The following is a 141505-nucleotide window of genomic DNA, read 5'->3' on the forward strand; positions in this document are numbered from 1 at the left end:
CACAACCTCAGAAATGGAAATATTAGTTTATAGTTACAAATTCTTACTTCAATTTATGACTACCTGATATATCCGATGACTGCAGGGTGGGGTCTGTCTGAACAGGTACAACCTGTCTTGATTGTTGAGGAAGAGGTTGGACATCAGGTGGTAGGTTCAGAAACTGCCGTGGTATATGCTGCCTGTTACAAAGTAAAACGTGTTGGTTGTTTAAACTACATATTTCAGTACATTGTGCTATTGGTCTAGATTGCCTGTCATTGTTTTGCTGGCGGTTACTTGAGATATTAAATCCACGATTCTGATTCGAGTGAGATGACGGTGCATGGTCTGTCTGGTTTTCACCATGAACGGGATATACCTGAATGTAAGAGAAATAAGTACTGTCACTGGTTAAGCTACCGTCGTATGGTTTCCTTAATATCCCGTCAAGTCCAAAAAATTTCGATCTGAGCTTCTCATAATAGAAATAATGGGTTGAAAGTACGTAAACAAGCCATAAAACTGACACACAAATACTGAATCCCCCAGCCATCAACCCACAATTACATTTTGATCAGTTCATCATATCTGAATAACACATCAAGAATATGTAGTCCATTTGATCAGTAAATTTGAATTGACAGGCAATAATGTATCACAACCTTCACATGAAATCTAGGATTTTGAATTCACGTTTAAAACATTACTACTTTCGGTTTCGGTAAATATTTAAAAGTTCTAAAAATGGACATGAGACTTTTTATCGCTAAAAATAAATTAAAGCTATATATGGCGTATCTGAGCTAAAAATAAAAATAACAAGAGGCCCGTGGGCCACATCGCTCACCTGAGCACACTGGCTAGGCAAAAGCACAAATCAGTAAATCAGTTCAGTATTGAAAAGATTACTACCGGGGGGGGGGGGGGGTGTTGAATTTTAAACTACTTGATGATATTTCCATGTCAATATAACAAATGGATTTGTTGAACTTGTGAAGATTTAAAAAAATATTTCCTATATATTCCTTTGTAAAAATTCGATCCCCCACTGTGGCTCCTCCCTATCCCAGGCGTCCACAGGCGCTTGACGTTTTTAACCTTTCTTTCCATAAATAAGAAATCCCCCATGCTATAATAATAACAAGGTTCGTCACGGTCGCCATCTTGAATTTTTCAGTTCAGCTACTTCGCCTCGATTTTTAGTCTACAATGTGTTTAAAATTAACGGATACAACCGTTTCCCTCAAGTACTTACTTTAACTATGCCTCCACTTTTGGGCAATTCAGCTCAAATCACATTAAATCCTCTCTAATTCTTAAAATGTCGCTTCATACTCAGTCTACTGCTACCGATTCCGTAAAACTTAGAAAAGAGAGGCCGGAAGTTGACTTTCCCCTATTGTGCCCCCCCCCCGGGTTCATCATTTTAACAAAATTAAACCTATACTACCTGAGGATGCTTCTATATCAAAATGACTAAACATGATTTTCTGTTCTTGAGAAGAAGATATGATATTTTCCTATTTGTTTCTATATAAAATTTTTGATCCCCCATTGTGGCCCCACCAGATCCCCAGAGGTCATCATTTTAACAAACTTCAATTTACACTACCTGAGGATGCTTCCATATTAATATGACTCATCATGGCTTTACTGTTCTTTAGAAGAAGATTTTTAAAGATTTTACCTATATATTTCTATGTAAAACTTTGATCCTCCCCCAGGGGGTCATGATTTGAACAAACTTGAATCCACACTACCTGAGGATGCTTCCATATAAATAAGACTCATCATAGCTTTGCTGTTCTTTAGAAGAAGATTTTTAAAGATTTTTCCTATATATTTCTATGTAAAACTCCATTGTGGCCCAACTCTACCCCAGGGGATCATGATTTGAACAAACTTGAATCTACACTACCTGAGGATGCTTCCATATAAATATGACCAATCACGGCTTTGCTGTTCTTGAGAAGAAGATTTTTAAAGATTTTTCCTATATATTTCTATGTAAAATTTTGATTGTCCATTGTGGCCCCGCCCTACCCCTCTGGGTCATGATTTGAACAAACTTGAATCTACACTACCTGAGGATGATTCCATATTAATATGACCAATCAGGGCTTTGCTGTTCTTAAGAAGAAGATTTTTAAAGATTTTTCCTATTTATTTCTACGTAAAACTTTGATCCTCCATTGTGGCTTCGCCCTACCCCTGGGGGTCATGATTTGAACAACTTGAATCTACACTACCTGAGGATGCTTCCATATTAATATGACCAATCAGGGCTTTGCTGTTCTTTAGAAGAAGATTTTTAAAGATTTTTCCTATATATTTCTACGTAAAACTTCGATTGTCCATTGTGGCCCCGCCCTACCCCTGGGGGCCATGATTTGAACAAATTTGAATCTACACTACCTGAGGATGCCTCCACATGAGTTTCATCTTTCCCGGCCCTGTGGTTCTTGAGAAGAAGATTTTTAAAAGATGCTATTAATTTTTCACTTATTCTTAATTATTTCCCCTTGGAAGAGGGCATGGCCCTTCATTTGAACAAACTTGAACCCCCTTCACCCAAGGATGCTTTATGGCAAGTTTGGTTGAAATTGGCCGAGTGGTTCTGGAGAAGAAGTCGAAAATGTGAAAAGTTTAATGACAGACGGACAGACAGACAGACAGACGGACTACAGACAAAATGTGATCAGAAAAGCTCACTTGAGCTTTCAGCTCAGGTGAGCTAAAAATACGAGATTGAGTGTAGATAAACATGACATATGTTATTTACGTTGAAATTAAAATTTTCACCGATTTTAAACTTGAATAACATCATGTTTCCATAGTTAAATTGACTTTAAACTAGGTCTGTGATTTAAAATGCGGAGTCGGTAAATATATTGGTTATTGTTTTAAATTTCTAATATCTTTGAAACGAGGTTGATTTAAATTGTGTAATTTACAGGAAAGTCCTATCTTTATATAAAGAAATAAATAAATAGAAAGATCTTTTTAATTTTAGTTAGTCTGAACTTGGAAAAAATACGCCATTTATGACTTTAATGTATCAATTGAACTGAAATGGCAAAACACAACTTCTCAGAACATTTTCCACTTCTTCTCTAATGAAGCAATTTTAATTAATTTTAGCAATGTAGCATTAATGAGTGAAAGGGAACAAAATTTGTGAATTTCAGGATCTCTTATTCCTAGGGCCTGAGGGGTGGGGCTATAACCATCAAAATTAATGCAATCTTTAAAAACCTTCTTTACTCCTGGACAGTAAGCAGTTGAACTGTTGGCATGATTCTAATAAACATGTATTAAACATTGACCCCTCTACCAAAATTGTGATACTCATGGCCCCAAGGTCAGGGGTTTAAGGCGGGGCTCTAATGATCATAAATTGAAAATGCATGAATTCTTAAAGTCCTTTTCTCTACCCCTAAAACGGTCAGTAGGCTTTTGTGCGTTAGCTTTGTGATCGGTAGGCCCGGGTTCGATTCTCGTTTGCCGTTCCGCGTCAAACCTAAGACGTAAACCTAGGTATTGACTGTTCCTTTGCCAAGTGCCCGCACTAGAAGTGAAAGTCACGGGTTTTTTGGATGAGACCTTAAAAAACGAGGTCCCGTTTCACGGTAAGCGTTGGCACGATGAAGAACTCTCGCTGCTTAATGGCCCTGAGTGTCGAGTATAGGTATAAACTTTGAACCCTTCACCGGTATATGGTGACGTCTCTATATGTGTGAAAAATTTTCGAATGGGATGTAAAACAACATATAATGTATCAGTCAATCTCTATCCCTGTATATTCAGCAGATAAACTAAGTGCATGACCATGGTTATGATAAGAAAGGTTGCCTCTTCCAAAATTGTAAAATTTCTGGCCCCAGGGTCTGGGTTCGGGGGAGGGGCTCTGTTGATTATGTAGTAAAAGTGAATTAATTCTTTCTTTCAAAAAACTTTTTCTCTGCTCTCATGTATTAATAAGATCTTTAGTAGAAGTTTTTTTTTTTTGAAGATGATTCCTACACTGAAAATCTAAGTTAGTCACTAGGACCTAAAAAATAATCAGTTTGATTGTCCTACAGACGAGGGTGCAGTTAGTCATTTGATAATATATTGAACTCATTTTGACGACAGGAGAAAAATCACACTGACTAATGCCTACAAAAAATTATCTCTTTTGAAAAAATTAAAATTTAAAGTAAATCGAAAAACTCTCTCACTCATGTATACGTCATTTATAAGACCGCAACTTGAATACGCTTCAGTGGTATGGGGATGCTGTCAACATAGTGATAACGATAAGTTAGAAAAATTGCAACGTTATGCTGCTAGAATACGTTCTATTTCCACTATGGAAGAGTTATACTTCTTAGTGCGCTCTTTTGTGAAAAAGTCGGAAAATGTACAAATCTCGCGGGATTTCTGGGACAAACGTAACATAAACATGTAAACAATATGTTGTATGTCGATGAACAAATCCTAAGAAAATGCAAATGAAATATTTTATTGTTGTGATTTTTATCTACATCAAGAGTAGGAATGACAACGATATCAATTTATATCTATTGTTGATCGTATATATCTATTTATCGTATGGTACCTCTAAATATAATACACATGCCTCGGAAATATCATACTTTTTATTAATGGATGACAAATTAAGGGTTCTCGCTCTCTTACATATGTCTTTTAGTTCTTCTATTCTTTAATTGGAATGACAAATACATTTAACATTTGAAATTGGAGTGAGATTGGAATGGTTTGTATTATCCCCATCGCCATGCTGTCCCAGTCAGACGACCAAACGCGCCTCTAATTTTGAAGAGTTCACTAATGGAAATGGAACGTAATATATGTAACAGGGTTAAGAACTATAGCTTCTAAAGATTCAATATACTTTGAAACGGGATGGGAGCCTCTTAGTTGTAGAAGACAAGAAGCTAGAATAAAAACTATGTTCAAGCTTCATAATAATTTAGTGCCTGAATACTTAATGGACATACTTCCAGATATGCGCTGTAACACATCTATCTACTCTACAAGAAATTCTCAAAATTATGATATTCCAAAATGTCGATTACAAACTTATAAGTCTACATTTATTCCGACAGTAGTTAATGAATGGAACTAAATTCCACTCGAAATTCGAAATTTACAGTCAATATCAAAATTCAAATCTAAAATTAGTACTAAAAAATCTGCTCCACCATCATACTTTGATTATGGTAACAGACGACTAAATGTTCTTCAAACCAGACTACGGCATAATTGCGTATTGAATAGCGACCTTTATAGATGCAATTTAATATCAAGTCCTTTATGCTCGTGTAGTAAAGTTGAGGATACATATCATTATTTTTTTTGTATGTCCAAAGTATGAGAAAGCCAGAAAAGAATTTTTAAATAAATATTTCCAAATTGACAAGATTCACATGTCTTATTATGGGGGTAGATTCATTGAATGCTGCAGAAAATGAACGTCTCTTTTCTTTTGTTCCAACTTTTATTAAACATTCTGGTAGATTTCCTTGTTAGCATTAATTAATGTATCAGTATATGCATTTGTACAAAATTAAGTGTATCTATATATCAGCAAAATGCATTGATTTGTAAACTTTTGCAAATATTGTATACTTTAAAACTTCATGTTTAACTGTGTCGATTTAAATGTGTAATTTGCATGTAGGGAGAGGGCGTAATAAGTTTTCAGAACTTGTGCCCAATCCCATTGTATTTATAAACTACAATAAAATATGTTCAAAACACACTGACAAGTTAAATAGTCTATTAATAGTGATTGATTAATAGTCACCATGAGTAGACTAGCAAGTTAATCCTGACTGTTATTATTGTCATTACGATATATTCTGATAGTCAAAGTGACCTTCATTTCATATCAGAATGACTTTCCTTTAGTTATATTGCTAGGCATTTTGACTTTATTGAAAATTGTGTCAACTATGCGAATCAAATCATTTTGATTATTACGCATCAATGCCCTACAGCTACAAGAAATAACAATTATACAACAAATATTGGAATACAATGTAATTTATTATAACATTTCTGTTTTTTGAGCATATTATATACTGTACAAATTAAACTACAAATTAAAAAGAGATAATATACACATACTTTTATATATTTCCAAACAAATTAATTTTACTGTTTGACTGTTTGTGAATAATTCCTTACCAATCAAAGAAATAGCTTCAGGTAACCGTCTCTCGCTGTACTTTCCAGTGGTTTTCCAATCCCAGACGTAGAACTGATTGTTTTCTTCTCTAACCATTCCATACTCTGTTTTACAGGTCCTGGAATGAATAAAAATCTTTATAGTTACAAAAAAATGCTACTATACTACATGCAAATGAAACAAAAATTACATCATTTGAATATGAATGTTCAACGAAAACAAAATTATCAATCTTAAAGCTAATCAAGATATATATATATATATATATATATATATATATATATATATATATATATATATATATATATATATATATATATATATATATATATATATGTATATATATATATTCAGAGGAAAATAATGGGTATATCATAATACTAGTAGATTCATACATTATATACAAATACAATTAAAATCAAGAAAAAAGTTAAATATACCTTGATAAACATGGGAATACAATCATCATCAGTTTTATCCTGTTGGATTTCCTTGTCAGCAATGGCTTATAATTAACTACAAAACATTGATTTGTAATTTTATATTAAATGCCTTAATCTCGTAAAGTGTAAGGCAATGAATAATTCTGAAAAAATAGAACACTTTACAAGACCTCTGGTCCATGGAGAGTTAGTATAAACATCAGAGATTCGGTGTTATCTTATCATCTTTTATAAAAATGATGTTGAAAATTTTGAAACCTATGTAAGCCACATTATAATTAAAATACACGCTATCGGTATGCGAAATCCTACCTTATTTTTTCTATTCATAGTACATCCTTGTAGTTTTCCCCTTCACAGTACCTGTCAGTTGTATACAGGGTATATTCTTGAGAATGTGTCGACTGCTTTGTTTGTCCATTGGAAGTTGATAGTCCGTGCTATACTGTGAGTAACAGAAAAATATGCATGCTATGTTAACTAGGGATTAAGGGGAGGGGGGGGGGGTTAAGTCCCATTTGAACTGTTTGCATTGACTGAATCTGCAAACATCTTTATAAACACAATCCACACCTCCCCCAAAATCATAACAATGTAAAATACTAATTAAAGAAAAAATACTAATGGCGTTGTCAACACCATTTCTCATTAGAACATTTTTTGAATAACTTTCTTTTAAAATCATTTGTCAAAAACAAGGAAACAACAAAACATTACCTAAACATCTCTTCGTGTTTCCTTGGGAGGAAAATGGCGACTGACGGTATTGTTTCTTCCCACCAAACAATTGAAACAAAATGACCACGCATACAGTCAAATTTAACTAAAGCTTGGTAGTGTTGAGTACACAGACAGTCAAAATGTGTTTTGACTACCTGAACGAAAGAAAATAACTTCAAATTTGGTCAGAGTGACTAATTTATGTTTTCAGTGTATATATTCTTATGCAAAATATTGACCCTCTGTTGTGCCCCCAAACCCTGGGGTAATGATTTGAACAAACTTGATTCTACAATACCTAAGGTTGTCCTATATAAATATGACTAATAATGACTTAGTTGGTGCCGTATATAATTTACATTATGACCCCTGGCTGGAGGCCTCTGCTGGTGGACTGTTAGTCCCCGAAGGTCTCTACAGCCCAGAAAATAAGTACTTCGGTACTAGCTTGAAAATACGGATATATTTAATTGCTGTGGTAAAAATTCAGAAATTTATTTCAAAATTAAGGTTTATCTCCCTCATGCATAGCTTTGTTCCTTTGATGTATTTGGCTCCAGTCTTTGGTACCCCCTTCTTCAGCTCTTCAAAGTTTTTTTCTTTATTAATAATTTTTCGGATTTCAAAAGTTTCGGCATGAGCATCACTGAAGAGACATAATTTGTCGAAATGAGCATCTGGTGCATCAAAATTGGTACCGTATATAATTAACATTGTTCTTGTCAATGAGAAGAATATTTTAAAGATATTTCCTATGTAACGTGTATGATGAGGTTCTTACAAAGGATATATAGGTTTTCCTTTTGCTCTGTCTGAGTTAATGATTGGAATGGCTATTAAGATAGTTCTATGAAGAACCCGATATCGTAGACCGGTTCACAATCATAGCTAAAGCTATTGAAAGATTACAGAAAGGGCAGAATTCTTTACAGTCAATGATAAAAAGCAAGTTAGACAAGTTTCGAAATGATTTGATGAGTAGTATAGATGAAAAATTCAAGGCAATGAAGACCGATATTGACCTTGAACTTGCTGTTCATAAAAATGAGATCGATAGTTTGTCACGGAGCATTGATTCTATTGTTTACCGGTTAGAAAATGTCGAACAATCAGCTTGGCCTTCACCTGAAAATGTAAACATTGCAAAAGGTCCTACAAACCCACTAGATGATCCCAGTGTAACAAATGCGATAGAGAGGAGGATATTCTTGATGTTGCTCGAGAAATTATAGGTCATCTTGACGAGAACGTAAACGTCGTGGCCGCATGTCGCTTGAAAAGCAGAGGCAACAGACCAGGCCTTGTAAAGATTTCAGTATCCTCTCTTACTGAAAAAAGGCAGTGTTACGGGAAAAGCGTAAACTCCGAGAAATAGAAAAGTTCAAAACCGTCTTTCTCAGATCGAGTAAAACCCATACTGAAAGACATCGAACTTAATGCACGCACGATCTTAAACGAAATGCCACATGGCAAGCAATTTCGAATTACAGCAAATGGCAGAATTGTTAAAAAGCAACCGCAAGTTGAACAGACCAGTGAGTAGGACAGAACCCGACCCACTGGTAGCCTAAGTATAGGACATTTGAATGTTTGTGGATGGACTAGATCAAATGAACAATTAAGAACTGAAATAATAAATAACATTAATTGTGATATTGTTGGGTTGAATGAAACACATTTAGTTAATGCAGATGTTATAGACTTAACAGAGCATGGGTTTAAATGGATTGGGTTTAACCGCACTCACACTCATATTAAAGCACCGAAAGGCTCAGGGGGCGTGGGAGTTTTAGTGAAAGACAGGCTGTTTAACTCTTATTGTATTGACATTGTAGACAAATCTTACGAAGGAATCTTAGGAGTTCGCTTTGTAAATAAACACAATGATTTTACACTTGTTCTCTTTACTGTGTACCTTCCTCCAGAAAATTCCCCGTGGGGACGTGATGCTTCCTCATTCTACTCACATTTATTATCACAAATCTATTTACATTATGAATCCGATGCCATTGTTGTATGTGGTGACCTGAATGCGAGAATCGGAAATATCCAAGACTGTAACGATTTCGTCGATAATATACCGCAACGTAACTCTGTAGACACTACCCATAACCAACACGGAAGTTCATTTTTAGAATTTCTAAATGACAGTCGATTTTGTACCTTAAATGGACGTTTCGGAGAACAGTCAAATCAGTATACTTACCATTCTACACGTGGACAATCGGTAGTTGACTATATCTGTGTTCCTCACGATGTTTTTACTCAGTGTAAAGAGTTTCGTATTGTGAATTGTAATAGTGTAATTGAAGAACTCAACGCGATGAACCTTCTAGGAGAAAAATGCAAGGTGCCCGATCACAGTATACTTAAGTTTGAACTAGTCTTTGGATACACCGTACATGCAGATGTTGATGTAAATAAAAGCAACCCGAAAAAGCGATATAACCTCAGACGAATCCCAAGCGATTTCATGAATTCTAATTCAGCCATATACGCAATAAATTCGCTTATTAGAAAAATAGAGTTGTGTCGTGAAACTCAAAGAGAAATAAACGATATCTATGAAAATTTCTGTGATATAGTGATTAGTGAAATGATTGAATTAATACCTAACTATGATTGGTCAAGAAAATCCAAGAAAAAGTTGCGTATTCATAAGCCATACTGGAACGACGAGCTAACAGAACTGTGGAAAACGATGAGAAATCATGAAAAACAGTTTTTGAAATGCAATGTAAAAGATTGTCGTAAAAAGCGTGAATTACGGGAAAAATATAAATATGCTCAAAACGTCTTAGACAAACGTATTCGTTACTATGAAAGAAAACATAACAGAACCTTAGCTCTAAATATTGAGTCTGTGTGCTCAGATGATCCTCGGAAATTCTGGGAACATATTAAACGGCTGGGTCCTAATCGGAAAAAACATTACCCAACAGAATGTTATGACGAACAAGGAGAAATAAATTCAGATAAAAAATTACTGAAACAAACATGGTATAAAGAATTTAAAAAATTATATAATCCTGACTCCGATCCAGATTTTGACGCCGCATTTAAAAACGAAGCTATCAACCAAAAATTACACTTGGAACGTATGATGCTTGATCCTTTGTATGTGCCAAATACTTCTTTGAATACTCAAATAAACGAAGAGGAAATTCGAAAAGTCGTCTACAAAGCAAAAAACGGCAAGTCAGTCGGAGTAGATGAACTGCCATACGAAGTTCTAAAAAATGAAAACGTTGTCAAAACATTGCATAAAATGTTTCAGTTATGCTTTGATACTGGAATTGTACCACATACTTGGCGTAAAGCAATAATATGCCCAATTATTAAAGATAACAAGTCGGATCCTAGAATTCCCTTGAATTATCGTGGAATCAGTCTCTTATCTGTAGTAGCCAAAATATTCAGTTCCGTACTTAACAACAGGTTCCTAGTTTATTTGGAGGAAAATGATATCTTGGTGGATGAACAAAATGGGTTTCGAAAAGATAGATCCTGTATTGACCATATATTTACTCTAAACAGTGTAATTGAAAATAATGAATCAACATTTGTTACGTTCATAGACTTGCAAAAAGCGTTTGATACGGTCGACAGAGAATTACTACAATTTAGTCTGCTGAAGCATGGTATCGATGGAAACTTCTATCATGCAATAAAATCTCTCTATCTTAACACTGAATCTTGTATCCGGATAGGAGACCGCTACACAGGGTGGTTCGAGTGTTCTTCAGGAGTTCGACAGGGAGATAATTTGTCGCCCACGTTATTTGCGCTTTTCATCAATGATCTCGCTACGGCCATCAAAGCATTAAATAAAGGAGTGCAGATTGAAGAAAATTTTAATTTAAGCATTCTATTGTATGCGGACGATATCGCAATCATTTCTCCGAATGAAAAGAATATGCAGGACATGCTCAATGTTGTGGACTCGTGGTGTAAAAAATGGCGTCTTCGAATCAATCCAAATAAATCCAAAATAGTTCATTTTCGGAAAAAACGCAAAAAAAGAAGTACTCATACATTTTATCTAGGAGGAGAAAATTTAGCTTATGAACATTTCTACAAATATTTAGGTGTAATCTTTGATGAGAATATTGATTTTAGAAGAAATGCGGAAAATTTAGGAAAATCTGGAGGACGAGCTCTTGGATCTATGATATCTAAAATTCACTCCCTTAAAATGGTCGGATTTGAAACATTTGAAAAGCTGTATCTCAACTGTGTTGCTCCTATTCTAGATTACTGCAGTGGAGTTTGGGGAACCACAAATTATTATTGTGCAGAGATAGTGCAGTCCCGCGCCTTGCGGTATTTTTTAGGAGTACACCGATTCACCCCATTGATTGCAATCCAAGGAGAATGTGGTTGGATGCCATGCTACTATCGACATCAGATTAACGTCTTGCGATTCTGGAATCGTCTGGTGACACTAGAAAACGACCGTCTGACGAAGAAGATTTTCCTTTGGGATCGGAATCAAAATAACAGAACAAATTGGGCCTAAAAAACTAAACTATTATTTGATTCTCTGAATATGCCGTATACGTACACAAACTTATCAACATGCAGCATAGAACTTGCCGAAAGACTCCTCTGTCAGAAAATTAAAAGACAATGGATTGAAGATTTACAAAAAATTCCCAAACTAAGAACTTATCGTCTTTTTAAAAATCAATATGAACTGGAGCAGTACGTCAGTATGGATTTACCGAAACCTGTCCGATCAGTTATGGCAATGTTTCGTTACGGTGTATTACCACTTCGAATTGAAAATGGACGTTATAAATCTGAGCCACCCCAAGACAGAATTTGCCAGTTTTGCGAAAATAACGAAATTGAAAATGAAAAACATTTTTTACTACACTGTAAATTATATGAAATTAAAAGGATAGACTTCTTTCGTAAAATAGGTTTTAAAAATTTGTCAAATTTGTCTTTAGACGATACATTCTTTTCAGATATTTTATGTAAATTTCCCAGACATTCTGCAAACTTTATATTCGATGCTTTTAAAACTCGTCAGAATTTCACAAAAAGAACATTCTAATATAATTTATCTTCATTTATGTGCCTGTATATATGTATATTGTTAACATATAAACAGTGACATATAGGTCCTTTGGGCCGAGTGTAAAAAACTAAGTATATTGTTGTAAAATACACTGTATTACTGTATAATACACATGTCACTATAATAAATAATTTACTTACTCTATCTGAGGGTATATCACAAACAAGTATTAGCTTCCTAAAAAGCTTGTCTGACTTGAGCAAATTTATTTTTACATGAAGAATCAAGAAAAGTTAAATCCAGTGTAATCAACATGACTCTGAGTCATGAAATCAATTCTTTTGCTAAGAAACAAGAAACGTTCAATTCAGTGGCATCGACATGAAACAAAGCTTGAATTTATTCTATATACACTATATTGCTCGTAATTTCTTTTTTTCATGGACGTAGGAACCGGGAAGGGGGGGGGGGGGGCGTGCCCCAAATAATTTTGCCGATTTAGACATACCTAAACTTCTTGGAGATCAATCTAACAAACTGTAGGGTTGCAGCAGAAAAACTTAACTTGCTTGCCAAAAGTTATTCCTTTTTTGATGCGGATTTATGATATCTATAGCCAAAATAAAATTTTTGATTTTTATGCACTGTACATTTATATCCCATTTGGGATATTATAACATAGACGGGTTATAATATCCCATTTCAGAAATTGGTCCCAACCTGTTAAATAGAATTTGAGATTCTTAAATTATATACTAAGTTTCGAATTTATTAGATGAAATGCTAATATCATAGCCCCATGGACGACATGCTAACCTGAGCATTTTATGCCCAATTTGATACGTGTATATTTTATGTAAATTATAAAATGAATATATAAATGAATTATAAAATTAACATTTTGGATTCTTCCCGAGTTACCCTTGTTACGAAGAAAGTGCATGTTAAGGCCAACACGAAATTCACAGTTTTTGTTTCTCTTTATTCATAGATGTTGTCCAAAAGGGGACACAGTCTACAAAGTGCTCCAGTGATCAAAGGTTGCCATAATGATTTCTTGTTTGCTCTTTAGCAGATGTATTAGAACTTGTACTAGTTGTTGTTCGCTTTTTCTTGTTTAAAATATTTTATAAGAGATGTTTTACAGTTTTAAAAGTTCATGAATATAGTTCTTGATAATTTTTGCATATGCAAGGACGAAAAGTCATATCCTCAAGAATTTTAAAAACTTAAATCACACCAATTATCTTCATTTATTTACATTCCAACAATTTATGTACATGTATTTCTGCGCTACGTCCATATTTAAAAATTAAGACATCTCTCTCTCTCTCTCTCTCTCTAATTTTTGATTTCAGACAAATGATAAAATTTAATGCCTATCAGAAGTCATGCAAAATTTGATATTTTTTTTCTTGTTGAATGCATGTATTTCCTTTCAAGTACACATCCCAATATTATAACTGTACACCGTATATTTCCCCCAACAATTGAGACAAACTACCAGTATGTAATACACATTCTTCAAAATCTAATATATGTCTTCTAGAGAAAGAAAATAAATGAGCATTTTTTGGTTCCTTTACGATATACCTTTGTCGCCAGCCATAGGTTTTTGTGTACCTGGTTTGTGGAAATAGAATGGACAAAAAAATCTGTGTCTTGTGATGATAAGAATATAACTATAATATTGTGTTTTGCAGACAAGAAGCAAAATTGTAAACATTATTATGTTTATACATCATTTTTGACAGTAGGTCAATAATAAACGTATATGTGACCTGAGGTAGCTTGAATATTAATTCAGTAACTAATATGTTATAGTCAAGAATCTTGACAGGATAAACAACAATTCCTGCGAAAGTTAGTAAATTTACAAAATTTCATTATCTTCACAACACTGCAATATTCTGACTTGTCTGCACATCCTGAAAATAAAACAAAGATATTACATCAAATTATCGTATATGAACATTTGACTTGAAATTTACATAATTAATACATTTCATCGTCAGAAAATTGCATGTATGCGTTTACCTGTACCTGTTGTGATCAATTTTCCTTCCATGACAAGTAATACTATTCACTTTCATACATCTTTTATTGAAACAGATATTTTTTCGTTTTAAAGAGATAACATTGCAGTGATAGATAAATCTATCGACACACACACACACACACCCACACCCTCACACACATATATATCAGACAGTAATTATTTTCTAAAGTGTAAAGATAATTCAAATAGACAGAGATGGTTTTTCTTCCCTCCATATGAGATATCTTTTTAAAAAAAAATTACCACAGACATTTTGATATTTATTTTTCTAAAAATTGAGAAACACCAGGAAAAAGAAATATCTTATTCTCAGAATAAAAAGTAAAACGGCAAATTGTTGAAACCTTACTAGATGTTAAAGTAAGTTATAGAATATAAATTTGTAAGCATAATCAGCCGAAAAAGACAGATCGAAAATAAACCCCTGATAACTTAAGACTTAAAAAGAAATATTAGCAAAAGAACTCACTATCAAGACAGCTACCCATTTTGCACATTTTTATCGTCTTTGGTCTCTTCACAGAGGCACAGTGGCGTCCAGCATGAAGCTTGGTTTTAGACCAGACACAGTTCAGTGTTCTTGTTTTAAAACCGTTAGTTCCACATTCACCAAGACACTGTATATACCAAAAATTGATATGCTGATTTCATTTTCAGTATTGCAATTATGTTCTTGTTTTAAAACCGTTAGTTCCACATTCACCAAGACACTGTATATACCAAAAATTGATGTGCTGATTTAATTTTCAGTATTGCAATTATGATCTTAAAAGAATTTTAAAAAAATAACTGTTTGAATTAAAAAAAAATAATTAAAAAACATATTCTTAATAGAACTTTGCTTCACTCCGAAATGACCCCATTAATACAATATTCGAAAAGTAGAGTAAGCAACTAAGCAAATCCCCCCTTATGTTTTCACGGTAATATGAAAAACTTTGTCCAAGCAATTGCATTTTTCGTAGAAACGATTTTGACACAATGTAAAGAACTCCGCCGAAATATGGCTGAAATATTGCCGACTCGGCGTTAGACAATAATCAACAATCAATCAATGTAAAGAACAGACGTTTAAAGTTTATAAAAGATTGGCTGATCAGTCACTGAGAAAAAATTAATTGAAAATTTTGAAGAATACACTAGACTTGGTCATTATCGTTTGTGTGAATTTTCATTAAGAGTGACCCAGCCAACTGCAAAAACACCTGCTGAAAAAAATCCCAACAAGATGATTTTTAAATATGCCCGTTCAGAAGAAGACTTTTAAAATAACCCTTGCCCTATTTTTGGCCTTTTCTTTTTTGTCTCCTTTTGAAAAAGCGCATAACCCGTCATTTGAATAACTTTAAATTCCCTCTGTGCTTCGATGCTCTTTGTCAAGTTTGGTCTAAATTGGCCTCGAGGTTTTAGAGAAATTAAATTGTGCAAAAATTACAAATGAAAGAGAGAGACAGATGGACAGACAGACTTCAGAAAAGCTTCTTGGGCTTACAGCTCAGGTAAGATAAAACAACAATCCAAAGACACAGATGTGGAAATTAAATACTCCCTGAACAAATAATATTTAAAGTTTACGAATAAATAAAATTATCATGAGTTCGATAATCTCCAAGACAATTATCATGAAGTTTTAATTTATAACCATTTCAAAATATAACCATTACATTGGTGTTCAAGGACCACATCTTATTACAGGAATAACAAGAGATGTTTCTTTTAAACATCTTCTCTGAGGTACAAATAGACAGAAAACCATTGAATTCTCGATTATGTACTAATCAGGGTCTATACACTTGCTATTTCGATATTAATAATCTTTTTCCACATATGGAAATTGTAAAACATCATAGACAGATTAAGCTTACAGTGTAAATACATGTACCATGTAATTGCTAATTTTATGTATTTGTAAAGTTACCTTACCCGAGTCCATTTCGATGCAGTCCAGACAGCTTTGCAGTCACTATTGGAACACTCCTTTTCTGAAGGAGGAACCGTTCCCAGTCTGTCACAATGATCAGTATCATTCATGATTTGACCGTTTGATATACAACTCACTTCTCGTCTTTGCAAAGCAACTTTGTCCCTCACACATTCCTTTGAAGAACACTACAAAAGAAATATGTATTGTTGAATGAATGAATAAAAAAAGAACATTGGGCCATCATTAAAAATATCTTTGTTTCCCCTAACCCGACCCTAAAATCTCAAGATGGGTAGGTAGGTAGGCAAATATTTTTTTTTTTGACAGCAGCTTTGAAAATACCTTCTTAAAATTTAATGGAATGATATCTTTATAAATAAGTTAAGTACAAAAGAAAGTGATTTGTAAACAGATAGAATACCATACAAATGCAGATTAAACTCAACATTTAAGGTAAATTAATTCACAACTATTATTCAATCGAACCATCTCATACAAGAGTAAATTTGTTAAAAATCGAATACATCTGTTTAAAAGATTCTCTGGTACGCAAAGACTGGACACCAGAGTATTTTTTTTATACCTACTATCAGCTTCCATTGCTTTGTACTTTTTCAAAGGCTTCGAATTGTGCAGTGCTGCTAGAGCATTTCATTTTAGAGTCTCGATGTAAGGAGCTATTTCTAAGTTGCAGGTTCAAATCCTAATGCGGGACGTTGAGAACAGTTCTTCGAATGGCACAGTAAAAACTTAGGTCCAGTTACGCATTAGATACTGGCACGGGAAAAACAATCCTCATTGCTCATGGCCTTAGGTGCCACGTACACGTCTAAATTTGGAGTCCTTCACCAGACAAATGTTTAAATAAATGTTGTTGTCCCAACAATTATCAAATAGATTCAAATCAAAGAAACAACCAATCTTCCAGGGCCTTATTAAAGAAAAATACACGGACGTCTCAGGAAGCTTGTAACATAATTTCAAATCTATTTGGAAAAAGCATGTTAACAATATTTAATTGAGGCAAACAATATCTAAAAATGATAACATGTCTTACACAATGTCAAAGTTACGAAGTTTAACCCATGATTAAAAGGCGGGAATAAAGGACATTTGAATTCTATTCATTAGGATGAAATATGCATTTACAACTCCTATGGCCCCATATAGTAAACATTGGAATATAGATGAACTGTGTATAAGATCAAAACTCAAATCAAATAAATCGCAATGAAACTGATTGGTGTTTTCACAAGGTGGGCCCATTGTCTGCTCATGAGGGGTATCACGAGGAGGGCCTATGGGCCTAAGCATGCTCTCTACGTACCTTAATTTTAAGACAGGCTAGTAAATACAACCCAAACACTTTCAATTAATCATTGGATATTATATTTTATAAACAAAGTGTTTCAAGAGTGCAGGATTCTAATATGCTAAAGGCATAAGGTTGATGCGTTGCCTTTCTTTTAAAACACGAACTAACCCTCCGTGACCATATGTTGTAGGCGCTATTTTGTTTCCAATAAACGCTTGAAAATCACAGAACAAAATCATCCGATCTGATTAAAAAGAGATTTGATGGAATTTTATTTTATAGAAGTTGATAAACTTAAAAAAAGTATTTGAATAATCTTAGGAAAAAAAACTTTCCAGTCGGCGCGTTTTAATTGGGTCGGTCGCGTTAGGGGAAACAAAGGTAATTTTTATTTTGGCCTTGAAACGTTTTCATAATTGATTTTACATGTGTATGTGTATATAAAATTTTAATATACCTCTGACCAGTTCCCTCGCTGCCATTCAACACAAGGAAATGTATTACAGCTTTGAATCAACATTGGTGCACTGTGTCCAGCTCTAGTACAATATCTCACCGGAAACACTTCATAATAATCACGCGTAATGATCTCACAACTGACATTTCGTGACTGTAACCCGCCACCACACGAAGCAGAGCACGAACGCCATTCCGACTGAACAAGGTACAGGGGCCTGTACCGCCTCGACACTGGGTCAATCTGTTTTGTGGGCACACTACGTGCAACTAAATTTAATGGCTGAAGTCCAGAGAGGTATTTCTCCCTTCGCATTGTAGCTTTAATTATGTCGTACACACTGCTAAAGGTGACACTAGAAGTCGATTGCAGGGACCCTGCCTTACAGGAGTACGTCCCAGAATCAAACTCTGGAATCGCGTTTTTGATTTTCAAGAATCTCTTTCGAGTTAATTTGATTCTTCCAGAATATGTAATAAAGGTTCCATTTTTAAGCCACTTGATATCTTGTATTTGTATCCCCCGTGTTGGACACTTAATTAGTATTGTTGTTCCTGGTAATATGACCGCTGACATTCCAATAGTAAGTTTCACTCGTTTTAGTTTGTCTAGTTGAAAGAACTGCACATCAAGGGACCTTAACTTTGGTTTTGGACACACAGTTTGATTACAGTTTTGAACATCTATTGGCTGCTTGTTCGAATCACATAAATCCGATGTTATATTGATATAATGACCTTTAGCATTCTTTTTGATACAGTACACATCACGTGACTGATATCCAGAACCACATGTTACCGAACACTAAAAAAATTCATAAAATTCTTAAGAGAAACATTAATCCAAAGAAGCAAAACAGAATATGCGTGCAATTGAATATGTCACATACATTGTATGTATGGCAAAAGAAGTTGAACAAACTACAAAGGAGATGGGTGAACAAGGCGTGCAGAATGCCTATATCTTCAGATATGTAAAAAATTTAATTCAGTTTATGAAATTAGTATTTAGAGTAAAGTTTTCTATATTGAAATTCATGAAATTATGATAAACAAAACTTTTCTGAGGAAAAATTTCCCGGCAAAATTTATTCTGTTATTAAAAATAATTGTGGTATTCGTTGGGATCGAACCCCCTAGCAATAAAAATCCTGAGTATCCTAAGACCAACCACTACGCTACACAACTCCTGATGAATAGTGGCATTTAAATTATGTTTGCGATATGACCCTTGACTAAATGGACCAAGTATTTCTCAGAAGATGCGAATGTTATGTCATAAAAGTGTATTTTTAAGGTAGAGTGGGTCTTTGCTCCATGTTTTTGTTTACCAAAAAATGTATAGTTTTAAGCAAACTTTGATGATAACCTTTCAAAAAAAATGGAGCGAAGACCCACTCATATCAAAACATTTTGTTAAAGTGTGAGAAAATGATCCTTTTTGTCATCTTTAGTGTGTGAATGCTATTTCATAGGCAAATAATTTCAAACTTCGTGGGATTTTTGCAAATTGTGGAAATTTTACATAAAGTGTACTTTAATGTTAGATGAAATCTCAAAGAAAAAATTGTTATTGTTGAGATTTAATTTTTCACCTTCATGTTTGTTGCACTATAGGCACTTCGCTCGCCTTGTTCGCCCATCTTCTTTAAACAAATGGAAAATTCACAATAAAATGATTATAATTAATACGAAAAACTTTGAAACACGGGGCGAAAATAACCCTACAGTATCTCGTACGTACAACATAGCAAAAATATTTTCAAGTAACAGCAATACGCTTCCGTTGATTGATAACCATACAAAAAAAAGATGCTTGCAAAAGACTACACATCTTTCCCAGGTTTCCCTATATCTGAATACAAATATGTTTTACCTGTGACCAAGCACCTGTCATCCACTCAGAGTGACAGTCTATTTTATTGCACTTTCTATTACGTGTTGGGATGGGCTGCTCACACATGTTGTCTGGTAGGTGGATCACGTGTCTGTATCTAGCTGCAAATTCTTGGATGCACTCTACGTCACGGTGCATTATTCCACCGCCACAGCTCACTGAGCACATCCCAAAATCACCAATTTTCCATCTAAATATGACGTGCAATTTTTAAATTATCTTTACAATTCACGATATCTGGTTGCATTTTATTAAAAAAAATATCAAAATTGAAAAGTGTAATATTTGGGTAAACAACGAAAAGGGTAAAGAGGTTTTCAGTCAAAATACTACACAAAGTAAAAAAAAAAATAGCATTACCTCTGTGGACAATTGATATCATTGCACACTCTCCTTTCAATGGGAACAAGTTTTGCATTACTGCAATATTTATCGTCCACAGTGGAACCGTTATATACATTCACACATCTGATTATTGTTTGTTGTACACCTGGAACATCAAGATTAGTGAAAATAATCCTAAAATATAGGGAAAAAAACTGATCTTGTCACTTAAAATATGTTTATTTCAACTATCAACATCCGGTAAGTTGAGTTTCTTTACAAAACGTCACATAATATTCATAAAGTTTAATATTAGGTAAAACATCTTACAGCAGCAGCTTCCTAAGACTTCAATACCTGAACGTAAGTGTTTGCCTCTAAATGTACTCTTATAGTTCTCTACTTTGTATCTAACTAGCGAAGAAGTCATAACAATTGTTATATCTTACATATAAATGTATAAATTGAGCATAAAATGTTGAGGTAAGCATGTGGCCCATTGTAATAAATTCTGTTAAAAAGGAGTTTGTCATATTTTCGGTCCTTAAATTGCCCCCATTGCAGGAAAAATTAAATTCCGAAACTTATTGCACATTTGCAAGAAACCACCAATCATAACTCAGAACAAGAATTTAATTAATGTGTGAAATGAACGAAGAGTTTTGGAAACATTTTTTAGAAGACGTCGTTTTTCGGTTTCAAGGTGGTTTTCTTGGTACAAGTTTTTTTTCGGCCCAAAATTTGCCCTCCTCCCCCTTACCAGGATGAACAAGGAAATTCTGAAAACTTAGAGGAAATGGAGGATGAAGATAATGTGACGGACGGACCGGGAAAACAACTATTTTATCAGATTTCAGAGGATTGAAGAAAGCTTTTGGGTGGGGTTCAGGAATGACATTTTCATCCTAAGGGCCAATTGAGTCGAAAAAAGAATATTTCCTTATAAAATCGGATCCCAGAATTCATCTTAAATTGTTTGCAGTAGCCATTTCATCTTTTGAATATAATTGGTGATGTCCTTTATTGGCAATACGGTTTCGGAATTTTTGGTTTCATAGGGAAGGCTTAAATCGGGGGCCAAAATTACATTTTTTCTACATAAAACGATATTCCGAAAACTCCTTAAACATTTAATGCTACAGCCAAATCAATTTCGAGAATATAATTGGTGTGTTTTGTAGATTTGCAATAAGGTTTCGGAATTTTTTTCAAGGAAGTTTATTGGTGGTCGAAAAAAATATCAAAAAAAACTGATTTTCAAAAATCCTTTTTAAACATGTACGGAATCCATGCTTAATAAAATTCTTTTATTTCAGACTAGTAATTAATTTATTGTATGAAATAGTATAGTACGTACTAACATAAAAGACCTGTGGAGCATTTTATAATCAGTTTGATATCTGTATATATTTATGTTAACTATGGACTAACTATTATAATTGCTTTTTCACTAGTTATCTAGGTATAAAAGAGAGTATATTTTGAGTTAAACCCCTACATGTTACTGTCATCTGACATCATCAAGTTGCTTTTCATTTGTATCCAGTGCCTTGAGGAGAACACTTACCACCAAGGCAACTGCGACTACATGACGTCATGCCAACGCTGCGGTACTCAAACTGCTCTACACAATCCTTTATTACACAAGGAGAAGATGTCAAAGGCTTTAATCCTTTAAAAGCAAATTCTTGGTTTACATAATATGTACGAAAGAAAATGAGAAAATTTTAAAGGTTGCAACAGCTGTTGATATTCTTTATTTCTATCGAACACTGAAAAAAGAATTTAAGTTGCTGAATTTATTGAAGTTCTGAACAAAACAACAAATGAATTATTCACCAGGGCATTCCTCGTCCGGAAGTTCTGACATTTTACCAGTGTTTGGGACATAAACTTGACATTTTACGTAACGCCACTTCCGGCCTCTTCCGCACGTGACGCTGCAGGACTGCCATTCTCTCGCCATATATCTAACGGGATTTAAAATTATATAATTTACCTTCCAATGCCCCAGAACAAACACTATTGCTTTTTTCAGTCTATAAATATGTTTTCAATAGATCAACCTGCCTTCAGTACTGTTTATAGGTTCATTGCCATAAAATATATTCACATTAATTAGTTTATGTTAAAAATAGGTAATTCAACTCATATGGAATGTTATCTAAAATCTTAATAGAGTTATTACAACACGAACTTAAAATCTGGACCACGATCTCTATTTCATTTCTTTTATAAAATCTGTGCTGTGCTCCATACAACTTTAGAAATTTATTCCCCATCATTTGTAATTGAATACATGTGACCTTGTACATTTACTAAGCCCACCCCAAATGATTTAAAATTGTATTAGGAATTATTAGCAGCGTAATATTACAGCACTATTGTGCTTTAAAAACAAATTTTATTTGCCTGTAGTATTCTGTTTCACGTAGTAGTTCCGCCTATATTTACATTATGATCGTATTTTCTTTACTCGGCGAGGTACATTTATTCTCTCACACACAAACCTTGGGCGTGGTTCCTTGTCTGTGATGTTCTGGGGTGGTATTCGTTTTATCGACTCACTGTCCGACTCCCCAATCACTACCTCTTGTAAATCTAGATATTATACAAAATTTATTATAAATTAATTTCATTTAGAGAACGCCAAACGCAGTGGAATTTTTTATCAACAATTTTCTATTTCTCATGACAATTAAGCTTTCCATTTTCTTTTCTATCTTCAAATACATCAAGTTATTAATTGTCTGATTGTAAAATCTTTAAATATTGTAAAAGAGTTGATTTAATCCTCATACTTTACAAATGAAGATGCTGAGCGCAGTTTGAAATGTATATATCTGGCATTTGAATACTTGATATGTTAGATGTATGCAAAAATGCACTATCATGCTGCTTCATCTTAACACCATACCTTTAAGCATGTAATCTGCATAGCTGGAATCTTTAAAAGAACAAGCAATAAAAACTAATGTCAAGCAAGCCATGTATAAAGTAAAGGCAACCAAGTACCAATGATGTATCACATAACACATACTAGTAAATATAATTAAAAGCACTTTGCCCGACAGAAACTTTATAAAGTTCTGATTTTGTTAAAAAAAATTCTTGTAGAATGATTTTAAGCTCTAAGACAGACATCCTATATTCTAGCAATATTTAGACACCTTTACCCAATGACATAATTTAATAATAACCATACCTCCAAAGCAAGTCAGGCAAATTTTAATTTTGTTTTAAAATGTGATACATACCTCTTTGAACTAGACACGGAGTAGTATTACAAGATTGAACTGTTATGGGTTTAGTTTTTAGATCACAAAATTCTCTTCCAAAGTGTTGGCAGACGACACCTCTACGTTGAACACCGTCACCACATGATACAGAACACTGTAATTCATAATCAATAAATGTATACTAATCAAAACTTCTAACCCGCCAATCTTATGAACATGTACATGTACCAGAGCATTTTTTATTTGTGATATTAATTATAGGGGTCACATCTTAAAATTGTTTAAATACAATTTTTTTCTTAAATTATTCATTCCATTTATTTAGTAATTGATACTGGTTAAGTTACTGATAAAATTAATGGATAACTGCTCGACACATAAATCCAGATTTTTGAAAAATGCGAAATCACCAAGTAACGATATCGACGAGCAGTAGTTACCCGAAATCTTGACTGTCGACAAAGATCAGCAATACTTCTGGTCACTTGAAACTTCCGGTTCAATGCATTGCCACTTTAATGGAGACGATGCAACTGCCTAGAAACCTTGGTTTCTTTCTTTATGTGTGATTTATGCACTTACTTCGAATCATACTTAAAACTTTTGAAATTAATGAAAATTGCGATATATTGCAGAAATTGACCTCATTTTATGCTGCAAACAAGTCGTGTCGTACCAATGTCTTTCCCAAGCTCAAAACGTTACATTTTATTCCAAATGTAATGGTTTTTCTTTTCTTTCTTTTTTTTTTTAAGAAAAGAAACCAACAACAAAAATCAAAGAAAGCAAATATAGTAGTTGCATATAGTACACGAACACGATTTATCCTTTCATGATAACATTGTCAAGGTTAAATAAATCTTTCAACTTTTTAAATATTTTTGGTGTTAAATCACAGAGTACATGTATCACTAACAGGAGATTCATGTAAATTATAGTATCGCGTTGCCGTTTAGTGCTTAGGCTACTATAAAAAGAAAAATAGAGTGGCGGTTACTTTTTGCTGTGCAAGGAAAGAATAAAATCACTTTTGAGACTAAAATCCTGATGGGAACTATTTAATATAATATATGGTAAAAAACTGAGATAAAGCATCTTACAAAAGCAAATGTTCTTGTCACTATAATATAATAAATATTATGGCTAATTTTGAAGTAGTATGTTAAATAAAAGCAAAAGAAAAGAAAAAAACAAAACAAAACACGAGAACAATATATTACCAGTTTTGGAATTTCAGGTCCAAATGTTGAGATCTCTCGAGATTTTCGCGTTATATCTTTTGTATCCAAATTTCGTATGTGAATTTGAATTATTTTTTTTTTAATTATGACGTCATAATATATACCCTTTTTTATCCTAATGGCAGACTTAGATTGAATAACATGGTTTATGTTCTATTCTTCCAGAATACTTTATTCATACATTTCTGTTTTTTTTCTTTATACACTTTTAATATTACATGTTCAAACATTCACAAAAATGCAGTTCCCGTTATCATAGTATGCTTTATATATTATAGTACCCGATGGCACCGTTCACGTTGCCAGCTTTTATTTGATCTGGCTCAAAAATAAACAATACCTGTAAACTATTACATTATTGAAATACTTCCATTTTATAAGGCTTAATTTTCAATCTATAAAATATTGCTTACTGGTGACCAATGGCCAACATGCCAAACAGGACAGAACTTCCTGTCACACAATCTTCTGGCCTCTGGTGTCAGAGTGTTACAGAATGTTTCATTCACATAGGTTTGGGAAGAATTCGTATAAAACTTAACGCATCGTCTGGCTCTCCGTGTGAATTTTACAGAGCACGAACATTTACTCCAGCGTCCATACACCCAGTCGTACCTAAAACTAATAAGAATTTATTAAATATAAGAACATTTTTGTATAGTAAGCTAAACGATATAGAAAAATTTTATTGCCCACAAATTGAACCCCAAAACTGTGACCAAAATGCTTTCAACAATCATGATCGGAGAATATAAGTTAATGCTTTCCGATATTAAGATATTTCCGATATTACTACGTAATTGTTGTTATTTATTTATTTTTTAATGTGAATTCTTCATCACAACTGTTACAAATAATTTCTACATGAAGGTATAAGTTGACAGGTCTGAGTGTACGTTTGTGGTCCTGTTACCTCTCTCCACATTCCCGTACTTGACAGGTCCGAGTGTATGTTTGTGGTTTTGTGGTGCTCTTACCTCTCTCCACATTCCTGTACTTGACAGGTCTGAGTATATGTTTGAAATCCTCTTACCTCTTTCACATTTCTGTACTTGACAGGTCTGAGGGTACATTGTAGTCCTCTTACCTCTTTCACATTTCTGTACTTGACAGGTCTGACTGTATGTTTGTGGTCCTCTTACCTCTCTCCACATTCCTGTACTTGACAGGTCTGAGTGTACGTTTGTGGTCCTCTTACCTCATTCACATTCCTGTTCTTGACAGGTCTGAGTGTACGTTTGTGGTCCTCTTACCCCTCTCCACATTCCTGTACTTGACAGGTCTGAGTGTACGTTTGTGGTCCTCTTACCTCTCTCCACATTCCTGTACTTGACAGGTCTGAGTGTACGTTTGTGGTCTTCATATCTCTCTCCACATTCCTGTACTTGACAGGTCAGAGTGTACGTTTGTGGTCCTCTTACCTCTTTCACATTTCTGTACTTGAGAGGTCTGAGTGTAAATTTGTGGTCCTCTTACCTCTCTCCACATTACTGTACTTAACAGGTCTGTGTGTACATTTTTTGGGCCTCTTACCTCTCTCCACATTCCTGTACTTGACAGGTCTGTGTGTACGTTTGTGGTCCTCTTACCTCTCTCCACATTCCTGTATTTGACAGGTCTGTGTGTACGTTTGTGGTCCTCTTACCTCTCTCCACATTCCTGTACTTGACAGGTCTGTGTGTACGTTTGTGGTCCTCTTACCTCTCTCCACATTCCTGTATTTGACAGGTCTGTGTGTACGTTTGTGGTCCTCTTACCTCTCTCCACATTCCTGTATTTGACAGGTCTGTGTGTACGTTTGTGGTCTTCTCTCTCGCATACATCTTTTATTGCTGACTTGTTTCCCTGTTACTCGATTATTACAAACCACTCTTGTTCTTCTATATCCTTGATGAAAAAAAAAACTTATGGAAGATTAAATTCTGCTACGGAGTTAATTACTTACAGATTGGGTAAGAAATCACACTAATCTATTTTTACTTTAAAATACTAGCAACTTTTCTGAGAAAAAAATTTCAAGAATTTTACAGATTTAAACAATTCTTATAAAAGTTTATTTGTCTGATTAGATATGAGTTCCTAAAAGAACAAAAAGTGACGTTCAATTGCACGAGAAAATGAAAAAATCGTGTTACCTACACCACAAGTCGATGAACATTCACCAAATCCTGATTGTTTCCACTGAAATTTGGCAAAAGTCGGGGAAATACACGAATTGTTTCCCCCACAAACACCACAATTATCCATCTCTATTTTTGATCCAAGTACATTATCACATCCTACGTGCTACAAAATGTCATATTATCTGTTAGATCAACGTTAAATATCCCAAGACATTATAAAATATAATTATGTCACGCAACCCCAACCATTAGCTTTCCGAAAACTTCATTCTTATCTCTGGTCATAGATGCAACCAAGACGAAACAGCGAATTTTCTTCAAGTGTGACTTTATGAATTAGTTAAAAGTTGTAGGGGTGTTATAATCATAAATAGAACCTTAATTGTGGTGAATTGAAAACTATAACAAAGTGCATGTTTATCTACTTACCCAGCACTTGCCATCAATGCACATATCTTTGGAACCATTACGGCATCTCGTCCCATCAAGTACTTTGTCCGCGAACCTGTGGATTATATTAGACCCCACTGCCTGGCAGTATAGGGCACAGGGACTGGTGGAGTCATGGTAGGGGATCCATTTCAGAAACCTCCCTGAATATGGCTGGTTATTGAAGGACGAACACTGAACAGCCCGGAAATCAGGGTCATCCAAAATACATTCCTGATTAATAAAGATCAAGTTATTCTTTGCCAAAATAAATATTTTGTTGCATTATCTTTGAAACAAGAGACACATGGCCATGGGCCACAATGCACAACCGAGTCACTTTGACCCTGCTGTTCTTCATCAGCTGATTTTTTTTAATGAAAATTTCATCATAATCGGTGACCATGCGTGCCAAAAAAGCACGCACGGTCACCGATTATGATGAAACTTGGTTCATTATTATAGTTGAGAAACATAAGGCAATCAAAATTTGGTTGTTACATGTATGCAGAAATTTTAAAAAAAAAATGAGGTTTTCATATACTTTGAATTTTTACTTAGCCTTATGGACAGATGATACAAACAAACTTTTATCAAAAATTTTGAAAATAACAACTTGAGTCATGTTTATATAAGTAAAATGAATAAGTTTTACCGAATAGATTTTGATTTTTCATTCACATCTTAACAATAATGGGATTTAAAGTGATAAAAACTTGTATAGAATAATAAGGATGGTTGCAGAAAGGTAGAATTTTAAACACCGTAGAAAGTTTACAATTTCTTAATAATTTAGAAATTAATTATTTGCATCATTTACAACCAAAATAGGACCCAAAATATATACCAATCCAGGTATCCATTTTTTTGTTTGTATCATTTGTCCTTAAGAAGGACTTAGAAAACCAAATTGACCACTCACACAAAAACAATGTACCTAAGTACCACTTATGACGTAAAGAAATGTTTGGAATACATTCTTATAAATGTGGAAACTTGTAATCATGGCTACATTTGGCATACATTTTATATTATTAAAAACACTCATTTGACAACATTTACTAATTACAGGAGCTACATGACCAAACTCGATAACCGATGTAAAGAAACAATAAAAACAGTTGACCTTATATGACTAATCATGACTTATAGCAATATTATTCTAAAAATAAATATCATGATAACACAGCATTGCGACACACAAATTGTGGACTAGATTTGAAAAATAATGTCATCTTATGGAGAAAAAAAAAACATGGAGAATAGAAATTTCAAAATATATATCTTTAAGACCTTGTAACTCAGAGAGCAGTATAAAAATATAGGAAGTTCTTATTATAATTATGGTAACCATGGAAACAACATCGTATTGGTTTAAAGTATACATGTACATTAGGAAACAAGTTTAGAACTTTTGAAAAGTGGAAATTTATACCACACTATTGCCTATATAAATTGCTTTCCAGTTATACAGAAAAGATAGAAACCAATGAAAACATAGAGAGTTAATTAGAAATAACTTTTCGGTATTACTGACATAGCATCTACTAGTATTGCCAACCAACATAAAAATATCACATTAAGATATGTTACAAGGATCTTTCCCTATTATTTGGTTATATGAGAACTTTTGATTGCTTTTAAATTTTGAATGTATGATTAATAAAAATGAGTGAGAAAAAATGTTTTTCAATACTTTGTTTCCATAGTAACATATGTAATGGTTATTTTCCAAAATATCTTCGACTTTTGGAAACAGTCACTGTCACTTTTCTTCTTTAAATGATTAGACTCTAAACATGTTGCCATTGGTATCCCTGACACGTATCAACCAATATTAACCTGATATGAGTTAAAAGTATCGCATACTTTTATCATAGGAAATTTCAGGAAATTCTCTGACTATGCGTATGACCCATATAAGAGATAAAATACTCGCAAAGAATGTCTCTTAATAAGGAGATAAGGGGAAAAAATTGTAAATGTACCAGGTATACATTTCCTTAATAGGTTCATTCGCAGATCTACAGCCAGGCACCATCAGGGTGGCTATGTACAATACCAGACTAAAGATCTTAATTTCTCGTAATGTCAATTTTTCTTCCTCTTTTCCTCATGGGTGTGAGAAAGATTTAACAAAAAAATATCATGTAACAAATGATAGAATGGCTCCCTCAGTATGTGGCTAATTGAAACCTGACGCGCCAGACCTCAGCGTAGTGGTCATTTATAGGGATAAATCGCTCTTTAGTGCGCACCCTGTTTGTCCAGCCTCTGTTATTAAACAGATATTAATGAAGATGGGCGGATATGTATGAAACATAAATAACAATCCAATTCTTAACGATGAGGGATACATTACAACCTATTTTTCTTCCCTGGCAGATATTGTACACTATGATAACAGTAAACAAACTTTTCTTCACTATCTAAACAGACATTTTTATGTATATGCCTCGTGTAAGTTATCTTTTATCCTTATTTCTCTCTCAAAAAAAAAAAAAAATACAAGACATGCTCAGATTTATTTCTGATGGTCTCTAGATTCATGAAATTCTACAGAAACGTATTGCGGAAAAGTTTAAGAAGTTTTTAACCAAAGAAAGCTGATATAAAAATTAACGCCCAATTAATAGCGAAGACTTGTACAATTGGAAAAGGTTTTAAAATATACTGTTTGTTTAAACTCCCAAACCCACGCCAACAATGGCATCTAAAGTCGAAATACAATATCACTTAACAAGAATCGAATGAACAAGTTCTTTACACTAAAGTTCTCTTTCTAAAAAAATCAAATGCTGTGGGAGTCCTTACTTCTACAGAAAACATTCAGTTAACAATACTCCAATCAAAGAGGTTCTCTATCCTCTATCTCTTCCAACAAACCACTCGAATTTTGCCTTTTGAATAAGATCTTTGTCGCTGTGGCTGTACACTAGGATTGCAATGCAATTATTCAAGGAGCATATTAATTGACTTTTTAGAGGAATCTAATGCTGTATGTTTCCTGCAATATACTTCCAATACAGAGAGTACAGATACAATGGTTTACACTTGTTCTCTCTTTATAGTGTGTGGATATTGACGTCACTAAGGCTCTTTGTAGTCCTACCTCATTGTTACAGATCTACAATGTAAGCTTTATAATACTTACATCTTTCTTCGAATATTTTTACGTCAAAAAATATTTTTCATTTCTATAATAAAAGAGTTCCACATTACATGCATTAAGTTTACTATATACATGTATATGACCCGCATACACCCCTTATGACGTATACAATAGAAATTCGGTCATAATCTATATGATAAATGATTTCAGATGCATGACATTGCATGAACATGTCCCTTAATGATATTACCTGAGCATTACATAATTTATACTGAACATCTTCTGCACGGCAGCCATATACTATATGCTGGTTTTTGATACATCGTCTGGTCCGATAGGAGGCGCCACCATTACACGTGCGGGAACAAGTGCTCCATGGTGACCAAGGACTCCACAAGTCACTTGTGACCTTCAGGAAAGGAACAGAAAACGTCACATTCAACGGTGTATAGCCAGATAATTTGACGATTAGTTAGAAAGATTTATTGGATGTTAAAAACAAGAATGATGGTATTCGATAACATCAATGTTAATTATAATTTTAATTTTTTCAATATTTTGTAAAAATGATTAAGGTACATCATTTAGATCGCAAACAATCCTAAACTTAAGATTCTATGGTTAACAACATTGGAGATAGCACATAGTCATAAAAATTGATCTAATCATTGAAATATGGGGATTTTTTTTTATTTCTATCTCAGAAATGTAAACTTCTACACTGCTAAGTTTAGCATGTTTGCTTATCGTGTTTGATTGTTGAAATCTCGTAATGTATACATCTGTGAAATCATTAACGAAAACTCGGTTCATGTGCAGACAACACGAATATAATTCGTAGTTAACTTTATTTTTGTACATTGATAATTGAAAAATGATAGGAAAAGAGAGAATAGCAAGGTTAATTGAATCTGATAGACTCCTAATGGGGGGTATTGGCCTTTTAATTCCCTTCCAGTTATTAGGCGGTATCTGGGACTGTTCATAAGAACCATTTGTTTAAATGTTATCTCTTGTTTAGAGAAATACATGGCTTTCCTTGTGTAAACTTTCACGTCTAAAAAGAAAAAAAATACCATCGTCTCGACGTCCATTGTCAAGCAAAGAGCGAGAAATTACAGAATTATATACATATAAAGAAAGTGACATGCCCCAGTTGTTGTATATATAAAATAATTTAAAACACCAAAAAACATAAATTTATATACATGAAGCGAACTTAGGATGTGCAGAATATAAGCGAGTCCGACCCTGATGTTACGTATACATAACAACTTTTCACCCTCACATTCTGACATTAGCCACTAGTCCTTCTATATGTGCAATTCAAGACTAAAATTTTACAAGCCATGCAATCCGAAGGTCAAGATAAGAAGAAAAATACGATTGAAAGGACCTTGAAATTTTTACGCTGAATTTCATGTTCAAAAATAAAATAAAATTTTATTAAATTCCAATCTGATTAAAATCAGACCTTTGTTACGCTCCGAAATTCTGAAAGTCGCTGTACTAATTTACATTGTAACTTTATACCCAATTAAATTGAACATTTCCCATAAGCTCAAGGATAAAAAAAAAAACAGGAGAACAAACGTAAGATCTCAGATTTAAAACACACAAAATAAGTAAAGTCAATATAACAGTAAACACCTATCACAATATTGATAAACACTGTTCCTTACATCACGTAACAACTGAAAATTCGCATGATACTTCAACATGGGAAGGTTATTAGAATTTGATTCTATTAAAAAATAATTTCCAAAGTGAACAAATTTATGAAATTTGCACTTACTGTACTCAGGAAAAACAAGATGCCCAGATAAACTGACAGAACCTTCATTCTGACCAAGTATCCATCATTTTTAGAAACAAGAGTCCTGCTTTTCCCCTCGTCACATCTCGATTTGACAATTCAGTGCAGTCACCGTTGCGGAACCAGTCTTTACTTATTAGTCGGATTCTCCTCCGGGAATTGGGGCCCTTTAAATTGAAAGATACGATAAACCCAGGTCTCACAAAATAGGAGATTTGCAAATGAAATGATAGTAAAAACTTGATCCACGTTAATAAACAAACCGACGTGGAATGTACTCCAACTTAAGAAGAAAAATGTATCTCCTCAAATCTTTCGGAGTCACCAGGTGAGGAAGAAATTCGATACAACCACGAAAGGTGTTCAACTGACCAGGAGTTTTCACACAAATCTTACATTCCCGAGTTACAGTTTTAATAAATCAAATCCAGGAAAGAAAAAAAAAACGTGTGTGTGTTCTTATGCAATGCACTTATTTCAAAACATTTATAGTGCTCTAAACAAAGAGAAGCGGGACGCGATAAACAAACTGAAGTGCTGAAAACTCCGTGAGAGTATGGCTGTTTTCTTTATCTTGTTAAGTTGAAGTTAGCCAAACATATGACTCTTAATTAAAGCCCAAGATGATAAAACATTTAACACAAGGCAACCAAGAGAGAACGATGTTGTATATGCATAAATGCTAATGAACTACATTTAAAAAAGACTTTGCTAAATAAAATTGAAAATATGTTGTATTTTTGCTTTGTATGTTTTCCATAAATGGGTTATTTGAAAAAAAAATTTAAATTGATCTCATTTTTTTTTATGTCCTCCTTGAAAAAACATTGCGTTGCACCAGTCGGTCGGTCGGTAGACCAAATATTATTTGCTCAATATATTAAGAACCCTTTGCTTGGCTGACATCAACCTTGGTACATTGGAATCCTCTGAACCCTATTGATTTTGTTGTCACAAGAACAAAGGATAAGGGTCAAACTGGAAAGAGGATACTGACCGCTCAGTATCCCGAGAACCTTTTTTTTGACAGACATCAAACTTAGTACACTGGTATCCACTGCAGAGTAGATGACCACTCTAGATTTTGAGGTCACAAGGTCAAATATTAAGGGTCAAAGTACTTTAATAGAGTCAAAGGTCAAATTGGACTAGGAAGGTATTGACCACTCAATATCTTGAAAAGCCTTTGCTTGACAGCTATCAAACGTGGTACACAGGTTTCCCCTAGGAATTAGAAGGCACCTGTTGATTCTGTGGTCACAAGGCCAGAGGGCATGCATCAAACATATTAGACATTAGACATAGGAGGAAATTGTCAGCTCAGTATCTTGAAAAACATTTATTTTACAGAAATCAAATTTGTTTCACGGATACATGTACCCTCTAAGAAGTACAAGTAAATTACCCCAATGATATTGAGGTGTGATTGAAACTAAGGAAATATGGAGATAACGAATAATATTCAAACTCAAGGTCCTTTTAGACAATACAAATCGGGAGCTGAGCAAACACGGGGCTCCAAAAACATCAGAGGTGGGATCAGGTGCCATGGAGGGGTGAACATCCTTTGCCGACCGGTCACAACCGCCTTGTACTCCTTGTCATGATCGAGAGAAACGGAAATATACGTAGACAATTCAGTGTGTAAATAATGACCTAACAATTAGCACGAAAAACGTCAGTCAGCATTTTGACTTAATGATAGGTTGTATTTGCTGACAAGGTCATTGTATCGACCATAAAACTTGTGAAATGATGACTTCAAACGAAACTGTGATATCCTTGTTTCATCAACTTGTTTGTCAATAGTTTGTCTTGATTTAGAAATTGTTCATACGTAGAGCATGCTCGAGCGTATCGAATCAAATTGGAGACAAAAACCCCATATGCAGGTGATAAGGGTATACTGCTACATAAGTAAGGGAAATTGACGATTGAAAAATTGAAAATTATCATAAAGCTTTGTTGTTAGATTGTTATGTTACCATGAAAGTCTTTTTCTAGTAAAATATCCAAATATTAAACAGATGTTTCAGAATCTATGGCATCTTTTATTTCAAGCTCACTGGGATATATAGAGTCGACATATAAATGGAGGTTACTATTGTTGATTGATAATTCGTCGTCGATGTATCTAAATGTCGAGTTGATGGCCACAGCAGTGTTTTCTTCTTCTCATGTAGACGTTTTTGAATAAGTTCTACTTCATATGAATACAAAAATAGGTCTGCTAACAAGGGGGCGCAATCGGAACCCAGGGAATTCCAGCAGATTGTTGAAAGCCTGATCTCCAAAAACTACATAGATATTGTCAATCAGAAACTCAAGCATCTTTCTAATATCAACTTGTATCGGAGTACTTGTGTATACAATCAGAATGCTTTTTAACAAAATAATTAAGCAGATGACCAATTACAAGGATAGTATATATATTTACGAGAGTTCCATTTTTATTGAAAAAACAGCGGTCTATAATGTCAAAAAGCCTGCACTTTATCGTGAGGAATGGTTGTATTAAGTGTTGAAAAAGTCGTACGTTTTGATAATGTTTAATAAGTATAATGTTTGCCCCTGACTAGTGGATTCACTAACAATACAGACATTCTTTTAAAGTTGTTCCCTTTTTAATATCGCCACACGGGAGGGGGGGGGGGCATATAATATATGTTTCTCAAACATTTCTTGTTTTTGACAGAATCATGTTTAAGCAAAGCTTTAACAGACTCATCGGAGCAGTTGTTGTGCTGGTGCGATCGCACTCCTTTAAAAAAACTCGAAAATATCATTTTTGAAACAACATATATTCATTATACACATGTTTAATTATAATAAGTGAAAAATGACTTCAAGAATGCACAGACTAGTACCCAACCAAATAGTACTCGTATAAAAAAAACTCTGGCTCAAAACAGGGGCTATACCCCTTCCGGACCCCCTTTTCAGAGCCTGACAGCGACAGACAGATTTCAGATGAAGCTGCGCTCTAAAATAAAATTAGAAAGTTTCTATCCACTCCTCCCTTTAAAAAATGTTTTTAAAAAGTGGATGAAATCAAAAATTGGTGACAAACACATCTTTCAGAAATGCATTCTAATTATTAAAGGGCATAGTTCACATTCATACAGAATTAACACGTGGTATATGCCATGTGCAACATGATTCCACAATTATGAAATTTCTTTAACTAGTTAGTGTGGCAACATGGCCGAAGCAATTTAAATGTTGCAGCCATGTACATGTATTAACAAACAATTAATAAGACAATGACAGGTACATGTAATGGCTACAGTAGAGATTCTGGGTTAGAATCATAAATTAATTTAAAAAAATTACAACATTAATAATTTTAATTAATTATCATGATTGGCAATAAACTGTTGCAGCGTAATATTTTCCTTATCTGTGTTCTGCTGTACTTATAGATAACATTCCGACCTGTTTTCTGTCCATATTAAGTTCAACAGCTGCCCTCTCTCATTACACAAGTTTAATAGGTTTTTCTACTGTTTTCCGAAATGAAAATATTTCTTCTCTTAGTCGTAATTGCTTACTCACAGGTAAGTCAGCTGATTTTTTCCTCTTTTTTTATATGCGTTGGATCTAAAATTATTTTATTTTGGTCAAAGATTATATCAACAAGAATATCCGAGCTACAACGATGACATATTACGCTATTACATTTCGTGTTGTTCTCAACAATCTGCGTCTTTGTCACACAAAGGTGTACCGAAATACACACATTTTACAACTAACTAGTAAAAAAGCTTAAATCGTTGCAGTATCCCGAATAGAAAAGTGCAAAATTTTCCATAAGTGTTTCTTTTACTCATTCCAAAGTTGTTTTTGCAGGCTTTTCTCTTTGACGACCTGTTCGGGTCTCAATGCAAGACAGACGCGGACTGCCGTTCTGGGTGCTGTGTGACAGACGTGTTCGGTGATAATACTTGCGTAGACAAGTATCTCCATTATTTACAGGAATGTCGTCTGGATGGAAACGAGCGCCACAGCTGTGGATGTGGAAACGGTAGTCAAACTTCATAATAAGACAGCTAAAATTTTTCAGACATGCATTTCTTCTGAGGTAATACTGGAAGCACAAGTATTTGCCAAGAAATTGTATATGAAATTGAAAACGTTCATCATTCAGAATTTGCAAAAAAGATTCAAAATGCTTACACAAAGGCGAGTGTAACAGAACATCTTTTCTTTGGCAGGTCTTTATTGTGAAACGTACGCAAACATTCACGGCGCGGCCGTAGAAACGCAACACCTTGGCGTCTCTGGCTATGGTTTGTGTGAGCACAAGACAACTATGACTACTACAGCATGATCGACGTGTAAATAAAACATCTGCAATAAGTCATATAGGGTTTCGTTTCTTTCAGATCTCAAAATGCTGAACATTAATATGGAACATCAAATTCTAATGCAAAGAAATATCTTTTAAGAGGCCCATAGGTTTCAATGCTCACTTTGAATCACACTAGCCCAGCTTTTCTTGAAAAGCTTCTTAAAAGTTTTTCCCTCTAAATTCCTTACATTGTTTGCAAATTCATGTGAATAATCATGTTCTCAAGAAAAAAAAATAAACAATGAAAACTTTAATCTCCTACTGTTGCCCACCCCATCCCTCAAGCCATCATTTGAACGAATTTGACTCTGCATTGAAATGAATCTGTACCAAAGCATGCTTGCATATCAAAATGATTATCATGACTCTGCTTCTTGAGATGTTCCCATGAGAAAAACAAAACAAAACAAAACAAAATCCATTATTGGAGTCTCATCCACGTATGGGGTAATCATGACTCTGCTATTCTTCATCAGATTTTAAAATTTACATATTTTCCTAGATAAAACTTTGATCCCTTATTGTGGTTCCACCCTACCCCTAGGATCCATGATTAGAACGAACTTGATTAAGCACTGCCTGGCAATGGTTGCATTAATACATGTATCACTAAACACTGCCCTTCTGTATAATTATGTACTTAATAGGGTGTTAAATACTTTTTAGTCCCCTACCGGTGAAACCGGAGGGGACTATAGGTTTCCTCTGAGTCTGTCCGTCCGTCTGTCTGTCAGTCTGTCCCACTTGGTTTTCCGCACTTTTTCCCTAAACGCTTGCAGATATTGAGCTGATTTTTGGTATGTGAGTGTATCTTGATGAGTTACAGATCAAGTTTGCATTTCGTTCCGCTTCATTGATTTTTGACGGAATTACGGCCTTTTCAATTTTTACGGGTTTTCCGCAATTTTCTTCTAAACGCTTGTAGATATTGAGCTGATTTTTGGTATGTGGCTTTACCTTGATTAGTTATAGATCAAGTTTGCATTTCGTCCCGCTTCATTAATTTTTGACGGAATTATGACATTTTCAATTCTTAACGGGATCCAGATTACACTTGCCGGTAGGGGACTAGTATTGCTAATGCAATACTCTCAGAATGCTTGTTAACTTTGCATGTCTTTTATTTGAACTTTGATTCCCTTAAGCTTATTGTGGCCCCATCTTATCCAAAGGGGCCAAGATTTGAACAAAGTTTTAACTGCATATTCTTGCATATTAATATCACTAATCAAGGCCCTGTTGTTCTTCAAATGATTTCTTGCTATATATTCCTAAGAAGAAATTTGATGCACTGTTGTGACCTCACCCTACCCCTGAGGGCAATGATTTAAACAATTCAAATATCACCACCTGAGAATGCTTGCTTATTAAGATCACTAATCATTACCCTGCTGTTCTTGAGAAGAATTTTAAACATTTTCCCTACACATTTCTATGTAAACCTTTGATCCCCAATTGTGGTCCCACCCTACCCCCAGGGACCACGAATTCAAATTTTTTTTACTCTGCTCTACCTGAGGATGCTTGCACATTAATATCACTATTCATGATCCTGTTGTTCTTGAGAATAAGAATTTTAAACATTTTTCTTTTATAAATATATCCATATGTAAAACTTTGATCCGTTTTGTTGAATCCACACTTTTTCAAAGTTATGTCCCTTGACCGCCATCTCTGGAGGAAAACCTTCAGAATCCTCACACTTTGTATTTTTCTGATTTGTAACTTTGTCATTTGACTGGAAAAAAATCTGTGCATGTTGTATATTGATTGCCAGGCCATGACGGGGCTACCCATACATTTAGTCCGAAATGTCTGACATTTTCCAGGCTTTTTTCACGATTTTGATATTTTACGTGCCAGGAAAACGTCAGAGCCGGCGCCGTTACGAAAAACTGGAAATTCGCCGCCTCCAACCACAGAGGCGGCATTCTCAGGTTGATTTTCGATACTTGCAAAGCGAATGAAAAGTCAAACTCACAATTTATCATTAGTACAATGTTTTTAGTACTCACCAACATCGTTTTTATGATTTGTTTATAAAATATAGAATCCGATGAAAACATTTTATCTGACTGTCGAGATTTGTTTTTATTTCGTGCATTTTAAAATCGTTCGAGTCAAGTCCTGCAATGATTAGTGGTGCTTTCTTTTCATCGATATTGGTGAGTACTAGAAGCATTGTGCTGTTGATAAATTGTGAAAATGGCATTTAATTCGGTTCCCAGGTATCGAAAATCAACTCCGATTGGAGAGACAAAATTTCCAGTTTTTGTAATGGCGCCGGTTCTGACGTTTTCCTGGCACGTAAAATATAAAAATAGTAAAAAAGCCAGGAAAACGTCAGATATTTCGGACTACCATACATTGAAAGAAAAAAAATTAACACAATGGATTGGATTTATCTGAGCATGCCAAAATGTTTAGTAGCATATAGAGAAATGTTTTTTTTTTCATTTTGACCTATTGGTTGCCACACAACTTTTGCAAAGTGTGGATTGTGGCCCCATCCTTTCCCCAAGGGCTACGAATTGAACAAACTTGAATCTGCTCTACCTGAAGATACATACATATTTTAATATCACTTACATGGCAGTGCTGTTCTTGAGAAGATTTTTAAATATTTTTCCTATATATTCCTGTTTAAAATTTTGATTCCCTATCGTGGCTCCACCATACCCCCAGGGGCCATGATAACACTGTGTCAGGATGCTTTTACATGGGTTTTATCTCTTTTGGCCAAGTGGTTCTCGAGGAAATTTTAAAATTATTCCACCTTATTTTCACTTTTTTAAAATTATCTCTCCTTTAAAGAGGGTGTAGTCCTTCATTTGAACACACTTGAATCTCTTAACCCACGGATAATTTGAGCCATGTTCGGCTGAAAATGGTCCCAGTATTCCACCGGAGATCAACATGTGAAAAGTTTATGAAGACAGGCAACAGACATTTTTTTTCACAGAAATTCAGTTCAGATGAGCAAAAATTATTCATTCAAAAACTTACAGGAAAATCCCTCCATCATTAATACCAAAATTGATCAAAAACTGTAGAAACTGCAATTTGAATTTCATTATTCACTGCTGGCAAGAAAAAAGGAGAGAAAAGCTGAGCAAAGGTTCCTTTGTTTAGATCAATAGAGATAAAAAAAAAGTTATATAATGATTTGTTTTCCCAAAATATACTTCAATAAAAATCCTTAAATGTATTCTTCACACATCATATTTCACTTGATTCAATTATTTGGTTTACTTGCATGATGTATAATCAGAAGACAGATACATCAAAGTACAACTTTATTTTCAATTCTGCATTATTTGACCTACTATGAATGATCAATTCACTTCAAAGAAATTCCATATACCAGGTATAAATTTTTATTTACTAGGATATGAACAAGAAAAATAATTGTAAAAGTCATTGCACATTAGATAGGATTTGAAGGAATAAATATGCATTAAAAATTACAATCAAATAACAATTTCATCACTTGTCCAGAAGTGATTAGATGAATTCTAACTAAATTAATTACATATATCACAGGTATGTAAATATACAAGAAATCACTGAGAAAAATACATAGTGAAAGGCCAGCCTTTCAGGACGGAATGTGTTAAACTTGTCTATAATAAATGTACATGTATTAAAAAGTATATTAGTAAAACAGAACAGCAAAATAGAAACATTCTACATTAAACAGATATACTAAAACTTGGAAATATAAAATTGTGGGAAATCACAAATAGCGGGCGAGTAAAATTTTGCAATCCTACCCCCCCCCCCCTCCAAAAAAAAAAAAAAAATCAGATATCACAGTTTAAATACATGTACTTGCATCTCTCAATGGATAAGGGACGGGATCAATTAAAAATAATATACAAAAACCTTTGATTTCCTTTATGTTTGCAACTATCATTAAATTGACTAACTGGAACAGATGTCAATCATTAAAACACTAAATAGTAAATGAAATATTTCAAATATCTCCCAGAATTTCCTCTTTCTTTACTCATCTTCTTCATTGACAGTTTCTCCTTTCTTTAACTTGGCAATTATCTGCAAATTACAAAATTATATAGGAATGATGAAACTTAATTCACTAAAAATAAATAAATAAAAAAAGATGTTCATAAGTTTTTCAGAAATATAAATTAATATATTTATGTAATACTAACATTTTTGAGCCTGTTGATTTCTTTGTTTTCTGCATTTTTGGAGGCATCATTGGTAATTAACTTCACTCTCGATGCATACCTGTAACAATTAAAAATCTATAAATAGACAAACAGTCAGGTAGCAAAATAACATTTGTACTAGTGACAAGAAAAATTCATGGACTGTTTAAGGTTAATTCCAATATATCTCTTTATTTTTTAAATGAGTATTTAAATACATGTATGAAGAAATGCAGTTTTCAGTTTATATAAAAATAGACTATACATGTACTCTAACATAAAATACATGTAGGTATTTTTGACTTCTCAAACAGTGCATAGCAATGGATCATGAAATACTATGTAATGTGTAAACATGTAAGTGAATGCAATACTTTACAATTGGTAGCCATTTTTAGAGAAAAATGTTACTTAGAAAGACAATCACCTATTATGGTAAGTCAAATTGCAAAAATTCACAAAGGTTATGTCATAATGAAAATTTGTCCAATAACCATTATCTTTACCATGTTGCAAATGCTATCCAGTTAAAAATAAACAGGTACATACATCAAAGTGTATGTACCTAACCATTCATGAGCAAGCTATAAGGAGAGAAGAAACAATTCAGAAAATTTACAATTGTACTGATGCTTCATACACCAGTATTTTAATGATTTACATGAGTGAGATGATGGTTTCGTCTTGGTTGTAGTCAGCGGGAGAGATATTAACAAACATAAGAGTTTTGGCGTTTCCTCCAAGTGAGTCCTGCATCAGCATGGTAAGTTTGTGATTACGGTATGGGATAAACTGCTGGTCACTGCTCAAAGCTGAAATCACATCACCCAGGGCAGACAGTGACTTGTTGATGGACATAGCTTCCTGTTGGTATTAAAAATCACTAGACATTGAATCTTCATCAAATATAGTATAACTTTTACAGAATATGATTTATAAGCTTCTGATTTATAGAAAGAGAAATGTGAGATGGCTAGAGTACAAATCAAAAATAAGACTGCATTTAATTAATAATTTGTAGATATTGAAGTGTATGAAGATTAATTAAAATGATTAGTGACTGTATAATCAGTTCACCTTTAATTGTTCTGCTGTAGCTCCTGTCTTGGCCACTCTCTCACTCCCAGCCAAATCTACCAAACTCAGCTGATAATGATAAAAAAAGACACGTATGATATCAACAAACTCAGCTGATAATGATAAAAAAAGAAGACACATATGATATCACCAAACTCAGCTGATAATGATAAAAAAAGAAGACACATATGATATCAACAAACTCAGCTGATAATGATTAAAAAAGACGTGTGATATCACCAAACTCAGCTGATAATGATAAAAAAAGAAGACACATGTGATATCAACAAACTCAGCTGATAATGATTAAAAAAGAAGACACGTGTGATATCAACAATCTCAGCTGATAATGATAAAATAAAAGACACATGTGATATCACCAAAGTCAGCTGATAATGACTATAAAAAAGACATGCATGATATCAGCAAAACAAACACTGAATTTGTATGTCACAGCGGAAAATTCGATATCTTAAGCTTACAATTATTGGTCAGAATTAAAATACATACAATACCCTTGAATTCAGAGTGAATGACTTCTAAGTTCTTTTTTAAATCGATATGAAAATGATTTCTTATCAATAATAAAAAGATTTAACTTTAATAACTTCAAATGATACTTATGAGGAAAACAAAAAAAATCTTAAAATACATGTACATGTCAATGTCATGCTGCTGTCTTGCAAAAATAGTCCAATAAATATGAGATTTTAAGTCACAAATAACTCACTTTTCCTGTTAGGACTTGTCCAGTTGTTCTGTTTGTTGTTTCTATGGTGATACCAATGATGAGATGGGAACGGGAACTCTCTGCATTCATTTCTATTTTACACAAAGAAAAACAGTTCTAATACATAAACCTGCTACTCCAATGCATATTGTGTGATCATTTAATTAAGTACATGCAGGGAAAATTCCCACGAAATAAAATGATTTTAATGTGCAGATTTTGTAGATAATTTTACCTGTGTTATTCACAACTTACTAGTGGAGGCTACATGTCTGTTCTTGCTTCCCTCCTCAAATAATCCAAAAAGCTCCTTGGCATTTGTAGCATCCTTAATGACTGCCCCCTGTACGTACACCAGGCCCTTCTTATCCTTCTTAATATCCATCCTATCCTGAAAACCAACAGGAAATTGATATCAACTTTCAACAATGAAAGAGCATTGGTCTGAATTTAATGATCTTTGACAAAAGTGTATAATTGCTTAGATTTGAAAAGTATACTTACATCATCAGATGTTCCTGGCTTAGCATACAAGTCAATCAGTTTGTCATTGTACAACTCCAACATATAGGAAGAAACCTTCACATGGAATTTGTTTCTGAAAAAAATTAAATACTGGTGTTCTAAGCAGCTGTACAATACTTTATAATAATATTTTTTTGGAGGAAAAGGCATAAACAATCCTTGCAACTATATTTCACAAGAGTAAACATGGAAATTTTCCAAGGGAAGTAATTTACTCAATCTTCCACAAGAATGCATCTCCCATGATTTTTTTTTTTAAATTCATGTTGGCACCATGGAAAAAATGCCCATATACGAGGGTTGTCCATAAAGTTTGTTGACAATGACATTTTTATGACAAAATGATTGGCCCTAGATATTCTCATTGTCTACCAAAATATATGGTATAAAAATCCAAATTAGAATAGATTGTTTGAACTTAATTTTTTTGCAAAAATCACAATCTATAAAGGTCGCATAGTGCACAAGGCCTAGGGTTAAAATGACATACACTCTGAAAAAGTTTTTGGATTAAAATGATTATGTTGTATTTTCTTCATAAAATAAGTCAAAGCTTGATGAAAATTAAAGGTGTCGCAAATAAAGCAGAATCATCATTTTCCGATACCTTAAGTATGGCTTACTAAACATACTGTGAAAATATTAGGAAAACCCCCCAAAAAAATTTACATAAAAAGCAACATCAGGCTCCTGAATGGAACAGTGTCCAATCATAAAGTTATTCTTTAATATGAATGAAACAACGTCAGAGTCAAAACAGTCAACATAATTGAGCAAACAACTTGAAATCATTGGAATATGTTTAGTACATTGATTTAAAACTGGTGTACATGTATATGATTTTTTAATGGTGTGTATGTGTACAATTTGGGAGACACCACAATCAGTGGAAAACCATTGTTATTTAATGAATACATGATATTCCTATTCATGACATTAAAATCTAGCACAACTTCAGACTGGGCTGTGCAGCCTGTGTATACCAAGTGTTTACACCGATGATGCTGGTATTTATTGTGTATGTTTTGAATTTAAAAAAATTACTTAATCATGCTCTGTAATAAATATTAATGCACACACTTGGCAGTGTGGCATAATGAAGAAAAAATAGAATGTGTCAACGAACATGATAAAAATTAAAAATCCATATTTTTGATGTTATCATGAAACTAGCTTTATATATATACACATATAACATTTGTAAAATAGCTGTGTTTCTTGTTTTGATTTTTATATATTTACTAAATCATGGCCAATATTAAAATATTACCATACAAGTTTGGCAGTGTGGTCATTTACATTACTACAAAAATTATAGCATTTGTATACAAACTTTATGTACAACCCTCATACATTAATAATATATTCTATGAATATTTGTTTTGATGACAAGCATAAAAACTACCACAATTTACCAAGGAGTTTAACCCATTTTCTCAGATTTTTACCTCACTTCATGAGCTAAAGAAAATATTCTTTCAAAAGCTCTGGGAGCTATTCCTGGGAATCTTTGTTCTTTGTCTCCGATCATCGTGAAAGTTTTCCCACTTCCTGTCTGACCATAGGCAAAGATGCACACATTGTAACCATCCATGGCAGACTGAATCAGGTTCTGTGGAAATGGAGCAAAAAATAAATTTAAACATCTGATTAAAACTTTTAAATAAATATGAATCATAATTTAGATTAATAAAACTTTTTTTTCTTTTGATATTTTAAACATTTACATTTGTGTCATCAAAAATCTTTTCCTGAGTTGAATCTTCCATAAAAACCGAATCAAACTGGAACTCTTTTGTGCCTCGGCTGGACTCTACATTAATGGTATATTCATCAGGGGACTTAACTACAGAAAAGTTACCCTGTGAGAGAGAAAGAACATCATTAGGATGTACTGGAAAAAGAAAACAAATTCATATAAAAGAATGATTTTTTTCTTTAGTAACCTGAAATGGTAATTTTTTTTAAAAAAGATTTTGTATACCCTCTCAGTCTCTCCTGAGCTCAATGGACGGGCTCTACAGTACACTCTGATCTTTCCTTTCATGTCCTCTACCATGTTGTAATATTTCTTTCTCAAAACCTTTAATAAAACATTCACATAATATTTAAGTCAAGTATTATGCAATATCTCTTAATTACAAATCAAGACAAAATAAGACTAACATTAATCTGATATGCTGCAATAATCAGTGCTAAATTGGAATCAATAATTTACCCTCTCTGAGTTATAGTTCTCTGTCAGGACTTTATTTTCCTCTGTTAACTTCTTGTTATCAGTCTCTAGTGTTTTGACTTTAGTGGCTGCCTCCATTCCCTGCTTTGCAGCCACACCAAGAGCAGACAACTCTGCTGTAACCTTCTTCAACTCGTTTTCTTTTTCATCTCTTTCCTGTTTCAAAAGGAATAATTTTTTTTTTATAGGCAGAAATTACACAGATATAAAGATATTCATACTAACATATTACAATGTATATACGTGTATGTACCTTTTTAAACAGAAACCTTAAAGCCTGCTTTTCATGTTTGACAAATTTGAAATAGACATCAGAAATGCAGCAACAAGAAGTGACAATTACATGTATACATATACCTTTTTTGTGACTTTGAGCTCCTCCTCTGTGGTCTTAAGATTCTCTCCAAGCTTGGAAGTTTTATTTTTCTCAATTTCGTATTTTTTCTCAAGTTCTTTCAGAATCTTCTCTTTCCTCTTCAAATCATTTTTCTACAAAATTTTATTTTTTTTCTATAACATGCACATTGCTACTTGTTTTGTTTTTATTTTCATTATATGAGGCTGACAAACATACATATAAGTAATGAAATTGGATTGAATCATTTTAAATTTATGTTTATTTCAATCTATAAACTCTGTTTTTTGAATTTCCTGAAAGGACCTACATCCTCATTGCCCAGTGTTGTGGCCTGTCTGGCCCCCCTCTTGATTTCAGCATCCAGTTGTTTAATTTTGGTGTTTAGTTCATTGTTCTCCCTCTTAAGGTTGGCCAGCTGCTCCTTCAGGACTTTGTCTCCAGCATCTGATCCAGCCTTACTCTGATCATTAAAGCAAACAACATATTAATGTCATTTTGACTCAAGAGAATACTGTACAGCAGGAAGTTAACTCGCGGAGTAAATATTCGCTATATTCTTGGAAATAAAAATTCTGCGAAATCAACATACAGTGAATAATTCTTCAAAAATTGATAAGGATAAATTAAAATATTATCGGTATCTGTGATTAGATTCGTTAACTTTATCTGTGTTTCCTTGCAAACATAAAAGTAGTTCCACGTGATAAGATTGTCTTCCTAATTATGTGGGAGTATGGATCAATCACTAATACGTAGTTGTTGGTGTTTTAAAAGCTTAATTGATAAACAAACGGCTATAATTAACATTTAATTCTGCCACCCAGTAGAGGTGCGATGTAATAACCTATAAAACTTGAAAGATTTCACCCGTGTGTATCACTCAGTCATGATCTTCAAGCCACTTTCGTATTAAAAAGAACACTATTAATTCAATTTTATTAAGAGTTCAACATTTTGACTATCGGTAGTGACAACTGATTTAGATTCAGAGGTTTTAAATACACTGCAGTAAATAATACCCTATACTCAAAACATACCTATGAACAAACACCCTATCAAAGGGATTTTTTTTACATGAATGTTAATGGGTTTGGATACTTGAAATTGTTTGAATAAACCACTTGAGTATAGACTCATATGTACGTATTTCATAAATATCTAATAAAAAAAAGGAAAAACAAAAGAAAGAAGAAAATTTATCTGAATGCGTAACATTGTAAATCATACATTTTGTCCTTTAATCGGGATTAGTATGGTGTTTCGTTATATTTAATCTGGTTCAGAATCGACATAATACGCAAGGAAAATACTTGCAGTGCTGAAAAAAGTTTTTTCCCCCAGCAAATTCAAATGACCATGATTTGCTGCAAAAAGGACAAATCGTGATCTTTTCCGACCGCGATTTTAACCTGCTGTACAGTAGTGTCTCCTAACCAAGGAAGGCATTCAAAATTTTAGGTTTTTTTTTATAATTCTAAAATAATTCTTTATTTCTAGTAAATTTACACACTAAAACAAAGTTGAATACATTATTTTATGAAAAAAGATTTAGTTGTAAAATACATCAACAATCTGAGCAAATTAATTGTCATGTTACCCCAGCCACAGCAGCAGCTACAGGCTTAACTCCCCCTGCCTCTAGGTCCCGAATCTTTTTCTCTAGCGCAGCTATTCTCTTTTTGTCCTCATTAGCTCTCTGTTGTTCTCTCTTCTCTATCTGCAGGGTTACCTCCTTAATGGCTTTGTCCTTGTCTGCTTTAGCTGTCTTGTTTTTAGTCTAAGTTACAGAAGATATCATGGACATTATTAGATGCTGTACAACAAAATTCTGATACCCCCCACTCCTCAACACAAAATAGATATCATTTTAAATTTATGTAATTTTTTTTTTTCAAAGTGGAGGGAGGCATATACATGTACACTGTACTGGTTAACATTTTCTAAGAGACGAACACGTGGTTTAAACACAATAAACCTACTTCCAGCTCTCTGTTAGCAGCTCTCTGTGCCTCAGTGTTCTTCTGAGCTCCCTCTAGCTTGGTCTTCAGCTCAGCTATCTGAGCTTGCAATGTGGCATTTGCTGTTCCAGCTCCAGATTTCTCCTTTTCCAATGCAGCCTAAAAATTTAAAAAAAAGTGGTATTGTTGAATGGTGTAAAAATTGTTATCAGAAATACTACACTATGTTGTCCAGAACTAAGAAAATATAGCTTCATTGCTTACAATTTTGGCTTGCAGTTCTTTGATTTCTTTAGCTGTGTCCACAGGAACATTGGCTAGCCTCTCCATCTCCAGCTGTTCATTTCTTGACTTCAAAGCATTGATCTCCTATCAACACAGAATCAAAGAATTGGTAAAAATCTACACATATCCATTTATCTAAAGGTAGAGCACATATTCATTTTTGTAAAGGGAATTCTAACCAAGAAAATCTTCAAAATTTATTTACCAAAACGTCATTGAAACATTTATTTCACTGGTATTCAGTGCAAGTTTAATGATTGCAATGGTAATGATGGAAATATTCTTTATGACTTTATCTCAATACTACCTCTAGTTGTGCTTTATTCTCTGCATCCTTGGTCTTCTTATCACTCTCCCTCTGGGCCCTGAGGTCCGCTTTCTCTGTGTCTACCTCCTCCTTTAGGACCTCCATCTGTTTCCTGAGGTTGTCTAGTTCCTCTCGTGTACTGTTGTGAGCAGTCTTCTCCTGAAGTAAGGCAGATTCTGAGGCATTCAACTGCTTCTGGAGGTCTGTTATCTGCTCTGACAATTCCTAAACAGAAGACATTTATCAGAAATTGAGCTTACACAATGTAATTGATGATTTCATATTACATTTACTGTATTTCAGAAGTAAGCTATATAAAAAGCCAGACAAATTATTGTACCTGGGAATCTTGAAGACCAGAGGCCAAAGTAGTCTGAAGCTGTAGGTCATTCTTAGCCTGTTCCAACTGTAGCTCTAATTCCTGTGAACAAAGGCATTTATTAATTTCTATGATGTCATCTAATATGACTACATGAAGTGGTGGTCAAAAAGCAATCATCAGTTGCCATACACATGTACATGTATAAAAGTTGCTGTTTGAATTTATTCAAAAGGAAAAGAAAAGCAGCTTAACACAAGAGTACATTTCTTTTTAAAATGCACAGAAATTTTACCTTAAGTTTAGCAACAGCATCATTTCTCTCCTTTCTGAGGTTGTCATTGTCAGTCTCTAGATCTGTCAGTTTGTCATCCATAGCTGTCATCTGTTGCTCCATCTTCTCCACAGGTGACTCTTCTTCAAATTAAAAATTAGTATATAGGCTTATACTTCTCTTTTTATTCAGACCACTAAATATTAACCATATTGCCTCTATTTCTCTTTTTATACAGACCACTCTACATTTTATGTTTAGACAGCAAACTCTACCTGACACAGCTTCAATGCTGACCCTGGACTCAGGAGCCTTGTAATCTCCAGTCTTCATGATCTGTAGGGCCTCCATCATTATCTTCTTATCCTCTAAAAGTTTGCCATTTTCCTCCAACACTTTGTATGCCCTTTCTCCATCAGAATCTCTAAAATCATACAGGTTCATTCTTTTTGTTGTAAGGTATACAAATTGCATTGATATTACACCCAGTAAAACGGTTTACCGTAAAAAGAGTAGGATGCACGTGCAATCTCTGTTCCACCTAAATTTTTTACATACTTTGGATGGCATTTAGTGAGATGCACAAAACTGAGATTGATTTTTGATTTACCAGATGTACGAAAATACATGGAATGTGCTAAAACATTTTCAGCCAATTGTATTGATTGTATTATGTTCAATGACAAATCTAATTGCCTGATACTGTAAACCAACTATTATTCGCGACATCTTTTATTCGTGATTCTTCAGTTTGGAATCTATCCATGACTACTAATTTTCGTGATCAAGGCAATACTGTACAAAATACATAGGTGGATAATTGATTCATGACGAGAAATATTCACGATTAAAAGAAGGGCACGAAACTCGAGGATATTTCTTGCTCACGAATAAAAGTTGGTTTACAGTATTTGAAAACTATTTCAAAAAAAGCTTCAAAAGAATCAAGGGTTTTGAAAAGAAAAGACTAAGATCCTCTTCAACATAATACCTACCTGATAAGTACAAAAATAATGTGTTAATTATAAATTTGTCTGTTTTATTTCCTACATGTATTTGACACCTGGTTCTCTACCTGTCTTTGACACCTGGTTCCCTGCCATTTTTCTTGGTAAACTTGGCCACCCAGGCCTCCACAGCCTTGACACTCTTTTCCTGACTCTCCTTAAATTTAAGAGCCTCAGTGGAAACAACTTCCAAGCGATTAGTCACACCCTCAGCTGCTGCTGGCACTTCTCCATGAATCTCATGTACCTAGCGGAAAGGAAATACGGAAATTTTATGATTCAAGAAAGAGTTAAGGAAAAGACCCTCTCTCATAATAGTTTTGCCTTTCTATTATCCAGTGGTACTACATGTTTATATTGAAGTCTGCACTGCACCTGCAAATATATGTATATAAATGTACACTTACATAGAAAGCCATTGCTTCAAGTAGCTTCTTAGTTTTCTCAAAATCCACCAGATCTTTCAGTTTATGTTGGAGCTTTGTATGCTGTTTTGCCATCTTCAACATATCTGTTCTCATTTCTTTATTATCCAATCTAAGTTTGTCCAATTCCTAAAAAACCAAATTCATTTTACAGATGTCAAAAAATTTAATAAACATTGTCTACCATATTCCTTTTAATTCAATGTACCTGTTAATATTTCTTAATAAAAAATTAAATTTCAACACATTCCTAAAAACTCTTTGAAGTAAATGTTACTGGACAGCTTATGTCAACAAAACGAAGGATGCTACACATAATTTTTTTTCATTTACAGTATTGCCTCTAACCTTCTCCAGATCCTGAATGGTCAGGATCTTCTCCTGAATCTGTGTCTCCTTCTCCTGTAGCTGTCGTTCTAACTCCTTAATTTCTGTTTTCTTGTCCTCCAACTGTTGAATTAAGTCTGCATGTGCAGGAACATTGCATCCCTAATAAAATAAAACAAAAACTATGAAGTAGAAAACTGACCAGTCAACAAAGGTCTAACTGGGGAATATATATATATATCTTTTTAATTTTAGTTATAGTCTGAACTTATAAAAAATACGCCATATATATGACTTTAAAATGGACTTAGCTATAGATATAATGAATTTATGGATATAGCAAACTCATTTTGTGTCCCTTAGAAGTTAAAAATGAGAAAATATACATCCTTTTAAAGAAATTTTTATGATCACAAAATTATGAAAATTTGAATTTTTCATAAGTATCTACATTTGAAATTTAATTCATCAGAAAACTTTAGTTCTCAAAGATACCTTTTTAATACTTCTTTGAAAATATTTGGAAGTCATACCTTAAGGAAAACATGTGTAAATTGTGAATTTGGGGGGCCAAAATCATTTTTTATTTGCTTCAGTATATAATTTAATAACTCTGCAAATTCCAGGGGGGTCAGGACCCTCCCCCCCCCTTTCTTGATCCATGCATGTACAGATATAAAAATTATGGAAATAGCGTAGTAAATTAACGACTCTGCAGGTTTTTGCTTTAACCAATTTTTAATGTATATCTCTTGTTGCTTATTCATTCATCTCCACCCCCACCCACACACACACACTATTGCACAGAAAAATTGTGGGAGGGCAGATAGAGTGATTTCTCTAGGTCACCTGCGAATTCTTGCTGAGCCTAAAGTTTGTTTTCCTTTTCATACAAGTTAATAATGTAGTACCGATTATTAAAAGTTTACTGAATATTTAGTTGAGATTTATCATAAGTCTCTGGATATGGATAAAAAACTGAATGAACATAATAACTCACATCAACAGGTTCTGATTTTACAGGCGTGGAAGCAGTAACAGCCACTGCTGCTGTAACTCCTGGTGTTACAACTTGCTGTTGCAATACCTGAAAATAAAAACATGATTTACAATGAAGACAATATCAAAATATCATAAAGAGGTGTCACAATGCATTTTCAGGTAATTCCATGTGCTTTATGTGTAGTTTTCCCAAATTTGAACATTTTGTTTTCGCAATGTGCACCTAGTACCAAAAGGCTAGTTATATGCATATACATGTAATTACAGTTAACAATAAAGTAATAGTTTCAAGGTACCATTTTACTTTAAACATGGTGAGGCATGTCTAATTTACATTTAGACCACAATACAGCTTCTTGAAATACCGAATCATAATTCATTGAATTAGGTAAAATGAAAAGTGTCCCAAAAAGTCTGGGTACCTGAATCTGCTGTAGAAGAGCCTCTTTTTCAGTCTCTGTTCTCAATTTCTGCTCCTTCAGTGTCTCATTTTCACTTTCTACATCAGTTATCTTCTCATCAAGGGAGTTAACTTTCTCTTCCAAAGTTTGCACACGGGTATCAGGATCTGAGGGGAAAAAAAACATTAATTCATAAATTTTTTTAATAAACTATTCTTGAAAACTTCTAATCTGTCCCCTGTACAATCCGTTTCACTGTGAATTCCAACCTTTATTTTCATTTCCATTTTACTATATTCCATGTTCTTAACACTGTATAATGCAACACTGTTTATTCCTTAATTAACAAAAGTTGTCTCCCAGTACATGTCAAATAAGACAGGTTTCACTGTATTTTAAAATTACAAAAATATACATTATTTTCACTGACCAACATTAATTGCTTTAGCTTTTTCTTCTTCTTTCTCTAATCTTTTAAGTAGCTTTTTCATGTCTTTTTTCATATCCTTGTTTTCTTTCTTCAAGGCATCAACCTCCTAAAACATCACAAGTAAATGTGTCTCATTGAATAATTTCAGTTAAGTATAAGATGCAGTAAAGATGATATTTGATAATGCCATATTCCATTATGTGCTCAGAAATAAATAATTCTGACTAAGAGCTAACCTCTGAGTTGGTGGATGTGGCTGCCACAGCAACAGTTCCAGCTTTAAGCGCAGCCTCAAGTTGACTGATTTTATCTCTAAGCCTGGAGAGTTCCTCATTCTGTTGACTTATATGACTGTTTTTTTCTGTGTTCTCTTTCTGGAGTTCAGCAATCTTGGCACGAAGATTTTCCACTTCTGCCTGTTCCTTTTCTAACTGAGCCATCACCATTGGGTCAGGGACTTTGACCTACATCAGTGTTTTTTCATATAGTACACATGCATATGTGCATTTACATTTGTGTCTCACACACTGTATTCATGGAAAATTTTGCTTAATAAGTTTTCTATCTGCCCTTGTCATGAATTTGTAGATGAATTTAAAAATAGGCAAATTTAAAGAAGACAGAGCTATTTCTGTATTACAACTGTGTCTAGCCAAATTTAAAACAGAGCAAAATTCTTGATAAAGGGAATATAACACTGAACAAAATAACCCTGTTTACAGTATTGCTTAAATCATATATATAAAAAAATTTTTCCCTATGATTTGATTGAAAAATGTATAATAATGTATCTCATTACATAATTTGCATGCATAACTTATAACATGTCCAAGCATGTTTTGACTGTAAACTTTACATGTAAAATTTTACTTTCAAATTTAAAAATCTATACTGAGAATCTTCATTGCACCATCTGCTATAAAAGTTTATATCAGACTAGCAGGAAATTTTAGGATTTATAAGTTTTCTTCATTGTACCTCTATTGTTTGGACCTCTGGCTCTTTAATGGGGGATGGGATGACTTCAGGAGGGTCCAGAACAGCTCCACTTTCCAGTTTTTGATAAGTCTCCAATTTTTTGTCCAGAGAGTTCACCATTGTATCGAGTTCCTCTTGTTGTACATACATCTCCTTTATAGAGTCAGTCCTATTCAGTTAGAAATTATTATTTAGATATTCTGAAGGTATTGAAACCATGGCATGAATACTTTATCTACTTTTTATCATTTTAACTGTGTATGTGATCAGGTATACACATACTTGTCCTCCTCCGTTGGTTGTCTGCCATTTTTCTTTTTGAACTGAGCCTCCCACTGTTTGATCTCTTTGTCCAGCCCTGACTTCTCCTGGGTCATCATTGCACGGTCTTCTTCTACCTTCTTCTTGTTCTCCTGAATGGGGAGTAAAAAAAATCAATTCACAACAGCACAAAGAAAACAAACTTGCAGGGATATGTTTTGAAAGTACTAGTAATATCAATGAAAGTAAATCAGAAGATTTAAATTGAACTGTGTAAAATAAGGACTGAAGGACGTAAAAAGTGACATGATAACTGATCTTTTTAAATTTAAGCAGAATGATTCTCACCTTGGCAATTGCCTCTGTGCCTTCTGAGGCAGTAACAATGGCCGCCAGGGCTTGGTATTGGGCTTCTAAAGCTGCATATTTCTCCTGAACCGTAGCTGATTTCTCTGCTTGCTGCTTTATCACTTCATATTTAATTTTCCACTCAGAGCTTTCCTGGAGTTTTTAACAAAATCTTAATCATCTTCACCATTACTTATACAATGCCTATATATATTTGCTAAAGTGATAAATAGGTTTCAGTATCCCTAACCAAAAGTAAATTTAAAAGCACTCACCACCTGCTGAAAGTTATGAAGTTTTAATGTCCAATCATTTATTATACATGTATAAAATTTAAATCTAATAACTAACCTTTGTAAGTAGTGCTATTTCTTGCTGTAGTTTATTGATTTGATCCATCCATTCCTTCTTTTCTCCTCCATAGTTCCTCCTTTCCTCCTCCATTTGGTTTCTTTCCTCATTAATCCTCTGTCTTTCTTCCTCCAGTTCATTCCTCTCTGTGGACATTTTCTCCTTCTCCTCAGAGGATACTGGGACTGCCATTGTCACTGGTGTTTCTTTCTTCAATTCCACTCCCTAATTTTAAGATAAGAAGACATGCTCTCATTTACATGACAAGCAAAATTGTTCTTATGCAGGGCTAGTTCAAATTGACTCATATTCTCTCCCAACCAGTAATCAGTTAATATACATGTATATTAATGATATACGGATTGTTTTTCTTCCTGTGGAGTCTTACCCTGGTTTCTGACTTTTGGTCTGCAGTCACTGATGATGCCACCACAGCTACCCCAGCAGCCGCACGGAGTTTCCTCTCCTCTGCCAGTTCCTTTTCCAGTTGTACAACTGCTGATTTCTCCTTCTCCAGATCTCCCTTAAGTTTCTGTTGGAAAAAAATTAAAATGCTGAAGGACTGTAGAGATCATCTAAGTCACCCAGTGCAAACGTAATAATGAGTCTCCTAAACTTTGGAAACTTGTTCTTGCTTTATCTTAATTGGTTTATAAGTTATATGAATGCAAGCTATCAAATACTTATATATTTAAAAAAAAAACAACTGTAGTCTTGTTTTAATTAGAATCCAGTATTTCTTTTTTTACGAGAAATTTTAAACCTACAGCCTTCAGTTGTGACCAAATCTGATACTTATCTCCATCACAATAATTAATTATCTTCCATGTGAGGGAAAGTAGCCCTTTACCTTGTTTTCATTCTCTAAATCTGTCTCTTTGTTCTTTTCTTCAGTTTTTTCTTTCTCAACTAAACAAGACAGGTAGTTTTTACTTAAATTAATTACATGTATATTTTTTACATTTAAATGAAAATGTCTTTGCGTATTAATAGAATTAAGCTCAAACTGAGACATATATAGCTAGCTTTATACCTGCTGCTAAGGCAACAGTTGCTTTATCTAACTTCTGGGACAGTTCTGTTTGAATCTCAACCTGGTAACACAAATATAAAGTTAAACAAGAGGCCCAAGGTCCTTAACGGTCACCTGAGTATAATACAACAATTTAGAAGTTAAATACACTGATAGATGAAGCTTTGTTGCCCTAAAGCAAGAGAAGTAGGAAGATCAGGATCAACAAAATAATTAGTCTAGTATTCAGTATCAACTCATAACTTAAGTTCTAATCTGTCCCCCACTTAACATTACCACCATGCAGACTATTAACAAACTATTAGTGCTTCTGTACTATTTTTAAACCCATATTAAGACCTCTAGGATTGACCTCTCTTATGGTCTTTGAAGAACTTTTAATAAGATAAGTTATTTTTGTCTCATTTTTATTTATCTATTACTTACAGGTCTGCCTGATTATTAAAACTAAGAAAGTACTTTTTGAATTATACGATAAACATTCTTGCATAATTATCTTATTCTATTAATCTTTCAAATACATTATTTACAGTGATTAATTATCAAAGGTGAATGGAAAAGGGGAATAACTTCTCTCAGTAGAATACAAATTCATAGAGCCCTGTCCAGGACCAGAATGCTTAGACAAATTGTCCAGATGTTCAAAAATCTGGTAGAAATATGCTTACTTATATCATTTAAACTTTTACTCAGTTTGCTTCCAATATGCCCAGAAGCAGAGAAGAATTTCACAGGTACAATGCATTTTCACTACAGATTCAACAAAGCCTTACCCTAACACCAGAATCCAAGACCAAAGGTCAAGAAATTTACAAATTTGGAAGAGTTACCCTCATCATCATAACTATGGACTTCAAAGAATTAACACTTTTCCACTATATTATCAAATAGGAGTGAAACGGTTCACCGCGGTATCGATGCACCGCGGTATTTTTTCTCGGTTTGATACACGGTGCAAAATCTCTAATTTTCGGTTCGGTTCATTTTTCGGTCGGGATCGTTATTCAGTCGGGTTTGGCATAAGGTATAACACGTTACTCAGAATAAATAAGTATAGAAAACGTAAATTTTTGATGACTGATAGCTTGTAAAATAATTTTTAACAGTCAAATAATTTTAATCAATTTCTTCTAGTCAATTTGCAAATAAAATTCGTAAAATATGTGACTAGATTTAGAAAAAGAAAGCATAAAACAACGTAGAATTTGTTTCCTTCTATCAAAATGTATCGTATCGAAAATAACCGAACCGAGACAAAATTATACAATACGTATCGAACCGTGAAGGAGGTGTATCGTTTCACCCCTATTATCAAAAGCCCCCCCCCCTTCCTCGTTATGCCAGAACCCCTGACCCTAGGACCACAAGATTTAAAAATTCTGTTCGAAGCTCCCATCTTCATCATAGCTAAGCAATTTATTTATCAGCTCAACACTAAGGAGCAGACAGGATTAGTTAATGATTAATTAATAGAGTTAATGCATTTTCACTATATAATCAATAGAGCCCCCCTCCCCCCCCCCCCCCCCCCTCAAGAACCCCAAAAACTGAGGCCATGCATTTAAAAATTTTGGAAGAGGCATCCTTGCCTATCTTAATCATGCACTTAGTTTGTTTAAATAATCTCCAGTAGCAAAGAAGAAGATTTTCATAGAATCAATGCATTTTCACTATATAATCAATAGAGCCCCGCCCTAACACCGGAACCCCTGACCCTGGGGCCATGAAATTCACAATTTTTAAAAAGGCATCCTTATGCATCATAACCATGCACTTAGTTTGTTTAAATAATCTCCAGTAGCAGAGAAGAAGATTTTCAAAGAATCAATGCATTTTCACTATATAATCAATAGAGCCCCATCCTAACACCAGAACCCCTGACCCTGGGGCCATGAAATTCACAATTTTTGAAAAGGCATCCTTATGCATCATAACCATGCACTTAGTTTGTTTAAATAATACCCAGGAGCAGAGAAGATTTTCAAAGAATTAATGCATTTTCACTATATAATCAATACAGCCCCGCCCTAACACCAGAACTCCTGACCCAGGGGCCATGGCTTTCACAATTCTGGAAGGGGCCCACCTCCTCATCATAACTATGTACTTAGTTTATCATCTTAATGCCCAGGAGCAGAGGAGAAGATTTTCAAAGAATTAATGCATTTTCACTAGATAGTCGATAGAGCCCCGCCCTAACACCAGAACCCCTGACCCTGGGGCCATGAAATTCACAATTCTTGAAAAGGCACTTTTGCTCATCATAACTATGTACTTAGTTACTTTATTTAATACCCAGGAGCAGAGAAGAAGATTTTCAAAGAATTAATGCTTTTTCACTATATAAATTATAGAGCCCCGCCCTAACACCAGAACCCCTGACCCTGGGACCATGAATTTCACAATTTTGGAAGAGGCACTCTTGCTCATCATAACTATGTACTTAGTTACTTTATTTAATACCCAGGAGCAGAGAAGAAGATTTTCAAAGAATTAATGCATTTTCCCTATATAATCAATAGAGCCCCGCCCTTATACCAGAACCCCTAACCCCGGGGCCATGAATTTCACAATTTTGGAAGAGGCACTCTTGCTCTTCATAATTATGTACTTAGTTACCTTATTTAATACCCAGGAGCAGAGAAGAAGATTTTCAAAGAAATAATGCACTTTCACTATATGATCTATATAGCCCCATCCTGGGGCCAGAACCCCTGACCCTGGGGCAATGAATTTCACAATTTTGGTAGAAGGCTCAATGCTTATTACAATGATGCCAACAGTTTGACTGCTTGATGTCCAGGAGTAAAGAAGAAGATTTTTAAAGATTGCATTATATTTGGTGGTTTTAGCCCCACCCCTCAGGCCCCAGGGGGGGCAGGGACCATGAAATTCACAAATTTTGTTCCCCTTCACCCATAGATGCTATATGCCAAATTTGGTTGAAATTGGTTAAGCGGTTATAGAGAGGAAGCTAAAAATGTTCAAATGTTAACGCACGACGCACACCGCACGACGACGGACGAGAACGGATAGCAATAGGTCACCTGAGTGACTCAGGTGACCTAAAAAAGCAAACAACAAACTTTATAGCTACAGACAAAAATAATTCAATTTCTTCTTGTATGTTTACTTAATCCACTTTTTCGCTTCTACATTCATACAAAAAAAAAATAACATTCACAACTGTAAATACATCTTCATAAATTCCAATATGTAAATAAGGAAGGTGTAAATTGCCCTTTATCATCTGAATACAAATTATCCATGCTTTTCAATAGTATTTTAAGTAGTTGTCCTTATTCACGTATACCTTTTCTTTTTCCAGTCTCTCAATTTCCACTTTATTTTGTATCAGCAAGACTTTCTTATCTTTCAATAAACGTCTGTTCCTCTCTGCAAGACTCTAAATAAAATATTATACATTTAGCCAAATTAATTATTTAATTTCAAGTTCTTTACTTATTACATGTAATTATTACCGGTAATTAATTTTTATATAAAAGAAATCTCAGTGTACCTCCAGCATTTCATTCCAGTAAGATTCTTTTGACTGTAGCTCAGTTCTATGGATGTCAATTACTTGTCGGAATGTTGCTACTTTTCCTTTGTACTGTTCACGGAGGTTGATGACAAATATGTTGAACTGGCTCTGAGAAAAAAAATCAAAGAATATTTAGTTATGCATCAGATTTTTTTCTGCATATTATTGTTATCATAATTAATATTTTAGTTCACAAGAATCATTGTAAATCAATTCTTTTCTTAGCTTAACTCATCCAACAATTTTATTGCAAAGTTCATTAAATTTCTGTCATATGACAAAGAAAAGTTGATTTAAGTCATTAATTACAGCATCTAAATAACCTATACATCAAACTTTTCATGTTTTAGCAAAAACAGAAGATTTTTTGTTTCTTTTGTATGTTAATGAATAAAACAATGAACCTGTGTTTCATCCTCAATGCTTTTATATTCTTTCTGTATGTCAGTGACAATGCGAATGTGATTTGACCTCATTTTCTTCATGTCCTTGATAACTTTGGTGATGCTCTTCTTTGCATAGAGGTAAGGGATATATGCATTCTTAACTTCCTCTGTTTCCTCAATCTCCTCATCAGAACTATCCGACATTACTAAGGAAACAGTAGTAATATCAATCAATACAAAGGAAACAATACAAAGTAGGGCAACTACATTCATGTACTATCACATTTCAATACATGTACAGCTAGCATGATGTAAAATAATATCATGAAAAAGTTTAGTTATTTGTAAAAATATTAGTTTAAGAGACAAGGTACAAATACTGTATAAAATATACAGCAAAATGGGAAATAAGGATATTTTACACTATTCAAAGAAATAAAAAAAAACAAGAAGTCTGTAAGCCAATGCTCACTAGTAATACCCCCGCTCTGATGTGAATATACTACTCCAAGCATGGATTAACAGGAAGTTGACATCAGATTCATACAAAAATGAATCCCACCATATGTCATGTCTAAACAAAGAGTGTGCTAAAATTTCAAGCATCTGCAATGAGTAGTTGCTGAGAAAACTGTGACAAAAATTTGTGATGTATGGTACGGACAGTTGCATGGATAAACAGGAAGCAGACCACGGATTCGTACAAAAATGAATCCCACAATATGGCATGCCTAAACAAAGAGTGTTTTAAAATTTCAAGGATCCGTGATGAGAAGTTGCTTAGAAAACTGTGAGGAAAATTTGTGATGCATGGTACAGACAAACGCATGGATAAACAGGAAGTTGACCAATGATTCCTACAAAAATGAATCCCACCATATGGCATGCCTAAACAAAGAGTGTGCTAAAATTTCAAGCATCTGCAATAAGTAGTTGCTGAGAAATCTGTGACGAAAATTTGTGATGTATGGTACGGACAGATGCATGGATAAACAGGAAGTTGATCACGGATTCGTACAAAAATGAATCCCACAATATGGCATGCCTAACCAAAGAGTGTTTTAAAATTTCAAGGATCTGTGATGAGTAGTTGCTTAGAAAACTGAGGAAAATTTGTGATGTATGGTACAGACAGATGCACGGATAAACAGGAAGTTGATCACGGATTCGTACAAAAATGATTCCTACCATATGGCATGCCTAAACAAAGAGTGTGCTAAAATTTCAAGCATCTGCGATGAGTAGTTGCTGAGAAAACTGTGCCGAAAATTTGTTACAGACAGACAGACAGACACACATACACACAGACAGACACACAAGGGTAAAACAGTATACCCCCCTCTCCTTCGGAGCGGGGGTATAAAAAGGATTCAGATGTACATTCAAACTTCTCAAGGGAAACTTTATAAAGGTCATATATAAAATGTTTTGTCTTTATGCAGATCAGATCACCACATGGTTTGAGACAATTCTGAGATACAAATGGAAAAAATGTGTTTATTGTTAGAGTCAGTACATTTCGAAGCAAAAAAATTGAACACATTCCCCACTGAAATTAGTAGCAACAGATACGTGTATCTACACCTATAAATATATATCAAAACCATATACATCTGCATATATAACAAAGATTCTTTTTACTAAAAAAATTGCAAGGAATGTCATTTGATAAAGGTTTTATAATATAATGGGGTGTTCCACACTGGTTAACTTAATCTAATATTCTCATTGTGAGTACCGGTAAACTGTCTTACACCATGTGAAGTTACTGCAAAATAATAATATTATAGTCAATTCTGTTTTAACCCTCAATAAGATTTACCAAAGTTAACCTAGGTTAACTTTGTAGTGTTGACCAAAGAAGTTGAAAGAAGTAAACTTACTATTATTAGTCATGTAAGACAGGTGGTCACTAAATACAGATACACTAGGAAAAAAGTCTGATCTTACTTAGAAGGAAGTCAGTTAGTGCAGTGGGTCACTAAAGCAGATTTTAACATTACATGTACATACACTATCTTTAATGTGAAACTTATCAACATCCCAGATACACATGTACAGTGAACTAATGCTTAATTAGGGAACACAATTCTGATTGGAATTAAAATTCATAAGATTGTTGTTGCAAAACTGTTTTACCCTCTGCTCGTTGATTAGCTAGATAAGCTCGATTTTCACGTGCAGCCTCTCTAACACTGATGACGCTACTAGCTACAGATGGCGGGGCTGTACAGAGGAAATTATAGAAGTCATCAATAAAACGGAATAAAAAGACCGCATCACCAAAGAAAGGTATCATTAGTAAAAGCAGCACAAAACTGTACAATCTGATAGCTGTATATAAACTTAAACATTCATATTAAATCATTAAAGAGCTAACAGAAAAGAAAAGTTTTAATAAAATACATTGCAAATACAAAGTTCCAGCTAACTAAAAGGTATCATTTTGTATATTAGTATATTCTTAAATATTTTAGTACAGTGTATTTCAAACTAAATTCTTACCAGAGTTCAGCTCAGACATGGAACTTCTATCTGTCCAAGCCTCTATAATAAAGGATTTTAATTAGAACAATAAAACAGCCAAGTACATATGTATACTAACAACCTGATAGAGAACTTAATGTTTTCATATCAACTTGTCTACAACTGAAGCTTTCTTGTTTTTCAGGCAGAATATGTTCATGTATAAATGTAGACATGGATGAATGTACCTCTGACAGTAGAATGTGACTTGATGGAGGCCACACTCCCCATGTTGGACCCTGGAGTGGGTTCCACCACATTCCTGCCAAAAGGGGAGGGTGATCTCCTCTTCTTGTCTGAGATTGGATCTGAGCTGGTTGGACTCTCTTCTTTTGAGGACTTTACATTCTTTGATTTTTTAGCTTTCCCCTCCTTCCCCCTTTCTTCTTTCCCTCTTTTCTTTTCATCTCTTTTGACATTAGTATCTTCAGATTTCTCTACAGAATTTTTATCCTGTGTATTTTTGTTTTCTTTCTCTTGTTTGCTCTCATCCTCTGTGAACTATAAATAAATCAATAAATATTTATGTATCTTAGTTTTAAAATTCAAAAAGTTTTACCGGTATTTAAAATTCTGAATTGCTAATTATAATCAGATGAACACCATTTACATGCACATCAACATTGTATTGATTGATGAAATACATAATACATTGTCACACTTACTTTTTCAGTGTTGTCCACAATAGATGCTGCTTCCTTAACACTTATCTGACTGTGAGCACTAGAGGGTCTCTCACCCTCTGCTGAAAAATCAACAAATAATTGTAAGATTCTAAGCTTTCCTTTCTTTTACTCAAAACAGATTAGCCTCGTACAGACAGCATTTTTTTCCCCCTTATATATAACTGGTACTAATAAATGGTACCATTCCCAGTGCCAAAAAAACTTAATTTTTTTCCCAATTTTGAGACTTAAAATTCCTAATTGAACTGCTGGGGAACAGATTACAATGACATCATATTTCTTTTCATATTCATGAAACATTGTACGAGTTGACTAAATGTTTTACTTCTTCTCAAATCAAAAGTAGAGATAGACGTAGTATGACAGGACGTGTTGTACACAGCCTAGTTGAGTAGTTCATAAATTTTTGACAACATGAAAGCATGAAAATTTGACAACAAGGGTCATTAAAATGAAAAACAATGAATACTTGTTGTTTATTCTTTAGAATGTGGATTTATTTGTAACGAGGTTAGAAAATAAATGTCATTTGTTGATATGACAGAAAATTCTCCTTTGCTTTATTTTGATGCTGTTTTTCCCAACTCAACCGGTTCTGGACCCATGGGTAGGATGGGTAGAGTTTCATTGTGATTGGTATTAACATCACATTTCTAGCATTAAAATATATATGTGACAACCTGTGTGTAATTTTTTGCTTTAAAAATTTATTTCATCCAACTAAAATTACAGTTCAGAATAATTTTGTTAACGAAAGAAGTAGGAAAGAAAATTACTAAGATGTAAGTTTTATCAATTTATTTTTAAAATAATATTACAACAAAAATATTATTTACAAAAAATATATAAATTAAATAAAACAAAATCAATGCCCCCCCCCCAAAAAAAAAACAAAAACAAACTAGGAAGTGTCTGTGAAATTACTGATGCCCCAATATGACAACTCATATTCAACGTGAAAGTTTTTCAAAAGTAGGTCAAACTCCAAGGTCATGAGGTAGGAAATAACAGTATCCAATTGGCCAAAAAAAGTTCTTGTCAAAAGAAACTCACATGTGAAATAAAAAAGCCCTAGCACCAACCTCTCATAAGTTATGGCCAAGGTAAAAGTAAGTCAAACTTCAAGGTCATAAGTAAAAAAATAATGGTACCCAAAGAAAGTTCTTGTCACAAGGAATACACATGTGTAATACGAAAACCCTAACACCAACTGTTCCGAAGTAATGTCTAAGATAAAGGTTTTTTAAAAGCAAGTCAAATTCCAAAGTCAAGATCATTAGATAAAAAATATTGGTAACCAGAGATATGAAGGCCCTAGCAACAACCATTCAGAAATTATGGCCAAGATGAAAAGTAGGTCAAACTCAAAGGTCAAGGTCATGAGGTAAAAAATGTTAGTCCATGTAAAATACTCTTGTTACAAGGAATACACACGTGGTTCTCACTAAAATTTTGTTAACTTGAGTCCCTGGACTCAAAGTTTTTGAGTAGGTTTAGTCCCAGCTAAATTTTATGCATGCCAGAAAAAATATGTTGAGTCTCAAAGGAGCCCCAAACAACAATAAAAATAAATGTTTATTTTATGCAATAAATAAAAAGTAATGTTTACTTAATATATCCAAACTTTATCACCCAATATGTGCATAATTACTTGCGGCCATAAAAAATATCTTTATCTAATATAAACCTAAAATTAATTGCTGCACCAACAAATGAAGAATTTTAAATTGAACAAAGAAGTGTACCATTCACAATCACAACTGTCATGTGCAATGAAGCATAACTACATACATGTATTTGTAACACCATCAGTCATCTACAACTTGGGTGAAATTCACGAGCTAATCATGTCATATATGTGTATATATAGGCAGTAATTATGATTTTTAAATAACGTCATACAAGATTCCTAGGTGTGAAAAACTACTACCATGTGTTTACAGGTACCGGAATTTGGCATACAAATTTTCATGAAATAGGCCTATCTCATAGGTCCCTGTTAACGAAAGGTGATTATTGAAATTGAACATTCATGTTTTTAATGAATTATATTTACATTCAAGATGAATATTACACATTTTTGATTTAATATGTTTCTGATTTCGGACAAATCCTGACATCTAAAATCTCTTCTCAAAACACTCAAATTTTCTTTCTAACAAGGAAGCGTCCACTAATGAGTCTGCAAACGCAAAGATTTAACAGAGATTTTGCTGCATCTATTATGCAGATTCTTGTACTAATGAGAACCCTGATGCACATAAAATATGAAAGCCCCACCACAAACTGTTCAGTAGTTATGGCTACAGTTCAAGTTTTTCAAAAGTAGGTCAAACTCCAGGGTCATCAAGACAAAAATGTTGGTACCCATTGGCAAAGAAAGTTCTTATCACAAGGAATATACAAGTTAAATTTGAAAGCTTAGGTACCAACTGTTCCAAAGTTAACATATGGACAAGGTTAAAAATTGATTGAAGTTTTTCAAAAGAAGGTCATACTCCAAGGTCATGAGGTCAGAAATGTTGGCACCCAAGAAAGGTCTTGTCACAAGGAATACATATGTGAAAACATGGAAGCCCTAGTGCCAACTGTTCAAAACTTATGAACAAGGGTAAAGTTTTTGCTGAAAAACAGAAAATATATAAACAGACAGACTATAAACTATATGCACCAAATCTCCGAAAATCTACCAAAACTATTAAAGGTAAAAGTTGTTACTTTTAAAAATACTTGACAGTGAGAACATTATGACTTTTAGCATTCTTAAGAAACTTGGTTTATGTTCAGTATGTCTACTTTAATATTCATGAAATAAGCATAAATGATGAAACCTATGTTTATGGGCACAACGACAGTTTATCAACAGCCTTATCGAAATAAAAATGACTCAAAATATTGTGGAACGTTTCATAAACATGTTTCTATTTACTAGCAATCTAAATTGTAGTTACTTAAATATTGGATGATATTTTTTTACTTTAAAAATATAGATAAAAAATTACACAAACCTTGATTCACTACTTTGGGCGATTTTTTCTTTATTTTCTCCTTCACTTTGGACGCCATGGCATTTGTCAATAAAGCCCGTTAGACCCTGACCAGCAGGATTTGCCACCTTATCTAAAGCAATGTATATCTATATCAGCTTTTCTAACCATTGAAATAAATTTTCAATATAAAAAATATATATAAACGTAATGGATATATTTGGACACTTACAGTTGTTTTTTTTCCTTTCTTCTGTTTAGATTTATCTAGTTATGTCCGCCATTTGTAAACAAATCCGTTGACGTCATATGTTGAATTCCGATCTCGATGTAAAAACGTGAATAATTTGTTTTTATACCGTCAAAAGATTTTTAAAGTATTCTTCTATCTAATTATTTTTCAAGTTAACGATTACTTTCTTTTTCTTAAAAATTATTATCTAATGGTAGAAACTTATTCTTCTCCTTTTTTAAAAATAAAAATTACATTATCTGTATGCTTAAAAAACGAAAAATAACTCAAATACCCCCTCCCCCCCCCAAAAAAAAAAACAACGCCTGCATCTTTGAATTAAAATACACAATTAAGATGTAATGTAGTGATGTACGGAGTACCCGCATGCGGATCGCAGGTGAGTCAAGAATTGGTAAAGGCATTTCTATGCAAATACTAATCTAATTAAAATGCCTTAGGACTATATCTATTATACAGAGAACATTCTTGGTACCCACGACAGGAGATAACCATTACACATTCCGACATCATATTATGACGTCATTATTCTTTACTACACAAGATTATTATGGACATAAAAAAAATGCTTCGGAGCAAAATTTTAAGGACATGCTCTATTTTATTTCACCAAAACAAGGTATATTTAGAAGCAAAATATTCCCAAGTTTGCTGGTATTGCTGCACAAATATCAACAGATAAGTTGTATAATTTCTATTTGTAAAGTTTTAATTTGAATAAAGGTAAAAATGTACAGTCTGGTAGCCTATAAGTTTCCTCAAATTCCGATCAAATGAGAAAATGCTTAGGATTTGTGCAGCAATATATTATCTAGAGAATATTCTTCTTAGCTTTATACAATTTTATATGAAAATAAATAGGATAATCCCTTGCGTCGAAGCTGTTTTGTTGATGTGTTTTATTATTTCCAGTAGATAAGATCAGTGACGTCATAATATGACGTCACAATATGTACTGGCTACAACATATCGTGGGTACTAAGTATGCATAAGAAAATAAATCAAAGCTTTCCGTGAATAATAAATATACCTCTTATGCATTTTTATTAGTTCATTTGCATAGAAACGCCTAGCTGCAGAACTGTAGCTCTCTGGTTGAGAAAATTCGGACAGACGGTTTATCTGTCCGAATTTTCTCAACCTGAGAGCTACAGTTCTGCAGCTAAGAAACGATTTAATAGATATGATTTATACTTTATGTCCCTCCTGTACCATGTTGTATGGTTTGAGTGAATAAAATGAATGATTGATTGAGAAACGCCTAAACCTAGCCTTAACTCACATGCGATCTTGGTAAAGACAACAGGAAACGTTAACAGAGGACATCCTTCCATTCCGTTTTATCGACAATATATCGACAATATATATATATTTTACCGAAATTATTGAAAATGTAAAATAATTTAAATATTTAGGCATTATATTATCAAGAACAGGTTCATACTGTAAAGCGAAGAAACATTAATGTGAACAAGCACAGAAAGCAATGTATTGGGGTGATCAATAAGAAAAAATAGACAATTTAATTTACCGGTTGAATGTCAGCTTAACCCTTTCGACGCCAAAGCGACATAAATGTCGTTTACTGTGTCAACGCCAAACCGACAAAAATGTCGCTTTTCAATAAATGTTTTACTTTTTCTTTTATTAACCATTTATCTTACGTGTAATTAAACACAGTAATATCTATATTTTAACACACGTATAGGACTTTATTTTTGTATATGTACTGGTCTTAATATGACGTCATATTTTCTTACGTTACGTTACGTTCTTACTTTATGACGTCAGTTTAGGAGTGAGTACGCTAGCGTTGTAATAAACAGAGTAAAGTATGGCGCACCATTCCGACATAACTTCTGACCTAGATTCGGACATAGTTGATTCCGATGATGATGAAGACAATGAAGAATTTACTACATTTCGAGGTCCGTGGTTTAATGTAGTGGATCCTAACTCTTTTATCATGCCTGACCCTGATTTCAGGGAGGAAACAGGACCCGTCAGTTTTTATCCTGGGATGTCAGCTTTGGAGTATTTCACAAAATTTCTCCATTATGAACAACACGACATTGTAGATATTCTTGTGAGGGAGACTAATCGATACGCCGATCAGGAGCTATCAAGGAGAAGCAGGCCCCCATGATTTTAGGTCCGCATTCCAGGTTCCGTGATTGGTGTCCTGTAACTCGAGATGAGATGTTGGCTTTTTTGGGCATCGTGTTGAGCATGGGAGTAGTGAAAAAATCAACTTATGAATCCTACTGGGAAAGTAACACACGTGCGTGGTCAATGGAAACTCCTAATTTTTCCAAAATTATGGCTAGAAATCGTTTTCAAGCCATACTGCAGTTTCTTCATTGCAATGACAATGCTATTGCAGCAGAACCTGGTGATATTGGTTATGACCCTCTACACAAAATTTCACCAATTATTGAAATTTTGAACAAAACCTTCAGCCGAAATTACAAGTATGTTTTCATTATACTACATGTACATGTATATAGCATAAATCTTTTTTATCACGAGGAGAATAAGCAAATTGAAGTTATAAATTAATGTGAACAGAATTTTCTTACATATATCTCTGTATCCAGCCTCTTTCTGCTGTGCTGCTATTATTATTATAATTTTCTATATGTAAGTTTTTCACTAAATATTATTGAACCAGTTTCAGACAATTGCGGATATGTTACAAAACTGGCATTTTCACGAGTATCTTACTTGTGGTTTTGTACATCTTCCATTTGTGCCTCTGGTAGAAATGATTAAAATTCTAACATATTATGATATTTCAATATTATTTAAACGTGAAATGATTGTATATACTTCCTGGGGGCCCTTGATTGGTGAATAAACATAAACATATATAAAAATTTGAACGACAAATTTTTAATGTTGAACACAGTCATGTGATTGTCCTGAATCGAAATGACTTTTTCAGTTATCCCCCACTTTTAAGTCAGATGTTGTTTTTTTATTTTCTTTTAGAGAATTCAGTAAAACTTACAAATGAGAGCTTCCTGTTGACACTTGTATTTTATCCTGTTAGGATTTTCATTTTTTTTTTTTCAAATAAAGGCTTAAGGTAGTATGGGATACCTCCACGTTATGACGTATTTCCGTTTGAAGTATTGTTTTGATTTGCATGAGTGCTTATTATCGGGTCAAAATTTGTAGATACACCGTTGAAAAGAACACTCTGAAGTCTATTTCAATGCAAGTTCTCACAAGTCGGCATTTTAAGTAAAAACAGACAAAAAAAATCGCAAGTATATAAATTTACTTATAATTGTACAACGGACATTTTAAAAAGCAAACCCCTGTAAAAGGTAGTTTCAACATTGCTGCTTTTGAACACTTTTAAGCAAAAGCTGTATTTCAATTGTTTGAGTAACTGTACAGCACCTTGTGTGCGGTGAGGCATGGATAAGTGCGATTACTTCACATTGTGCTGAATTATCACTAATCAATTATCACGTTAACCAGAGCTTTAAGTATTTTTTGTTATTTAATTCAAGAAGTAACTGTTTGGTCACAAATCAGCTAGCTGTTGTATATAGTCCCAAAACGTTCAGATGAATGCAATTGCTCTGAACAAGACACGTCCTGGAAAGCGATTGTCCATGCATTGTTTTCAAAACCGCTCAAAGTTGAAAACGACAGAGTGCGATTTTTTTATAGTTGGGAAAAAATGCTCATCATTTCTAAAATAGCACCCAGGTTTTTTCAACCCTTGGAAAATAAAGAAGGATAACTCTTTCGCTCGGATCTTTTAATTCAAAAAATTTTAAATGCATTTTATATTTTCCATTTATATATATTTTTTCAATTTGTTTATTTCACTTTGCTAACATATTAAGATACATTCTTATTGTAGACTTTCATGAAATGTTATCCGTCTGTTTTCAAGAAATAAAGTTTTCCCAGTTTTTTACGCTTATTTTTTGTTGAAAATTAAAAAATTACTAAGACATATTTCTTGTCTATTTTTTTTTATAAACACTTTATATTAGCAAACGCCTGCCTATAATATTAAGCTTATGAAAAAAGAATTATGCAAGGAAAAAAATCGTTTTTGTATTTCTCATTAGAATAATAAAAAAATTATTAAAATTACACTTTAATATACTGAAAGGTGGGGGTATTTCAAATCCTTCTAATTTGGGTACATAAATATGTAGGAGAAGTTCCGTTTGGTATCCCATACCACCTTAACCGGGATGTTTGCGTAGATGAAAGAATTGTAGGGTTTAAAGGAAGGCATCAACTCAAGCAATACATCTCAAATAAGAAAGCACACAGATGGGGGATCAAACTTTGGGTGCTATCAGACTCCACTTCTGGATACACTCATCACCTAAACATTTACAAAGGCAGGAGAAATGAGCGACGCAGTCCGAACGGACAAGTAAGTGCTTTTGACAGAATAATAATAGTTGTAACTGTTACGAAAGTATTTGACACGATATTTCATTTATATTTCCAATGCAGTGATCCTACAAGTATTACCGGCTGTTTGTTTGTTGAGTCGCGTGCTGATCTTGTGCGGGTGGTCCTGCTTTTCTGTATTTTTTTTTCAAAACCCAAGCAGCATGCTTTTCCGTGAGTACTTTAGTAGGCTTGTCCGCGAGAACTTGAAACTGCTTTTCCACCAGTCGATTTACATAGGCTTATGACGATTTGAAATGTCTTTTCTGCGATTAAAATAACGACAGGTAGAAATACTCTGTTCCACGTCTTTTTTATTCTTTGTATATTTTGCTATACTGGGATTTTATTTCGAGGAATCAAACAAACAGCAGCAAATTTTTATTTGTCAATTTATTCAATACTTGGAATACATTTGGATTAAAAAAATTAACTCAGAGAAGTTTTAGGCAGACCGCATTTTTACAAGTTAGAGAGTATATCAATTACATTCAGACACGTAGCATTTTTTACCAAAAAGGGTGAGTGCAGCCAGCCAGAGAACCATTTACAAGCAAAGGGAAGGTGCCTTGAAGAATTTACACCCCCCCCCCCCAAAAAAAAACAAAACAAAAAAGAACACTAAGTGAAAATCACCCAAACTCGTATATGTTGTAGGGCTATCAGGCAGTAATGGACTTGATGGAACCAAATTTCTATAAAGAGCATCATATCACTTTCGACAGTTTTTTCACCAGCCCCAAACTGGTATATGATCTCTTGGACAAGCAAACTCGCAGCACAGGAACAGTGATCAAATCTCGAAAGGATATGCCTTCCAGTTTTAAGAACGCAATAATGCAGAAAGGAGATGTTAAGGTTAAAACACGTGCTGGAGTAATGGCTGTTCAGTGGGCAGACAGGAGAGTTGTATCTTTGTTGACCACTACTGGTTCCGCGAGGTAACTAAATCTAATGTATCTGATGAGACTGTAGCTCTGTTGGTTTGTATTGAAATTAAATACTGATGAAGAAAATTTTCTCCTAGGTTTGTAATAGTTTTACATTACTTTTACCTCTTAAAATTCAGAATCTTTATATGTATTCAAATGTTATTAAAATCAAACGAAAAGTATGGCTAGTTGGATTTTGAAAGAATTTTACACCTTGTTATGTTTATCATGTAATCGCTTCTCATCAAAAATTGATACATGTAATTCACTTGTTTATAAAAGTAGTTACATGTAGTACACTTTTATTCTAAGTTTATCAAAATATTTAAAAAGATGTCAAAACTGTAGGAGGAGTAAAGTTTAAAAGTGTTACATATTTATAGGCAGATACAAACAACAAATGGAAAGGGTCGTGAAGTTTCTATCCCTGCCATTATAGACACCTACAATCTTGCGATGGGAGGGGTCGATCTCGGAGATCAACTTATTCTCCAATTTGAGCCACAGTTCAAGAGTTTAAAGATGTGGAGAAAACTCCTATTTCACTCTCTTGTAACCGCAGCAGGTATATGTTTTGACTTACACTTCCATGCATACAAAACATATTTTATTAAAGCTGTTCGGAATGTAAATTGTTGCAGAATATTTTTATGATGTCGAAATGTTTTTATCTTAAAATATCCTTGTAGTATATGCCTATGTTTGCTATCGAGATTCCTTCATTGTACAACACAAAATGGACCATCTTAAGTTTCACCAGCAGCTTTGCCAAGAACTTATTGGGGGTTTTCGACAGGGTAGCAGGAACAGACAGCTGCGTATAATACCAGTCCAGCACAGAACCTTGGCAAGATTGTCTGAGAGGCACTTTCCGTCCAAAATACCAGATGGTAACCGTAAGAGATGTGCTGTTTGCGCGGGACATGGAGGCGGATTCAGGAAAACAAGAATTCAGTGGTGGTGTGAGGACTGCAGGGTCGGACTCTGTATAGAAGGATGCTTTAGGAAATTTCACACGAGGATCAATTTTGAGGAGTAATTGGAACATAGATATGACAAACTATTACTCTACTCAAAATAAAACTGCCTTGTGTTTAATCTAAGTGTGGTGTGTGTGTGCGAGAGAGAGGGCGACAAATTTTTTATTACCTATATTTATATTCTTATTACGGATGAATTAAACCTACTTATAGCAGGGCTGGCGTCTGTCATAAAGCTGTCCTAACTGAAATGTTACTTAAATGAATGAAATTTGGAGCTACATTTTCTTATGTTCTTTAAAAATAGACAGTATTATAGCAATTTACCTGAACACATTGAGTAAATTTGCTGACTGTGGCTAAATCAAATATATTAGTTAAGTTAATTATTAAACAATTTCTCTCAATCAAAAGTTACGCACTTATTTAGTTTACAGAGAGGATATCTGTTATGTTCGGTAAATATCAGTTCGTCATATTTTATAAATGTTTTTAACAACTTAAACACTACATATATTGTAATCGTTTATCTTTAAAAATCAATCAAATGATCAATTAATTACTTAATTCAAATTTATTACAAATATGTGTAATATACATTTATAACATTTATCAGAATATCAATATATTATTTGAAAAATATTTAAAAAGTTTCTAAAGACTTTCCTTGTGTATGCTAGCTACAGGAATACATAGGCGGACTCGGGGGATGGCAGCTTAGCTCCCCCCCTTTTTCAAAGATAGCCATAATATAGGCATTGAACATTGGGGCGTGGATTTAGCCCCCCCCCCCCCCACTTTTAACAGGAACGTTTCAGTGTAGTCAAAGATCGAAGGCTAAGTGGTACTGTTTGAAAAAAAAATTGGTACTGAAGTTCGATCCTAACCCCCCCCCCCCCCTAAATAGGATTTTTGGCTTTGAACGATGAACAATTTTCCAATTTATTTTATTTTATTTATTTATTTATTTATTTTTTTGCTTGTCAAGTTTATTTTCAGATTTGAAATTTCTTTCTCTTTCAATTACCCCCCCCCCCCTTTCAATTTGCTTCCGACGCCAAATATTTGCTAAATTTACTTTACGCCGATTAAAAAATTATTGGAATGAATATAACATAACTATATAACATGCATTTTTGCATTTTCCACGAAAACAATGAACATCCTATTACCTTGGTTATACAGGTGCTCGTTTCATGATCAATTTGACGTTTTTTTTTCTGAAGCAATTACTTTACGTCTAGATTGACGTCATAGTATGGCATTCATGACGTTACAGATGTAACCGTATTCGGCGTCGAAAGGGTTAACCCTCTGGCTGCGGGAAGGACATATATGTCCTTTTACCGCTCGCTGCGGGAGGGACATATATGTCCCTTGCGACGTCATAAATGTTGCGTGATTTCTCTCTATTTTTATTGAGATTTTCTTTAGTATTATTACATTTTCACAGCATTTTTTGAGAAAAAAAATGAATAATTTAAAAGGATTTGCATTTAAATGTAAGTTAATTAAGCCAGTAACACATTTATTTAATCATTACATTATATGCACATGTATTTTTTCCCCATGCATTTGATTAATTCTTAAATGCGCAATCGAAATACTTTTTCAAATTGTTATAACTGTGAAATTAGAACAAACGTAAAAGTCCATTATAAAATACATATATTTTTAAAAATTGTCAAGTTATACTAATAAAATGTTTTTATAACATTCCCTATACAGATCAAATGGAAATAACCCACATTCAGAGAGAAAATTGCCTTATCTTTTAGTAATATAATTTTCTTTTCTTTTTTAAATTACAAAATTTTGTCATTTTTTTCATTATCACTTAATCTATCCGACATTGGAAAACAAAAAAGAATTCTGCTTCCAAATTTGATTTTGATTTGAATCCGAAAGCAAAGGTAAAGTTCCTTTGCCATCAATATAGACAAATGTAGGATGTGTGAATGATTTTTATTATCCGGACACTATCAAACCATTTCCGCGACATGGTCGAACCCCCTCCCCCGTCGAATGTTTAAAGAAATTATCACATACTTGATCCTGTTAAATCTTCTTCATAGATTGATGTCCGGAGCAAGTTCTATCTTCGCAACACGACCCCAAACCCTATTCGAGGAAATATATATTGTCAGATACATTATACTAAATACAGTTTATTTAAGTACACTTAAAATTAAGAAATCTTACAGGCATGAATCTCTGGCTTTTTAGGACACCTGCATAGGTGCGTACCCATCTCAGGATCCCGCAAATTCCAGAGATGGGGTGGGGTTTCGGACCCCCACCCCCCACCCCACCCATCCACCCGTGCATGCTGCATATTACATGTAAGATGTTAAGACCAGAGACAGGTTTTATATTCTTTCTCTCTATGTTTCTCCATGACAATGATATCGCAACATATACCTCGCGCGGGACCGCTTATGACCCAACGCACACGTCCATTACTGAACTTGACGTGTACATAAATAGTACATTTTCAAAGGATTACATTTAGCAAGAGATTTACATGTTCTGTATATACATGTACTGATAAAATATGGTTGGATTTAAAATGCTAGTTTTTTTTTGGCATGTAAACACTTGCATTACCTGGATTTTCTATAATTAACCATCTGAGCTTACATGAAATCTGCAAATTACGAAGAATGAGAGCTACTGTGCGTATTTTACTTTTTGTCGTGGTATCGTGTTTAAAGACTTTACAAACACATGTAAATACATATATGCACAGAATTATATGTAAATGTCATCGAGCTCAAATATATATTTGGTAATTTTGGCCTTTAAGAGTCGCAGTGACATCGTACTGTAGTGTATGTGCCTGCCAAAAAGTCGCATAGAAAACTGATGTTTGAGCAGAATCTAATTAATGATACAAGAATTCTCTGTCTATTAACATTACCTTAAAAAATTGAAATCTTTAATGTCTTCGCTTTCAAAACCTAAGGAATTCATTTTCTCACCAAAAAACTATTACAATTAACCCCGATTTTAAAGGAACACAGTCAGGATTTGTTGAAAAATGAAGAGTGAAAATTTCATTTTATGAATAATTAGATAAGAACCAAACAAGTGTATAATTTTGTAATCCCCTCGCTCTCCCGTTGTCAGTAAAATGAATTAAGCCATTGATATTTCACAAAAAAAAAAAAATATGCACGTAGATTACAAATGCAACCAGCATATATGTAAAAATGGGAGAGGTCTCGGTTTGCATTTATTCGGATAAATAGTCCTGAGTGCTGTCCTCTCGTGTTCTAAATATAGGTGTTCATGATTTTGACATTCATTCTCCAATTTTAGTCACAAGATAAGTATACAGAAAATCGATAAACACCTTGTTTACAAACAAACACACACAACCTTTTGGGACCCATTTTGGGATATACTCTTCATCCTGTATTAGTTTATACTAAGTGTATTTATTTTTTATTATCTTAATTCGTACCCCCCCCCCCCTCAAAATCCAGATTTTCATAAACAATTATATATCGTATCGTTTCCCCTTGAAATCCCAAAAGAATTTCTTACATAGGCCTATAAAATAAGAAGAACTTTTATTTATAGTTTCAACCTTGTTCTGAACAACAAAAAGGAGGTGTTATTTAGAAAAAAATACTCAGTAATAAGGAGACGGATAAATATGCTTTTAACTTGTTTCCAAATCTCTTTTAATCTTTGTCAAGTGTATGTTTATTCATTATGCTTGTATTCTAAAAAAATATGGTTTAAACTAGGATTTATTACCCAATGTTAAAAGCAAAAGCAATTTGGTTTTTGGTAAAAAAGAAAACAATGCCCCTGTCAATCGAAGTCTTCTTTTACAAACACCCTTCTTGCTAGTTTATAGAATATCCCATATATCATGGTGAACATTACATCTCATCTTATATGAACAATACAGCTGAATACTAAGATGTGGAAACGGAGCAAAAATTTTCCTAACATTCTAATACATGTAGCATGATTGTATTGGTTTGAATCAAATTTTAAATTCTCATTATCCTTTCACTTTGTCTCATAAAATAAAACATTGTTCGTATGTATTTTAATTTTACAGCATAATTTCAGTACAAAATGCAAAAGTTCCCTGATGTCTATTTTGTATAAAACAACATTGCCGGTATCGACTTGTCCGACAAATCGTTGGAATTATATGACCCCGATATCGGATCGATCAAACAGAATATGGAATACAACCCCAATTTATTCTTTTCAGAATTTTATTTGATATTGACACAGTTGAATTCGTTTATCAAATTTTACTTCCGATAAACTGCAAATATTTTTTTTCCCTTTAATCGATCTCATCCATAAAATATGGAATTACAGAATTACTGTTACTTGAAATTACCTCTGATATATAAATTATACTTTTTCAACTGGTCTATATATTTATCAGTTTAAGATTTTATTTTGTAAGTTTCCCTATACCAAGAATTATTTTTGATTAACACTTTATAGCCAATGCCTATATCATTTATCGGCAAGGAATGGGCTACGCACAAAAATTAGCCATAAAGACTTTTACTCCCGCCAATCTAAAACATCAGGGGCTCGTAACATAAAGCTTGCTAAGATTTTGACTTAAGTAGGGTTATAAGTATGTTTTAGGTGCAATCTTAGGACCTGCCTAAGTACTACTTAAGTATGACTTAAACCGTAACATAAAACGAACTAAGCCAGGTCTTAGCTAAGTCAAACTTATGTTCAAAATATTTCTTATGAATCACCCTAGTTTTTCACTTTATTTACATTTATAGCTAAAAAATGATTCATTAAGGTTTGGAATAAATATATATTAAATTTGATGTCCTCACTTACTGATTTTAGTAACTTAGATTAGATTTCGTATTTAATATCTAACTCTGTTAAAAATTATCACAAAATGGCAATGGTCAATGATAGTGGTTCAATGTAAATGAATGAGTTTTGTTTATCACTCGAGACTGCAATGTTTTCAGTTACCTTTTGTTGTTATTCTTTTGTTTTGAAAAAAGCTCACTCTCCTTGTCATTGTCGCAGACCTGGCACGATAACCGAACGTCTATCTACTTGAAATTTAACCTCTGTTATAGAAGTGTAAATAATATGGACATTTTGAATTTCCCCCACGATGTATCAGCGAATGTCAGCAATAAAAAATGTAGACGTTTTATGATGTTTTCACACTTTATTATTACTTATTTTCAATTCAATCGAGGATCGAAGAGAATTGATTTCAGAAGATAAATGTACTTTTTCGAATGTCCTAATCTATCGACATCTCTCTCTCTTTCTCTCTCTGTCTATTTCTGAAGGTAGTATGCCTTGCATGCATGTCTTAATTCTCATCTGTAGGTTCTACATTGAATCTAATTTATAAACACTCTTAATAAGCATTCTAGTCATCATCTTCTAACTCACCAACAACGTCTTTATCTCTTAAAGTGTATTTCATCTCACATTTTCACAGCGAACATACAAATTTCATGATTTTCTTTGTCCAACTTATATATAGTAAGTAGTGTTTAGAACCTATTCTTCGATTTTTTAAAAGTATCTCCAAAAATATAATTTTTCATGGAGATAAGTATGCCATGTTGAGAATGATACTGGAATCAGTGATCAATAAATCTGTATCCCCCCCCCCCCCCCGCGCAAAAAATCTAAAATTCACATACCAGTAATATGCAGAGATAAATTATTTCTTTAATGCATAATATGAACAGAAGAATGTTTTAATGTCGAGATTCAACATTTAAAAGTTCTAAATTTGTGTATAAGATAGTTAAGACATACTTAAGTCACCTCCACCGGCCGCCTAAGTTTTGCTAAGATTGTCAAATCTTAGCACGCTTCTAGTTACGGTCTTAAGTTTAAGACTGTACTTAAGTACTACTTAAGCATGGTCTTAGACTTAAGTACCCTTTATGTTACGAGCCCCAGATCGGAAGGTACCCTCTCGGCCTTTTGGCCAAATTAACACAGAAGCATTGCATTGAACAGCTTAATGGTAGATCTTTTCTCCGAATTGCTGGTTTATTAATTAAAAAATAAATCAATTAGCCTAACAAGCGTTTAATCGTTCAGTCAACTTTAATGCCAAAATGAAATATTTATACAACTTCTATAGAATTAAGTCTAATAAATCAAATTCAAATTCATGGGATAAAGTTGTTTTATTATGATTTTTTTTTTCTAAGCGAGAACAATTCTTGGAGGAATTTAGCTTGCTTTTTATTTAATTTAGGAATAGAAAAATCTACGCGGACTGCAGAAGCAAAATTGATAGAACGTGGTACGCTTCATGTAAATTTGGACTTTGAGTCCAATACCTCATGTACCATTGTGTGGTTTGAGAGTAATAAACAAACAAACAGCGAAATAGTTTAGAAGGCATCACACCATATAGTAAGAAATCTGAGGCAAATGAAGAATAAGATGGAGAATGAAAAAATACTAATGTTGATCTATATACTATATTTTTACTTAATTATTTAGCAAATGTTTAACAAACTATCGATAATGTTTAGGATTATTCAGCTGATTTGAATTTCGCGTCTGATTTTTATGAATTCTTTTTTGATAATCGATAATCGGTATTTATAGGAAATATCTTTAAAATGTCATAATAATTAATGATAAAAATTGGGACAAATACACATGTAAAAATTAAGAATTTCTTAATCCACATAGTTTTATTGATGTAAAAATTGAATAAATTTCCATACACGCTTTCCTGTGTTTGAGCGCACTAAGCGTAAACCAGAAAAAAATCCCGCAAAGTAATGTCAAAGAAATTGTGACGTCGTTCTAATCTCGCAGTGACGTTATATTTTCTGTACACTGACGTCGCAGCCAGAGGGTTAAGGTATATGTCACTCGTCAGCTTTTCAGAAAAGTTCACACAGAACCTCTTACTTCAAAACTATTTATTAAAATTCAATTTTTATAACAAATTAAATGAAACAATGTAAATTGTTCAACATTCAATGAAAAAACTGCTCAAAAATTCATAAAGAAGTAAGATTTATGAAGGACTATTTCTTGTGGTGGAGGGATATTTAGCAGAAAATTCTGCAAATCTGCACATTTATTAAACTTAATATCTTGGAACTTTAGCCTCACATACTTTTACTCAGAGAATATTTTCCGTTATGATAAGCTAGGAATATTAAATATAGGTCTCAATTTATATTTTTATAATAAATTTTACACCTTCCCTCAACAAAATTTGCCGAGAAGTGAAGATATATTAATGAAGTCAAGAAAAAATTTACACCGTTTTTTTGTCTGAAAATCGCATATTTTGACAAATATTTCAAAATTTACATCACTGAACCCAACTTTTTCTTTCATTATTTAAAATTACTCGATACTTTAGACTGGTCAGCACTTAAGTCGTAAAAAGTTTGATACAAGAAAATATTTTATTGCCTATTTAGATTTTTAAGGTCAAGATCTATTAAATGAAAGGTGCCTTCAGATTTCTCAAATTTGAGAAACAAGTTCTTTAAATGATCCTTTACAAATATAGCTTGGTAAAATTAGGTGTATCGGGTCATAATTTTTAGGTAAATTCAACGAAAAAAGATATTCTAAACTGTCATTTTCAATGAAAAATGAAGGAAGTCAGGTATAAATATGGGAGTTTTTTTCCATCTCAGAAAATGGAAATGTATCAATATTGCCTACAGTCTCTCAGAAAACAGTTTTTCATATCTTCTTGACCTCTTCTTTAAAATGATATTAAATTAAAAATAGGTATCGGGGTTACTTTTGACATGATTTCAAATTGAATTTCATGAAAATGCTTCATTTTCTACATAATTCTATTATAGCCGTAAAGTTCGGGGAAAATTAAGTTTAAATCAATTATGACGTCATAATGAATCTAGCACCAAAAAGACAGTCTAAACTCATTTACTAGATCTTGACCTTAATACCCCAAATATGTTACGTTTTTAGTGCAAAAAGGTCACACAATAATTTATGCGCATTAATTTGCAAGATTTCTTCAATGATAAATATTAATCAAACTATTATACGTAAAATAAGATCATATTTATTGCCATGGTTACATCTGATAAAATATAATAAAGGTTAACGTGATTAACCAAAGAGTAAAAATTTAAGTGTAAAAAGGTCAACTTACTTGTACCGTAGCTCAGTAAAATACACACTGACCCCCTGTTTTCTCTGCGATTTTGAGTCATACTATATGAATACTTATCCAAAATATACTTCTCAAAAAATCCTTGATATAAGAAATTTCACGAGTAACATACCTTAAATTGATTTGTTTGGCAAAGAAGTCACACCCATTTTACGGGTGTGAGATATGGGGCTATGAAAATCTCGATGTTATTGGATATATATTGTTCATTTAAAGATTTTAAAAAAGTATAATTATTTAACTTTAAAAGCTCTATACCAAATTACATGATTTATGGAGAAACAGGACGATTCCCCTGTATATTAATGTTTTTACGAGAATGATTATAGTAATACACTGGTCAAAGATGTACAGAACATAAAATTGTCAGTGCATGTATAAACAACAAAGTAACGATGGTATTAATTGTCAATCGATTGCCGGAATGTATCCATAATTAAGATTTTAAATAATTGGGGACTTTCATATATGTGGCACGAGCAAGGTGATTAAATGGACAAGTGCTATAGTAAATCAGAATTTAAAAGGCCAGTTTATTCAGAAATGGTCAAAAGATACATAGTTCTTCTAAAGGCCAGGTTTACAGAATTTTTAAAATTAATTTAGGATTTGAAAGCTGTATCAAAAATTTACACCCAAACAAAGAAAGATATTTGATGAAAATGCGTACTTCAAATCATCATCTACCTGTAGAAACAGGGAGATGGTGTGGCACCCCACTAAATGAAAGAGTATGTTATATTTAGAGTACGAGTTTCCTACTGTATCGGAGATACAGGGCGGGGCTTAAGGCGAGAGCGATAGCTCGAGCCGGGCCCCGCCCTGTATCTCCGATACAGTAGGAAACGAGTATTCTAAATGACTTGTGACATGACCTTTCTTATGACCTCGCTAATTTACATGTGTATTTGGATATATATCTCTAAACCAATCAGATGATTTTGCAGAAAGTTGATTTAGTACCCCATTTTTAGCAATCGCAACTGAAATGCCGAGTGAAGTGGACGTGCAGGTACCTATCAATTTAAATAATTATAATTATGAGATGCATTATATAATGTTAGTATTTATTCAAAATTTGAGATGAATTAAGAATAGAATTTTACAACGCAAAGTTTCCAGTGGCGGATTCAAAACTTTTAGAAAGGAGGGAGTGGGGCAGTACACAAATGGTTTTCTTCGAAAAAAAAATGTCCAAACTGGAAAATCGGGAGTTTCGTGGGGGGTAGATTCATAATCAGGCCTGACACTATATGTGCGTGATCGTTTCGTAGAGGGGACGAATTGCTAGCTGGCCCCAGGATCATGAAACGTCTTAAGCTTAAGTGAAATTTTTAGTACTGTGCTAAAATGTTGTAGAAGTCAAACAGACCAAAATCAAAATATTCTTCTATATTGCTTCACAAAAGTGTTGTCATCTGCAAATTTAGAGATTAATTCAATAATTAATCAACAATTTACAGACGATTGAAAATTTGACTTAAGTCTAAGTCTGTTTCATGATCCTGGGGCCTGATCTCAGTGCTATAGATGCCAGAAGGGAAAAGCTCAGAGAAGAAATAGAAAAATTACGATCTTCTCCACTGCATGTCTTTCAAGTCTTCAGTGGTACCAGATTCCGGAGTAGATGTTAGGTATAAAAACCCAGACAACAGTTTAGATGAATTAGATTACAGAACACCAAGTGGGTAACACAGGCTATGCAGTTGGACATATGAGATATCCAGAGTCTGGTTATACACTGTACAAAGATAAACAGACCGTTAATCGAACCTTACAGAATGATACAAAAAATAAGCTGCCGCGATTTGGTATAATAAGACAACCAATTTTTACCGAGACACATTTGACACCAAGCCCTTCCTTAAACATAAGGTGTGCTGTATCTCATCAGCTTCCTCCACAGTTATTTGGTCAAACAACCAGAATCCAGTGCAGGAACCAGTATATAGACATCTACATACCCTTGATTTGAGTGATTTGAGTAAGAACGATTCAAATGCACTGCTCAAGGAATATTTATAGTAAAAACAGCAATGAAACCAGCAACGTATGATGGGACTGGGTCTTGGATAGATTATAAGGCCCATTTTGAAGCATGTAGCAATATCAACTCCTGGAACTCACAACAGAAAAGTTTGTACCTTGCAGCCTCTTCAAGAGGACAGGCTCAAAATCTTCTTGGCAATAAGCGACCTGGTGCAAATAGAACCTATATAGAGCTGTGTGATACCCTAGAGTCAAGATTAAATTCGCACCCGCAAATCAAACCGAACTCTATCGGGCTATGCTTAGAGAAAAACGTCAAAAACCAAATGAATCTTTACCAGAACTTGGTGAAAGCATTCGACGATTGGCACCTCTCGCTTATCAAACGGCTCCCAGAGATGTGCCCGAGATGATAGCCAAGGATCAGTTTGTAGATGCATTGGCCGATTTTGATAAGCGCCTTCGCATTCAGCAATCACGACCAAAGTCGCTAAATGATGCTGTACGTTTTGCCGTGGAAATTGAAGCCTTCTGTGGAGCAGAACGCCAGAGAAGAGGAGATGGTGGATACGTCAAGAACACAAGCAATAACCAAGTGGTTCCTGATGCTCAACAAGAATCGATTGTCAGGGAAGAACTAAGGTAATTGAGGGATGAAATACAGGCTTCTATTAAAGATTTAGAAATGAAAATTGCTAATGTTTCGACAAAAGAAGCACCCGCCACTTCAAGTAGTTTAAGCAAGCAAAGCAAATTTCCTTTCGAATGCCACCATTGCGGAAGAAAAGGCCATATGATCAAAGACTGTTTTGTGAAAAATAATCAGGATGAAACTAAGATGCGAAAATCAGACTTGAAGAATTCAACAAGTCTAAAGGAAAATACAGATTCCCAGAAGAAAATTGGTTCGATAGTTTCCAGCACAACCTCACTGAAAGTTGACCAAGACATGCAAGAATCTGGGTTGTTTATTAAGACAATGGTAAATTGCACTCAGTGAAACTTACTGTTAGAGACCGGGATCACTCTGACTATTCTCTCAGATCAATTGTATACTGAAATAGACAAAACGGGTAAAATTGGACTTTCACCAGCTACACAGAGAATTGTGGGTGCTGATGGTGCACCTCTTACTGTGCAGCTGTTACCGAAGATTTATACATGAATTTTCTAGCGTTGCACAACTTTAATTTCGACTAACAGAAAAAGGAAGAGAGTACAAGTAGACGTCTGATTGTCAAAATGCTTTCGATAAACTGAAAAAGTGTTTGATAACTGCTCCGATATTGACACATCCAAACTTCTCCTTGCCCTTTATACTTGATACGGATGCAAGTCAAGTGGGGCTTGGCGCAGCGCTGTCTCAGGAAATAGAAGGCAAGACTAGAGTTATATTATATGCAAGTAGAACACGATCCAAGAGTGACGGGAAATACTGTGTCACCAGAAAGGGATTGTTAGCTCTTGTCTTTGCATGCAAACATTTCCGACATTATGGTCATAAAGTCATAGTGCGCACTGATCATATTGCCCTAAAATGGTTAAAAGAGATTGACAAGGCAGCAAATGTACAGATAGTAACATCAGACTCTGTTCCTGATGAAAATTTCTCCAGTGCAAAGTCTTCATGAGAACGAATCCATTCAATGACCCCATATATTTCCGTATTACCCCTCTAAGTGTCTACATAACGAATTTATCCTGTCAAAGTTTTTTTTATACGTGATGTCGTTTGATGCTTATGTTATTAGGATCCTTGCGCGTTTAAATGAAAACAACATACTGAATATGATCTGGCTCCAATGCCATAAAACTGAGACGAGCTAACTTTTGATCTTGGTCTCACCTTTACAATAGGAATATATAGTGGAAAAGTGAGACAAGATCAAAAGTGAGATCGTCTCAGTTTTATGGCCCGGAGCCTGGTACGTGGATGGGGCATATTGATTTGATATGTGGTGGGTAGGTCATGTGGAGGGGGCACATTAACAATATAATGTTGGTAGGCAGCAGAATATGGTTTAATACAGTATTCTTTTCGACCAATGAAGTTTCAAGATTTTTTATCAGAGGCAGGATAATAGACTTTGTGTTATATGTGTGCATTATTATCTTGCATGTCAACATAAATAAATTACATGTCAACATAAACAAGTTGCATGTCATCATATTTATCTCGCATGTTAAAACAAATAAGTTGCATCTAGCATGTTGGAAGTCACATGTGGGCGATATTTGATAATTTTGGAAAGTTTTCCAAAATTCTTAACTGATTACATTTTTCGTACATATCAGCTTAGTTATGTTGTATGTTGACAAATTTATGTTGCATGGTGACATAATTACCTTACATGTTGACACAATCTATAGGAAAATAACTTGCATATAGGGGTAGAAGTATGCCACCATAGACAACAGCTACTTATGTTTAATCTGTTCAATTCATAAAAACAGCAGGGATTGACGAAATACTAACGAAGGTATTGGTAACTAAAGGACAAGAAAAAAGAGGAAAATTTGTATAGACTGTTTAACAAACTATGAGAAGCAAAGAGAATCCCTAATTAATCGAACAAGGGCCTTACTGTTAAACTACATGTACCAAAGAAAAGAGATCTTTATCTCTGAAAAAAAATTAATAGGCATCACATTGCTTTGTGTAGAAAGATTATAAACAGTTATTTTGAATAGAATAAAAGAGGCAATAGGAAAAAAGTAGTAAGCGACGAACGAACCAGATTGATCTGAATCTCTACGGACCCAAAGCTGTACTATTTTCTTATAGAACAATATATAGAATGACAATAACCACTTTACATCAACTTCAACGATTTTGAAAAAGCATTTGATATCTATAGACAGAGTTTTTTGGAAACTACTACATGTAAGTCATTATGGAATCCCAATTTAAGATCGACAACATGATAAAGACATATAGTATGAGGTAAAAAAAATTCATAAAAGAACTCTGACTGATATAATCGTTTATTGTAAAAACTGGAGTTAAGCAAGATTGTTCCCTATTACCAACACTTTTCCTGATACTTTTTGACAAGACAACCATTTACAAAAGTGCAAATGGGAATTCAGTCCCTCTTCAGTTAGAGAATACACGACCTAGACATTGCAGAAGACCTTCCACTTCTATCTCAAACTCTAACAGACATGAGAGACAGGATAAAAAAAAATAAAACAGGGAAAAGACAGGCTAAAGATCTATATCAAGAAAATTAAATTAATGAGTCATGACCAAGAATGGAGGAAATGTAACATTCGAAGAGGATAATACAGAAGTGGTCAATCAATTGTCTTATTTGGAAGTATCAAAAATAAAACAGAGGAACTGGCTTAAACATTTAAGCTAAATAAAGCGAATATTCGACACCAACGTGAAACCTTCTTTCTTGACATCTTTAAACTACACTGTAGGAAGAGTGATCCAGACAAATGGTTAAATATTTTGTATAAAAATGACTAAATTCAAAACAAGCTATTTTTCTCGTGAATTATCATTATTATATAGTAAGAGCATTTTTATAAAAATATTTTTTAACACAAATAATTATTAAAATGAGAGGTTTACAAACCTTTTGTCTGACATGAAAAATTAAATATCTTTTTTTTCCACTAAAAATTTTGACACAAAAAATTTTAACTCATATTAAACTACCCAATGTTATAATCCAAGTAGTACATGTCTAGTTTTATCATAGTACTTTTTCAACAATTGCAATTAATCAGAAAAAAATCAGAATAAAAACAGAAGAAAACCATGTACATGAATGATTAATTTTTTTTAACAATTTTGGTTATTTTGCAACCCACAAACTAAAAGTTTTGTCTTGATCTTTTGGGACATTATCACAGCTTTTTTGATTCATGGACGTGCATGTTCAACATTCATGTACGCAAGGACGAAGGTGTTACTAGTGGCGGTAATTTAGTAGGTAAAAGTTCCCTCCTAGTTAGTTGGTCGTCATGTTCATCGGAGATAGGGGTCACTCTTCCACTCCTCTTTGCTCCCTTTCTCTTCTTTGATGCTTGGGATCTGTCATCCTTTGATTCCTGGAACTCTGGTGTATGAGAGTTTTCTTTTTCTGAATTGTTTCTTTGTTTACCTCCTCTTGGTGACATTTCAAGGTTTTCTTTTGTACTATTTTCCAAATTTCTTTTTCGCTTTCTTTAAAAAATAAACAGAAAGTCACAAATAGTAGGATTATTAAATGTTCCGGCCTACGAAAAATGCAATTTATTTAAAATAATGTACACAGGCGAATTAAATGTAGGTTGTGGTATATATCGCTAATTACCTATTAAGCAATCTGAAATTGATGTTTACAGTTTTAGTATATGAAAAAGAGGAGCATTCTAAAATAACTCATTTTTACAAAGGTGAACACTAATAATAATTTAAGATAGTTTTCACGTAACAAAAAATTAATGGATATTCATTTGAATGAGTAATATGAATTCCTTACCCTACTTTCAAACAACTTGATTTTTAAATCAGTTTAGTCAGGTTTACGAGCTACATGTAACTGCTGGTCTTAAAAAGTAATAACAAATCGACTTATTGCAATCCAACAAATTTGTCAAATTCAATCCGCTGGTGCCATATGCATTATTTATTTTTTTTTTAAATATGAGTAGCCCAGTGATGTAACGAGTTGACATGGAAATTCGATTTCATCGAGGGTTTTGTTTTTTATTGGTTGTTTTTCACTTACATAGAAATGTTTTTGTCAAAATCATATTTTTAAAGTTTATATCAACTTTTATTTTGCCTTAATCTAAAACTCTACACGAAGAACAACCGAAATACATGGCTTATATATACATTTGAAAATTCATTTTAATGCTCTTGTGCAAGTCTTAGAATCATGCATGGTTTCGGGTCCCACATTCCAAAGTATCGCATGAGAATAGATTTAAATTTAAAGTTTTTCTAACAAATTTGTTTGTACTAACCTCTTACCAAAAACTACAACGTAAAGGAATTGATTTAAAAACAAAAACATGTAAAGCAGTGAATTACATGAGTAAAATATATTACCTGTCTTTTCCAAAGTAGGAATTGATTTTAATCAAAAAAGGGTCTTCTTTCAATGGAAGATCTGTCTTTATCAGTTTACCAAGAAGTACAAGCATAAAAACCTATAATATAATTTTTCATACTGGAAAAATAAAGATCTCTTTAACTTCATATCATCTACTAGTATATTTTTTTTTACATACGTATAAAAAAAAATAAACAAGAGGCCCGAGGGCCTTAACGGTCATCTAAGTAAATTACAAAAATTTAGAGGATCCATAGAGCATAAAATTAACTGATAGATGAAGCTTTATTGCCCAAAAGCAAAAGACAAAGGATGATCATGGTCAAGGAAATAATTAGTCTAGTATTCAGTAAAAACTCATAAATTAAGTTCTAATCTGTCCCCCGTTTATAACTAATCACCATGTAGACTATTAACAAACTATTAGCGCTTCTGTATTATTTTCCACCCCTTATTATAACCTCTTAAATTGGCCTCTTTGTCTTTGAACAGCATTTAATAAGACACATGTAAGTTATTTTTGTTAAAAATGAATAATTATTTATTAAAAATATTTATCTGTTATTTACAAGTCTGTCTGATCACTAAAACTATGAAAGTACTTTTTGTGTATTATACAATAAAATTCTTGCATAATTCTCTATTCTATTAACCTTTCAAAATAATACATTAACTATAGGGAACAACTTTTCTCAGTAGAATACAAGTTAATAGAGCCCTGGCAAGGACCAGAACACTTGACCAAATGGTCGAGATGTTCAACAAGATGCCCAAGGGCCTTAACGGTCACCTGAGTATAATACAACAATTTAGAAAATCAATAGATATAAAATAAACTGAGAGATGAAGCTTTGTTGCCAAAAAAAAAGCAAGAGAAATAGGATGATCAGGATCAATGAAATAATTAGTCTAGTATTCAGTAACAACTCATGAATTCAGTTCTAATCTCTCCCCCCCCCCCCCCATTTATCCCTATCATCATGCAGACGATTAACAAATTATTAGTGCTTCTGAGCTATATTCAATAGAGCCCCGCTTCAACACCAGAACCCCTGACCCTGGGGCCATGAAATTCACAATTTTGGAAGAGGCACTCTTGCTTATCATTACTATGTACTTAGTTAGTTCATTTAATACCCAGGAGCAGAGGAAAAGATTTTCAAAGAATTAATGCATTTTCACTATATAATCAATAGAACCCGCCCTAACTCCAGATCCCATGACCCTGGGACCATGAATTTTACAATTTTGGTAGAGGACTAAATGCTTACTACAATCATGCCAACCGTGTGACTGCTTGATGTTCAGGAGTAAAGAAGAGTAAAGAAGATGATTTTAAAGATTGCATTAATTTTGGTGGTTTTAGCACGACCCCTCAGGCCCCAGGGGGGCAGGGATCATGAAATTCACAATTTTTGTTCCCTTTTACCCATGGATGCTATATGCCAAAAATTGTTTGAAATTGGTTCAGCGGTTTTAAAGAAGAAGCTGAAAATGTTCAAATGTTAACGGACGACGCACGACGACAGACAAAAATTTATAGCAATAATTCGCCTGAGTGACTCGGGTGACCTAAAAATCTGGTAAAAAATACCCATGCTTATTAAAACTTTTACTTTGTTTGTCTCCGATATGTCCAGAAAAGAAGATTTTCAAAGAAATAATACATTTTCACTACAGATACGACACAGCCTTACCCTAACAACAGAAACCCATGACCCAGAGTCATGGAATTCACAAATTTGGAAAAGGTACCCTCATCATCATACATGTAGCTATGCACTTAGTTGAAGATTTTCAAAGAATTAACACATTTTCGCTATATTATCAATAGAACCCCCCTCCCGAGAAACACCAGAACCCTTGACCCTGAGACCACAAGTTTTAAAAATTTTGTAAGAAGCATCGTTGTTCACCATAACTATGCACTTTGTTTATCTGCTCAACACTAAGGAGCAGACAGGATTATTTAATGGCATTAATGGATTTTCACTATATTATCAATAGAGCCTCACCCTTACACAAGAGTATCTCACCTTGGGGCCAAGAGAATCAAATTCTAGAAGAAGCACTTCATAACTTCTTTGATTTTAACCAGGAGCAGAAAAGAATATTTTTGAAAGAAATTATGCTTTTTCACTATATAAACAATTGACTCCACACCCCCCTCCCCCGCCCGCTTTCACCAGAACCCCTGACCATGAATTTCACAATTTTGGAAGAGGCATCCTTGCTTATTATAACTATGTACCTGTAGTTTGTTTAAAACCCAGGAGAAGAGGAGAAGAGAAGATTTTCAAAGAAATAGTGCACTTTCACTATATGATCTATATAGCCCCGCCCTAGCACCAGAACACCCTGACCTTGGGACCATGAATTTCACAATTTTGGTAGAGGGCTAAATGCTTATTACGTTCATGCCAATAGTTTGACTGCTTGATGTCCTGGAGTAAAGAAGAAGATTTTTAAAGATTGCATTACTTTTGGTGGTTTTAGCCCCACCCATCATGAAATTCAAAATTTTTGTTTCCCTTCACCATTGATGCTAGATGCCAAAATTGGTTGAAATCAATTAAGCAGATCCAGAGAAGAAGTTGCAAATGTTCAAATGTTAACGCGTGACGCACAAAGCAAGATGGACGACGCACGACGACAGACAAAAACGGATAGCAAAAGGTCACCCGAGTGACTCAGGTGACCTAAAAACTGAAAATGTAATGCAAAACTAATGACAGTTTAATTTTATGTTCTCAACATCTGATTCATCTTTATAAAGGTAACAATTGCAAACAAAAATAAACAAACAAACACATAAATAAATAAAGTTCTTTAATTTGTATGTCATTTATTTTGCCCAAGAGGACCTCATTTAAAATTAATCTTTTTTTTATTTGTTATGAGATGAAATCATAGTAGAAATAGAAAACTCCTTTCCGGATCAATCAGGCTATATATCGTCGTATACCCTAAATTCGTCCGTACCCTAAAATCGTCCTCAAACTTCACACAGCCCGCACGTTTCGAACTATGTATCGATGACGTCATTTTTAATTGTTATGACTGGTAAACACAATGATGCAAATGTGTTAGCAATTATTTTTTTAGAATATGCAGTTTAAACTAGGAGTAAAATTAAAGAAAATTAAAATTCTTAAACTAAATGTATCTGTTTTTTCCTTAGGTCTATTTTTTATTGAAAGTGTACACGGCAGTTACGTTCCCAAAATCACTTCCAGATCAAATTTACCTTCATTTTATTATTTTATACCTGCCATTGTATTCAATTACGTGCATGGGCTTTTAATTTAAGAATTTGAAAACAAAAATTTAATGCCCCCAGATCATAAGGATCTTATACACTTTCCACCTAGATATTGACGTTACCCGTGTTTGGTTGACATACTATGCGACCAAGCGGGTATTACAAATTATTTCAGAAAAAGTCATCACTGCAAATGATAGAGTGTCCAAAAATCAAAGATTTTATCAGTAACTTTGACTAATAACTGTGAATATTTCCAACAAAAGAATTTCTGTTGGTCCTACAAATTATAACATTTTATGTCATGCTAGTGATTTTTTTTAATAAGTTGTATATATAATCCAGATTTTTTCCCTCCAGAAATCTATTATTAATACGACAAATAAATAAAATAAATATTTATCGTACATAAGAATTTATCATAACTCCCCCCTTTAAAAAAATCAATCTTTCAACATGCCCATGCCCCAAGCAATGATGATCACATTGTTTGAATAGATCTACTTTTGACCTTGCTCAGTCGCTAGTCCTGATCAAAACACCCCCCCCCCCTTCCCCTTTCGCAAAAAAGTCGAAAAGTAGTCTAGTAACTAAGAGGAAAATATTTCATTTGTATAAACCAAAAATTTATTTTATCAAACAGTCGTTTTATTTAGTCGACCAAAGAAGGTGTATTTTGTCACAATTTTTACCAGTTTCACAGGTGCCATGTGCATTGAAGCATAACTAATCCAGCGGTCGTCTACTGGGTATGAAATTCACGACATATTGATAATCAAGTAAAACAATATCTTTACTACCACTCTTTACTTAATTTCTCATCTACTGCAGAGTAGATAAAAAAATTTCCCTGTAAATTGAATATCTCACACATCATAATTAGGTGATCAATTCGTCTACGTCGTAACCCTAACCCCAACCATTCAGTAAATTAAAGTTTTTCTGTTTTTTCCAGATTTTGTCGGTCAAACTTGCAGTGTTCAAATATATTGAATTTCTATCGGTTTTTGCTAGTAAGGCCAATGAATTTTGAAAAATCTGAAATATAACATTGTATAATTCGCATATCAGGTAATTTGATGAGCATGTGTTGTAATGACATCGTTGACAATGTGAATCTGAAAGCACATTGTTTTCGTGTTTCTTAAAGAAGAAAACGGCGTCGGTAATAGCAAAAGCAATTGAATGTTCTTAAATTAATAAGAATATTATTATTATTATTTTTAAAAATACCTTTTGTATAGAAGAACTTTATTTACAATTTTTATTTTAATGATTTTCCACCTTTTGTTTTATCACAAATCACGAAAAACAAATAGACCAATCGCTTGCGGCCGTTTTTATATCAGAAGGACGAAAATAGGGCATGGGTGTCATTTTTAAGTGTAAAAGCTTGATTTTGTAGAAGAGCTCTAAAAATCTTGTCAAGAGTAATATGAAAAAATGACTATTAACATTTAACCAGCATTTCCGTTCTATAGATAGCACTGAAGTTTGTTTATCAATTTGCACGCGCTCGCCGTTACTATGACGTTGAATGTCGTAAGGGGACGATTTATGGGTACTCTAGGATACATTTAACAAAAAAGCAACTCTTTTTCATAATGTGGAATCATTCATTATAAGGAGTATCAAGATAACAACTCACCTCTAATATTATACTGAGTGACGCAATAGTGTAAAATACAGTACTATATTTGGTAAGTCTATCGGACAGCTTTGTGGAACAGGGCTGTAAAATAATTTTGTGCTATCGTATAGTTCAATACAACGCAATCAAGTTGTAAGCATTTGCACATATTTGTCCTCCGCTTTCGCGAAAGCGAGGGGACATTAAATCTCATTCGTCTGTCAGTCCATCAGTCTGTCACAAAAACTTTAACCTTGGTCAAAACTTTTGAATGTTAAGAGATAGGGCTTTCATACTTCACATGTACGTTACCAGTGGCAAGACCTTTCCAAATATACTACGATGTTTGACCCCATGACCTAGAACTTGAAAATTAACCTACTTTTCAAAAATTTAATCATTACTTTTACGTTAACGTTGGTCTTAACTTATGAGAAGATATGTGACTTTCATATGTAACATGTACATTACCTTTCCAAATTTACTTTGATTTTTGACCACGTGACCTTGACCTTGGAAGTCTGACCTAATTTTCAAAAAGTTAAACATTGTTTATAACTTTTGAATGAGAGAAGGTAATATTCATATTTTACATGTGCATTACTTGTAACAAGAAGTTTCCGAATGTGCTATGATATTTGACCACGTGACCTTCATGTTTGACCTAATTTAAAAAAAAATCATTGCTGCTAACTTGTGAAGGAGAGAAGATAGATAGGGCATTCATATTTTACGTGTACATTACCTGTGATAAGATGTTCCAAATGTGCAATGATTTTAACATCATGACATTAACCTTGAAGTTTGACCTAATTTTCAAAATAAAAATTACATTACTGATAACTTTTGAACGAGAAAAGATAGACCATTTATATTTGACGTGTGCATTGCCTGTTTCAAGGCTTTTCGGAATGTTCTCTGTTTTTGACCTTGTGACCTGTACCTTAAAGTTTAACCTAGTCTTTTTTCATTTTTTTTTTACATTGGTAATACATGTAACTTTTGAATGAAAGAAGATGGGGCTTTCAAATTTTACATTACATTACCTACGGCAACATCTTTCAAAAATATAACTATCATAATATCATTTTCGACTCCATGACCTTCACCTACATGTACAAGTTTAAACGACACATAAACAAGACAGTTGAAATATGCCATAGATAATTGCATCCCCCCAAAAAAATTAAGGTTTAAAAAATTGGCAACATACCGTTATGGCCAATTTTTAAACCCTAACAAAAGTAGAAACCAATTTCACAGAATGATATACAGAAAAAATTGACAGAGAAATCACATATTTTCGAGAAAATAAAGACTCCTTATATTTTTTTAGTTATTGGGGGGGGGGTCCACGCTTCAGGTGCCTGTGCATTTAAGATGACAAGAGACGATTCGGTTCAACGCGCTTCGTGCAGATGTCAGCTACAAGAGGTGGTTGCTAGAGGTATAATGATTTTTTTATCATGCAAGTTTGAATAATTTCATATATTTTCACGTTTAGTTACATAAACCAACAGTCTCATAGACGTAAACCAGTTGTCGCATTTACACAAATAAAAAGTCACCTGTGTCAACGTTTTACAGAAACCAGTTGTAGCACCTACAAAATGACTTTGCTAGTTATTGGCAAATTCCATGGAAATTATTAATTTAAAGCACATTGTTTGTGTCCATAGCATTGAATAACATTTAATAAAAGTTAAATTTATCCACTTAGCTGTCCAATTAGTCTTGTAGTTCTTTATCATTCGAATCCGAGTACATGAAAACCCGATGTAAACAGCCATTCACATGAAATGTTTCGATATTGAGCACTTTTTGTGTATGAAAGCAATTCAATAGCTTAACTATTCAATAAATTTGCTTTCTAAAAAATGATTTTTATTGTGCAATTTCAAAAAATATAAATTAAAGTAGACAGTTCACAGTTGCTAGCAGTAGAGAGTGTCCGAAACCAAGAATTTCTCGATTCGCACTTGACCAGCAGTGTAAATCGATATATGGATCATTCAATATACCTCTGTATATCTATAGGCTTCCCCTCCGTAGGAAGTGCATGTTGTGAAGTCAGAGTTGTACTCCTTAGTCAGGGGATTGGAATGACAACAAAACAAAGGTGTTTTATCTTGATGCCCATTATAAGTTGATGTAGTCTGCAGAACAACAGAATAAAAGTCACTCTCGTTGCCATTTGTATATCCACAACACTGGAGCTAAAAAAAACAAGAAAAAAAAAAGAAATAAACAAGATAAAAAAAAATTCACTTTTTGGAAAAGAAAAACAAAATAGTTTCAAATAATACTTTTATTGAACCTCAATGTAACAAACTTACAAAGATATTTGAAAATTTTAAAACAGAAAGCCCTTTGAGAAAAAAAAAAGCTCCTATTATTAGAAATAGTAGTAGTCCCGTCCGTCTGTAAAATTTTCACATTTTCGACATCTTCTTCAGAACCACTGGACCAATTTCAACCAAACTTGCCACAAAGCATCCTTGGGTGAAGGGGATTCAAGTTTGTTCAAATGAAGGGCCACGCCCTCATACAAGGGGAGATAATTCAGAAATAGTGAAAATTTGGTGGCATATTTTAAAAATTTCTTCTCCAGAGCCACTGGCCCAAAAAGTTGCAAATCATAGGAAATCTTTGTTATATAGTGTAGAATCAAGTTTGTTCAAATCATGACCCCTGGGGGTAGGGTGGAGCCACAATGGGGGATCAAAATTTTCTATAGGAATATATAGGAAAAAACTTTAAAAAATCTTCTCAAGAACAGCAAAGCCATGATTTGTCATATTGGTATGGAAGCAGGCTCAGGTATTGTAGATTCAAGTTTGTTCAAATCATGACCCCTGGGGGTAGGGTGGGGTCACAATGGGCGATCAAAGTTTTACACAGAAATATATAGGAAAATATCTTTAAAAATCTTCCTCTCAAGAACAGCAAAGCCATGATTTGTCATATTAATATGGAAGCATCCTCAGGTATTGTAGATTCAAGTTTGTTCAAATCATGACCCCCGGGGGTAGGGTGGGGTCACAATGGGCGATCAAAGTTTTACATAGAAATATATAGGGAAAAAATCTTTAAAAATCTTCCTCTCAAGGACAACAGTCATTTTAGTCATATTCATATGTAAGCATCCTCAGATAGTGTAGATTCAATTTTGTTCAAATCATGACCCCTGGGGTTATGGTGGGGCCACAATGGGGGTTCAAAGTTTTACATAGGAATATATAGGAAAAAAACCTAAAACAAACTTCTTCTCAAGAACAGCAAAGCCTTGTTTAGTCATATTGATATGTAAGCATCCTCAGGTAGTATAGATTCAATTTGTTCAAATCACGATCCCGGGGGGTAGGGTTCGGCCACAAGGAGGGATCAAAGTTTTACATAGAAATATAAGAAAAAATTTTAAAAATCTTCTTCTCAATAACAACAAAGCCATGTTTAGTCACATTGATATGGAAGCATTCTCAGGTATTGTAGATTCAAGTTTGTTCAAATCATGACCCTCGGGGGTAGGGTGGGATCAAAGTTTAACATAGGAATATAAAGGAAAAAATCTTTCTCTCAAGAACAGCAAAGCCATGTTCAGTCATATTGATATGGAAGCATCCTCGGGTAGTGTGGATTAAAGTTTGCTCAAATGATTACCCCTGGTGGTAGGGAGGGGCCACAATGGGGTATCAAATTTTTACAACGGAATATAAATATAGGAAAAATCTTTAAAAATCTTCTACTGAAGAACAGCAAAGCCATTTGTTATATTGATATGAAAGCATCCTCAGGTAGTTTAAAATTCAAGAGCCCCCCCTCCCCCCATGTAAACTTTTTAATACTGAATTGATTTGTTCTTTTTCCTAGCCATTGTGCTCAGGTGAGCGATGTGGCCCATGGGCCTCTTGTTTATTTGTTAGAATTACTAGTACTTCTTTACAGGGTACTTTGTCTTCTCTAACGTCATCTCTAACATTAACAATAACGTCATCTCTAACCTTAACAATAATGTCATCTCTAATGTCATTTCTAACCTTAACAATAATGTCATCTCTAACCTTAATTAACAATAATGTCATCTCTAACCTTAACAATAATGTCATCCTAACCTTAACACGAATGTCATCTCTAACCTAAGCAATAATGTCATCTCTAACCTTAACAATAATGTCATCTCTAACCTTAACAATAATGTCATCTCTAACCTAAGCAATAATGTCATCTCTAACCTTAACAATAATGTCATCTCTAACCTTAACAATAATGTCATCTCTAACCTTAATATCAATGTCATCTCTAACCTTAACAAACAAGTTGTTCCAAGCTCCAGTTTCATCCATTCGGTAACAATCAGATAGCAAAGAGTAAAAGTCGAAATTGGAATTGATTAAAAATCCCTCTGGAAAATTCTGAAACATAAGCCCAATTGGAATTGTTTCAAAATTAATAACATATTTAGTGAATATTTTACGATTAAATCAATAAAAGATTAAGTGAAAATAAACCAAGTTGAAGTAATTCTGCATTTCAATTCTGCATTTAAAGCTGTTTTGTCTAAAATAACAAACATTGAACATCTAGCAATGCAGCAATAATTATTGTACCTCAACATGAACAGCAATCCACCATCCTAAGTTTGTCAGGATCATCGGAAGTCCCAGGACACAAACCAAAATATTCTGTTTCAAAGCAAACTTTTGTCTAAGAGATATTCAAACTTTAATAAGACCAAACAATTATAACAGTGTACGTTTTGTTTATATATGTATTTTTTGAATTAAGACAAAGACTATGTAGCAGTTTTCATACCATGGAGTGCAAAAACTTTGATCCTTGATGAATGGTTAGAATGGAAAATACAGAACTGACAAAGAGGAGAACGCCTGTTGTATTCATCAGCCATCTCATAATGATAAGATTTCTTGAAAATGAATTTCCGGCCATGGACATTTTTTCAAATATCGGTTGAATTTGCCTGTTCGAAAATACATCGTCGTACAGAAATGCTGCACTTTCAGCAAAACCACCCAGGGATAACATCTGCAAAAATTATCGTTTGTCATTTTTTAAAAACAAAATTGAAGCACTTTTATTATAGTGAAATAAAACGAGCGAGTTATTTACTTACCAATAATATACATGCACAAATGAATCCAATTAACCTCGTTTTGAAAGAAACTTCTGAATTCCTTTAATAATTAAAAAAAAAATCTGCATTTTATTCAATTTAATTTAATAAACATTCGTTAATCCATAGTAAAATGTGTATACATAGCAAATTGCGCAATGCACAAGTTACATAATTTATTAACTCACCCAACAATGAAAATTTTTAGCAGGACGAAAAAGAATTTATTTTCTTTTTGATTTTCATTGCTTTTCAGGTAAAGAATGGAAAATACAAGGCAGATTATCTAAAAGAAAAATATGATAAATCAAATGATGACTTTAAATTAATTAAACAGAGACATCTACAAGAAAGGAAATAAAATCTGTTCGAGATTGTTGGGTATTTGAAATATAACACTCTATTACATACCTCAAGAAATGAAGTGATAGACATCGACGCTATCAAACCATTGCAGTAAATGTTTGCAATAGACACAAATTCAGCACCACATGCCTTAAACCAGAAAGATGTTTTTGTCAAAGTTGAACGATTTCTACATACATGAATTCTACGGGAGAGCATCTGTTTTACTTGACGAGATAGTTTTAATTATAAAAACAAAAGTTTTGCACATATGTAATACTCTCCAAAAGCATGTCAGCAAATAAACTGGCTGAGATATAATGTTTAAAGGATTGATGGAAAATTATTTTTTATGATTTCTTTTTGATACAACCTATATTGATGAGTCAAAACTGGTTACTCCCCATTACACACTTACGTACTTTTCATTGTGTTATTTTATTCATTTCGTAATTCGTATACAACCAAACCCATCTCGTTAATTGTCAAGTAAAAGATAGTATTCCCTAACTGGTTTATGGACCGGTGTTGTAGAGCGAAACTCTACCCAAAGTGAGACTTCCCCCAGAAGTCTTCCACTAGAGTGAGTCTTCCCCCCTAGGGAGATGTCTAACTCCAGAGCTATACTCCCCCCCCCCCCCCCAGCCATGTTCTCCCCGAAAGTATCAAAAGAGAGTAAGTATACCCAAGGGGAAGCCCCACTTTAGAGCCTTACTTCCTCCCGCATGATTTGCTCTAGATACTATTCCTTGGGGAAATTTCACTCTAGAGCCATGTTTCCCCGTTGAAGCCTCGCTGTAGAGTAAAACAATCAACTCCCCTCTCTACCCTATCAAGTAAATTTTAAATTTGTTAACTTATTGGAAAGGAAAAGGAGGATATAAATTTTATGTTTTAACTTTTAAGTAATAGTAACATACAAAAAGTAGTATCTCTGCTGTCTATTAACTTTATTTCGTACTATATTAGACATATGAGTACGGTGTACTTATCTAAAATCCCAGTCACATTTCCAAAAACGACCACGGCCAGCGGTTTTTGAGACAAAAAAGGATTCATCGGGCGACAGTCGGCTGTTCATTGACCATTGTCTTGCTCGATTTTGACTTTTTTTCTTTCGTCGGCCCACCAATTTTGTGTCTGTCAGGCCATGTTATAATTTTTCTGCATCGGTGGCCTATTCCTTCAATTGAAGCAGTCGTTGAATAGTCTGTCGACCAACATTCGATCCTCGTCCGACCATCGGCAGACAGTTCATTAAGTCGGACGGTCGACACCTAAGAATTGTGTTTCGTAAATGTCAGCCGACGGTGAACACCAAACTGCGGCTTAGCGAACGATCATCGGTAGACTGTTGTCCGACTTAGAATTATTTAATTTATAAAAATTATCGGTATTCCTAGGAATTAATGTGACAGCTCCTCGTCTCCCGATTCCAGTGTCGGCCGACTATGTTTTTCAGCCGACAATACGAGAAAAATTTGGTCGCCCGACCATCGGCTTTAAATGTGACAAAGGTATAAGCCATAAGAAGTAATGATATGAAATTTCATCGCAAGAGTTCAAAGGTTTTTAAGATTTCGTCCGGAAACGAAAGAGTTACACAAACAGAATGACAGCTAGTCGAACTGATGGGCAAACGGTCGGTCAGACCCCATTTTATAACCCTCCACTTTCAGTGAAAACGGGGGCAATTGGTGCACCGCTGTAAAGTTTTGATAACTAAATAATCTCTGTAGAGATTGTAGTATTAGTAAAAGCAAGATTAAGCGAAGAAGGAAGATTTAGTATGGGGGAAGTCTGACTCAACAAGTAATGGTAGAGGAGTCTTCCCGCAGGGAAGTGGGGCTCTAGAATGATACTTCCCCGGGGGATTCTCCTGCTCTAAAGTCATTAATCCCCCAAGGAGGACGTATCACTGTAGAGTATAACTTCCGAGGGAAGTCTCACTTTAGAGCATGGCTTTCGGGGGGAAGTCTAACTATGGGGGAAGTCTCACTTTACAACACCGGTAGTGGCCATATACGAGGAATAAAATTAGGCAATAAAACAGTTCTTTAATGTCTGATCATGTTTGTTTTATTATCTAATATTATACTGAAAATGTGGACACTGTCAGTCCAATAGATATCGCCAGTCCGAAATTTGCAAACTATTGACCGGTGGGCTAATGGATCATAGATCACTCTGAAGTTATTTCAAATACATATAGTTCAAAGGAATAAATATGCAGACAAAATCGTTAGAAATATTATATAATTAATAAATATCTGTAGTATTAGGTAATAAATTAATATATGAGAAAGGTTATATAACAAGGAAATTCTACAAAAGACAAGATAAGCTAAATTCCCTTTTAGCCCTAATTTGGATGAGTATTAAGTGATAGGGTGCACAGAGGTCACAGAATATGTCAATTTCCCAGTCCTCTTATTTTCATCAATTGTTTCACACACAGCGCAAGCTTGCCTATCTACCTTATCTCAAATGTGACAATATTCTATCAGTAAAATTCTCTAATTTCATCACCCGCCTATAATCTGTATGTACGCTTTGAATCAAAATCAATGCGGTTTTAAACAAGCATAATTTTTTAACTGTTATTTGATTTATATCAAATAAGGGACCAAATTTGGCCCTTACCATAACTTAATCTTTCCAGTGAAGGAGTCGGACACATGACATTACAGATTAAAATGCCTCATTTTTGGATTTGGGCATGCTTTGGAATTCAATTTTCAGAGCTAAAGAGTGCACCAAATTAAAACACAAAAAGAAGATCTCAATGTTTCCCCATTCATCAGATGGTAAAAAAGGTGATACCCCCACCCCCTTTAAATAAATATGGCAGAGGTTCTTTAAAAAATGTGTTTTTGAACAGTGCCTTAATTTATTTATATATACAATAAAATATCTATTAGGATAGTCCGATACACATTTTTGTACGAACGACCTTATACCATTTGAAATCCGAAAAGAGAGGGGTGAAATAAATCTTACCTTTTTCTCACATTGTACTCCATATAAACCGTTACTTGTAACATAATCTTGACCCAAACAACACACGTATGGTTGATATCCAGTAACACTTCCATATCCTGCATTTATGACGAGGGATCTGAACCCATTGGATCCGGTAGAACCACAGCAATCCAACTAATCAAAATATGATTTAAAATACGTACATATTTATCTTCTATTTAGAACATAACCCATTTGCCATCCAATCAGCAATCACTGAATATTCTAGTAATTTGATGTTCAAAAAGCAAGGTTAATTTAGGGTCTTTTTTGGCCCTTTGAATTTCTGAAAAAGTGAAACTGCTTAGTTTTAGTTGACAATGCATTAAATATCATTTGGACCTTTGGTGACTGCGTATCTTTCAAAATGACGTAATTTTCTGTCTAGTCAATGCATTATGCTATTATGCTAAGCTATTTTTCATTATTTTGTATAGAGCACAACCTCTGATCTAAAATGTGCAATTATATAAATAACAGAGATCTGTTTCTGAAGATTACAAACCATGTTTTATTTATTGGATCAAGGGGTGTGCTCATATTTTTTATCCTTCGCTGAAAGTACTCAAATAAACATGTTTTCTATAGAATTCAAGAACAATACAATTTTACATAGTATGTTTTCCAATACCTGGACTCTCAGAGCAAACTTTTTTTAATAGTCTATGTTTTTTTGTGATGTTTGAAATGGGACACAGATTGTATTTAGTCAATTAATTTGTATATCTACAGGGTAATTTTATGCATAAAGTGAACCTAGCTCTTTTAATTGAGAGCTTCGAAAACAAAAACGAAAGAGAAAACATTTGATTAGTACGGAATTCGGGACCAGCCAATGAAAAAACGGGGTATGTTCTAAGTAAGATCATATTAATCCCAAATAATGTGGCGTTTCGATGAATGGAATTTCCGAGACAATTTTTCTCTCTTTTATTCCAAGAAATATAAACGTTTATATCGATATAGTATGGAATCCGGATAGGGCCATGAAGTTCACTATCGCACCATCGCGGTTGGGTCGATAGTGCGATGACGCAATAATGTGATGACGACGAAGAGATGGTGCGATGACACGAAAATGCGATGACGATGGCTCTATGAAGCGATAGCACGACAATGCCAACGATGAAGCGATGGCACGATGACGACGAAACAATGGTGCGATGACGATGAGGCGATGGTCACTATCGCTCCATCGTGCTTTCGCACCATCGTCATCACATTGTGCTCCATCGCATCATCGTCATCGCGCTTTCGCACCATTGCTTCATCGTCATCGTGTTATCGCTTCTTCGTTATCGCGTCATCGCATTATCGCGCCATTGATGACCCTTTCGTCAATGCTCGATGGTGCGATAATGAACTGTGTGGCCCTATCTGTGTTCCATAATATAGCTACTATGCATAAATTTTTATTGTTTCAATTACTACATCGATATGATCACATCACATCTCATGCTGAGATCAATATTTACAACTGAATATTTTGCTAAGTATATATAACTTATAGCAATAAATTAGATTCAATCAAATACAAGGAGGTGCTTTAAATTATTTTATAACACCTAGAAATAATAACAAATACGAGGGTTGTTAGAAACGTTCATGGATACAGTGATTTACGGAAAATTTATTGTGTATTTTGAAAAATTACTTTGATTAAATTACTATCCTTTATTGATAATTATGCAAAAAATAAAGTTTATTTACTTAAAGTTTGAGGGGGAAAAAATACAATCGTTTTTACTTTGCCATAAAAGGTTTTACATAGAAATGTACTCAAATTTAAAAACGACAGAGACAAAGATTGTTAAATTTAACACATTCAGCTTATGTAGCGTGTATTTCAAGTTCTTCCTATCGAAAAGGTCCAGGCAGGAATGAAGCAAAGGGGGATTTCAAAAAATACATGTAAATAAATATCAAAAATCTGCAAAAGTTTTACATGTTTTCTGTACTTGTAACAGAAAAATGCATCCATCTACGGGAGTTGTCATTCCATCTACAGGAATTTTTTTAAGTGAAAAAATATTAATTAAATGATTATAAAAATTCTGCATCTAAAAGTCCTATAACAATTAAGAGAATTCTATGTTAAAAGATAGATATATCTCAATTTTAACAGTTTAAAGGGACTTAGTATAAATATTTTATGTAAACTATCATAAGTAATTAATAGAAAATAGAAATCAATATTTGTAACATAGTTCAGAATTGATTGAATTGACGATATAATGGTCCTCATTAGTAAGTTCTGGTAAGACAATACATTGAGTTGCTTGGAATAATTTCATTCGAAAGTTCTCTTATCAGATGGACATTGCACCTTGAAACAAGATACTCATGGAAAATGTCTTTGAAATTCTTCTTTTTTTTTTTATTAGAAAAAAAGAGATATATCAAGTAACATACTGAAACTTTTTCTTTTCCTCACATTCTCTCACACATTCACACTTCCCCCTCTGACTTTAAACAAGAATGAAATAAAAGAAAATTATTAACAATGAGGTACAAGTATTCCATTTGAAAAAATAATTATTGTTGGTGCTTTAATAAATGTTTATAACTCAAAAATATTAATCCATGTTGACCATAAGTTTTCAAAATTGTTCATTTCAAATTTTTGAATTGATATGCATTTTTCTATTTTGTACTTAAGAGTTAAAAAATGTAGCAGCCCATTAATCATAGGTATTTTGTTTTGCTTCAAGCAGGAAAATATATATTGCTTTGTATAAAGAATAATGAAATTCATCACCCTGTTATGATAAAGTAATGGAGTTTCACCAAAAATAATATTACACATGTTAAACCCAACTCTTTTAGAAGTTTTTGTAAAAATGTGCATACTAAGATTACTCCATAATGAAGAGATTTTTGTGCAATTCAAAAATATATGTTGTATTGTTTCTATCTCCTGTTTACAAAAAGTACAGTGGTCATCAGATAAAACATTTATTTTCTTCAAATAATACTTCACTGGAAGGATTCTATGAAGGATTCTATACTGTAACCATTGAACAGAAGTATCCATAGTTGTTCTAAAACAAACCTTAAAAACATCTTGAACACAAATATCAGATTCCAAAAACACTGACAGTTCCTGGTTCCATCTAAATATTGATGTAGGAGTGACAAGGTTACTATTCAAATATTTGTAAATTATTTTTGTGCACTTCTCGTATACAATAATATTTTCAAAATAAAAAGGAATAAAAGGTGTACATTGTCTCTTAACAGATGATTTGTCTATAGACATTGTTTTTAAATACCTGGATATAGCACAGATAATACTGTTGTATTGCATAATGCAAACATTAAACAAATGAAATCTATTTTCAAAGTCAGTGAGAGTTAAAAAATTTCCTTCATTGTTTAAGAAATCACAAACACTTTTAACACCATTTTTATACCAGGTCTTTATAAACATTACTTTATTTCCCATTTTTATATTGGGATTATACCAGACAGGTAAATTCAGATACTTAGTTTTCATATATGAATTGTTATCGAGTGTGTTCATGTAAAATAGCCATGAATTAAACACATCTTTCCAAAAATCATTATTTTTTACAATCAAACAAGATACAAACCCTTCACCAAACTCAGAAAGTTTAGTCAATATGTCTTTACCATTTATTGTCGAAAAAATATCAAACCATGGTTGATTGCTTTTTGTTAATCTTTTAATCCAGGAACACTTAAGAGAGATAATAAAGTTATTTATATCCAACATTTTTAATCCTCCTTGTAAAAAATCTTGAGTAATAATTTTTCTTTTTACTTTATCACATTTTGATTTCCATATAAACTCAAATATTTCTCTGTTCAATAATGACAAGGTTTCTTTATTTGGATTTGGTAAGGATATAAAAAAATGGTTAAGTTTTGGTAAAATCAATGTTTTCAGCACCGTGACTCTTCCAATAGGAGTAAGAATTCTTCTTCTCCATTGTTGAATTAATGCTTTGATTTTTGGTATTTGAACATTATAGTTAATATCAATAATTTTATCTAGTTCTACTGAAAAATTAATTCCAAGTAAATTGAAAGTTGTGCAACCCCATTCAAGTTTCCAACGAGAGTGGTGAAAAACTTGATTAGAGAATTTTTTTGAACCTATCCAAACAATTTTTGTTTTTGAGCTGTTAATTTTAAGTCCTGTGAACTTTGAGAAAAAATCAATTGTATCTAATGCTGCAAAAAGTGATTCAGGTGAACCATCAAGGGCAAGCCAGGTATCATCTGCATATTGAGATATTTTATGTTCTGTCTTGTTAATTACAATTCCTTTAATGCTTTGATTTTGTTTAATCATTATTGCAAGAATTTCTGCACAAAGAAGAAACAGATATGGTGCTACAGGATCTCCCTGACGACATCCTCTTTGGGTATTAAACTGTTCAGATAAAAATCCACATTGAAGAACAGATGCACAAAATTCTGTATTTAAAATTTTTACCCATTCAATGATGTTTTTACCGAATCCAAAAAATTCTAATACTTTATACACAAAGGTCCAGGATATTGAATCAAAAGCTTTTTCAAAATCTATAAGTACAAGCAACCTCGGTATATTTCTAGATTCAGTGTAAGCCATAAGATCATAAAGAAATCTGTTATTTTCACCTATGTATCTTCCTTTTAAAAGGCCAAGTTGAGTATTTGATATAATATTGTCCAGGGTGGATCTTATTCTATAACTAATACAACCTGATATAAGTTTATAAAACACATTTAAAAGTGTAATAGGCCGCCAATTTTTCAGAAATTCTCTTGGCTTATCACCTTTTGGTAAGCATGTAATTATCCCTAGTCTTTGAGAGATAGGGAGTTCTTTTTTCTGAAATACATCATTTATGGCAGGTACTATTAAATGTTTCAAATCTGACCAAAAAAATTTAAAAAATTCAGCAGTGAAACCATCACTTCCCGGTGATTTATTGTTTTTCATATTTTTTAACACCTGTAAGACTTCATTTTCCATAATATTTCCCTCAAGTGATTTGGCAACATGATTATCAACTTTTGGAACCTCAGTAACTGTAATAATTTCTGCCAGATCTATATCGAGAAGTTCTGCGTCTGCAGAAGTATACAGTGATTTGTAATGCATCCTAATTCTATTTAAAATTTCTGATTGATTGTAAATTACCTCGTTGACTGTTTTAATCTTTTTCATAATCTTAAAAATTTTTGGTCAGGCACAGACCATCACGTGACCGGAACTCCTGACCAAAAATTTTTAGCTCCGCTGATTATCTTAAAAACTTTATTTCTTTGTGGTTTTAAGTGTGTCAAATGTTGTGTAAAGGAATCTGATGTTCAATCTGGTGAGTGTTACATAAGTTTTGGATTTTTTCAATACGTATACAACCGAACTATTTAAATTTAAGACTTTCTTTGTTGTGAACTCGTATTCACCCACAATTCACTCACAATGGCTGATAAAGCGGGAGCTGGAAAAAAGACACCAGACAAAGAACAAAAACCAAAAAAATTAGTTCAGTTAGATTTGAAAGCGGCACCTATGTCCGTCAGAAAGTCTATTGTGTCTGAGAAGGCTGCGGCGAAAAAACCTAGAACTAGTAGTGGAGATCACATCCCTAATCATGATAACAGTAAATCAGAACAGCATGACGAAATCGCTTGCGATCTTAGACAAATTCAAGACAGTCTTTCAGAAATTAGAGACTCAATGGTTAAGAAATCAGATGTAAAACTTTTAGTCTCGGAAATTTTGTCAGAGTTGAAAAATGAACTGAAAGGTGAGATAAAAAAAGAAATAATCACAGAGATGAAGGAGGATTTTGAAAGAAATATTAAAAACACAGTTAAGGAAGAATGTGAAGAAAAAATAAAGAAAACATACAAAAAATTTGAAACACAAACAAAAGAGATCTCTGACGGGTTTAACCTCGATTTCGACACCCTTCGAGAAAAACTCAGTGTCCAGGCGAGTGAAATTAGATCTTTGAAGGAACTACTAAGAAAATGTGAATCTATAGCAGGGTCAGCTATCACCCTCGCAAATCAAAATCAACAATATTCACAGAAAAGTAATATCAAATTTACAAACTGGGCAGAGGAGAAAAATGAAAATCTTAGACAAAAACTATGCACAACGCTTAAAGAAGTGGTGGATGTTGACCTTGACCCCGCCGATATCCTGGCCATTCATCGTATCCCGAGGGGAGATGGAAAAGGACCACGTCCTGTCATCGCAAAATTCCGCAACAACGACATCAAAGTCCATGTTATTAAAAACAGATCTGAGAAAAATCTAAAAGACATCTTTATTATGCATGACCACTTAACACAAATGAACGCTAAACTAGTGCGCGATTTGAACAATGATCCGAGAATTCACAGTGCCTGGTATTATAATGGAAAAGTGTTTGCTCTGGACGGAGAAGGAAATCGCCACAAATTCGATATTCTGGACAATGTGTCTGAAAAACTGAAAGGATACTGAATACAATTGTTCAAATGTGCAGCGGAGCGGACCTTGTTTCGACACCATTTGACTGTGGGATCGGGCTCGTTTGACTGTGAGATCGGGCTCACTATACTATAAATTAAATCATGTTTACTGTTTGTGTAAGTGTGTTGGTGAGTGTGTGCATATTTCCATGTTTTTCTATTACCAATATATGCTTCGATTGTCTGAAAAGATGGTGCCTATCACTTTTTATGATTTCTATTTTATTGCTTTTTTCTAAATTGCTACAAACTAAATAAGTGACTCAATTAAAATAGCAACGGTGAATTGTCAAGGTTTGGCAACAGGTACCAAAAGGCAGGATGTTTAATTATTATAAGAAAAAGGGCTATTCAATTCTTTGTTTTCAGGATACTCACTTTACAAAAGAAATAGAACCTTACGTTGAAACACAATGGGGATATAAATGTATTTTCAATTCGTACAAGTCAAACTCAAGAGGGGTATGCATTCTGTTTAATAACAATTTTGAATTTCAGATTCACAGGGAGAAACAGGACGTTAATGGTAATCTATTAGCTCTCGATATGACAATCGAGGATAATAAAGTTACTTTAATTAATATCTATGGACCAAACACAGATAATTCAGAGTTTTATGAGTTAGTAAGAGAAACTTTATTAGAGCTTGACAATGATTATTTTATATTATGCGGTGATTTTAATCTGGCTCTTGACCCATCAATAGATACAGAAAATTATTGTAACATTAACAATCCAAAGGGGAGAGAAAAACTTTTAGAAATTATGAATGATTTACAAATAGTTGACTATTTCAGGATTTTGAATCCAAACTTGAAAATTTTTACTTGGCGGAAGAAAAATCCAGTGAAACAAGGACGTTTAGATTATATTTTAATTTCTGAAAATATGTGTAATTTGGTTGAAAACTTAGCAATTAAACCAGGGTACAGATCAGACCACTCACCAGTGGTTCTTGATATAAAATTTAATACCTTTAAGAAAGGAAAAGGTCTCTGGAAATTTAAGAACTCTTTACTTACAGACATAACATATGTTAACAAGGTGAAAGAAACAATAAAGTCTATTAGAAAACAATATGAAAAGAATAATGTGCTTATAGATGATATGGATAATAGTACATTTCTTGAAGTCCTCTTAATGGAGATTAGAGGAATTACAATCTCATATTCGTCATATAGAAAGAAAGAAAAAAATAAAGAAGAAGCCTTGTTAATTGCACAAATAGAGAAATTAGAGGCAGAGAATATATTGAATCTACAGTTAATAGAAGAGAAAAAACAAATCTTGAGAATTTGAGAAAAGAAAAGCTACAAGGTCATGTTATAAGGTCTCGAGCCAGATGGGTTGAAGATGGAGAAAAGCCATCTCAATACTTTTGTAAACTAGAATCCCGTGACTATTTAAATAAGATTATGAAAAAGATTAAAACAGTCAACGAGGTAATTTACAATCAATCAGAAATTTTAAATAGAATTAGGATGCATTACAAATCACTGTATACTTCTGCAGACGCAGAACTTCTCGATATAGATCTGGCAGAAATTATTACAGTTACTGAGGTTCCAAAAGTTGATAATCATGTTGCCAAATCACTTGAGGGAAATATTATGGAAAATGAAGTCTTACAGGTGTTAAAAAATATGAAAAACAATAAATCACCGGGAAGTGATGGTTTCACTGCTGAATTTTTTAAATTTTTTTGGTCAGATTTGAAACATTTAATAGTACCTGCCATAAATGATGTATTTCAGAAAAAAGAACTCCCTATCTCTCAAAGACTAGGGATAATTACATGCTTACCAAAAGGTGATAAGCCAAGAGAATTTCTGAAAAATTGGCGGCCTATTACACTTTTAAATGTGTTTTATAAACTTATATCAGGTTGTATTAGTTATAGAATAAGATCCACCCTGGACAATATTATATCAAATACTCAACTTGGCTTTTTAAAAGGAAGATACATAGGTGAAAATAACAGATTTCTTTATGATCTTATGGCTTACACTGAATCTAGAAATATACCGGGGTTGCTTGTACTTATAGATTTTGAAAAAGCTTTTGATTCAATATCCTGGACCTTTGTGTATAAAGTATTAGAATTTTTTGGATTCGGTAAAAACATCATTGAATGGGTAAAAATTTTAAATACAGAATTTTGTGCATCTGTTCTTCAATGTGGATTTTTATCTGAACAGTTTAATATCCAAAGAGGATGTCGTCAGGGAGATCCTGTAGCACCATATCTGTTTCTTCTTTGTGCAGAAATTCTTGCAATAATGATTAAACAAAATCAAAGCATTAAAGGAATTGTAATTAACAAGACAGAACATAAAATATCTCAATATGCAGATGATACCTGGCTTGCCCTTGATGGTTCACCTGAATCACTTTTTGCAGCATTAGATACAATTGATTTTTTCTCAAAGTTCACAGGACTTAAAATTAACAGCTCAAAAACAAAAATTGTTTGGATAGGTTCAAAAAAATTCTCTAATCAAGTTTTTCACCACTCTCGTTGGAAACTTGAATGGGGTTGCACAACTTTCAATTTACTTGGAATTAATTTTTCAGTAGAACTAGATAAAATTATTGATATTAACTATAATGTTCAAATACCAAAAATCAAAGCATTAATTCAACAATGGAGAAGAAGAATTCTTACTCCTATTGGAAGAGTCACGGTGCTGAAAACATTGATTTTACCAAAACTTAACCATTTTTTTATATCCTTACCAAATCCAAATAAAGAAACCTTGTCATTATTGAACAGAGAAATATTTGAGTTTATATGGAAATCAAAATGTGATAAAGTAAAAAGAAAAATTATTACTCAAGATTTTTTACAAGGAGGATTAAAAATGTTGGATATAAATAACTTTATTATCTCTCTTAAGTGTTCCTGGATTAAAAGATTAACAAAAAGCAATCAAACATGGTTTGATATTTTTTCGACAATAAATGGTAAAGACATATTGACTAAACTTTCTGAGTTTGGTGAAGAGTTTGTATCTTGTTTGATTGTAAAAAATAATGATTTTTGGAAAGATGTGTTTAATTCATGGCTATTTTACATGAACACACTCGATAACAATTCATATATGAAAACTAAGTATCTGAATTTACCTGTCTGGTATAATCCCAATATAAAAATGGGAAATAAAGTAATGTTTATAAAGACCTGGTATAAAAATGGTGTTAAAAGTGTTTGTGATTTCTTAAACAATGAAGGAAATTTTTTAACTCTCACTGACTTTGAAAATAGATTTCATTTGTTTAATGTTTGCATTATGCAATACAACAGTATTATCTGTGCTATATCCAGGTATTTAAAAACAATGTCTATAGACAAATCATCTGTTAAGAGACAATGTACACCTTTTATTCCTTTTTATTTTGAAAATATTATTGTATACGAGAAGTGCACAAAAATAATTTACAAATATTTGAATAGTAACCTTGTCACTCCTACATCAATATTTAGATGGAACCAGGAACTGTCAGTGTTTTTGGAATCTGATATTTGTGTTCAAGATGTTTTTAAGGTTTGTTTTAGAACAACTATGGATACTTCTGTTCAATGGTTACAGTATAGAATCCTTCATAGAATCCTTCCAGTGAAGTATTATTTGAAGAAAATAAATATTTTATCTGGTGACCACTGTACTTTTTGTAAACAGGAGATAGAAACAATACAACATATATTTTTGAATTGCACAAAAATCTCTTCATTATGGAGTAATCTAAGTATGCACATTTTTACAAAAACTTCTAAAAGAGTTGGGTTTAACATGTGTAATATTATTTTTGGTGAAACTCCATTACTTTATCATAACAGGGTGATGAATTTCATTATTCTTTATACAAAGCAATATATATTTTCCTGCTTGAAGCAAAACAAAATACCTATGATTAATGGGCTGCTACATTTTTTAACTCTTAAGTACAAAATAGAAAAATGCATATCAATTCAAAAATTTGAAATGAACAATTTTGAAAACTTATGGTCAACATGGATTAATATTTTTGAGTTATAAACATTTATTAAAGCACCAACAATAATTATTTTTTCAAATGGAATACTTGTACCTCATTGTTAATAATTTTCTTTTATTTCATTCTTGTTTAAAGTCAGAGGGGGAAGTGTGAATGTGTGAGAGAATGTGAGGAAAAGAAAAAGTTTCAGTATGTTACTTGATATATCTCTTTTTTCTAATAAAAAAAAAAAAATAAATAAAAAAAAAAAAAATAAATAAATAAAAAAAATTTGGTCAGGCACAGACCATCACGTGACCGGAACTCCTTTTGAAATTCTTCTTGATAAGAACTACAAAGCTAGTGTCAAATATATTCAAGTATTGAATTTGATATCTTCAAACCATGGTCCCAAGAGCAGCCAAGGGGAAAGAAAAAGCGCCTGCATAATTTAAAAAAAGAATCTCAGAATCTAAAATCATTTTCTCGAATTTACAGGACTGCATTAGGAATCTCAATTTTTACAAAGGAGAAAAAGCCAAAGTGATTCAGAAGAAAAACTTTTTACACTTATTAAGGATTCTGGGTCTTTCTTTTCATTTGGCCTGGTTTTCAGAAAAGTTGCGGTTCATTATTTGAAAGTTCTCTTCAAAATTTTGACTAAAAACTGAATAGATGCAATTTATACCTATAAATCCTTACACTGATATAAAAATATGAAGGGTTAGGTGTTGTGACCTTCTCTTCCATAAATCCCATTCGGTAAGAATAGAGTAGGTAACATAAACCTTAACATTTATTGAAAATAAAATATATTTTATACTTACTTCCAAATAAAATTTATTGAGATCCGTATAAATAGATGAACGAGGATTTGAGTATTGGCGATCAATGTTTACCAGCTGATAATTAGTCTCGCTAGAATCAGTCTCTATCTAGAAAAAATTGTTTTTTTAATGTTAACCTAATAGGATACATTGAAAGTTTTGTGTGTACCATAAAAAGAATGAAATAGCATGATTAAATCCATGAGCCAATTTCAATACATAAATGTATTTCCGATAATCCGACATATAATGTTTGCTGAATAGTTATCTTACTCACTTCCCCCTGTACTGGTATCATCAGGAAAATACAAACAAGTTTTGTAAAAATCAAGATGACCAATACTAACACATACTAAAATTAGAAGAAAAATAATTCATTCAAGAATGGGTGTAAATAAAATATGGATTATAAAATACTCCAAAGAACTTTTGGAAAATTTAAAATCTCAACACTTTTCAAAAATCAATAGCATTAAAACATGAAAAAGGTGAGATAACGAAAAGTGATCAATCTCAAATATGTATTAAAACAAAAAACAAACAAACAAACAAAAAATCTACAAACAATATAAATCCGTGAAAAGGGCAGAAAACAAGGACACCTTGAAATTCTGTTGGTGGAATCAGGTGCCTAGGAAGAGTAAGCATCCCCTGTCATACAACTTTTCTACGCTTAATACAACAATTCTAAACAATAAATTTAAAAACAGGCTTTATGACATCATAGACAACTGGCTCCTCATTAAAATTGGAACTCGTAAATTTGTAATTATTAGTAATTTGTAATTAGTCATCTACAAATTACTTTGTTAAAAATCATTCTGATTCTTCAAACAAGTACTCTGAAGTTGACATTTAGAAGATGCTGAAGTTCCTCAATGACAATATCTATGAAGTCTTTGAAGACCAGATCTTTCAACAATCTGCTGGAATTCGATGAGTACTAATTGTGCGCCTTTATCAGCTTTATTAGCTACATGTTATTATATTCCTATGAAGCAGAATGTATCCAAAAACTTTTACATGAAAAGAGCTGTTGGCCTTCAAACTACACATTGGTATATATATATATATATATATCTGTACGGACCACAGCGTCCGCAACATATTTGGATGTTCTGCTGACTATTGACGATAATGGCCAACTAATAACTAAACTGCATGACAGAAAGGATGACTTCAGCTTTTCCATCGTCAAAACATTTCCTGCATATGGTGTTTATTTCTTCAAACTGATTCGACACGCAAAAGCTTGCTCTGAGAAGGTCAATTATTAAACCGAGGCAAGCTACTGACAAATAAGTTGATGTATTTCGTTTAAAGTCAGCTTTTTGCAAATACTATGGTTGATATAATGACCTTGTTTGCAAATATAACTTTTGACTGACATGCTTCATTCCATTTGTTAAATAATTGCTTTTAAGCACAATTTGACTACATTTGCCTGATCAATACATAGGGCTCACGGTGGTGTGACCAGTCAACAGGGGATGCTTTTTTCTCCTAGGCACCTGATCCCACCTCTGGTGTTACCAGGGGGTTTTATGTCACGTTCTCGATTCGTATTCTTTACTCAATTTTTGAAATTAATTACTGCTTGTTACCTTCACTTTTTACATTATATTTAAATTTTTTGTCACATTTGGTGTAAATCGAAAAGTCAAAACTTACAAATTTCATTTTGACTTCACTCCGAATGTCTCTGAACATCTCTGACAGTCCAACAAGACCAGAAGTCATCGATAAAACACCTAACATGATGAGGGAAAGATACATGGCTTCCACAATGTCAACAAAGTTAACACCCTGCAGATAAAGGTACTTGTATACGTGGTAAACGTTACTCCCTGTCATCTTAGTGTCACGCATCAAAACAATGCCTAATACCAGCATACTTAACGATGACAACTGAAAATATAGAATAGTTATTCATATAATAAAATGAACTAAAGAATTACCTGTTTCCAAGGAACAAAAATGCTGTTCGAAGTCGTAATATTACGATAAATAAACAAGAGGCCCAGGGGCCACATCGCTCACCTGAGCACTATGGCTAGGAAAAAGCAGAAATCACTTCAATCTTGAAAGGTTGAAAAGTTTAAATATAAAAGTGGTTGGGGGGGGGGGGTGTCATGAATTGAACAAATTTGAATCTACATTATCTGAGGATGCTTCCATTTAAATATGACCAATCATGGCTTTGCTGTTCTTGAGTAGAAGATTTTTAAAGATTTAACCTATTCCTATTCCTATGAAAAACTTTGATCACCCATTGTGGCCCCACCAGACCCCCAGGGGTCATGTTTGAACAAACTTGAATGTACACTATCTAAGAATGCTTCCATATAAATATGACCAATCATGGCTTTGCTATTCTTAACAAATAGGGTTTTTTTTTAAAGATTTTTACCATGTGTTCCAATGTAAAACTTTGATCGCCCATTGTGGCCCCACCCGACCCCCGGGGGTCATGATTCAAACAAATTTGTATGTACACTATCTGAGGATGCTACCATATAAATATGACCAATCATGGCTTTGCTATTCTTAACAAAATGTTTTTTTTTTTTTTTTTTTTTTTTTTAGAATTTTTACTATGTGTTCCTATGTAAAACTTTGATCGCCCATTGTGGCCCCACCCGACCCCCAGGGGTCATGATTTGAACAAATTTGAATGTACACTATCTGAGGATGCTACCATATAAATATGACCAATCATGGCTTTGCTGTTCTTGAGAAGAAGATTTTTACTATGTGTTCCTATGTAAAACTTTGATCGCCCATTGTGGCCCCACCCGACCCCCGGGGGTCATAAGTTGAATAAATTTGAATGTACACTATCTGAGGATGCTTCCCTGTAAATATGACCAATCATGGCTTTGCTGTTCTTGAGAAGAAGATTTTTAAAGATTTTTCCTATATATTCCTTTGCAAAACTTTGATCGCCCATTGTGGCCCCACCCGACCCCCAGGGGTCATGATTTGAACAAACTTGAATCTACACTACCTGAGGATGCTTCCAGGTAAATATGACCAATTATGGCTTTGCTGTTCTTGAGAAGAAGATTTTTAAAGATTTTTCCTATATATTCCTATGTAAAACTTTGATCGCCCATTGTGGCCCCACCCTACCCCCGGGGGTCATGATTTGAACAAACTTGAATCTACACTACCTGAGGATGCTTCCACATAAGTTTCATGTTTTCAAGCACAGTGGTTCTTGAGAAGAAGATTTTTTAATGATGCCATTAATTTTTCACGAATTCTTAATTATCTCCCCTTGGAAGAAGGTGTGGCCCTTCATTTGAACAAACTTGAATCCCCTTTACCCAAGGATACTTTGTGGCAAGTTTGGTTGAAATTGGCCCAGTGGTTCTTGAGAAGAAGTCGAAAATGTGAAAAGTTTACAGACGGACAGACGGACAGACAGACGGACAGACGGACAGACGGACTACAGACAAAATGTGATCAGAAAAGCTCACTTGAGCCTTCGGCTCAGGTGAGCTAAAAAGGTGGTAAATTCGAAAGTTGGTTTGCATCTCGGAGATCAACTTAAATTAATACTGTTACAAAATGAACATGAAAAACTGTAGGAGAAACAATAAAACTAATCAAACAAATTATAATAGCATCTCAATGACTGCAAACATCATCACACATATTGTATCAGAATGTATTCAAATTAAACAGATAATTCTGTCATCGCTAATTACAGCAGCAATATACATGTATCAAAACAGAAAAAATTGATACAAAAATGTATGCATCTAACTGTAAAATTTAATAGATTATGTCATTACGTGTCGCTGTAATTTCCAAAAGGGTGATTTTAGAAGATATTCCTCTGTTCAGCTTTAACACCTATTGTGGCCCAAACTTCGTTTGAATATATACTTAGTTTATTTATGAAGTTCTCTAACATTTCTGTATGGCACTCTCATTCATAAGTAGAGGCCCAGGGGCCTTACCGGTCACCCGAGTATGATTCAACACTGTAAGGGATCAACTGAAAAGAGAAATCAAACTTCGAGATGAAGATATGTTGCCCCACACAAGAGAAAATGAGTGATCGGTAATCAACAAAGAGTTTAGTACTCAGTACTAAATCATAAAGTAGATCTATTGACTTGCTATTTATATACACACCCATTTGTTAATATCATTAGGCAGACTGACAAAAATAATAGTGTTTGACCCTTCACATTCCCTCACATATTGGTCTCTCCTGATCTTTGAATAATATGTATTATACAAAGATAAGGTTATGTGTCTATTTTTTACAAGTCTACCTGAGCATTTGAGCATTAAAAACTACTGAATACTTTTTGTATTATTATACATTAAAAATTCTTGTTTGATTCTTTTGTTAAATTTGACTTATCAGTTACATTATTAACAGTAATTAATTATCATAGGTGAAGAGGAAAGGGGAAAAACTTTAAACAATAGAGTAAAAATTTCCCTAGAATATCAGTATAGCCCTGCCCAGACCAGAACACTCGACCCTGTTTTCCAGGATTTCACAAATCTGGATAAAACACTCATGTTTATAACAACTATATAATTATGAAACGAGCGCTAAAATAGTTCAGCGGTTCTAGAGAAGAAGCCAAAAATATTCAAATGTTAACTCACGTCGCCCGACGAAAACAAAAACAGAAGGCAAGCTCACAACATATATAGTTCATCGAAATCATACCTCTTATTGATAAATAAAGCGAACATTGATAAAAATGATTTGCAATATTGCACATCTATTTCACTTGGGGTTTTTTTCCGCTAAATTGTCTTTGACAAGCACCAAACAACCTATAAATTCAATATTAAATTAGGCAGAGGTCATTGAGATCCGAAATGAGCAACCAAGCTGTCTGATAGGAGAGAGTAAATGTTGAAAGGCGTACAAACAGGCAGATTGGCAACATTAAGGAAAAAATAAATAAAATATTGAACAGTAAAAAAATAATAGAAGTATGTAAATGTGTTCTTAAAAACCATTAATCTTCTGAATTACACCAGAATTTATTCATCATGTTTTCACGCTAAGACGCGCTTTTAACCATCAGTCGAAGGTCAGTAATGTTTTGCAATTTGAAGTATTTATATAAAATTTAATAATATAGTTTTTCAATATGGTATGTTAAGCATACAACTGAAATTAAATGTTTTACTAGAATAAAATAAATAAATTCCTCAGAAATATATACAATATTATGCTATTCAAAAGTAGAGTGCGCAATAATGACAATAAGTAAAAGAACAGAAACTAATACTTTTCCGTAAATCCAGTGATATCAAAAGATTTTTTCTACTAGGGACTTACCATCGAAAGGAAAATAAATAATGTCTTCCATTCCAGAATTAAAATTTGCCTACAAAATAAACGTAAAATGCTTAATCTCTCTTCAAACAAAAGTACAACGATTGTATGATATTGTTGAAATTTTTTTTTCATAGAATGATTTTGCTCTTTGGATTTTTTATGTCTCAGATACTCTTCTCTAAAATGGAAGATGTTGCAGATTTGGTAAAATAATAGAAAAATTCAGAAGGTCATGAGTTCCACAAATTTAAAAGAGAGCTAATTACTTACTTTTATCATAGAAATAGTTTGCCTGCTAAATGCCCATGAGGTTAATATAGTTATTATAGCTCCGTCCGAAAGCCCGACTCTTAAGACTGATTAATTACATCAAGGGTCATAAATTCGGTAAGAGGTAGAGTACTCATTATAATCATGCAAACAGTTTGCCTGCTAGATGTTCAAGGAGAAGATTTTTACGATAATGCATTTTTGATGACCAACTTAGCTCCATCCTGGGGCTTAAATCCTGAATCCAGGGAAAGAATATATTTAGACATTGCATTAAATCTGATGGTTTTAGTCCCAACTCGCAGGCCTCAGAGAGGCGTGTGGTGGTACATATTATCATTCTGTACATATTGTCGTCGGTGACAATATGTACCTACCCTCACTGCACATATTGTCGCCCATCGGTACATATTGTCGCCGGCTGAAAAGTTACGCATGTACATTTTGTCGGTGACATTATGTGCCTCACCCTCACTGTATTTATTGTCCCCCCGATATTGTTGCTTTAAGACTTTTCTGTAGTTTTGTGAATGTAATTGGTGTGTAAATCACACTGTCGTGTCTCGTAGGCTATTTCATGCAGCGCAATTGTGACGGTACATATCGTGGTCTTGTTCCTATTGTAGCCGGCGACAATATGGACTGTACCTACCCTTATTGCTCATGCTGTCGTCCATTGGCACACGTCGCATGGCAATACCTGACAATGCTTCCATATAAATATGACTTATCATTGCTTTGCTGTTCTTGAGAAGAAGATTTTAAAAGAATTTTCTTATATATTCCCATGTAAAACTTTATTCACCCAACCCTAGTTCTTGGAGTCATGATTTGAACAAACACTTCATGTACCTGAGAATTCTTCAATATAAATATGACTAATCATGGGCTTAATGTTCACAAGAAGAGGTTTTTAAATATTTTCTGTCTAAATTCCTATGTAAAACTTGATCACCCATTGTAGCCCTACCCTTCTTTCGGGGGTCATGATTAGAACACAATTGAATCAATTTATAATGAGGTATTCACCTTTTCAATTTTTCTGGTACGGTGGTTCTTGGGAAAAAGATTTTCACTATTCTCAATTAATATCTCCTCTTGAAAGAGGGTCGTTCATTTTAACAAACTCGAATTCCCTTTAGGATGCTTTGTGGCAAGTTTGGTTGAAATTGGGCCCTTTAGTTCTTGAAAAGAAGTCGAAAATTGAAAAGTTTTCAGACGGACAGACAGATGGACGAGACAAAAGAGTGTGATTATAAAGTCTTTCAGCTCAGATGAGCTAATATGTCCACCCCAAATCTCAATCATATCGGTGTATATAAAATATTTTCCAAATAATCATTACTGAAAATAAAAATTAAAATTCAATCTCAAAGTATATAACGAAGAAAAAAAGAATAGGATGATTTATCAGATAAATCAATTATTCCGGTTTATTTGCATATCATTGTGGTATTCACCCATCCTGGACACAATTTTCCGACAAAACCTATTCTCCCTACAGTATTGCAAGTTATACTAAATAAATAAATACAAATTGTTAACTCATCTATCTGCCATGGACTTTGTCTATCCTTTTTTCTAGCTGCCTGTTCTCTCTCTCTCTCTCTCTCTCTCTCTCTCTCTCTGTGTGTGTGTGTGTGTGTGAATCTATCGGCGACAAAATGTGCAAATGTTCACAGTAATATTGTCGCCGACGCCAATACATGAGCAAACGATGTAGAGTACGTACCGATGCACGACTGTGCATTTTGTCGTCCATTATGCAGAAGGAAAAAAAAGCTCGTCTCGGCTTGTCGCTTGCGACAATATGTACCGATGGACGACATGTGCAGTAAAGGTAGGTACATGTTGTCGCCGACGACAATGTGTACCGCGTCACAAGGCGGGGACGATGAAAATTATATTTTTGTACCCTTGACCTATATATACCTCGTACCAAAACTGCTTCATCTTCACAGAAAAGAAGCTGAAATTGTTCAAAAAGCAAAAACAAAGCAAAAGAGCAAAAATCAAAAACACAGGGCGCAAGACGATAGACGAATACAGATAGGAAAAAGACACTTGAGTGGTTCAGTTAAAAAAATAGTTTCTCCAATTATGAGACAAAAACCTATGACTACATCAAATTTTCATGCATCAAAAAACTTATTATAAGTGATTATCAAATTAACATCAAATTATTGAATAATGCGGCATTTCCATATATATTTAAAAAGATATTCCTAGAAAAAAATGTCAGTAGTCTTAATGTATGAAAAAAAATCTATAATCCAGACAAGATTGAGAAGAACTATAAAATATGGATTAGAATTTCAAATGAAATGCCATACCTCCATTTTCTTTTAGTTTTAAACAGATTGAAGTACTTGTCAGACTGAAGAGGTAGAAATTGGCGTTTTCTCAACTGATATATGATGAGAGTTAGCTGAATAATCTGAAGAAAAAATATCTCTGACGTGAAATGTATCCATCATTAAAAGTAAGTTTCACCGAAGGATTGTATGTGAAAAGTTACATTGATTGAAACAGTTTTAATTGACTTTCACAAGGATGTTTATTAGTTACATATGTACATATACTCGTACACGTATCCATGGAATTCAATACAATAGTTTGATAGTTTTCTAATCATAATTCAGTTAGGGGTATTTTTCGTAGAAGCATATTATGCATACCAATAGAAAAATTGTTAATCCACCACAGGAGAGGAAAGTATTGCTGTAGGCATCCAGTCTTGTCAGCAATGCGTCTTTACAGGACTGGGGAGAAGATATCATTTTATGTACCTCTAATATATTCCAGAATATTCTGTGATCTCAGTGTAAATACTGCACAGAATACAAACATTCTATGTCCACCAATATTTTATATGTAATTGAAAGGTTATTACTTATTTTGTAAGTACCTCATTTAGGTATATTATTTGAAAGTCTGCTCACCGTGTTATAAGACATGTCCGGGTCTACTAAATCAGTGCAATAATCGTTATTAGTTTGGTAAGGTTCCGTTAACGGGTTTTCTTTACAGCAGAAAATGGGTATCTTGTCGTTACTAGATAGATAAGTTACCAATTCACTACCTACGTAGTCATCCACCCCACAACATTCTGCCTGGAAATAGAAATCGTAACAATGCTAAAGGACGGATATACGCCTACTAATTCTCTCTTAGTGTCCATTGAAACTTATTTTTTCTTTGTGAGGACTGAAGTATCTTGCGACTTGGGATAAACGTTTGCTGATTTCTTAGCTTATCACTTTCTTAATTTTTAAATGAAATAAATTTTAAAAAAAATCAATTCGATACTCAGACTGTCGTTTAAAGTATAATAACTGTATGCAGATCATTAGATACCACAGAAAACAAATTGCTCCAGGCTCCATGGGTGCTGTATGAATACACATACGATATGTGTGAGTTGTATTGATGGTTCAAGAGGAACAAGGTCATCTCATCTGCTATTCTGTAACTTATCTGTAAAGTAAAAAAATTATTAAAAATAATATTTACATAAAACCCAATGATTAGCTTTAAATCTTAAATCTTATGTGATTGAAGCTTAATACCGTGTCTTTTATTTTTCCCCACAGACCGGTTCCGATGATCATCAAAGCTAAAGCAATGCTGACAACAATTGCTTGCTGCAATATCAAAAAGTATATTTAATATGACATTCGGTACTAATGAACTGTGAACTAAATACAGTGACCATAGGAGATATCTTTTTCACATGAAAACTTATACAATTACATATGCAAAGTACAGTTCTGACCAAAAACAAAATTAACTTGACTCTGTTATATTCAGATACTATACTGATGCTTAATCACCGGCTGTACTTTTTGTGTTGTTATTTCATAACATAAGTTTCAAATTTTTGGGAAAATATGCTTTCAATATCAACAAGAAATAATTCAAACTCTAGACTTACTGTGACGTGCAAGCATTTTGATTTTTTCCTGAGTGTGAACATCCCAATTCCGCAAAAGATAATTAGAATTATTCCGGAAGAAAACATGAAGGCACAAAATGATGTTCTGATATGATTAAAGCTCAGTGTGTTAAACGATAGGGCGCTGAAAATGACATCTTTAATGATATCATGGTTAAAAACTTTATCATAGCTCAGAATTAATCCCTCCATTATGAAAACGACACCGAATAACTGAAAAAAATACGTTTAAATATTATAACATACATTGTAATATGGAAAGGCTATTTTACTACTCAATTTCAAAAAATATACTTACAACAGAAAGAGCTGCAGCAACCATCAGAATCAAGCGTGGGAAATCACTAAAAAAGAATAATTTTCAATTCGTAGTTCTTGATATTGGTGATCTTTCTTCTTAAAACATGACAAATGTGAAATTAAAAAAACCTTAAAGAAAGTATATGAAATGACACTGAAAGCATATTTAATGCATCTAAAACGAGGCGAGAGTTCCACCTTAACACCAAACCTCCTTATCCAGAGGCTATAAATTTCATAATTTTGGAAGAGGCAGCCTTGCTCATAATAACCATGAAATAATATGCTATAATATGCAATTAGTTTGTCCGCTAAATACCAAGGGATAAGAAGAGGAAATTTAAAGAATTTTTGCACTTTCAACATCTGATCTATAGAACCTCGCCCAAACACAGAACCCCTGACCCATAGGCCATGAATTTCACAATTTTGGAAGAGGCTCATCATGACTTTGTACTTACTTTGTTTGTTTAGATTGATACGCTGGAACAGAGAATATTTTTCAAAGTAATAATGCATTTTCTATGTATAATTGATAGATACCCCTGACACACACCAGAACCTCTGGGGCCACAAATTTCACATTTTTTGGAGAAGCATCCTTGCTCGTTATAACCATGCAATTCATTTGTCTGCTAAATACCAAGGGACAGAAAGGAAGGTATTTAAAGAATTTATTTTCAATATCTGATCTATGGAGCAAGAGCTCAGCACTAACACCATAACCCCTGATCCAGGTACCACGAACTTCACCATTTTGAAAGAGGCACTTTTGCTCATCATAACTATGTACTTACTTTGTATGCTTAACACCTAGGAACAGAGAGGAGGATTTTTCAAAGTGGATTTTCTTTATATATTCTATATTCAATAGAGTCCCTCCTCCCAACATCAGGACCCTTGACCCTGGGACAACAAATTTTCACAATTTTGGAAGAAGAACCCCTGCTCACCATATTTTTGCACTTAGTTTATCTGCTAAATACGCAAGAGCTGAGGATGTTTAAAAAAAAAAGAAGAATTAATGCATTTTTGCTATATAATCAATAGAGCCTAGCCCTTAAACCAGAAAACCTGACTCGCAGGCCATGAAATTCACATTGATAGAAGAGGCGACCTTGCACATTATAACCATTCACTAAGTTGTTTTTATTCCCCCGTAATCGAAGATTCGGGGGCATATAGTTTTTGTCCTGTCCGTCCGTCTATCTGTCTGTCTGTTTGTCCGCAAAAACTTTAACCTTGCCCATAACTTTTGATTGATTGAAGCTATGGCTTTCATATTTCATATGTGTATTCCTTTTGACAAGACCTTTCTTTGAGTACAATTATATTTTACCTTTTGACCTTGACCTTGGAGTTTGACTCATTTTTGCAAAATTTTATGAGACTTTAACCTTGGCCATGACTTTTGAACAGTTTGGGCTTTCATATTCCACATGTGTATCCCTTGTGACAAGACCTTTCTTAGGATACCAACAACTTTAACTTCTTGACCTTGACCTTAGAGTTTGACCTACCGGTACTTTAATTTTGACAAACTTTAACCTTAGCCATAACTTTTGAACAATTTGTGCTAGGGCTTTCATATTTCACATGTGTATTCCTAGTGACAAGACCTTCCTTAAAATACCAACAACTTTGTCCCTTTGACCATGTAGTTTGACCTACTTTTGAAAATCTTTAACCTTGGTCAGAACTTTTGAACAGTTGGTGTTAGGGTTTTCATACTTCACATGTACATTCCTTGTAAGAAAACCTTCCTTTGGATACCAACAATTTTGGTATTGACCTTGACCTTGGAGTTTGACCGACTTTTAAAAAAAATTAACCTTGGCCATAACATTTGAATGTTTGGTTTTAGGGCTTTCACATTTCAGGATAATGTGTATCACTTGTGACAAAACCTTCCCCTGGGCACCATTTGACCTTCACCTCGCCATTTTACTTACTTTGAAAAAACTTTAAACCTTCGTCATAACTTTTCAACGGTTGGTGCTAGGGCTTCCATATTTCACAGGTACTAGTATATTCCTCGAGACAAAACCTTCCTTTGGGTACCAACATTTTTGATCTCTTGACCTGGAGTTTGACTTGCATTTGAGAAACTTTAACGTTATCTAACATAAGCTGTCATACGGGGGAATCAGTGTTTCACAAACACATCTTTTTTTTTTTTTTGCTTAAGAAGCATGAGCAAAGAAGAAGATCTACAAAGAAATAATGCATTTTCACGATAAAATCAACAGAGCTCCTAAACACCAGAACCCCTCACCCTGGGGCCTTGAATTTCACAACTTTGGAAGAGGCATCATAACCACGCTTCTATTGATCTGCTAAATATTAGGGGCAGAGAAGAAGAGCATCACACTAAAACAAAATCCCTGAGCCATGAATTTCACAATTTTGGTAGAAGATTTATTACAATCATGCTAACAGTTTGACAGCTTGATGTCCAGGAGTTAAGAAGAAAAAGATTTTTAAAGATTGCATTCGTTTTGGTGGTTTTAGCCCTACCCCTCAGGCCTCAGGGAGGCAAGGAACATGAAATTCATAGTTTTTGAACACCTTCATCTATAGATACTTTATGCCAAAATTAACTGAAATTGGTTCAGTGGTTCCAGAGAAGAAGCTGAAAATGTTCAAATGCTATTGCACGATACACATCGCACGACGGATCACAACGGATGAAATCAGATAGCAATATGTCACCTGAGTGACTGAGGTGACATGAAAATACAGTCATTAATGAAATGTTTCAGACCCTCTTGTTATTAATTTTTTCGATTTTCTTGGTTTTTTTCTGAGACAAACACTTGAATTTATACCCTCATATTGTGATTTGTCATGATCTTAGTGGATAAGAAGTGCACAAGTTTGAATCTGTAGTACATAATGTTTTAAGAAATTGAAGTCTTTTTAATTCTTTATTTATTTTGTTTGTAGATTCACTGTTCGTTATCGTCACCTTTTTCATTTAAGAGAATCTATTTTAATGTTCCACCGCCTACCTCGGTCCCTTTATGGCCAATTGCCTCCCAAATTGAACAAAATTAATTTATAAAGTACACGTATATCGAAATACTTGCTTTTTGAAATAAGTTATCGTAGTTCTGCTGCATGTTTTTCTGCAAAAAAAGGTTACACAATCGTATCAATTGTTTGCCTGCTTGGTGTCCAGGAGTAAAAAAGAAGATTTTGAAGAGAGCACTAAAACAGCACTAATTTAGATGGTTTTAGCCCCATTCCTCAGGCCAAAGGGGGCACGACCATGAAATTCATAACTCCCCTTCATCCATTGATGCTATATGCCAAACTTGGTTGAATCAGTGCAGTGGTTCAAGAGAAGAAGCTGAAAATGTTCAAAAGATTTTGACTGACGCACGACGAACGTCGACAGACAAAGACAGATAGCAATAGGTCACCTGAGTGACTCAGGTGACCTAAATGGAGAATTTGTGTTTGAGAAGGAATAATTAAGTGTCCTTTTAACAGGTGTCCATGTACTCATGCATGTAATTAATTTACCTTTTGCAATACTGAAAACATTGTTTGCAGATGCCTTTGTTTTCCTCATCTCTGGATTCATCAGAGGAATTGTTCTGTAGATTGTGATTGTCGTGAACATCTTTTGAAGGCATAGAACGTATTTGGAAAATTGTGAACAAAACAGATAATCCCTGAAATATAGCAGGTAATTACATAAAATTAAGTTGTAGTGACGTTTTTAACTTCATGTTTTTAATTTTTTAATCACTTACCTCAAAAAGAATTGAAATGGAGATGGCAATAAAAAAGCCGGTGGTATAAAACCCAATAATATTCTGTATTTTATCAAGGCAACCCTACAATTAAAAAACTCACATATCTATTTTATTTGTTTCAGGTTATATAGATGGGATATTTTTTGAGTTTTGTTTTGATTTTCCCATCTCCAGTAATTTCTAATGTGTTTTACAGATATTATGTCAGATCTCCAAGTGAATATTTACTTTTTGCTTGCTTTGCAATATAGGATTTATATATTTATATGGGGGAAAACTTTAAATTCAAGTATAATCATAACTAAGACATCTAAAATTTATTAGCCTTTCTTTTTTTTCATTTTAATGAGAGTAAAGCGACTAGTTAAACAAATTCAAGTCTGTGCAAATTTACTTACTTAATGACTTTTCTAGTAAATTTAAAGCTTAAAGGTATGACATTAAACAAAGATGTTGAACAAAATAGGGAAATAAACCTGGAAGGTGATTGAAAGTTTAACGATTGATACAAAAATTTTACCATTTGTACAGAATAGCACCAAGTATTGGAGTATATGTAGCTTGTCTGAGTTTGGTAGAGTGTGTGACAACATGTATGTGGAAGTTGTCCTGAAGAGCAAGAAGAACTCAGAGTACAAAAATCATTGCTAGAGTTCAGTCCACAACACTGCAGCTAGAAATAGAATAGAAATGAAAAAAAAATGTAAAACATGGTGTAATCATATACACTCTTCAAAAAAAAAAAAAACAAACAAACAAACAAACAAAAAAAACCCAAACAAACAAACAAAACAAAACCATTTAAAAAAATACAAAAAAAGAAGAAAAAATGAAAACTGAATAAAGTGAAATTAAAACATATACGCTCCTCAGACTCGTGCCTTTGTTTTATCTAACATCCCCCGGTGAATTTCCGATGAAAGCAGGTAATTTTAAAATTTTCCAGTACGAACTACAGTGCGACTTCTACTTGCTACAGTTTCTCTGGTTTCACAGGCTTAAAATTGTTCAAATACAGAACTTAACCAATGTTCAAAGCCCACATGAGTTTACGTCATCAATTTAAAAGATATTCTCATGAATCGTTGGGTAATAGACCACTGATGTGTAATCCTTTATAACCTTCAAATTATTACACAAGCATTTCCATAAAGAGTAGATTTTAATTCAAATCATTGTCCCTTGGTCCACAATAGGGGCACAATAGGAATGGAAGTTTTATATAGGTATATGTATATAAAGTGTTTAGGAAAATCTACACTTTATACACCATTCCTAACGATAAATTAAAATCTAGGCTTTTTGATTTCATAGACAAAAATTTTTAAATTCTTAAGAAGCAACATTTATTCAGAAACTTCTACATGAAAAAAGACACTTGTTGTGGCCTTCATCTCGATATTTAGATATATCGACGACGTTTTATCAATTAACAATTGTTACGTCCATTCATACGTCGATTCGATATATCCCATTGAATTTGAAATAAAAGACACCACAGATTCTACCACATTTGTTTCATATTTGAGTGTTTTACTGACTATAGACGATAAGGGCCACTAACAACTAAATTGTATAACAAACAAGATGACTTCAGCTTTTCAATCGTCAACTTTTCTTATTTAAGTAGTAATATCCCGCTGTCACCTGCATATGGTGTTCACATCTCCCAACCTTTTCTATACTTAAGAGAAAACTCCGAGTATGATAAATTTTTAAACTTAGGCAGAATACTAAAAGATAAGTTGATGTTACAGGGATTTCAACAACTTGTTTAAAGTCAGCATTTCGTAAATTTTATGGTCGTTATAATGACTTATTAGCAATTATAACCTATCATTGAGTCGTACTTTGGCTGACGTTTTTCATACCAATTGTTAGGCCTTTGTTTTATGCTAAATTTGACTTCGGAATGTTCCGTCTACCTAATTAATACATACGGCTCATAGCGTGTGTGAAAGGTCAACAGGGGATGCTTACGCCTCCTAGGCACCTTATCACACCTCTGGAATTTCCGGGTTCCGAGTTTTATGTCCTGTTCACAGATTTGTGTGGCCTGTAGATTTTTTTATAGATCGATCACTGTTCATTATCTTCACCTTTTTCATATCAACAAAATATTATGTATTTGGAATTCTTCGTGCTTAGTATGTTATTTATGCAAAATACCACTGATTTAGATGAAAAGTCGTCAGGAGGGTTTCCACACTTTTTACTGAAACACGCATTTATTCAGAATAATGGAGACTTAATAAAATTGTTAAAACCACATGCATGCGGGAATTTTAAGGCAGTAGCCACAATATAGGGTTTTATCTATGCAGAAGAGAAAGGTGACTCATGTTAGTGTATGGGTCAATGGGCCTCTTGTTTTCAATTAAAAACAAAGATGACTGTACTCACTTCACCAAATAAATAAAACCACTGTCCTCTGATGTATGAAAAACTTCTCAGTAAATTGGTCAGTTGAATTCGAAGATCGTCGTTCATCTGCATTTACAAAAACGTTTGAGTAAGAAAAATACTATTCTGCTACTTTGACAGTAAAGTAAATGATAAGCACATACCCCCTCACCCGTCTAAGTACATGTTACTCGTATATATCAATAACTTAAAAAATGGATTTACTTAATCCAAAACAAGGAGAGGTTTATGTTTCTCAAAAGCAAACTCGACTGAGATAAATAAAAATGTTCAGTCACGCTGCAACCTTATAATTAAGCGTTGCAGCGGTACACTTATCACTCACGCATAATAAAACATTTATTTTGCAAATCAAAACCAGTGAAAATCAAATTTAAAGTCAGACTGGAGATAGATGAAAAGAGAATTATTGACCTTGAACCCCCCCCCCCCCCTCCTCCAAAGCAAAAATATCAATGTTTTGAAAAAAATTTAAACAAACTTTAACTTATTTTTTGAAGAAGGGAAAAAGAAAAAAATAGGAATCTGTGGTAAAAAATGAGACCTGCTCTCATAACTCCTTGCCTTTTAGGGTTGTTTAAGTATATACAAATTCTATTCCATGCATTCATGCATCAGTAAAATGATGTACATGTATGCTAACTTTGAATTACCTGAAGGACCAACTTTATACACACACCAAGCCAGACAATCTTCAGAGACAGCAAAATACCTGTTATAACGATTACCTTGAAAACGGAAAGAGATGCTTCATTATAGATTATTTATTCCATTTCCTCATTCAGTAATATACATGTACAAACTGTTTGAAATAATATTATAAGATCTCAGACCTTTGATACATCTGATTCTATATAACTTCTTTAGTGGAGTATGATTAACTACTCGAGCTAGGACGTTATTAAATTAGCTATAAAAATGTAGCAAGAAGTATTCAGTAGTTTTCAATAGTAGAAAATGGCAAAGCAACTAATTTGACCGAACTAACACCATGTATAATTTAACACAGTTGCCTGAATTATAGTAACAATATATTTTTATTCACTGGGCAAATTTAGATAACAAGATACATCACCATTCCACTCTTAGTCTTGTTTTGTACTACACAGTCAGCGATGACCGCTGAAATGTTTGCAATGAACTCCAAAACTCCAAGGGTGATCATTAGAACACCGAGTCCCCTGATAATGTCCATAAAGTTAAGTCCCAGGATGTAGATATGTACATAGATAGGATCTACAAATGATCCTCTCATCTGGCTATCGTTGAGTAACATTGCACCCAAAGTCACAAGTCCAATTGAAGGAAGCTGTATTAATTTCATGAAACAGTGGATGAAAGAGTTTATCATGTAGGAGAAAAACTGATAATCGTGTGAGTGAAGATAATGTCTGGTTTATAGAAGTGAAAAATCTTAACTTCGAAGTTCATTTAAGAAGAGAATTACTGGTTTGAAAAGGATGTTTGTTCGGGAAAACAAAATCTCCATTCCTTGTTACACAAATTTTAAAACGACAACAACGATAGAAATTTTTGAAATATTACATGTAACATACAGGAGAAAGGTCTCACGGCTACTTACGCATGATAGCAATCTCCAAATATTAGCGATGACACATGACCATGACCTGAAAAATCAGGCTTTTTTCAATTTTTCATGAATATTAACCATTACTAACACAGAATTACGTATTTTTAAAAAATGTCTTTGTGTTGTAAGTTTTAATGAAATCCAATCAAAATTGTATTGTTAGTAATATTCTAGAAATATTTCTGACATATAGACACTATGTATTGTAAACCTTGATATAGATTGATAATAAATAAATAGTAAGTAGAGTAGGAGTGTGAAAATATTTTACAGAAAATTTATATTGAGTGTCAATGCATTCATCTAAATTACGAACCGATTAATACAATTCAGGAATACATTGAAATTAAAACTTTGTTTTGTGGATTATAAAGATACAAAAGTGCGAAGCTATTTGAAAGACATTTACAAAAGAACCATTGTAAAACATGCTATAATCGATTTATCATTTAAATACATGTAGATACTGTAAAAGTTAACTACATTTAAAAAAAAAATGTTTAAATTATAAAGTTTTACCTTAATAAAAATAAAACAATAAATAAAACAATAAAAAGAAAACAAAAACAAACGAACGAAAAGGATAAAGTTGCTTTCTAAAATTTATCAATCATGTTTTCCCTACCTTTGCCACGCTGTTATTATCTTTGATAAACAAGTTCTTGCTAGAGCAAATGGTAGTTTCTGTCCAGAGAGATTACTGTAGATAATGTCACAAAAACCGAGCTGAATAAGCTGAAAGATGTATCAAGCAAAAATATACATCATATTGTGTAAGCACTGTATATACACACTACATTTCATTTTCCACAAGAAAGAAAAAAAAACTTAAATATATTTGAATTAAACCTCACCAGAAAAAGTGTGTGTGTGTGTGTTTTAAGTTTTCATCAAGATTTTAAAAAAATCACTGGATAAATATTGTATTTTACATACCTCTAATAAAAGACATAGAACAGCAAGGCTTAGAAAAGATGAACAGTATGATATCATCTTTCTGGAGAATTTCTCCCAGCAGGTCTTAAAGAGTTAAAGGATGTGTTAAGTAATGAGAAGTATCAGTATTCCATACAAAAATTTATATCCAAAAAGAGAGCGATAGTTAATGAAATCTTAAATTTTCAATTATATAGAAGTGGTTTAACTCACCAAATCGTAACCCGAACACCAATGACTACCCAGATTACTTGTAATACCACAGCATCCCAACTAATCCGATATACGGAAATAAACATGCATATTAGTATCTACAGCAACATGAATTAGAATAAATTTGCGTTTACATATTTTATTTTGATGTCATGCTTTTTTGACACAAAGCAAATATATTTCTTCGTAAAGCTGAGACCTTTATGGTGGCCTCATCCAAGACGATGAGATTAGTATTTGGAAAAAAGGTTTCAGATGTAATATGATTGAATATAGTCGATTCTTGAAAAGAAGAATCAAATACAATATTTTTTTTAAATTTCTCTTTATAAAAGTTTGGAACATTCTTGTCATTGTTGGAACAATTTTATGTCTACATCATACGAGGAGCTTGTTACTTAAATTGACAATGAAATATATGGGGATAACGAACTGTATTCAAGCTCAAAAGTCCATTAAACAATGCAAAATAGGAGCAGAGCAAACACGGACCTCCAAAACATTAGAGGTGGGATAAGGTGCCATGGAGGAGTGAACATCCCCTGCCGACCGGTCACACCCACAGTGTGCTCCTTGTCATGATCGAGAAATAACTGTAAAATCCGTCGACAATTCAGTTTGTAAATAATGGCCTAACAATTAGTATGAAAAACGTCAGTCAGCATTTGACTCAATGATAAACTGTATTTGCTGACAAGGTCATTGTATCGACCATAGAACTGCTGATATTCTTGTTTCATCAACTTGTTTGTCAATAATTTACCTCGTTTTAGAAATTGTACATACGTAGAGCATGCTTTTGCGTATCGAATCAACTGAGAAATATAAACCCCGTATGCAGGTGATGAAGGTATATTGCTGCATAAGTAAGGGAAGTTGACGATTGAAAAGTTAAAGTAATCACGTTTATCATAAAGCTTGGTTGTTAGATTACCATTAACGTCTTTTTCAAGTAAAATATCCAAATATGAAACAGATGTGTCAGAATGTGTTATCTTTTATCTCAAGCTCACCGGGATATATCGTATCAACATAAGAATGGAAATAACCATTGTTAATTGACAATACGTCGTCGATATATCTAAATGTTGAGTTGAAGGCCACAGCAAGTGTTTTCTTCTTTTCACGGATAAGATTTTGGACAAATTCTGCTTCATATGAATACAAAAAAGGTCTGCTCATAACGGGGCACAATTGGTACCCATGGGAATTCCAATAGATTGTTGGAAGACCTGGTCTCCAAAAACCACATAGATATTGTCAATCAGAAACTCAAGCATCTTTTTAATGTCAACTTCAGAGTACTTGTGTGTACAATCAGAATATTTTTTAACAAAATAATTTTGCAAATGTCAAATGACAAGGTAAGTAAATTTACGAGTTCCATTTTTATTGAAAAAGCAGCTATCAATGATATCAAAAAGCCTGGACTTTAATTCATCGTGGGGAATGGTTGTGTATAAAGTTGAAAAGTCATAAGTTTTTAAGCTGTTGATTTTGGTAAAATATTGTGATTTCAAATCTTCCGAAAGTTCCTTGGAATTTTTAAGTATCCACATCTGATTTACACCACTTCTCGAATATATTGTTGCACAGTACTCTTGAAGTTTCTCTTTCAGTACTGTAATAACTGTGAGGAGTAAAGAAAGAGGCTTGGTTGAACATTTACTGAAACCCGCTATGTATCTTTGTTTGTAAGGATTTTTATGAAGTTTCGGAATCCAATATAGATATAGTAATTCAAATTCATTTTGGTTGTTTGGAATATTAAAAATATTCAAAACTGACACATGATTTTGAAGAATTTCTTCCTTAGAAAGGGAACTATGAGTATAAGTTGGATTACCACTTGTAGAATTAAATCCAAGTTCCTCCAAAATACATAAAATATTATGAGCCTTACAAACAAAGACAATGTTGTTACCTGCTTTGTCAGCAGGGACCCGTATGTACTGATCATGTAATCTATCTAATTCTTTTTTCACTTCTGGATTATTGAATACAGAAGGATAGATGGTTCTCATATTGCCCCTCAATCTTTTAATGCGCGATTTTAACATACATCTGATACATTTAATCCATTCTGACATTGTGTCAAGGTCTTCTTTTTCATGTCTGGCCCATCGTCTGACGTAAACCTCTACAGAATCCATAATATTTATGAAATTCCGACGCAAGATGAAGGATCTGGGTTCCCTATATTTAGGACCTTTTAAAATTAATGATCTAAGGTCCTCATTATTAACTTTATTTACGTCACCAGTAATAACAATCTGAAGCCCTGCTTTTTTAAAAAAAAATGCAGAGATTTCAATCCTTATATATTTTGCTTTGAAAAAAAAAAATCCAGATACGGTTTGTGTGGCAGTTCTCCTATCTCATTTGACTTTTCAGTCACGTTAGTTTCTAGAAAGGGAAACTTTTATTTTCTTTTGCCTATACTTTTCAAATTGTTTTATTATATTTGACAAAAAAAAATCCAGTTTTTAAACCCTTACAAATTGAATAAGTTCAATCTTTTTATGGATTATTTTAAAATGCTTTAATGTATCAAGTACCAAATGTAGAATTTTTATGAGTATTACATTTTTTTCATTGGAAAAATACATTTTTTCCCATTGAAAAAATACATTTTTCCCATTGAAAAAAATTCATTTTTTATTGAAAAAAATATTCATAAGAAAGACAACTCTTGCTAATGGATGAATTCTTTTCTTGCAAGTACATATTTTGTGATATTCTGACTTAGGAAGCAGTGCTTTATTATGTTTTCTAATATGAATTTAATAGGTATTACACTAAATATTTATTTCATATACATCTCATATATTTTTAATTTTATGTTGTGATAATACATCATTACTCTTCCTATTGTCTGAGATTAAATCTCTTCATATCATACTTATTTTGAATCCATTGGCTATGCTTTGGAATCTACACTATTGAGAGAAACATTTTTGTAAAAATGCAATTCATATGAAGATCATGAAATATTTTGTAGGTAATCTTTTTTGTGTGAATATTTTTAAATTTGTAAAGTTTAAAACCCTACTTCGTCTCATCTCTTAACCTAACTTTAAACTTATTTGCTAATTTGATAGACGACAGCAAATTGAAAGTGTCTTAAAGTCGGAAATTGCATAAATTTGTTATTTATATGATTGAGTTTAAAAAAAAACCCACTAATGTCAATATTTAAGACATCAAGTATTACAAGTGAACGTTGAAACAAAAAATTATGATCGAAAAATAAATGACCACGCTCGACACCCAGCAACGTATATACATGCAAAATTTTCTCTAAGACCCAATTGCAATGTCAGTGTGCCTTAATTCTGAGTTATATTTATTTACTAGCATCATAATATCCGAATTAATTTCTTTGAGCTGTGCTCCCCTCATATTTATGAATTGTTTTGAATACTAAGTTTATATTTATAAATACTAGTAGCTAGATCTGTCGTCGTTGACAAAGTAGTAAGTTCTCTGATGATGATATTAAAGGACGATGGAGTTCCTCATTGACAACATTTATACCATTGTCTTTTATTTTCCTCAATATAATTTATTATCTCCATCCATGTCTACTCTGCTCTGTTTTTTTTTTTTTTTTTTTGTTTTTTTTTTGCAAAATATAAAATAAAACAAATTGTCGTAAATGGGCATTTATGTAGCCTTGGGAGACCAAGTCTTACAACAAACTGTTGGAACTCTGATGGACACTAATTGTTTTTATATTCCTATGTTGCAGAATTTGTTCAAAAACTTCTACACGAGAAAAAAAAAAAAAAAAAAAAAAACACTTGCCGTGGCCTTCAACTCGACATTCAGATACATCAACGATGTTTTGTCAATTAGCAATAGTTCCTTTCATATGTCGAATCGATATATCCCAGTAAACTTGAAACAAGTAAACACTACATCTTTTTCCTATTTGGATGTTTTACCGACTATAGACGATAAGGGCCAACTAACAACTAAATTGTTTGACAAACGAGAAGATGACTTCAGCTTTTCCATCTTCAACTCTCCTTATTCATATAGTAATATTCCTCTATCACCTGCATATGATGTTTATGTCTCAAAGCTTACTGGATACGTACGTACTCAAGAGCATGCTCTGAGTACAGCCAGTTTTTAAACGAGGAAGGATACATACAGATAAGTTGGTGTTAAAGGAATTACAACAATCTCGTTTAAAGTCAGCATTTCGTAAATTCTATGGTCGTTATAATGGCCTTGTTAGCAAAGAGCCACAGCTGCCTTACCGACGACACGGCCGACTCGAGAATTTAAAAGGAAATCACCCGTTTCTATTCATAGATACATCTTTTCAACTCGATATCAACTTATATTATATCATTTGTGGACGAGTGTTGTATTTTCGTAGGTGCAAGTATGTCATATAACATCATTTTACATGTTAATTACTCTAATTTCGAGACAAAAGGCTAAGGGAATCAGTAAAAATAAAACAAGTAACTATGAATTTGCAAAATTTAACGAAATAGGTTAGAACTGTCCTTTCCCGAGATACTTTCAAAGTGTAACTATATTTTTATATTTTTTGAATTATGTTTATTATAAATAATAATTAAGAATACTAGAAAAGGTGCACAAGAAAAAAATGTTAAAAAGGCATAAATGGAAAATTATGAGCTTGAACTCGCAATCTCAGATTTACGTTCTAGCAATCATACCATTGCGCCACGAAATCATTGATGGCGACTCGATTACTAAATCTTAAGGTAGTATGAGAAGGAAAATTGAATATATATTTTCATCATTTTCAATATGAAGACCACCTTCAACCAAAATTATCTAAATGCAATAAAGCGCAATCATATCTAAGTAAAATCATTCAAATGTTGTTTTTCTGGTTAAAGGTGGTCTTTGGCAACAGTATGTCTTCGTTTAGATAGACAACTCAATATTTACTATATCTTCCATACAAACTCGATGATTTTCTTATTTATCATATAAGGGAATTATTAGTATTTAAATATCATTATTGTGTAATTTGAGTTAACAAATGTTTGAACTAAGATTGTATGACAAAATTTTGGTTTAAAAATGTATTTAAGAAATCACCACTAGAGTAGGCGAAAATGCCTATCAAATGCGCTATGGCTTTTTAACCTATCAGTCGGTCGTATTTTGGCTGCCTTGTGGATCAGTGGACTTTTGCGAGAAGCACTGACTTTTCCAGTCGACGGCTTACTTTGGCATTTAAAAATGCCTTATGTACGGAGGTACGGAATTGATAATAGCTAAGAAAACCTTAATAGTGGTTATAGATATGGTGGTAGGGGCATTAACATGATTTACCGCTATGCAATCAACGCAATAGATGATATGAGGCAGAATTACATAACTTAAATAACTTACTGGTGAGGGACAGTCTCTCCTTTCCATCTTATTTTTCTGAAGGAATGAAATAAGGAAGAAAAAACATTTCGGAAGGAAAACTTAGCAAGAATTGGTCAATGTAGGAATGGAAGGGGTTGAGGGTAGGATGGATGCAGATCCCTTCCTAGACAACGTAATATTTGCTTTGAAATGGTCCACTTTTATTGTTTAATTAACTCGAGCTTAATGTTTATATCGCAAAAGAGCTTCCGTATATTGTCCTAGTGTAAAAGTAAGTCGTCATTTTTAAAAGTCAGCGCTTCTCGCAAAAGCCCGTTTGTAAGGTCTTCGTTTTTATACTAAATTCGGCTACGAAATGTTCCGTCTACTTAATCAATACATATGGCTCACGGCAGGTGTGACCGATCAGCAGGGGATGCTTACTCCTACTAGCCACCTGATCCCACCTCTGGTATTTCTGAAGTCCGTGTTTATGCCCTGATCACAGATTTTTATTGTTTGTAATTTTTTTGAGATCAATTACTGTTCGTTATCTTTATTTTTTTTTCATTTTATAACTTAACTTACCGAGTTTTCTTTTAGTTATCTGGATCATCAAATTTTTTGTTTAAAAGACAACATTTAGGTTTCCATGCAGTGTAATTCCCCTTTTGAAAGTTTGCTACGTTCTACACCATTTGATTTCATAAAATTGTAGCATTGAAAAAAGTACGTCTCTATATTTACGTCCACTGATATTTTTTTCTTTATTTCTTTTGAAAACCAAATCAATTAATCAATTCATTAAATTTTAACTAGTTAGAGCCGGTCTTTTTATATAGCCACCTCTATAAAAATTTCTTAAGCATTGTGCTTTCCATCAATAACACATAACATCAAGTACAGAATAATAATACAACAATTTCCAACCTTAAAACTACTTTATACGATTATTCAAGCAGACTTTAATATAAACAATTATTTGTCTCTCTCTTTGAAAACGCGGGATTAAAGGTTACAGCCATTGCAGAAGAAAATAAGAACCTTCCTACGCGGGTTATTAATTTTCCGCAATTATTTTAAGTAATGACTAATTATTCAGTACTCAGTAAATTGAAACTTAATTTAGGATGACAATATAGGAGTACCGTGGAAAAAAATGTCATCCAATCTCCAATGGCTTCTTTTGGCGAATCGGGATAGTTTATTCGCTCATGGAAAATTGACTGGAAATCTGCAGGAAGTGAAGAGGACTCCATCTAACAAAAGAGTGTGATACACTAAGTACGATATTTTAAAATCAAATTATTGTCGTGTATAAACAGATACTTACTTCATCTAGAAGTATACTAAATATAGAGATGTATATCATGTCTGTACCAAGGAAAATTAGCAAGGACAGCATATACTGTAAAGAAATGAAATTATATAACTAGTCTCATCTTGAATATTAAGATGTATCAATTTTGAGGGGGATACAAACATGTGGATAAGATTTCCTTATGATAACTTCAAGATTTATAACTAGAGATGGCAATCTGTAATCGGTTAACTGAGTTGGGACGATGGTAATCGGTTGGAACATCTGTAATCGGTTAATCGGAAAAATTAAAATATATGTAAAGTTAAATGCGATTTCCATAGAATTCAATATTTTATTTTACAAGACCCTCTCAGTGTGGATAAGTTGGCATTTTCACGTTAATTTGGAAGTAATTTAGGCGCTCCGGATTGAGATAGTAATTGGTCAGTTTGTGAAGTGTTATCAATGTCGTTATCAGCCTTTTCTCTATTTCCTTTATAATATTAATCCACCGTTGATCACTGTGAGCAGATTATAAGGTGTATATTAACCCGTCTTTCCTTTCTAGTTATTTATCAAATTATGTAATTAAACATTGTAAATTTAGTGATAGTTAGATAAAGAAAGTGCAGAATAAAATTGTGTCACATCTGGTCTCAAAAATTGTCAATGTCTTTGATATCGCAGTCATGTTTCACGGCTTTTCTAAATAAATGTGTTCTGAAGAAGCATATAATGCTTGCGTTTTTTACAGTCTTCTTGTGTATATATCAAAAGAGGAATAAAGCTAACTTGAAAAAAGAAACAAGAAACTGTATTTTTACTGGTACTAGTATTTTGATACAATTAACCGGTTAATCGGTCGGAACATTTTGCGGTTAACCGATTGGCAATTCTGTATTCGATTGCTAACCCTACTTATAACACATAAAAATATAAATAAGGGCACTTGTACTGTTCATCATTATTCATTTCAACATTTATCTTTAAAAACTAATTTAATATATGTTTCATACCAAGATAACAAATATCCTTTTTCTACAGAATATTCCTAACATTCCCAAGGCGCAAGAAATCACATATACTGGAAACAGAGACACAGAGGTCAACACTAAAGCATTAACTGTAATTCCCAGTCTTAAGTTTCCAATCCACAGTCGATTTAGGATATCAATCCAGCTGTCTTGAATTAGTCCTGTATGGAGCTTCCAGACCAGTCCCATAACAAAGTAACCAACAGATATACACTGCAGAAACAGGGAATGTTATTAAAATGATTTGAAATGAAAGTATCGACTTTTAAGCTGTTCTTTTTAAATTTTGCATGTTTTAAGGTGTGAAATAAATCATTAGCAGTATGAAGAATTTCTGTTTTTCAAATTCAGAGGGAATTATTCTATTCCAATCTGTATTTGTTATAACACCTTACTCTGACTAGAATCATGCACATGATGATGATATTAACAGGCAAAGCATATGCATTCTTTCTATAAGACCCTGGAGCATATGTAAAAACGTCCAATATGCGTGTTCTGTAAGTAGAAAAACATTAGTATTTGTTTAAAAATAATGAAATCATGTCATTACTAGAAGATATGGTCCAATGTTTTGTTTATACAATGTACAGTTCTAGTTTACCATGAAGGGGCTTGCCAAGGTTCGCGTCCCCATATATTGTCTTTTTTTTCTAAGACGAAGCCGGAATACTAGTAAACAGGTCTAATCACGAAACCCAATTACCTTTATTTTGTAGAAAATCAGCAGTTTTATAATATTTAAAAAACACTCATGACTGTAGTCAACTTAATGAAAAGAGAAGAGTAATTTATAGATATTTCGAATATAAAATGAAAAGCAAATTGTTTAATACTTATTTATTTACATACTTAATTTATTTATTTCTGGTGACATAGTGTTATAATCTCATCTTCAATTTATTAAACATTTTTGAAACTTTGAAACCGAACTGAGAAAAGCAAGAGGCCAAGTGCCTTGAATCGCTCTTCTGATAAATTGTGCAACTTTATCACTTCTACTCTAAGTCTCTCAATATCGTAAATATTTAGATAAAGTCTTGAAATTCCAATAGTAGGTCACAATGACCTATCTTTTGATTAACACACTCTGAGAATTTAAGATGCATCAACTGACAAAGACGGATGATTCCAAGCTTCTTATTATCTGAAATATTTAGATATAGTTTTATTCCAAAAGTAGGTTATTGGTGACCTACTTTTTGGTTGACACAAGCTGAGGATCCAATGAGTCAACATACAACGTTTGTTTCTAAGCTTCTTAGTGTCCTAAATATTAAGATGAAGGTGTGAATTTCCAAAACAAAAATCACGGTGACCTACTTTCTAGTTTCCGCAAGATGCATCAACCGACAATGTTTTATGATTCTAAGCCACTTATTATCTGAAATTTATAAATATAGCCATATATTCCAAAAGTAGTTCGCTGTGACCTCCTCTTTTATTAATATACTCCGAGGTCTTAGGATGCATTAATTAACAAGTTTGGATAGTCGTATGCTTCACAGTGTCCAAAATATGCATATTTCAAAATGAATGCACATGTACTTGCAAAATTCAAAAAGTAGTTCACAGTGACCTACATAAATATGTTTCAAGGCCCCATGATGCAACAAGTTACAAGGTTTGATGATTTTGAACCTCACAGTATCCTAAATAATGAACATAAATGTTTGAAATAATTAGCCATAAAGTTCAGAAATTAGGTCATGGTAATCTACTTTTTGGTTGACACATTCCGAAGGGCCAAGATGGATCAACTGACAAAATTTAATGATTCTACGCCACTTAGATTCTGAAATATTTAAATATAGCCATGATATTCTAAAAGTAAGTCACTGTGGCCTACCTATTTAGCTCAACTGAGCTTTCTGATCACCAGGTGTCCGGCGGCTGTCCGTCCGTCTGTCCGTCAGTTTGTCCGTACGTAAACTTTTTACATTTTTGACTTCTTCTCAAGAACCACGGGCCAATTTAAACAAATTTGACGCAAAGCATCTTTGGGTAAAGGTAATTTTTAATGTTGAAATAAAAGGACAAGTCCTAAGGGGAGATAATCAAGAAAGGGTAAAAAATATGGTGGGTTCATTAAAAAATCCTTTTCTAAAGAACCACTGGGCCAGAAGAGATGAATCTTGAATCTTGAAGAAAACTTCCTGACGTAGTGTAGGCTTTAAATTCCTCAAGTCATTGCCCACCTGGGTAGAATGGAGCCACAATAGGATATCGAGGTTTTACATTGAAATAATTAGAAAAAAATGCTTTAAAAATTTTCTTTTCAAGAACCATGCACTGGGCCAGAAGAGATGAAACTTAAGTGAAAGCTTCTTGAGGAAGTGTAGATTCTAAATTGTTCAAATCATGGTTCATGGTGATAGGGTGGGGTCACATTAGGGGATCATTGAAAGTACTCATAGTGACCTACATTTTGGTTGACACACTTCTATTCCCCATGATGCATCACCTGACAAGGTTTGATGAACATAAATTCCAAAATATGCATCAAAATCAATTTGAAAATGAATACCTGCAAAATTTTAAAAAAGTAGGTCACCATGACCTACTTTTAATTGAGTCATCATTACAAAAACTCCTAAGTAGCATCAATTGACAATATTTGACGATCTTAGTCCTTCAATTGGCAAGGTATCAAAGTTTTGACAAAACATCATTTTAGGACAACTTTGAAGTGACCTTAAGACTATGCCCCTTGCCCCAGGTTGATGCGTTGAAGAATTTTTAATCTACAACATATTCTCATCCTTATGTGTAAGTTTGGTAATAATCTGCCCAGAGGTTCTTGAAAAGAATTTGAGCAACCACTATTTTTGTTTGTATTTCCCAAAATCTCCCTTCGTTTGAGGGTAACAAACCTATTTTAGTAAAAATGATAGCCTTTGGGCCAAGTATACTCTCTGACAAATCTGACGAAAATTGGCCAAGGGGTTCTTGAGATATGGAC

The 141505-nt window shown here is 33.5% G+C and overlaps 5 protein-coding genes and 1 long non-coding RNA gene across 8 annotated transcripts in view; 1 reads left to right on the forward strand and 5 right to left on the reverse strand.

Annotated features, from left to right (window-relative positions):
• The window catches only part of LOC133183417 (uncharacterized), a 14010-nt gene extending 13389 nt beyond the window's left edge, over window positions 1-621 (reverse strand). The window contains exon 1 of the mRNA XM_061318380.1: window positions 64-621. Coding sequence (XP_061174364.1) covers window positions 64-535 — 472 coding nt within the window. The 5' untranslated portion in view covers window positions 536-621. The remainder of the gene's footprint in view (window positions 1-63) is intronic.
• Window positions 622-13606: 12985 nt separating this feature from the next.
• LOC133181956 (ADAMTS-like protein 3) lies at window positions 13607-32715 on the reverse strand. Of its 3 annotated transcripts, XM_061316617.1 has the most exons (18): window positions 32566-32710; window positions 32282-32469; window positions 30737-30895; window positions 27375-27608; window positions 26958-27108; window positions 26580-26709; window positions 25236-25443; window positions 23600-23735; window positions 23260-23289; window positions 22853-22943; window positions 22182-22312; window positions 21910-22014; window positions 20379-20508; window positions 19998-20208; window positions 18123-18926; window positions 16350-16535; window positions 14896-15043; window positions 13607-14295 (listed from the first exon to the last, which is right to left on the reverse strand). In XM_061316617.1, exons 2-18 carry the CDS (start codon window positions 32327-32329, stop codon window positions 14192-14194), a joined length of 3006 nt encoding a protein of 1001 aa, XP_061172601.1. In that variant the 5' UTR covers window positions 32330-32469; window positions 32566-32710; the 3' UTR covers window positions 13607-14191. The 3 variants fall into 3 exon arrangements, with proteins under 3 accessions (XP_061172601.1, XP_061172600.1, XP_061172602.1); XM_061316616.1 differs by having other exon boundaries at window positions 32282-32715; XM_061316618.1 differs by lacking the exon at window positions 23260-23289 and having other exon boundaries at window positions 32282-32715.
• Window positions 32716-35750: 3035 nt separating this feature from the next.
• Window positions 35751-36651, forward strand: LOC133183418 (uncharacterized). The gene is made up of 3 exons (XM_061318381.1): window positions 35751-35859; window positions 36152-36326; window positions 36517-36651. The coding sequence occupies exons 1-3, from the start codon at window positions 35818-35820 to the stop codon at window positions 36630-36632; spliced, it is 333 nt and encodes a 110-aa protein (XP_061174365.1). The 5' UTR covers window positions 35751-35817; the 3' UTR covers window positions 36633-36651.
• A 3791-nt stretch (window positions 36652-40442) lies between these two features.
• On the reverse strand, window positions 40443-65716 carry LOC133181955 (myosin-11-like). Its single transcript, XM_061316615.1, has 42 exons — window positions 65605-65716; window positions 62582-62661; window positions 62105-62417; window positions 61896-61937; window positions 61530-61616; window positions 59409-59596; window positions 58981-59112; window positions 58774-58866; window positions 55461-55521; window positions 55278-55336; window positions 54816-54959; window positions 54428-54652; window positions 54077-54229; window positions 53750-53880; window positions 53468-53636; window positions 52726-52953; window positions 52490-52595; window positions 52081-52226; window positions 51657-51743; window positions 50678-50818; window positions 50312-50458; window positions 49973-50151; window positions 49173-49321; window positions 48919-49040; window positions 48645-48725; window positions 48305-48529; window positions 47977-48081; window positions 47734-47871; window positions 47352-47531; window positions 46062-46214; window positions 45754-45885; window positions 45379-45552; window positions 45145-45243; window positions 44888-45022; window positions 44609-44772; window positions 43140-43233; window positions 42891-43026; window positions 42636-42727; window positions 41906-41974; window positions 41490-41692; window positions 40829-40907; window positions 40443-40709 (listed from the first exon to the last, which is right to left on the reverse strand). Exons 1-42 carry the CDS (start codon window positions 65666-65668, stop codon window positions 40659-40661), a joined length of 5556 nt encoding a protein of 1851 aa, XP_061172599.1. The 5' UTR covers window positions 65669-65716; the 3' UTR covers window positions 40443-40658.
• A 20521-nt stretch (window positions 65717-86237) lies between these two features.
• LOC133182506 (uncharacterized) lies at window positions 86238-140997 on the reverse strand. The gene is made up of 31 exons (XM_061317351.1): window positions 140969-140997; window positions 138939-139041; window positions 138526-138756; window positions 137540-137614; window positions 137355-137465; window positions 130645-130728; window positions 130334-130443; window positions 129700-129745; window positions 129193-129426; window positions 125691-125774; window positions 125458-125609; window positions 121928-121973; window positions 121609-121842; window positions 121244-121318; window positions 121032-121151; window positions 120617-120787; window positions 120008-120111; window positions 117405-117453; window positions 113753-113989; window positions 112359-112433; window positions 112082-112189; window positions 100776-100931; window positions 97842-97925; window positions 97657-97716; window positions 97112-97342; window positions 96907-96981; window positions 96604-96711; window positions 94321-94515; window positions 92318-92401; window positions 87404-87504; window positions 86238-86530 (listed from the first exon to the last, which is right to left on the reverse strand). Exons 1-31 carry the CDS (start codon window positions 140995-140997, stop codon window positions 86251-86253), a joined length of 3852 nt encoding a protein of 1283 aa, XP_061173335.1. The 3' UTR covers window positions 86238-86250.
• On the reverse strand, window positions 126314-128846 carry LOC133181980 (uncharacterized). The gene is made up of 3 exons (XR_009720509.1): window positions 128771-128846; window positions 128097-128183; window positions 126314-126366 (listed from the first exon to the last, which is right to left on the reverse strand). It is a non-coding gene; the product is annotated as an uncharacterized LOC133181980 (long non-coding RNA).
• Window positions 140998-141505: the final 508 nt, after the last annotated feature.

This window comes from Saccostrea echinata, unplaced genomic scaffold (genome assembly GCF_033153115.1).
Source record: "Saccostrea echinata isolate AGI-Se365-2 ecotype Australia unplaced genomic scaffold, CSIRO_AGI_Sech_v1 ptg000009l, whole genome shotgun sequence".
Taxonomy (NCBI): domain Eukaryota; kingdom Metazoa; phylum Mollusca; class Bivalvia; order Ostreida; family Ostreidae; genus Saccostrea; species Saccostrea echinata.

What these genes read in the sequence shown, in the direction of transcription:
- LOC133182506 (XM_061317351.1), bottom strand. Translation starts at nt 140,997, where the DNA reads ATGGGGAATAGAAGTGTGTCAACCAAAAT. An exon ending in CCATTTCAATTCTTTTTGAG is followed by an intron (nt 125,610 to 125,690) that starts GTAAGTGATTAA and finishes GCTATATTTCAG; the next exon opens with GGATTATCTGTTTTGTTCAC. An exon ending in TCAATAAATTTTATTTGGAA is followed by an intron (nt 100,932 to 112,081) that starts GTAAGTATAAAA and finishes TATTTTGATTAG; the next exon opens with TTGGATTGCTGTGGTTCTAC.
- LOC133183418 (XM_061318381.1), top strand. Translation starts at nt 35,818, where the DNA reads ATGAAAATATTTCTTCTCTTAGTCGTAATTGCTTACTCACAG. An exon ending in TCGTAATTGCTTACTCACAG is followed by an intron (nt 35,860 to 36,151) that starts GTAAGTCAGCTG and finishes TTGTTTTTGCAG; the next exon opens with GCTTTTCTCTTTGACGACCT. An exon ending in CAGCTGTGGATGTGGAAACG is followed by an intron (nt 36,327 to 36,516) that starts GTAGTCAAACTT and finishes TTTCTTTGGCAG; the next exon opens with GTCTTTATTGTGAAACGTAC.
- LOC133181956 (XM_061316616.1), bottom strand. Translation starts at nt 32,329, where the DNA reads ATGAAGGTTCTGTCAGTTTATCTGGGCATCTTGTTTTTCCTGAGTACA. An exon ending in ATAAATTATGTAATGCTCAG is followed by an intron (nt 27,609 to 30,736) that starts GTAATATCATTA and finishes TTTATTAATCAG; the next exon opens with GAATGTATTTTGGATGACCC. An exon ending in TCCGGACGAGGAATGCCCTG is followed by an intron (nt 22,015 to 22,181) that starts GTGAATAATTCA and finishes TTGCTTTTAAAG; the next exon opens with GATTAAAGCCTTTGACATCT.
- LOC133181955 (XM_061316615.1), bottom strand. Translation starts at nt 65,668, where the DNA reads ATGGCGTCCAAAGTGAAGGAGAAAATAAAGAAAAAATCGCCCAAAGTA. An exon ending in CAGCATTGAAGCTGTGTCAG is followed by an intron (nt 49,041 to 49,172) that starts GTAGAGTTTGCT and finishes TTTAATTTGAAG; the next exon opens with AAGAGTCACCTGTGGAGAAG. An exon ending in CAACACTGGGCAATGAGGAT is followed by an intron (nt 45,886 to 46,061) that starts GTAGGTCCTTTC and finishes AAAATTTTGTAG; the next exon opens with AAAAATGATTTGAAGAGGAA.